At 39.0% G+C, this 140,631-nt stretch overlaps 5 protein-coding genes, 1 long non-coding RNA gene and 1 pseudogene across 16 annotated transcripts; 5 read left to right on the forward strand and 2 right to left on the reverse strand.

The window, feature by feature from the left end:
- The first annotated feature begins 26,880 nt into the window (after positions 1 to 26,880).
- LOC114307854 (protein PIN-LIKES 7) lies at positions 26,881 to 37,226 on the forward strand. Of its 5 annotated transcripts, none has more exons than XM_028253299.2 (11): positions 26,881 to 27,051; positions 30,030 to 30,308; positions 30,442 to 30,521; positions 33,057 to 33,181; positions 33,280 to 33,401; positions 34,386 to 34,604; positions 34,869 to 34,988; positions 35,100 to 35,200; positions 35,986 to 36,038; positions 36,398 to 36,583; positions 36,892 to 37,226. In XM_028253299.2, the coding sequence occupies exons 2-11, from the start codon at positions 30,174 to 30,176 to the stop codon at positions 37,014 to 37,016; spliced, it is 1,266 nt and encodes a 421-aa protein (XP_028109100.2). In that variant the 5' UTR covers positions 26,881 to 27,051; positions 30,030 to 30,173; the 3' UTR covers positions 37,017 to 37,226. The 5 variants fall into 5 exon arrangements, with proteins under 5 accessions (XP_028109100.2, XP_082723150.1, XP_028109101.2 ...); XM_028253300.2 differs by lacking the exon at positions 26,881 to 27,051 and adding an exon at positions 28,303 to 28,421; XM_082867023.1 differs by lacking the exon at positions 26,881 to 27,051 and adding an exon at positions 29,466 to 29,796.
- A 611-nt stretch (positions 37,227 to 37,837) lies between these two features.
- Positions 37,838 to 38,531, forward strand: LOC145789723 (uncharacterized; annotated as a pseudogene).
- Positions 38,532 to 50,442: 11,911 nt separating this feature from the next.
- On the forward strand, positions 50,443 to 51,381 carry LOC145824271 (uncharacterized). Its single transcript, XM_082923893.1, has 3 exons — positions 50,443 to 50,532; positions 50,605 to 50,769; positions 50,863 to 51,381. The coding sequence occupies exons 1-3, from the start codon at positions 50,443 to 50,445 to the stop codon at positions 51,379 to 51,381; spliced, it is 774 nt and encodes a 257-aa protein (XP_082780019.1).
- Positions 51,382 to 54,321: 2,940 nt separating this feature from the next.
- LOC114307790 (uncharacterized) lies at positions 54,322 to 56,780 on the forward strand. Its single transcript, XM_082923894.1, has 2 exons — positions 54,322 to 54,392; positions 56,417 to 56,780. Exons 1-2 carry the CDS (start codon positions 54,322 to 54,324, stop codon positions 56,778 to 56,780), a joined length of 435 nt encoding a protein of 144 aa, XP_082780020.1.
- Positions 56,781 to 61,717: 4,937 nt separating this feature from the next.
- Positions 61,718 to 72,393, reverse strand: LOC114307853 (protein PIN-LIKES 7). Of its 2 annotated transcripts, XM_082867026.1 has the most exons (10): positions 71,699 to 72,393; positions 70,806 to 70,885; positions 68,242 to 68,366; positions 68,015 to 68,136; positions 65,890 to 66,087; positions 65,004 to 65,123; positions 64,780 to 64,880; positions 64,305 to 64,357; positions 63,996 to 64,181; positions 61,718 to 62,006 (listed from the first exon to the last, which is right to left on the reverse strand). In XM_082867026.1, the coding sequence occupies exons 1-10, from the start codon at positions 71,831 to 71,833 to the stop codon at positions 61,882 to 61,884; spliced, it is 1,245 nt and encodes a 414-aa protein (XP_082723152.1). In that variant the 5' UTR covers positions 71,834 to 72,393; the 3' UTR covers positions 61,718 to 61,881. The 2 variants fall into 2 exon arrangements, with proteins under 2 accessions (XP_082723152.1, XP_082723153.1); XM_082867027.1 differs by lacking the exon at positions 70,806 to 70,885 and having other exon boundaries at positions 71,699 to 72,136.
- Positions 72,394 to 72,456: 63 nt separating this feature from the next.
- On the forward strand, positions 72,457 to 94,768 carry LOC145789724 (uncharacterized). Of its 6 annotated transcripts, none has more exons than XR_014327969.1 (5): positions 72,457 to 73,569; positions 75,791 to 75,957; positions 79,160 to 79,245; positions 79,326 to 79,421; positions 80,572 to 80,928. XR_014327969.1 is itself a non-coding variant. In XM_082867028.1 (2 exons), the coding sequence occupies exon 2, from the start codon at positions 84,908 to 84,910 to the stop codon at positions 85,559 to 85,561; it is 654 nt and encodes a 217-aa protein (XP_082723154.1). In that variant the 5' UTR covers positions 72,515 to 73,569; positions 84,791 to 84,907; the 3' UTR covers positions 85,562 to 86,009. The 6 variants fall into 6 exon arrangements, 2 of the variants coding, with proteins under 2 accessions (XP_082723154.1, XP_082723155.1); XR_014327971.1 differs by lacking the exon at positions 72,457 to 73,569 and adding an exon at positions 74,725 to 75,285 and having other exon boundaries at positions 76,091 to 79,245; XR_014327972.1 differs by lacking the exon at positions 72,457 to 73,569 and adding an exon at positions 74,757 to 75,285 and having other exon boundaries at positions 75,816 to 75,957.
- Positions 94,769 to 120,992: 26,224 nt separating this feature from the next.
- LOC145789725 (uncharacterized) lies at positions 120,993 to 122,422 on the reverse strand. Its single transcript, XR_014327974.1, has 3 exons — positions 121,851 to 122,422; positions 121,672 to 121,770; positions 120,993 to 121,467 (listed from the first exon to the last, which is right to left on the reverse strand). It is a non-coding gene; the product is annotated as an uncharacterized LOC145789725 (long non-coding RNA).
- Between the last annotated feature and the right edge of the window lie 18,209 nt (positions 122,423 to 140,631).

A 140,631-nucleotide genomic window follows, 5' to 3' on the forward strand; every position in this document is an offset into this window, starting at 1 on the left:
GCTAGGGTTGTAGTTAAGAAGGGGGTCGCAAGAGAAAGATAGTAGGAAATAAGAGTTGTAGGGATGAAGATTGTTGAATGAAGAAGCGGTTTGTAGGGGGGCGCAATGTCTCATAGAAGTGAAGGTGGGGGTTAGGGTTAGGGTTAGGGTTAATGTATAGGGAGTGATGGTAGAATTAAGAATTAGTTGAAGGTCCAAAGAAAAATAAAATTAATTTTAAATTTGGAGAGGGGAGTTTAAAAAAATTTGGTGGTGATTGTTGGGGGAATAGTAGCATTCTAAAACTTATTACAAATAAGTGGAAAAAAAAATCACCCATCTAATTTACCTAAATGTCCTTATCTTGTTCCCCTCTCCCATTTTTTTCATTCTTTTACTGCTGTAACTTTGGCTGTCATTTTTTAACGATTCCCAACCCATCTCATACCCACTTCTGGCACTTCAAATTCCTCTTCTACCATCTTCGCCACTCCAAACCTGTCTTCCACCCTCTTCATCGACTCCCGTCACTCTCTCACCCTTTTTCACTTCCTCCTCCTACCAACCCGTTCCCATCCCAACTAACAATCAAATTGATCAAAACTGTAGTCACTTAATGCCCCTAAACCCCTTCTCAGAGACGAAATTAGGAGAAGACTATGGGAGGTCATGGCCACCCTCATTATTATTTGCCATAGAACTTAATATATATATATATATATATCATTTTATATATAAAATGCCTTCCATTATAAAAATATATATGTCTTTGTTCTTCTATCTTGAATTCTCTTTCTATTTTATATCAAAAAAAACTTATTCAATCTATTAGAAATTGCTTTTATGGTATTTAAATTTTTTTTATGTATATATAATTTATATATCATATATACATACATGTGTGTTTTGTGTATATAGTGATTTTTTTTTTTTTATTTTTAGTCTCTCCAATAATGAAATACTGATTCCGTCTCTACCCCTCCTTATAGCAACCCTTACCCTACCCCTGTTGTTGGAAAATTTTCTTCGAGTACAAGTAAGACTTGTACACGGTGCAAGCACAATATATGTATGGTACAAGTTGTAGACACCCCATTTTTGACCGTCCTCAAGACTTAGCTGTGCTTGCAGGTACATCCAGCAACAAGTTTGGTTGTTCGTTGAACATTCGAACTTTGCAGCGGGACGTCACAAGTTTGAGCTTTCCAAACCCTGTATCATTTCTGCCCCATCTTTGGATCATGTTCTGGTCTCTCCCTATTGCTTGTTTTAGTGCACTGCTGGCCATGATCCAGGGCTGCCGGCCATGGTCTAAGCCTTGCTGTACATTGATGAGGCCATCATGAGGCACTGTCGGCCACCACTGATGGTCGGCCGGCCCCCTTGTTTCAACAGATATTATTTTAGATCTTTTGGCCAGTTGTGGCTCACTCAACCATCCTTCATACACGCAAGCAAGCTTGTGCTTGCATTACTCAGGGAAGCTCCCTCTCCCTATCTGAGGGTGGACAAAATTTTAGAGACAAAATATCTCTCTCTCTGGAATTCTCACTCTCTCTCTATATATATTGTGTTCAATAGTGTCTCAAAGTGTGTTTTCGCTTCACTTTTGCACTATAACACCTAGTAAAGCACCATCACTTTGTTGGTGAGGTACTTGAGGGTCTTGTTTGGACTCAAAAGGCTGGTTTTGGCTCAGAGGAAGCTTCACGACCCAAACCTGCCCCTATGGGTTTAGCACCGTAACCGGCCAGTAATCCGTGATTACCAAAGGCCTGCTTAACAGTAAAGACAGTAATACAGAGTACAGGGGCTGGCGGAAGCCAAAACAGTAATAGAAGATGTCCAATGAGCTGTGACAGTCTGTATGTAAAAAGACTTTTTCGAGCGTATTCACATTCATAAGCAAAACATATATACACCATATGTACAAACATTCAGGTTATGGACCAAATCCCTAATTAGCACAGTACAGTACAAGTCTTAAACAGCATTACAAAACAGAGACGGAAGGGTGAAACTGAGACATCCTAAAACAGTCTTAGCTCGGTCGGACTTGGAACCTCGAGGTGAGGCACAATGGTTGGCTTGACAAAACTGGAGCTTAACCTAACGCTCCTAGTATCGATCCAATGCTTGGACACCTACATATAAATATAAACAGTGAGCTAAAGCCCAGTGAATAACAGTTATGTAAAGAGGTTAAGAATGAATGTCCTTTCAGTCATTAAGCAGTCATATCAGTCATTTAGAAACGATAACAGTTATATGTGGTACATGCAATAGCAACAGTACAGTAGGTCTTAACAGACCGAACAGTCAGTTGATGGCCATCATAACAGTAACAGTAGTGGTCCTAAACTTGGGAACCGACAGAGATCTCTGTAACACTAGCAGTAACAGTACAGTAATAGTAGATTGCCATGGATGCCACGAATTCAGTGCACAAATAGGACAAACATTCATTCAGTAAGAAATATCATTTCAGAAAGCAGTACAGTAGATTATTCAGAAAATATTCATGATTGAACATATCTTTACAACATTGTTACTCACAGAGCACTGGGCTATAAGCAGCTAATGAGCGTTCTCGGATGCCAATCCTGCACAGTTACAGGACGAATACACACTAAGTTACACACTTGGGAATTAACAACTTAGTCCCTAACTTGACTCGGTGTGGTTCTATATCAATATCCTTATTAAGATGCCTTAAACTAGGCCTAGGAATGCCTAGGATGGAATGAGGATGCAAAGACGCACTTTAAAACACTTTCCAAAATTTGCTGAAACAGGGGTCTACGCTCGAGCGTGGCTTTCTACGCTCGAGCGGACATGCAGACAAAGGAGCTCCGCTCGAGCGTGACTTCCTTCGCTCGAGCGGACTGCAAACTTTATGAAAAGTACTGGATGCATGCAATTCACGCTCGACGGACACTCGACCTCTGCTCGAGCGTGAGACTCAGGTCCTCGCTTGAGCGCTGTCACGCCCCAAAATTTGGACAATTAAATATTAAATTAGGATTAAACCCCAATTAATATTCCATCATCCAAATCCTAGGGGTGAAACAAAAAAAACTAAAACGCCAACCAAACCATCCACCATAAATTCATAACTAACAAATACCTCAACATTAAGGTAGCAACAACTAGTCAAAACAACTTAAATAAAGTACGGTTACAAACCATGCCAAATTATTCTAATACTAAAGTTATAAAAAAAAATAATAATAATAATAATAATAATAAATACATAAACTACTAACAAGCTTAAGCTTAAAAAAAAACAAAAGAAATCCAAGAGATATGCCCAAAAACTTTAGTTACTTCTCGTCACCACCGTAGCCTCAACTAATCCTGCAAAGGAAGCTCAACTGCGCTCAAACAGAGCGCACCCGAGTTGCCAAGAGACAAAACGGGTCAGTATACAGGTATACTGGTATGAGTACAAGATTTAACACCCACGTGTCCACCAGACACAGACAAAAATACATTTAATTCTTATCACGGGACAAGACAAGTAGTTCCAACCGTACCGAGACGAATGGGTAGTTTCCCGATATACGATGGCATTTAGTTTCTTGTCCGTATACAACGAAATATAAATTGATTATAGAATAGACAAAATGGAAATAAAAAATATGGTGGTCAACCCTGCATAAAAAGTTAGTAAGACCCACCATTCTGCAAAACAAATAAAGTTAGTATAATTTAATCATAAGTAACTTATTAAAAAAAAAAAAATTACACCGTTTCATACTTAAATAATTCGAATTGATCAAAATTCAAAGAACGAAAGTAGTACATAGTCAAATTTCCTAAAAGGCAACGTGAACGAATTTAACAGAAACTGAACAGGTTAAGAGAAAAAAAAACTTGATATAAAAATCTAGACGGATTTCAACCGAAAAAAATATGAAACTGAAAACGAACAGAAACTATCCTAAGATGATTTTTTTTGGAAAAGTTCAAAACACGAAAAGTGTGCAGAATAATGTTTTACTTCAGTTTACGTGAAACTAATAAAAATGAGCTCGTTTCATGGGTTAACACAGCCTATAAAATCTGCATTACCAAAATGAATCAAACCGACAATAACCAAGGTCATCCGATTATAAGTTCTAATCGATCTTTTTAATAAAAAGCTACAACACAAAAGTTGTTCAAAATCACGTATACATGCCTCTCCTCAAATTTCATAATTTATCAAGATCGTTTACTATTTTTTTTATCATGTATATAACAGTACCATACACACTACACTAATAAATTCATAATTAAATTCTTTGTTCCTTAACTCCACCACTTCGGCTCTCCCCTTCCGGCCTACACATATATCCCGTGTGCCTCCCGTATACCTAACACCGCTCCAAAGCCAAACTTGCACGGGGATATCGTCCCGAGTTTGACTCGCACTCTCCGGATGGTTAGCATATACGTACGCGCGCAAATCAAAGCACTCGTCTACTCATGAGAACGAGGCAATAATATATATATACACAATATCTCACACATGAGAATAAGCATAACAATGCCGAGCCTAAGGTATTCAAATAAATCTCATAATTCTCACTTTTTTTTATACATTTTTTCTCACCATCACTCAAATAAAACAACAATCCATGGAGTCATGGTGGAGTATAAAGAATTTATCTATAGGTTCTTAATTAATTTTAATTTCATATGACCATGAGTGTAATTACAACAATAAAATAAATCCATATAAAAATCCTAAACATAGCATACACAACTAATCAAAATAATTAAAATTAATCTATCATCTACATGCAAATACAAAATCAATCCAACATCAAATAAAAATAAATAAATAAAAATAACGAATCAATCCATCCTCTAACCAATATCTATGGATTCTAAGTTTATTTTAATTTTATATAATCATGAGTGTGATTACAATCATAAAATCATTCCATATAAAAACTCTAAACCTTGCATATACAACTCATCAAAATAATTAAAATCAATTAATCATATAAAAATCCTAAACCTTACATAAATAACTAATCAAAATAATTAAAATCAATCAATCATCTATAAACCCTAAACCTTACATACACGTCTAAACAAAATAATTAAAATTAATCAATCATCTAAAAACCCTAAACTTTACCTACACAACTAATCAAAGTAATTAAAATTAATCAATCATCTAAAAAACCCTAAAGTTTACCTATACAACTAATCAAAGTAATTAAAATCAATCACTTATCTAAGAATCCTAAACTTTACATACACTACTAGTCAAAATAATTAAAATCAATCTATCATCTATAAACCCTAAATCTTATATCTACAACTAATCAAAATAATTAAAATTAATCTATCATCTTTATGTAAAACAAAATCAAACTAATATCAAACAAATAAAAATAAATAAATAAATAAAACAGCGAATTAAACATAAATAAAAAAAAGTGAGTTTTATACTCACAATATTTTTTTGAAGATCCAAGAAATATTTGAAAAACTAATAGAGCCACCAAAACAAAACCCTAACGTTTTTTTTTTTTTTCTCCTCTCCTCTTCTTCCATGCCGTCTCTCTCTTCTCTCCTCTCAGTTTCCGCTGCGCCTCCGATTCACTTTTCTTTGATTGACTAATCTATTTTCTAACCTAATACACCATTATATACTATTATATTATATAATACATTATAATATATATAAATATAAATATAAGATTAAATATATATAAATATCCATATATAACACCACTCTTTTTTTTTATATAACAAATATAAATATATTAATTAGTTAAACAACACATTAAATTTATTAATTACAACATTAAATTCATTAAATATCACATTAACTAAACAACACACTAAATTCTCATATAAACCACACAATTAATAAAGTCAAAAAAGTAAAATAAGATAACAATAATCATAATAATAATAAATAAATAAATAAAGACTTACAAAAAATTAGTGTAATAACCCTCACGCTATCCTAACTATACTTATATGCATTCATGTGATTCTGTCTTGAAAACTTGCATTTCGAGTCTTGTCCTTCCTCGTTTAAGTGTTACAGCATGTTTTGTACCCTGCCTGGTGTGAGTTTAGCCGAGGGCGTTTTTAGTCTAGAACTTCCTTGGAACCACTTTGTTTAACCTCTACCTTCGCTTCGACATACTGGCCGAGATGTCATTATCTAGGCCGAGGTGTTCATCACCAAGGCCGAGGTGTGAATTATCTAGGCTGAGATGTTACCTTTGCACCAAAGTGACCTTGTCCCGGAGAGGTATGACCTAGACCGAGGTGTGGCACATCTAGGCCAAGGTGTGGCACAGCTTAGTCAAGTGTTGTCCTTCCTAGCCGAGGTCATTATTCCCTACTTGCCGATGTCTTGTTATTAGCCGAGGTCCTCACTCGCCAGAGTGCCCATGTCGTCTTGCTTGTTGAACACACTTTGTCATAGTTTTGTCTTGTCACTCAGTCACCTTTTTGTGTAGCACCAACCAGCCGCTGCCACGTGCCTCTGTAGAGGGTTAAGTCAGCTAGCAGACTTAGAAATGAATCATTTGCTATATGTCTTTGTTTGTGAGGAGAGAGAAGCTCTAGAAGAAGAAGAAGAAGTTTAGAGTGAGAGAGTGGGTTTCGAGCTTGATTCCTAGAGATCAAACCATTAGATTCGCGTATTGAGGTTAGATTCTTGATCTACTCTCGTCATTCTTATTAATCATCTAGCTGCATTGCATGATCGAACTTGTTATGCATGTCATGCATCGATTTAAAGTTGGTTTTGGAAAGAGAAAATGGTGTTCATGTATTCTTGAAAGAAAGGTCTTGTTTGATTTGAAAGTTTGCATTAAGTTTCGTGTTTTTGTGTTTGTTCCCACTAGATCCTTGAATATGGGTAACCAGGTCCATGTTTTTGAACTCATAGCATGAAATCTCAGATTTTGTAATAGCAAATCACGATCCTTGCATTCACCTCCCTCATGTTCATGTCCTTCATGTTCATCATGTTCTTCAAGAAAGGGAAACCCAGATTTTTCCTGACTTCATTCCTTTGAATGTGGCCATCGAGGCCACACCTCGGCCAGGGGATGTAGAACCTCGGTCTAGACCTGGTAGTCACCCAGCATGTTTTTCCGAGATAAAGAATTGTGTTTGTTTTGATTTGACTTAGTCTTGGGGAATGCCGAGATCATCTGCATGCATGTGAAACTTGTTTGAAAAGTGCATTCAATAGACTTTGCCATGTGTTTGTAGGGTTTGGACTTGCCTCGACCCCGACGTTTGAAGAACTAAGTGAGTGGTATTTTTAATAAAGCTATGTTATAATGCTTTGATAAAGTCTTGTTTTGCTTCGTTTTGGGAAAGTATTTGTAAGCATGAATGGTTATTCCTAATTGCAAAATATATATATATATATATATATATATATATATTCTTGTTTTGATGACATTCTTGGAAGTCCGTACGTGCTAAGGGACTATAAGCGTTTGTAGCACAAAGTTTGGAAGTCCGTACGTGCTAAGGGACTATAAGCATTGGTAGCACAAAGTTTGGAAGTCCGTACGTGCTAGGAGACTCTAGGCATTAGTAGCACAAGTCCTTAGTGTCCAGGGACTATAATGCAACGGCACCATTGAATTGAGATATCTCTCTTGTCTTGCCTTGTCTTGTCTTGTTTGCCACTGACGGTTTACCGCGTGGGTCTTGTTTGCCGAGATGTCATCACTTGTATTATAATGATGTTAGTAAGCATCCTTTGAAACTTGACAGATTTGGTAGATGGACTTGGTTTATCCCTTGACTTGTACCAACTATGTTATGTATTGTTTGATAAAGATCTTGAATACCAGTCATGCAAACCCCTTTATTTCTTATACCATTCATTGAGTATCCAAGCTCACCCTCTCTATATATATATGTAGGTGATGAGCAGGAAGACGGTGACGCCTAGGTGTGACTCGCAAGCTTGTTTTGGATTTTTTTTTGTTATATCGGCTTCACTTGTATACATGTCGGCAGTCTTGAAAACTATGCTTCTCGGCTTATAATGTCTGTAATTTACACATGTCGGCTGGAGAAGCCTTTTGATCAAGATGTAAAAATGTATTTTGTATTTATACTCAAGTTGTAATATTATGTAAAGTTATATGCCTTTCCATGAACTTACGCACTGCTCTTATGGACTACTTGTATTTTTAAAATTATCGCTTCCGCACTTGTGAGCCCCATATATATTTATACTCTGTTTGTGTGTGAATTTTGAAAGTTGGCCTTCGGTAATCTCGGATTACTGGCCATCACGGCACTAAACCACTAGGGGCGGTTTGGGGTCGTGACAATTAGGGTCGCTACAAGCGTGAACTTTCTCGCTCGAGCGGACATGCAAAACACATGAACTTCTGGGCATATGCATTTCACGCTCGAGCATGACTTTCCACGCTCGAGCGGAGATGCACGACTCAGAGTGTACGCTCGAGCGTGGGTCCAAAATTTGGAATTTCCAGATTGAACCTCAAGCATGAAATTCAACTTTTAAAGCTTCAAATTCGATCCCCTTTGGCTAATTTTCTGGAAAATACTTGAAAACCCATAGTATAACATGTTCTTGAAGATCATTTGTAAAATCAAGCCCAATGGTAAGCCAATTGAACACAAAATCAACCATAACTTCAAGAACAAAGCTTAAATTCAACATGCATGATCTCCCTTGAATCCCAACACTTCAAACCAAGATTAAATTGGCAATTTGATAGAAAAACATGGTGAGTTCCTAGAATACAACCATGATATGGCCATGCACGCAAGAATTTCATGAAAAACAACTTCAAAATGTTATGATATGGAAATGCATGCATGAATTCACTCTGAACTCAACACTTTAAACTAATTCTTGACTTTAAACTCCAAATTTCCATGATCCATGCAAGATACAACTTAAATTCACAAATGAGAGAATGAAATCTCTACCTTAGGTCTTGAATTCAAGGTATATAAGCTCAATTTTGCAATCTCTCTTCAAATCTTCTAAGTTTCCAAGCAAAACTCTTGATGAAACCAATTTTCCTCTACTCTCCCTCTCTCTCATGATTTTCCTCTAGAAAAGGATGAAGAATGGTGCAACCAAGCTCTAAACAACATTTTTGACAAAGTGGCCCACTAGTATGGCAAAAATGTAATTAAGTCCAACTAATGTACTTTAACTTAAATAACTCTAATTTAATCATCCCAAATCAAATTAAAGCTACCATAAAATCACATAAATTCTAATTAACATAAAACACCAATCAATTTCAGATTCGGCCGCCGATAAGGCCTTCAATTCGCAATTCAAAATTAAAACACGAACAAATCATTTAGTAGTCAAACAGATAGAAATGCATTCACAGACAATACACTCATGCAATCAGTTTAGGATTTCCTCCTAATCAGTTACTTATCATATTTAGTCACAGTTTAGCAGTAATCAGAGGTGAGGGTTGTCATAGGAAGGCCTGCTTTGCTGCTGTTCTTCAAGGGTGAGTGTATTTCCCTTTTAAGCTTATCTTTGTATGCCATCTTAGCCACCTTTGCATGCTATTTTAGGCTTGGCTTTCAACTACAAAAAGCTTTTTTTTAAGTGTTTAAAATGATTGTTTGAGGCCTTGTGGGAGTTGGGGGTGTTTCACCCCCTTGTATGCCTTATTTGTTAAGTTTTGGAGCCATTTCTTGAAGCTTTTGTAGTGGCCTTTGCATGGCCTTTCTACCACTGAAACTCAGAGGAATTTCAGTGGTGGAAAGGTGTTTTTGAGGTCCAAAATGAGAGGGGCTGGTCCCCTTTCCTCTTGTCTTACTTCATTGCCTTGTTGGCTTCATACTTGAGCATGCTTTTCTACTTCTTTTAAGCTGAGTTCAAGCATGTTTTTGTGACTTTTTGTCATTGGTTGCCTGCTTTTGGTACTTGTAGTGCAATCGTACTCTTTGGCCTAACGTGCTTTATGCTTTAGTTCATCATTCTAGCATGTGTTAGCTTTGCTTCAGCACATTTTTGCCACTGATTTAACATGCTTGAGGTCTATTTTAAGTGGCCTTGGTCATATATGCTTAGCTGTGTATAGCTATAGTGTAGTTGGGCTTCACTAGCTTTGTGTTGGAGGTCACTAGCATGCTTTGAATGTGATGATTGCATGCTTTAACCTCATTTCTTACAAGATTTCAGTGCGTATAGTGTAGTCACACTCTCACTTGTTCCACTCTTTCAATGCTTTTGAGAGATGTGCCTTATGCCTTGTTTGTAGGCCAATACGTATGCATGTTTGTCTAAACTTTTGGACCATCATTTGAGCATATTTTGGCCTTTGATTTGGCATGATTGAGCTCTGTCCAGAGCTGATTTGGTTGTTTAGGCCATGTATTGCATGCTTATTGTATAGTGCTCTTTACTAGCCTTATGCTTTAGGGCCTCTTGCATGCTATACTTGTGACGTTTTCATGATATGGCATCATTTAATACATAATTTCAGAGCATATAGCCTTGTTATACTCTCATGTTTATCACTCTTTAATTGTGTTTGAGAGTTGAGCATTGTGCCTTGTTTGTGGCCTAACATGTATGCATGTTTGTCTAGTCCTTTGAGCTTCAATTCTAGCATGCTTAGGCCTTTGTTTTGGCATGCATGAGGTCTGTTTGGGCTTGTTTAGTCCATTGAGCATTTTATTGCATGCCTCTTGCCTATTGCACTTCACTAGTTTTGATGCCTTAGCCTTTAAACACGCCATGCATGCATTGCTTGCATGATAGAGTCTCATGCATGTTATCTTAACATGTCAAGATTAGCATGATTGTTTGTGTGCATTGCATCATGTTCAACCGAGCGTTATGTTGAACACGAGGTGGATTGGTCCACTTCATACTCAAAGTGATGAAAGTGAGCCAATCCCTTTTGTCTCCATTACCTTTGACCTCTCATAATAAAACCATGGTCTTAGAGTCTTGTTTGCATTGCATTCATTCAATGTGTACAAGATTGGATCTTTGGCCAACATGCATTACATGCTTGATTGATGGTCCTGGATCCAATGATGCCTCTCCATTGATGTTTTGAAGTGATCTGGAGTGGCACAGTAAATACATGCCCTAGAGAGACCCTCAATTTCCTCTGTTTTTGTGCTCTGTTATAGAATGGTGTCACAGCACACCAGTGGCCGGCAGTGCCACATTGATGGCCGGCACCCTTCCATCCTTGGCCGGCAGAGACCCACTCTTGGGCGGCATGCTACTGGTGCACTCCCCAGCATGGTTTTGGTATGATCCAGTAGCAAGTTCTCAAGGACACCCTGCAAACAGAGCCTCAAGAGAGCAACCGTAGAGCTTTTCGGGGCGAAAACCGAGCATGCATCATCTACTTCCTCGAACAGAGCTGGAGCAGCTTAGTTTTATGATTACTTGTTAGTTAGCATTGAATTTGTAATTAATTGATTAATTTGTTTATTAGTTAAGTGATGTAATAATTAGTAAATAGATTGCTTATTATTCAATTTGGTTGTGTAATAATTAATCTAATTAGATTATTAGATTAGTTGCTAGCTTAGCTTAGATGTAGCTTAGCTTTTGAGAGGGAGATTTATGATCTGGATTGGGCCGTGGAATTGGGCCGGACAGAGTTGTGCCGGACAGATTTGGGCCGGACAGAGTTGTGCCAGACAGATTTGGGCCGAACAGGTGTTGGGCCAAGTTGTGTGGCCCAGCCTTGAAGGAAGCTGCTCGGTTAAGGCAGCGCGTGGATTGACCGAGCTGCAAGGATCCGCGGTTACGAAGCCGGTCAGGTGAAAGGTCCAGGGCTAGGAAAGGCAAGGTTGGACCGAGGTACCTTTTTGCTCGGCAGGAAGGTCGACCGCAGACAAGCGTGAGTTGTCCCGAACTCGGCTTTGCCGAGATGCCGCCGAGTCCGGTCCTCATCTGAGCTTAGCTGTTGGAGTACTTGGGCTTGAAGCGCAGCATGACAGACGATGACCGAGATGGTACTGCCCGGCTGCCGAGCTCCTAGGAGAATGGGCAGGCAGTTAGGTTAGGTGGTGCTCAGCAAGGTTTATGCTGACAGATGGGATAGTAGTGCCACGTGTTGAGAGGACACTGGGAGTAGATTTGGGGCGCAGAAGGTATATAAACACGTCTGCGCCCCCCATACGCGGACAGATGAACATTTGGTGAGACATACACTAAACACTAAACACTCTCCCTTCTCTCTATCTATCCCCTGTGTGTGTTCTAACTTGATCGTCGGAGGGGTTTTCCGGCCACACACCGCCGGGTAGCTCACCGCTATTGTGCTCGCAGGTGATCGGACAGAAACGGAGCTTGGAAGAAAGGAGTACGGGCTTACCGGAATATTTGCTCCCCGTACAGCTTTTATTCGGACCCTCCGTCGAGAGGGCAAATGCTGTAATAAGGGTGCGTGCTTGTGTGCATGTCTTCTAACCCCCACTTCTTTCTCCCTTTTACTTATTAGCTTTCAGTGGTTAGATTATGGCATGTTTCAATTAGCATACTTATGCTTTGCATGCGTGCATGATTAATTTGTCTTGCATGCACCGGGTTCGGCGCATCATACAAACTGTATTGTATTTCAATACACTTACTTGAATACGTGTTTCAAAGCATGTTATCAAGTGTTGTAACTCATATGCCATCTTAGATAGCCGAGTCTATTTAGTTGCATTTTTCATGTGTTGCATTAGGCACTTAACATAGTTAGGATCATGCATGATTTCTAACCAGTTTCCTGTTTTGACCCGGAGTACACTATAAGTGTTTACGCTTTAGCATCCTTGCATGTGTGTAAGTGATTGCCATGTTAGCATGCTTGCCACGAGGCTATCTGCTTAAGTGCTTAACTGTATGAATGCTTGTGGATAAAGGCTTCATTGCTTAAATTGGAACAATTCATCGAAATGTGAGTTTTAAGCCCACTTGAAGTGGCAAATCATCATGTTTTAAGCCCACTTGAGGCTGACAAATCCGCGTTTTAGCCTACTTGCGAGTAGCATCTTCAAACCATTTTTGAAAAACAAACATGAGATGTTTTGTTCCAAATTGAGTGATTTAGTCTATACTTGTATGCTGTGCGCATCACATAGTAATTCTAATAACCGGAACAAGAACACATGCGTTTTAAAAAATAACATATCATGTTAGTAGAGGCCGATCTTTGATCGGGGGAGCGGGGGTGCTCATTTCAGGACCTTCCCCATACCCAAGTTCCCGAGCCGAAAGAACTTTGGTGATGACGGACACGTGGCCTTAGGCACGAGTCAGGGTTTCCTAAATTTTTCAAAATAAAATATTTAGGTGGTGACTCTGTAATCTGGCAAAGCAGTCCATGTTTTAGCGTTTTTTGATTAAAATCAGTTTTTCAAAACGATTTGCCGGATTTGGACTATTTGGTGATTTATCAGTCTTACATTGCACTTTATGAGATTAGATTCAGAACCATGACAGGAGTCTGAATTGTAGTAGCTATAAACCCAATTCATGCCCTCTCCGAAAGGGGGGCGCGCGAAGCGAGTTCGAGGCGGTCTACACAAGTGTAGAGTTGTCAACCCCTTACCCTACCCCTGTTGTTGCAAAATATTCTTCGAGTACAAGTAAGACTTGTACAGGGTCCAAGTACAATATATGTATGGTGCAAATGTAGAGTTGTACACCATTTCCAACAGTGTGAGGTAATTTATTTTTAAATTTTTCTTTGTTTTCTACTCATTAATCATATATCAAAATTCATGTCTCTCTGTCACAATTGAAACTTTAAAAATGTAGCAACTTTGATAATTTTTAGGATTGAAATTCTCTGCACTACTTTTAACTTGTAATAACCTTGTATTATTAGATTAGAAAAACAAATCCACAACATTATAAAATCAAACCACTCCTAAACCATCTAATGATGATGTTTAAGCACATAAACTAACATTGCAAGATTATCACAAGTTAAAACTTGTTTTTGGAGCAAAGAAAGACAGAAGTGAATTTTAAAGGGTTGATTTAGTAGGCATAATTTGGAGTTGGGGATGGGCTTTCTTTAGGCTTCAGGTTTAATACCTGTCACGACCCAAACCCATCCCTATAGGTTTAGCATTGTAATTGGCCAGTAATCTGTGATTACCGAAGGCCTAATTAATAGTAATGACAGTAATGCAATATAAAGGGGCTAGTAGAAGCCAATCAGTAATAGTTTACTTTGTCCAATGAGCTGTGAAAACCTGAATGGGAAAAAAACTTTTATGGACATAACCACATTCATAGCCATATATACATACATGCCAAAACACATATACAAAGTAGCATACAGGTTAGGAATCTAATCCCTTCACCATAACTGTACAATCGGAAGTCTTAGACATTCATTACATTAATAGAGACAAAAAGGGTGAATCTGAAACACTCCAAAACAGCCTTTGACTCGTGTTGGTTCAGAACCTCGATATGAGGCGTGATGGTTGGCTTGACAAAACATGAGTCTAAGTCGGCGCCTCTAGCTTTGGTCAGGTGCTTGGCCACCTACATATATATATATATAAACTGTAAGCTAAAGCCCAGTGAATAACAAATGTGTAAAGGGGTTAAGAATGAATGTCCTTTCAGTATTTAAAACAGTCAATTGCATTAGTAGATCATTTATTCAATCAATATCTCATATTTCGTATCATATCTGTCATATAGTAATCATAGTAGTCATACGTGGTACATCCAATAGCAGAACAGTATAATAGGTCTTAAAAGACCGAACAGTCAATTGATGGCCATCAAACAGTGAACAGTAGTTCCAAAAATTGGAACAGACAGAGATCTCTGTAACAGTAGCAGTAGCAGTAACAGTAACAGTCAAAGTCAATTGCTATGGATGCCACGAGTACAGTTCGTAAAATAAGACAAATACTCATTCAGTAAACAATATCATTTCAGAAAATAGTACAGTTAATCATTCATAAAATAATTGTAATTGAACATAGCTTTACAACATTGTTACTCACAGATCACAGGGCTATAAACAGGCTAAACAGCTTCCTTGGGTGCCAAACCTACATAGTTACAGAACAAACACACACTAAATTACACACCCGAAATTAATAACTTAGCCCCTTGCTTGTTTTGGTGTGGTTCTAAATCATTATCCTCATTATGATGTCTTAAACATGGCCTAAGAATGCCTATGATGGAATGAGGATGCAAAAATGTACTTAAAAATATTTTTCAAAACTTATTAAAAATAGGAGTCTCGCTTAAGCGTAAATTCCTTCGCTCGAGCGGACATGCAAAATGTGCTTGGTCGCTCGAGCGTAGACTCCTTTGCTCAAGCGATCTGCAAAAATGTGAAAAGTACTGGTTGCTAAAAATCCCCGCTCGATGCTCGCTCGAGCGTGAGACACAGTTCTTCGCTCGAGCGCAAGTCTTGTCGCTCGAGCGTGTTTCTGCACACGCAAAAATTCTGAGAGCTTGCAATTTACGCTCGAGCCAGCATTCCGTCGCTCGAGCGAAAGTTTGAAAACAAAGGTGGTCACTCGAGCATGAAATCCTTCACTCGAGCGAGGAAGTCAAATTCTGGGTTTTCCAGATTTGCTCCCAAAACTCAAACCATGGATTTAATATGCTAAAACTCATCCTTTTGGGCCAATTCTCTGGAAAATACTTAGAAACTCATAACACAACATGTTTTTCATAAAATTAAAGCCCAAAAGTGTGTCAATTGTACCAAATTTCAACTAAAACTTTATGATTGATTCAAAGACATGACATGCATGAGTTCTCAAGAACTCCAAAACTCCAAAGTATGATCAAATGCAAGACTCAACTCAAAAACATGGTGAATCTCTAAGGTACAACCATAATATGAACATGCATGTGGAAATTTTTATGAAAATAAATCTCAAAATTCAATGATAAGGACATGCATGCATGGATTGACTTAATTTCCTCAAATTCTTGCTCAATCCTCCCATTAATTCACCTATTTAATTTGTGTTCAAGGACTAGATGGCTCAATTTCAAGGTTAAAAGGTTGGGCTGTTACCTAGGCTACTTAATCAAGCTTCACTTAAGCAAAAATTCTTGAGCAATGAACAATTCTTCAAGCTTCCCTCTTCAATTCTTCTAACTTTTAAGCAAAACTCATGTTAAATTCAATTTTCTCCTACTCTCCTCTCACTCACGTTTTTGCAAGAAAATGGAGGCTAATGGTGTGCCAAACATATGTGAAATCAAACAAATGGCCTTGTAGATGCCCACCAATGGCAAATGTGTAAATAACTCAAGCTAAAATAATTTAACATGATTTATTCTAATCTAATTGTTCGAAATCAAATTTCAATTTGACCTACCATAAAATCATATAATTCCTAATCAACATATAACACAAGTCAATTTCTAAATCGGTCGCCGATAAGGCTTTAATTTCGCAACTCGAAATTAAAACGTGAACAGATCGTTCTATATCAAACAGATAGAAATGCAATTAAAACAACACACTCACATAATCAATTTGGGATTTCATCTTAATCATTTACTTAGCATGCTTAATCATGAATTAACACTAAACATAGGTCAGGGTTGTTACAGTCTTCCCTCATTAAAAAGTGTTTGGTCCTCCAAACTCGAATTATCTTCATTTTGGAAGAATATCAGATTCAGGGGGAACAATTTAGGATATCTTTTCATCATATCGTCTTCTCTTTCCCAAGTCGCGTTAACGCCACCATGGTTTTGTCAATCAATTTTTACTAATGGAATTTCCTTATTTCTCAACCTCTTGATTCGTTGGTTTACAACCTGAATGGGCCGTTCTTCATAAGTGTAATCATCACTCAACAACACACGGGTTGGCTCAATAACATGGAAAGGATCCCGAAGGTAATCCCGCAACATCAAAATGTGAAAGACATTATGCATATGTTCCATTTCAGGAGGGAGTGCTACTTGGTATGCCACTGGATTAATCTTTTCAATGATTTCATACGGCCCAACATACCTCGGTGCTAGCTTACCCTTAGCTCCAAAGCGAGTCTGTCCTTTCATTGGTGTCACTTTAACAAAAGCATGATCACCCACTTCATATTCCATGTCTCGCCTTTGTACATCTGCGTAGCTTTTCTGTCGTCTTTGTGCGGTTTTCAGTCTTTGTTGAATTAATTTCACCTTTTCTGTTGTTTCATGCACAATCTCAGGCCCAAGTAAAGGCCTATCTCCAAACTTCTGTCCAACAAATAGGAGACTGACATTTTCTGCCATATAAAGCCTCGAAAGGCACCATACCAATACTCGAACGAAAACTATTATTGTAGGCAAATTCAACCAAAGACAAATGACTTTCCCAATTCCCTTGGAAATCAAGCACACACATACACAGTAAGTCTTCCAGAGTTTGGATTGTTCTTTCTGATTGGCCATCGGTCTGAGGATGGTATACACTACTCAGTCTCAATTCAATACCCAATGCTACTTGCAGGCTTTGTCAAAATCTTGATGTAAACTTCGTGTCCCTATCAGAAACAATGGATACAGGCACTCCATGCAATCTAACAATCTCATTAATATAAATTGTAGCCAATTTATCCGCATTATAAATTATTTTGACAAGTAAGAAATGAGCAGATTTAGTCAATCGATCAATAATAACCCAAATTGAATCCATTCCTCTATTGGAGCGAGACAATCCGACAATTAAATCCATAGTAATATGTTCCCATTTCCACTCCGGTATTGGCAAGGACTGAAGTAAACCTGCGGGTTGTTGATGTTCGGCTTTGACTTGTTGGCAATATAGGCATTTTGACACAAACTCGGAATTTCTTTCTTCATTCCTGGCCACCAGAAATTAAGCTTCAAATCTTGGTACATTTTTGTATTTCCTGGATGGATAGAGAGTTTTGAACTGTGGCCTTCTTGCAAAACTCGCTATTTCAATTCAGAATCATTTGGTACACACAACCTTCCATGAAATTTCAATACACCATTTTCAAATTTAAAATCTGGCCTTGGTTTGGATTCCCGTTCATCAATGATCTTCTTCAAAAAGTCATCTTGTTGCTATTTCTCTTTGATCTCTTCAATGAGTGCTGGTTGAGCAGAAATAGCAACCAATATCCCACCTTGTTCTCGTAAAACAATTTCAACCTCAAATTTTTCAAGGTCACGTAGCAGTTCTTTTTGTCCGGTGAGTAAACAGGCCAAATTCCCAATTGATTTCCGACTAAGTGTATTGGCAACGGTGTTAGCTTTCCCTGGATGGTACAAAATTTGTAAGTCATAGTCTTTTATCAATTCTAACCATCTTCGTTGTCTCATGTTCAACTCTTCTCTATAAAGAAGTATTTTAAACTCTTGTAATCCGTGTACACTTCGCATGTTTCCCCATATAAGTAGTGGCGCCAAATTTTTAATGCAAATACTACTGCGGCGAGTTCCAAGTCATGCGTTGGATAATTCTTTTCATGTGGTCTCAGTTGTCAGGAAGCATACGCAATAACTTTACCATTCTGCATTAATACACATCCCAAACCCTTATAAGAAGCGTCACTGAAAATAGTAAATCCATCCGTACCTGAGGGTAGGGTGAGAATCTGTGCGATCACAAGTCGAGTCTTCAATTCTTGGAAAGCTGACTCTCTTTGATCGGTCCAGTCAAATGGTATTCCCTTTTGAGTCAACTGAGTCAATGGTAAAGCAATTTTGGAAAAATCTTTCACAAACCTTCAGTAGTACCTGGCTAAACCCAAAAAACTCCAGACTTCAGTAACATTAGGCCAATTCACCACAGCTTCAATCTTCAGTGGATCAACTGAAATGCCATCTTTACTAATCACATGCCCCAAAAAACATAACATTATCAAGCCAAAATTCACACTTTGTTAGTTTCGTATACAGTTTCTGTTCTCTCACGGTCTGTAAAGCAATTCTCAAATGATGTTCATGTTCCTCCTTACTCTTGGAATAAATCAAGATATCATCTATAGAAACAACCACAAATTCATCGAGAAATGGTTTGAAAATCCTGTTTATGAGTTCCATAAATGCAGCAGGCGCATTAGTAACTCCGAAAGGCATAACAATAAATTCATAATGTCCGTACCTTGTTCGGAAGGCAATCTTCTCAATGTCCTCTGCTTTGACTTTCAATTGGTGATATCCAGATCTAAGATCAATTTTGGAAAAGACTTGAGCGCCTTGTTATTGGTCAAATAGATCATCAATACGAGGCAATGGGTACTTGTTTTTCACTGTCACCTTGTTCAATTCACGGTAGTCAATATAAAGCCTTAATGAGCCGTCCTTCTTTTTCACGAATAAAACTAGTGCGCCTCACAGTGAAGTACTGGGCCTAATAAACTTCTTGTCCAACAACTCCTGTAGCTGAATTTTCAATTCTTTCAACTTAGTAGGTACTATTCTGTACGGAGCTTTGGAAATTGGCTGTGTACCCGGTAATACCTCAATGGTGAACTTAATCTCCCTATCAATCAAATCTCCTGGAAAATCATCTAGAAAAACATCTTGAAATTCTCTGACTATAGGAATACTGTCCATATTAGCATTAGTATCAGCAGGTACAGTCAATATACAACATAAATACCCTTTACACCTCTTTTTAATCAATTTAAATGCTTTCATAGATGAAATCAGGTATAGGGGAGGTACAACACCAACTCCGTTAAACATAAATTTAGGCAATCCAGGTGGACAAAAAATAACTTGCTTCGTTACACAGTCAATGGAGGCATGATGTTTTGTTAGCCAGTCCATCCTCAAAATTACGTCAAAATGATCAAGATTCAAAGGTAGCAAATCAACATACAAGAGTACATCCCTAATAGTAATCTCACATGCAGGATACACATAAGCACAAGTCATAGATCCCCCAGTAGGTGAAGATACAGCTAATAAATAATTCATGGGTTCTAGTGGTTTATTTAATTTTCGTGAGAAAGCATGCAATTCAAACGAATGTGTAGACCCCAAATCAATCAGAATATAAATATTTTGAGCATAAATTGAGAGGACTGCCTTGGTATTCTTCACATCTCCAGGTACAAGTGCAAACACTCGGCCTTACCTCAAAGGTTGCTTTTCGGTAGCTTTGGGATTGGGTTTTGGTGTAACAATTGATGCTGCGGCACTGGTTGCGGGCCTACTAGTGCCTTGAGACGTGAGTGGGCTATCTTTGACCATGTGGCCCACCTTGCCACACCTGTAACATGCCCTAAAAATTTTGTAGCAAACCCCTTTATGTCGCCTGCCGCATTTAGAGCAAGGTGGCATGGAATTATTACCTTGACTAGAACTACTGATTGACCCCATGTTTTGCTTTTTATTCAATGAGTTGTTCCGACCCTTTTTGAAGTTAAAACCTTGCCTCTTACCCCTCCATTCAGTCACCGGTGTCTTAGTCTGTTTCAATGCTGCAACATTTGTTTCGGCTATAATTGCTCGGTCAAGGACATCCACATACTTGAGTAATTTCAAGACATTAACTCGGTCGAGTATTTCCACATTAAGCCCACCTTCAAATTTTCTGGCCTTCTTATAGTCGATGTCCACCATGTGTGGAGCATATCAGGCGAGTTCAGTGAACTTAGATTCATATTCCGTTACTGACATGGTACCCTGCTTTAGTTGTTCAAACTCAGTCACTTTACGATCCCTGACACATTGAGGGAAATACTTCTCATAAAAAGCTTCCTTAAACTGAGTCCAAGTCATAGCATTGTTTGTATCACGAATGAGCATCCACCACCGCCTAGCCTCTTCTTGTAAAGTAAAGGTAGCCAGTAACACTTTATGTGCCTCTGAACAAGGAAACACTTTAAACAGCTTTTCAGTCTTTAAGACCCATGCTTCGGCCTTCTGTGGCTCAAGACCTCCCTGGAATGTTCATGGCTTCATTTTGTTAAACTTTTGTATCAAAGCAATCACGTCATCATGGACATTTGGTTCTGGCTGTACTGGAGGAGGTGGGGACTGTTGATTCTGTTGTTGTCTTAGTGATTCATTCAGTAATTCAACCATCCTTTCTAACCTTGTAATTCTCGTTTCGGATGATTTAGGTTCATTGTCATTTCTTGTATTCTCCATTTCACTATATACAATACAGTAATAATAAACATCGGAAAAATAGCTTACTCATACACATTAGCACATGCATACATATTATGACCACACACACTTTCTTATGCTCATGCAATGTCCTAATTACTTTTCTAGGATACCATATAGCTCATTTGGACACGTGTGTGTGGTATAACTCGTGCTCTAATACCACTCTGTCACGACCCAAACTCGCCCTTATAGGTTTAGCATCGTAACCGGCCAGTAATCTGTGATTACCGAAGGCCTGATTAACAGTAATGACAGTAATGCAATATAAAGGGGCTGATGGAAGCCAATCAGCAATAGTTTACATCGTCCAATGAGCTGTGAAAACCTGAATGGAAAAAAAAACCTTTATGGACATAACCACATTCATAGTCATATATATATACATGCCAAAACACATATACAAAGTAGCATACAGGTTAGGAACCTAATCTCTTCACTATAACTGTACAATCAGAAGTCTTAGACATTCATTACATTAACAGAGACAAAAAGGATGAATCTGAAACACCCCAAAACAACCTTGACTCGTGCTGGTTTGGAACCTCGATATGAGGCGCGATGGTTGGCTTGACAAAACATGAGTCTAAGTCGGCGTCTCTAGCTTTGGTCCGGTGCTTGGCCACCTACATATACATATAAACTGTGAGCTAAAATCCAGTGAATAACAAATGTGTAAAGGGGTTAAGAATGAATGTCCTTTCAGTATTTAAAACAGTCAATTGTATCAGTAGATCATTTATTCGATCAATATCTCATATTTCGTATCATATCTGTCATATAGTAATCATAGCAATCATACGTGGTACATCCAATAGCAGAACAGTACAGTAGGTCCTAGAAGACCGAATAGTCAATTGATGGCCATCAAATAGGGAACAGTAGTTCCAAAAATTGGAACAGACAGAGATTTCTGTAACAGTAGCAGTAACAGTAGCAGTAGCAGTAATAGTAACAGTAACAGTCAATTGCTATGGATGCCACGAGTACAGTTCGTAAAATAGGATAAACATTCATTCAGTAAACAATATCATTTCATAAAGCAGTACAGTTAATCATTCATAAAATAATTGTAATTGAACATAGCTTTACAACATTGTTACTCACAGATCATAGGGCTATAAGCAGGCTAAACAGCTTCCTTGGGTGCCCAACCTACACAGTTACAGAACGCACACGCACTATATTACACACCCAAAATCAATAACTTAGCCCCTTGCTTGTTTTGGTGTGGTTCTAAATCATTATCCTCATTATGATGCCTTAAACATGGCCTAAGAATGCCTAGGATGGAATGAGAATGCAAAATGTACTTAAAAATATTTTTCAAAACTTGCTGAAAATAGGAGTCTCGCTCGAGCGTGGATTCCTTCGCTCGAGCGGACATGCAAACTGTGCTTGGTCGCTCGAGCGTAGACTACTTTGCTCGAGCGATCTGCAAAAATGTGAAAAATACTAGTTGCTGAAAATCCCCGCTCGATGCTCGCTTGAGCGTGAGACACAGTTCTTTGCTCGAGCGTGCTTCTGCACACGCAAAAATTCTGAGAGCTTGCAATTTACGCTTGAGCCAGCATTCCGTCGCTTGAGCAAAAGTCTGAAAGCAAAGGTGGTCGCTCGAGCATGAAATCCCTCGCTCGAGCGAGGAAACCAAATTCTGGGTTTTCCAGATTTGCTCCCAAAGCTCAAACCATGGATTTAATATGCTAAAACTCATCCTTTTGGGCCAATTCTCTGGAAAATACTTAGAAACTCATAACACAACATGTTTTGAAGATCATTTCATAAAGTTAAAGCCCAAAAGTGTGTCAATTGTACCAAATTTCAACTAAAACTTTATGATTGATTCAAAGACATGACATGCATGAGTTCTCAAGAACTCCAAAACTCCAAAGTATGATCAAATGCAAGACTCAACTCAAAAACATGGTGAATCTCTAAGGTACAACCATAATATGAACATGCATGTGGAAATTTTTATGAAAACAAATTTCAAAATTCAATGATAAGGACATGCATGCATGGATTGACTTAGCTTCCTCAAATTCTTGCTCAATCCTCCCATTAATTCACCTATTTAATTTGTGTTCAAGGACTAGATGGCTCAATTTCAAGGTTAAAAGGTTGGGCTCTTACCTAGGCTACTTAATCAAGCTTCACTTAAGCAAAAATTCTTGAGCAATGAACAATTCTTCAAGCTTCCCTCTTCAATTCTTCTAACTTTTAAGCAAAACTCATGTTAAATTCAATTTTCTCCTACTCTCCTCTCACTCACGTTTTTGCAAGAAAATAGAGGCTAATGGTGTGCCAAACATATGTGAAATCAAACAAATGGCCTTGTAGATGCCCACCAATGGCAAATGTGTAAATAACTCAAGTTAAAGTAATTTAACATGAATTATTCTAATCTAATTGTTCTAAATCAAATTTCAATTTGAACTACCATAAAATCATATAATTTCTAATTAGCATATAACACAAGTCAATTTTTGAATCGGTCGCCGATAAGACTTTCAATTCGCAACTCGAAATTAAAACGTGAACAGATCGTTCTATATCAAACAGATAGAAATGCAATTAAAACAACACACTCACATAATCAATTTGAAATTTCATCTTAATCATTTACTTAGCATGCTTAATCATGAATTAATACTAAACGTAGGTCAGGGTTGTCACAATACCCACTAACAATAATAAACTTTTTAAGGCTATGTCTATATAAGGCATTCACCCTAACTTTCAATGGGATTCCCTTAAATAGACGATAAGATTAATTCTCTCAGATTAAACATGATACAAGTAATTTCGTTCAGACACTCAATTTTAAAAAATAAATAAATAAAGTAACAAAAGTAAGGTATACCTAAAATCCAATTAATAAAGCTGCATTCTCTTATTATAATTAGCATGTGCTCATGTATGAACAACCAACTTGAAAAGGTCCACTGCTTTACTTACATAACCTGAGCATTTGTTATTATTAGGATATAAATGGTTGGATTTGGTTGGGATTGAGATAAAATTTAGTATCAAATTAAATTTTTTACTTTTGTTAATTGAGAAATTGAAACAGAACTTGTATTGTGATTCAATTATATCGATTTAGTGTAAAAAAGAATCCTTGTGATGTTTTAAAGGATTTTATAAAAAAAATTGAAATTTTATATTATCAATAAATGAAAAAAAATGATGAAAGTTCCTTTATAAATTAATGCCTCTCTCCCTAAATTTTCTTTAAAAATATGTATTATTTGTCGCTTATCTTCCAAACTTAGGGAATTAAAATATATAAAAAATAATGTAATAACTCGGTCAGTTAAATTTGTGTATGTGTAAAATTTTTTGAAATCTAAACACACAGTACATTATGATAAACATACCGAAAACTAGATTTCAAAGTCTTGAATGATCGGTTTGATTTCATCGATTTTTTTTAACACTATTTATAGTGACCTTATTAGACTACGGGGCTGTTTAGTACAGTTTTTAGAAGGTGATTATAGCTTATTTTAATTTAAGAGTTTACGTCAAATTGTTTAGTGCAACTTTTACTTATAACTTATTAGGTAGAAATTGTTAGACAAATTGTATAAATTAAACAAGATAAATAGATTCATGATTCATCAATTACGTTACAGAATAAGAAAAACATGCTGAATATTACAACCATATTTCGCAGAAATACACAATACGATAAAATAGTAAAGAAAGTAAACCGAAACCTATATAGTACCACAATCTCCTTAAAATAGATTAGCTGCCTCATCGTGGGTGCTGGAGGTACGTCGACTTCTGTCTCCTAGGAAATGACGATTTAGACCGGCTAACGCAGAAACACCTTCTGTTAGCTTTGGCGAATCAACAATGGTAGCACTCTCTCACACAAGAAGAATAAAAATTTCTAGAGGAAACTTTGAACACAAAAGAAGAGCAAACTTTCTGGTGTGAAAGAATGAAAGAGAGGGTCTCATTTTATACACATGGAGGGAGAGAGGAAAAGGCTTCTACAACAAATGCAGGTTTTAATTTTGCAAAACTCCCAAGACATAAATTGCAAAATTGATGGCTTTAATCCATCATGAATACAAAGGAGTTACCAGATTTTATACACATGTATATTGTGTATAATCCTGCAGCCACTTTTCCCAACACCTCTTTTATGAAGCCAACTAAATGAGTTAATTTATCATTCAAATCTTAATAGTTTTTTGTCATTCTTTTTGTGGTGTAAAGATCTTATTATAAAGAATCTAAACTCATTTAATCACACATCAACTAATGGTTGGAACCTACTTTAATTTCACATTAAAGTCACCATAAAATTATTTTTTCCAACAAAAATAACTTAAATAAGCTAATTATTTGGAAAAGAGATACTTTTAACTTATGTTTTTTTTATTATTATCTTCTATCTTAAGAAAAATTCCACCAAACAGGGCTTACATTTATTTGTTGGAAAAATAATGCTATAATAATTATTTAATTTTATTATTATCATTTTTATTTATTTAATGTATTAATTTAGTTGTTACTATTGCATTAGAAATATACATATGTGGTATGAGTCATTACCCTTGCAACGCTCCCACCATTCACATGTCATCGATATTATCGACTTTAGGCCACGCCTGTAGGGATTTGTTCTTCTCTATAGGGATTTGTTCTTCCTAAATCATCGATATTATCGGCTTTAGGCCATGTCCGCAGGGATTTGTTCTTCCCCGCAGGGATTTGTTCTTCCCTGCAGGGATTTGTTCTTCCTAATAGGTCACCCATCCCAGAACTACTCCAGTTTAAACATGTTTAATTGGGGAGTTCTGTTAGGGATTTCGCCACCCGAGAAAAGGCCTCGATACTATATAATGGTCCATATTTTTACTTTTATACCTCAGGAACTCCCTCTCCATTCCCGATCTGAGACACCGGGACCTTACAACCCTAATATTGCATTAGAATTATACATATCATATAAGAAAAAAATCAACTTAAACTAAGCAAAAAGGTTAAAATATGTTGGTTTTTAAACTAGACAAATCCCTTGCTATTATGTTATCAATATGCATGGGTTTGACTTCTCTCAATTTATTATCTTGACTTGAGATAATGTTTGGCCTTGGTAGGCTAATTTTGGGATCAATTTCGATAATTTTTGAACAATTTATTTTGTAAAATTTATCAAATAAAATATTTATATAAAAAATTAAGATAATGAGACAATTTTTAACACCAAAAGAAAACTTTCAATGATCAAGAGGAGCAAGAACATTAAAAAGTAATACTGAAACAAAGCTAACAGGAAGGAAAATAACCCAACTAACAGGTGTACTATTGGACAATTTGGCTGTTCTCTGTTGTTATTCGCCCGGTCCACGAAAGGGCTAAATGGCTCTCAAAGGAAATTCTCCGGATGTCCGATTATGAAAATGAATTATTATTTTTAAAATTATATTTATCTTTTATTTTTATAAAATAAATATGATTGAAATATATAATTACTAATTTTTAATTATCTTAATTATTTATATAAATATTATACTCAACAAATTTTAAAAAATAAATAATTCAACTCACTAAGGTTCGTTTGGGATGTGGATTAGTTTTTTGATTTTTTAGTTATTTTAATTGGGATTAAAAAAATCTTGTTTGAGATAGTTTTTTTTTATTTTTTTAAATTTTATGAGAAAAAAAATAAAATAATTATAATTTAGATGTAATGTTTTATCTTGTTAAATTAAAAAATTTATTTTATTTTTTTATAATTAAAATAAATAAAAATTCAAAAAATCTAACATGAATAGGTCACGTATCAAGTCCAAACACTCTCCAACGTCTCCATTTAAAGCAGAGTAAAGCAGAGAGAGTCCAATGGCTTTTTCACTATCGGCGCCACTCTTATTGCTTCCTATTCCCACGGCGATGGCGATGATGATACCTACCTTTCACTCCTCTCTCCCCATACTTGATTGCAGGTTCTCTTAATTCCTCTCTCTCTCTCTCTCTATATATATATATCTTTGCTCAATCTTCTCCGAGCTGAAATTTTCTCAAATATTCTCATGTTTTTCTGTTTCGTTGATAATGGTTTCAGTTTTTGTACTGATCTATGCCTTTCTAGGCTATTTTTTTGGAATTTTTTTTTTTTATGTTATTCTGTGGATATATATGGTAAAAAAGGGAAAAATATGTGAAACTTCATAAAATAATTTTAATTTGATAAAGAAGTTTATAGATTTATTTTTTAATATTTCTTCAAATTCTACTGAAATGATATTTTAATGGAATTTACTTGTACCTTTACATGTCATCTTATTTTATGTATTTTCTTTGGGCTTTTACACGTCATTCCAATTTCGATTTCATTATAATATTCAGTTAATTGTTTTAATTATTCTAGCTATCAAATAATCAAACAAGAAAAAATATGAATATATATATATATATATTAATACTGTTTAGTTGAGAAATTTGTAAAATGATTTAAACGAAAAAGATAAGATATAAATATATTTTATTCACATTTTATATATATATATATATATATTAAATTTTTTCTCAAATCTCAACCAAACATGTTAATTTTTACCTGGATTGTTGTACTTATTTATTTATATATATTTATGTGATACATCCACCAATATAACACTCCTATTTTGACTCTAATAAAGTGGAAGAGAGAGAGAGAGAGAGAGGGGGAGGGAGGGGGGAAGGAGAGATGAAGAGTGTGAACTCATCCCTTGACATAGTGCATTACATGTCATGGGCTTTGAAGTGGCTGCTGTGCATTAACTTATATTTAAATGAATCCGAAATAGGCTTATTTGACTGCACAACAGTGAGCAGTCACTCCAAATCCCTGAAAAATTAGTGTCCAAGCATTTTTGATATTTCATTTGGTATTATTTTATTTTCCTTGTTCGCTTTTAGTCGGCCAACTGCTTTCACTTGCTTTCTTCTTCTGGAATAATCTAATGATAATTGCTTAACAGAAAAGTTTTCTGCAATATAATTATTTTATTTTATTTTTTTTGAAAGGTTATCAAATTTATTTACCCATTGGCATGTTATTATTATTATTATTATTATTATTGGAAGATGGACTGCCAATAATATAATTTAACCAATAAAGCTAATTAATATATTCAATTCTTCATTTTTTAATTTGAAAATTATTCTCGAAGCATCGAGGGCTGAATGAAAATAACAAGTTAATTTAATAATTCAAGTAGTTTTCCTTATTATGTTGTGCAATAAGCTCAAGTTGGATTAATTATCGAGCTGTTCATGAGCTCGGCTTTGTTGCACATAAGAGTCGAAATTGAAAGTTCAAAGACATGATAAGGTTTGTTCTACTCCCTAGGCTTGAACCATTACTCTCTTGTTTGTTGTTTTTCATAATAATCTTTAGTCTGTCTTTGGAGAATATGACGCATAATCTTATTTCTCATCACATTTTCACTTACTTAAACGGAAGTGAATGGATTCCAATATATTTGTTAACGTGGACCCCATCACCGTGTGTCTCCAGAGTGAGAAAATTAGATTATGGCCAAGTTTGGCAAGTTGCCAAAAAGTTAAAAAGTCAAAAAGTTACTCAAAAAGTTAAAAAGTTATCACTATTCATCAAAAGTCAAAAATTACAGCTACACAACTCACAATCCTAATTTTTCCCTACATACTAATTTATATAATTTTTTAGTACACATTTTTCCATAAAAAGTCAAAAAGTTAACCCAAACATCCATATTTTACAAAAAGTACACTTATTTAGGACATCCCAAACAACCCCTATATATGGGATTACAATTTTTTCTTACATGGGTATGAAATGACTTGGTGTTCTAGGATGGTCAATTCATTCTTGAATCAATTTTTGAATTTTGTAGAAAATTTAGAATAGGTTTTGAAATACAATTGGTAGGTATAGTTTCATTCTCGTATATGGGTTTGTGCACCCCCTTGGTGCGTCTTTTAAATGAAATTTATATTATGACCCCAAAAAAAACAAAGAGTTTTCAAATGCATCATTTATGACCATAATAATAAATGAATTAGATGAGTATTGAATTATTCAATGTGTGGCAGCCTGGCTCTCTTTCAAATTGTGACAATTAAACTTTGACAATGTCTTAGCATGAAAACAAATGAAATCCTCTCATATACAGTAAAAAAAATGAAGATATAGCTTTTGGTCCATTGGGTCACTGGTTAAGGTACAATCCTTCGACTTTGTTCAATGAAAATGATCACTGGCTGAATAGTTGGATGCCATTTGTTTAAAGGCTTCCACATTAAGTGACTTTTGTTGGAAAACTTGATATGTATTGTCCGACCTTTTTTCTAACAACTTAAACTTTTGGGACTAGTGATGAGCTAACATAGTGTTAGCGCTCATCTGAGATGTTTTGGGTTCAAGTTTCTCCATTTGCATTATGTTTCTCTACATGTTAGGATTTTTTGCATCTCTACATGAAAGGCAGGATTGCGCATGAGGGAAGGTATTGGAGAGCCTGATATGCATTGTTAGACCTCTTTTCTAGCAACTTAAGTTTTTGAAACTAGTGGTGAGCTGACAACTTTGAGACATTGAAAAATTTTGTTTCCTAATTTTAATGGGTAGTGTGGAACACATGCCTCCGATTGGCCAACCTTCTAGTAAAGTGCACATATACAAGAATCTAGATCCTCTACGGTTAAATTATGAAGTTAACTGTGAGGTAAGTAGATTTTGATTACATTAAGTTGTTATTCGAGTTGTAACTGGTAGTTATACCTTCATGGTTCGTTCCTTCTCTTACATGAAGACAGACCCTTAACAATTAACACTTAAGAATACACTTTTTTACGTGGTTAAAAAGATCGTACATGCTTTTGCTGAACTTCCTTGTAATCTTCTGTTTTAGTTCTGGTGATTAAATCTCTTTGGTTTCTATCTGGTTCTTCCTTGCAGGATTTTCCTTCTCTGCTATTAGGAATATATCAATTATATTCTAGCACACAGAGACAACAGCAACAGTAGATTTCAGTGTTTGGAGGAGCAAACCTACTTTATTTGTTTTTAAATTTTAGTAGAGTTCACAACAAAGAGTAAAAGATGGGTTTCTGGTCATTCTTTGGGGTGGCTTCCATGCCTATTCTACAGGTGCTCATAATCAGCGCATTAGGAGCTTCCATGGCAACTAATTATCTCAATCTTCTTCCCGAAGCTACAAGGAAGTCCCTGAACAAGGTAAGATCCCCTCAGAAAGTTTCCCTTCCACTCTCAATTACACATTCCTATGTCTCTACTTTCCTAAGAATGTTGTCAGCTCTCTTCATTTCAAGAAACATGGTATTGACAAGAATTTCAAATGTGATTACAGATTGTGTTCATTGTGTTCATTCCATCCCTTATGTTTGCAAGTCTGGCCGAGACTGTCACCTTTCCAGATCTCATTGCCTGGTAGGATACTTGCAAGGTTTCGAAAAACGGTGTTACGTAATGGTTGCGGCCGTTACGTAACGGTTGTGGTGATAGGTGCTACCCGTTACATCGGCTTTTACGGTGTGACAGAAATTTACATGTGTAACGGTCGTTTCGGTGTTACGTAATGGCCGTAGCGGTACTGTAAAGGCCGTAACGGCTTGTTTACACACTGTTTCACACCTTTATAATATTTTGAATAGCTTCCTTTAAAAAAATAAAATAAATAATCTTATAAGAAAAAAAGAATACTCAAGGGATTCAACCCAAAAGAAAAAACTTGTATGGATTTTTTTTTCTTTATAATTTTTTTTTAATTTTTATTTCATTACATTACCATGTAAAATAAAAAATATATAAACAATGGTTGTAATTATTTTTATAATCATTTCATTTAATATTTAATTGTAAATATATATATATATATATATTTATATATTTGTTACTATAATGTGTTATCTAAACAATGTCTTTGAAAAAATCAATAGCTCAAAAATAATTTTTACTTGTGGCACAATTTTTATTTTTATAATCATTTCATTTAATACTTAATTGTAAATAATTTTATTTAGTTAGCTGTAACGTGTTGTCTAAAAAACTGTCTTTTAAAAAAAAATCATTAGTTCAAAAATAATTTTTATTTATGGTACAATTTTTATTTTTATAATCATTTTATTTAATAATTGTAAATATTTTTTATTTAGTTAGTTCAAGTATTGGTAAAAAATAATTTTTAAAATCAATTATTCTTAAAATCATTAACTATTGAAATAAAATGTAAAAAGCTCATTTTATAATGATTTAAAAATATGAAATATATTGGATCATACTTAAAAATTAACAAAAATTGATTAAAATCTATTTTTAACACTAATAAATGTGATTCTGAAAGGAAAAAAAAATATGTGTATCGGTAAGTTTTTTTCAAATTGTGCGAAAAAATAAAAAATTCACGGCTGCGGTTATCGCAACCGTTACACTATGACTTTTACACCCCGCAACCGCAATTGCGCCATTGCAACCATTGCGGCGACTGCAACCACTTTTCGAAACCTTGGATACTTGGAACAAATTCCTTGCCGTTTCTTTGTTTATCAAGACAAGGTCTAAAGAATAATGGGAATTATGGAAGATATGGCTTAAAATAAGCAAGAAATTGAAAAGCATATTATTATTATTATTATTTATTTTGTATCTAATTGACACAAATATATTAGTCCTACAAGGTAATGAGGGGTGCTGGGATGATTCTGGCCAGGGGCGTAGCCAGAAATTCCCCTCAGTGGGGTCATTCAGAGGGAGAAAGAGAGAACAAATGAAGGAATGCATCAATGGCAATGCAACAATAGTTGTTAGAGAATGAAGCGTTGATGGAGCAAATGAATGAACGAATACTGAGCTATAATTGACACCACTAAACAATGAATAGCTCCAAATATATGTGATATATGTGATATTGATCTAGATTCACTGGGGTCTTTTTGTTAAAATTGACATCACTAAACAATAAATAGCTCAAAACACTGGGGTCATTTTGTTAAAATCCAAAACTATTAAACAAAATTTCATATATATTTAAACAAAATTTGAAAGTTCAGTGGTATTAATTGACACCACTGAATTACACATAGCCCCGCCCCTAATTCTGGCCCCTGGGGCTAGAGAGCAAAATGAAACATGGATGTGGAAATAATTATATACATTAGTTAGTTGTAAGATATAAGTACTCCACAATGGTAGAGTTACAAAGCATTTAAAAATTGTAGTAAGCTCCATTTCAATGTAACTTGCATTATTACAACATATAATGCAGAAAAGTTTTGGGCAGTTTTTCTGTTTGGAAGATCCTTGTTTTCTATTTAATGGCTTGAAATGATTTGATCACCAATCTTAAAAGTTGCAATAAAATTCTAATTGGTAATGCTTAGGCCTCGTTTGTCAACTATTCATTTTAGCCAAAAAGTCACTATAAGTTATCACACCACTCTATTTACTTTTCTGCACATCCTTTCCTAAAAAGTCAAAAAGTTACTGAAATAGTCTGTTCCCAAACGAGGCCTAAGTTGGGGTACATAATGGACGTGTGCAAACCACATAATATCATGTATAGCAATGTCTAGCCCAGAATTTGCTGGGACTATCCAGTGGGTCCTATTATGTGAACAAAAAGATTTGACCCTACAGCAATTAACATGGGTGCTTTTGATGCTGTTTGCTAGTTGATTTCTCTGTAATTTGGTTACCATCAAAAAAGAAAAAAACACATGCCTGTTTTATATTGTATCAAAACCTCTCAAATGGTAATGACTCAACTAAATATTTTGATTCTATTGTGGACAGCTAGGCATTTTCTATCTGGCACAACACATAACAAATTTTAAAGTTCAAGTTTCATGGTGCAGTTCTGAAAATAAATGCTAAATGCTGCCTTAAAACATACTAGGAAACCGTCAAAATTTGTCACTTGTGTCATGTCTAACATACCTAACTCATTTGTTTTTATCATCTCCTCAGGTGGTTTATGCCTGTAAATGTCGGTCTAGCCTTTCTCTTTGGAGGAATATTAGGATGGACAGCAGTGAAACTACTGAAGCCAAAATCACATCTGGAAGGACTGATTATTGCCACATGTTCATCAGGTAATTGTCAGATAGACAGCTTCCTGCTCATTCTCTACATTTAGGGATACAATTTTGAACCCTCATTGGTTTGTCATATTGTGCTGTTCGTTGAACAGGAAACTTGGGAAACCTTCTCTTGATAATTGTCCCTGCAATCTGTAGCGAGGATGGCAGCCCTTTTGGTGATCACAAAATTTGTACTTCTGTTGGACTCTCATATTCATCTTTCTCCATGGCAGTAAGTCAATTTCGCATTTTTTATACCCACTATTCATTCACTGATCATCCAAATATGAAATGAGATGATTAACAATCATTAGGAACCCTCAAATCCAGTGTTATTAGAGGCGCGCCTAGGCCCAAATCCCATCAAGGCCCAAGGTTTGCGCCTTGTAGTGTTCCAGGCTAGGCGACTTTGATAAGGTGCTAAGCATGCGCTTAGGCCCAAGTCCCGTGCAGGCCCAAGGTTTGTGCCTTGTAGTATTTCAGGCCAGACAACTGTGATAAGGTGCCTGATTGGCCCGAGGCTTGAGTCTTGAGGGCTTCTTTATTGTTGCATTAATTGGTTTTGTTTAAAATCTAACTATTGATTTAATATGATGCAGTTACAGAAGATCCCTACTCTTATTACAGATGCCAATACATTGGGCATTCAACCCCAAATCAATGATAGAAGAGAAATTAGCCCTAATTACTAAGCTCCAAAAAACACTAAATGTTTAACATTTCATTTTGTTTATGTTGAACATTAAATTATTTACTTATATTAAATTATATATTTTTTTCCCGTACTAGGTGCGTCTCACTTCGGTGAAGCTTGCGCCTTGCCTTGCGCCTAGGCCCCGGGAGACCTTGGCGCCTTGGTGTGCCTATCACCTTTAATAACACTGCTCAAATCGGTAGCCCACTGTTCAACTGCGTAATGTATGAAACCTAACATGGTTCCGTCATCAGCAGAAGTTGTTCCATAGAATTGTTTATGGTACCAAGACTTTTAACTATTATGCAATGGCAAACTACGATAGAACAGAAGATTAGTAAACCTAGGAACAGAATTCCTAAGCATTCCTATTTATGTTGGCATTTGTCGATATAAAATGAGTAGGGATTCAAATCAGTAGAATCTGCTCAAATCACATCATACAGTCTCAAATATTTCAACTTTGTTATTCCTATTTGTGATAGATATCTGTCTTTCTCACCTTTCCCTTATGTTTTGCAGCTTGGTGGTTTCTTCATTTGGACTTACACTTACCAACTAGTACGAAGCTCAGCCTTGAAATACAAAGCTCTTCAAGCAGCTGAGGAGGTCTCAAAGGTACCAAACAAGGATTCAGATGCGAATGAGAAGACTCATCTTCTGGAGGGAGAAGTTGAAGAACATATTGCTATAGTTGCACCATCAACAATATCTACAGAAGAGGATACTGAAAATCAAGATGTAAGTTCAGTTTGTTTCATTTTCCTAGTATTTGCAGTCATTAAGACTGTGTTTGGATCGTGGATTTGGGTAGAGATTTGAAAAGGAGAGGAAAAGGTAAGTGAAATATAAGCTAAAAATTTTCTCCATTTCCCTCGCCTTTCCCTTTCCCTTTCCCTATCCAAATCGCCACCCAAATCCATGATCCAAGCACAGAATAAGAAGAGGAGAAAAGTGCATCAAAAGCAACATTCCTAATTGTTTCTTTAAAATCACAAATTGCAGATTGTTCCCCAAGTGTCTGCCAGCAAACTGGAGAAGGTGAATGTTTCATTCTGGGGTAATGCAATGACAATTCTCCAACAGTTACTGGAGGAGCTATTAGCACCTCCTACACTTGGTGCTGTAAGTTTTCTCAAACTTTCAGCTTCATTTGCGTGTTTAATATGAATTTGGAGATTTACTGTTTCCATTACTCAAAAACATAAATAACATAGTTCCTCCATCCATTATCAGATTCTTGGATTCTTTTGTGGTGCGGTCCCATGGGTGAAGAATCTTTTAATTGGTGATAATGCACCTCTTAGAGTGATCCAGGACTCCATCAAATTACTTGGGTATGTTTGTCTTTCACGACAAGTAATCGAGAACTGGTGGAATGTGCTGCTTCTTTTATAAATAGGGTTAATTTCACTTTTATCTCCTACACTCGTTATTTTTTTCTATTTCATGCTCAAACTATTAATTTTATCTATTTAGTCTATAGAGTTCATAATTTCGGCTAATGTGGTCCAATTGGAGATGTCGAAACCTAATTTGATAGGCAAAAAAGTCATTTCAAAATTCAAAACAATTTAAACCATACAGTCTAACGCTTGTTTTTTGCATTCATTATTTTGAAATGAGGAGTGGAGAAGAACATGGGTATTTGGTTATGGAGGATAAGTTATCTAATATATTGTGAGTAAGAAAACCAGTGGTTGATTGTACGATTTAAGTTTTTCAAATTGTAAAAATAACTCTTTTGCTCATTGGATTAGGTTTCTACCATTGTTAATTTTTACATACTGTGTCCAATTGAACCATATGAACTCAAATCATAAAATTTTAAGGACTAAATAGATGCAATTTATAGTTTAGGGATGAAATAAAAAAATGACGATAGTATAGGGGATAAAAGTGAAATTAACCTTGTAACTACAATTAAGTTAGAAAACTCTTCATTTTATCACTTTAGTTGAACTCTCTTACGAAGTTTAGAGTTGTATAACTCTGGTAATTTTTAGTAGTTTCAAATGATTACTTTTGTATATATTATATATTTGTAATTGCATTAATGTCTCCAAATCACTTTTTAAGTTTTATTACCTGCTGACAAACTGCAGAATAACTTATTGTGCAGGAATGGAACAATACCTTGCATCACCCTTATACTAGGAGGCAACCTCACACAAGGTGGGTGTTTGGAAAGTGGATTTTTTGTAGGTTTTTTTAGTTGTAGAATATTATTGGAGAAAAAATTTTATGTGTTTGAGAAGATAGTTGAGTTTTTTTGTGGTTGGATGTAATGTTTGTGAGAGAAAAAGTGAAATAATTTTGGGGTTTGATGTGATATTTTGTCTGGATTTATTTTTTTTTGGTTTTGTAACCAATTTGTCTTTTAGTAAAAAAAAAACAAAAAAAACCACAAATTTTTTTTTCCCAAACACGGCCAAGGTAGAATGAGCTTTGAATGTTTTAGTCAATACTAACATAACTATATAATGGGGAAACTAGACAATTAACAAATTTCACTTGTCCTATGAACTGAACAGGCTTGAAAGCAGGAAACTTAAAACCAATAGTGATTGTTGCTGTAATCTGTGTGCGTTATGTGATTCTTCCTGTGATTGGGATTGGTGTAGTTAAAGCTGCCGACAGTCTTGGCTTTCTTCCATTGGATCCGTTGTACCGCTACGTGCTAATGATTCAATTTGCACTACCACCTGCCATGAATATTGGTAAGGCCTCATTGTTAGAAAAAATTCTGATATATCTAGATCACTTACTGGTTTTCTAATTATAAAGTAAATGATATTGTACCTCTACTTCCACTTCCAACTTTTGTTGCATTCAATCCATTCTTCATATTTTTGCAAATATAGTTGTTGTTATTGACTGATACTCTGATATTGGCCGACGTATGGCCGTATCACTGATACTATTACATAATTGATACTGGTATTTAAAATCATCGTATAGACTGACGCTACTCTTTGCTTTAATATGAGCTAGTAATTATGGAGATTGAATGATGATGATGATGCAGGTACCATGACCCAACTGTTTGATGTGGCACAAGAGGAGTGTTCTGTGCTCTTACTGTGGACTTACCTGGTCGCTTGCCTATCGCTCACTGTATGGTCCACAATCTTCATGTGGATCTTGTCCTGAAGCCCCAGTTGGCTCTAAACTATCACATTGAGTTGGGCTACATTTCTGCCATTGTGGTTTGTCATTTGTTTCCATTTTATGTGTATATGATTGTGTTGTTCAATATGTGAATTGTCAGTCAAAGGCTCTCATTGGGGCAGAGGCTTGGCAAGGGCTTTGTATGTTGTACCTACAGATTGATCTAAAAAAAAGAAAATTATTTGTGGTTTAGCTGCTACTAATCTGCCATTTCTAGTTTAAAGAATGGAAAATATCACATAAATTAGAAATGAGACAAATAATTGCAAATTAGTGAGAGTGCAATTGAATGTTATGTCATTTTGTACAGTTCTTACCTGTACTAAGTACTAGTTTCTCTGGTATTCTATTAATTTATTAATTTGCAATTATGTTTGAGAATTTTTATTTATAAGATATTTCCCTCAAGCTGTGGTTGAATCTAATACATACCCCTTCGGTAGAACCAATATTTTAAAAAGTAGTTGCGGTTGTTGTAACGGTTGTTGTTATTGGGTGTAAAGGTTGTATGTTAAAACCTATCACCTACTTCACCCACTAAACCTAACCCACTACACCACTACCACCTCACCTACTCCACTAAACCCACTACACCACTACCACCTCCACTTCACCTACTCCACCTACCACCTACTACCACCTACTCTTCTATATATAGGAATCATTGTAGCATTCAATAATTCAACAATTATATACATCAATCAATAATACAATTCTCTATTTCTCTTTATGCATCAATTTTAACATGGTATCAGAGCAAGGTTAGCTCTTGGTGATCTTCACCTTCCGGCGGGCGGCAACCTTGCCTTCATCGCCCGCCGGACCCCAACCATGCTTATTGAAACCTCCATCAACTCCATTACCTTCTGGTCCATCATCTCCAACCGCAATCAATCTTGACAAGTCACCATGGGTCACCATGAGTCAACCACTGCCAACACACAAGCTTCATGTGCTACAAGCTCTGCTTCAGTGAGCTGTGTAGAGAGTCTGATGACAGAGATAGTCTCTTCTTACTGCAATCACTTGTACGCCAACAAGCCAGAGCTCGCTGCTCGAAGGATCGAAGCTATTGGCTATCACGTCGGCCACCAGCTCTCTGAAAGGTATACGATGGACCGGCCACGGTTCAGTGATCATCTAGAGGCAATCAAGTTCATCTGCAAGGATTTCTAGACTGAGCTCTTCAAGAAGCAGATAGACAATTTAAAGACCAATCATAGAGGTACCTTTGTGCTACAAGACAATCAATTCAACTGGCTTTCACACATGTCAATTGAACCGTCCTCTCAAAACTCTGGTTCAGTTCAAGATCCATCTACTATGGCTGAAAGTAAGGCAGCACAAGCAATAGGCATGTATCTTTACTTCCCATGTGGTCTCATACGGGAAGCGCTATCGAACTTGGGAATTCCTTGTGCGGTTTCTGCAGATATATCGAACCTTCCTGCTTGTTCATTTGTGATCCGGATAAAGGCCTGATGAGTGGTATTAATAGAGGGATTGAGGCTTCTGTTCAGTTCAATGATCTGACCCACACCAAAGATGTGTTCTTCTTTCTACTCTCCCTCTACTCAAGGACATCCACCAGGGTGACCACTTTCCAACCCCTTATCCACCACCTTTTGCACATACCCATACTTTTTTTTTTATTTTTTAAACCACTCTCCACCAAACAAGCCAGACAGACTACTTATCACCAAACCACTTGCAGCACATGTATGGCCATTATAATATTACAACATGCTAGCAAAATCAACCCACATGATCCCCTTTTCTTTTCTTTTCTTTATTTTCCACTTTCAAACCCTCTCTTTTTTATTCTCTTTGATCACCCCATGTCTGACCAAACACTACTCTTTCTTTTTATTTCACACTTTTCTTTTATTTTAAAGATATATATATATATATATATATATATATATATATATTTCTATCCCTACTTTTATTTTATTTTATTTTTTGTTTTTTCTATCTTTCTTTTTTCATCAATATTTCATTATTATACCACTCGTTAGTGAGCATCACCTTTTTTTCCATTTTCTTATTATTATTTTTTATATTCCACACAAAAAAAAAAACACCCAAAACCATTTACCACTTTGCACAACAACCCATATTTTATTCATCTCAGGGGTTCACCCCGATCCACATTTTACACCACACCCAAAAAAAAAAAAAAAAACAAAAAAAAAAAAAAAAAAAACACCACCACACAAGATCACCATCACAACAACAACAGATTTGTTTTCTTTTCTGCCGACGGCCACCCACCGACCTCACTTCCACTACTCTGCCGCCGGTCTCTTCTTTTTGCCTCCATCCTGGGCAGTCCTTGACGGTGCGGCCTCCGTGTTTCCTTGTCCACCGAGCACGTTCACTCCCCCATACTCCTCCACTGCAGCATATGGTGTCCCTCCAAATCGGAACATCACGGTGGCCTTCCGCTTCAACTCCTTGTTTTCTGTCTTTAGCACACTTATCTCTGCTCGCGCATCCTTATACATGCGTTGGAGCAGAGCCAGCTGGGAGTTTAACTGTTGCACCTCATTTGTCCTGCTCTGCAGCCGGTGCGACAAGTTTGTGACCGCAGTCATGGTTTCCACACATGACTTCAGAGTATACTGATTGGCCTCAATATCAGTTTGCACCGCCATTTTTTGCTCCACCGACCGCATCGGAAAGTTCAACGGAGCAAAACCAGAGGTGTTTGGTTGAGGTTCACTGGCCACCGCACCAGTTATTTCTCTTGTGGACTCGTTCAGTTCTGGAAAGAGCGTGAGTAGACCACGGGACGATGAGGCCATGTTCTGGGTAGCTGAACGGGAAGAAGAGGCCATGTTTTTTGGGTTGCTGAGTGTTTCCGAGAAGGGTTGGATACAGAGTATTTACAGATTGTTTCAGAATGACAAGTTCAGAGGTTTCAGTCTGGTTTGGTTTCCTCCGCCTCCGCATTGGTTTATATTGACATTGACGATGCGGCCGACACGCCGCTCTGTCGCTCACGTGCCTCGCCGCGTCTCCGGCTCACCTTTTGATGGCTTGACGCTTTCTGTCGGGCACGACTTTTGATGAAGTGGGCGCGCCTTTTGAGGGCGCAACTTTTGATGGCACGCCTTTTTTGAAAAATTAGGCACACCTTTTGAGGGTGCGACTTTTTAAGGGTCCGACAAGACTCTGTAAACTGTCCCGACATTGATTCCGGTTAGCTCCTTCATGGGTCCGACAAGACTCTGTAAACTGTCCCGACATTGATTCCGGTTAGCTCCTTCATGGGTCCGACAAGACTCTGTAAACTGTCCCGACATTGATTCCGGTTAGTTTCTACAAGGGTCCAGCAAGACTCCGTAAACTGTCTTCTACAACGGTCCGACATGACCCCATAAACTGTCTTCTACATCGGTCCGACACGAGCCAGTGTCTTCTACATCGGTCTTCTACAACGGTCTGACACGACCATACAGTGTCTCCTATCCTCTTTTATTTTTTATGCATTTTCTTGTTTTGTTACTCTCTCCAAACTCAAGTTGGTTAGTTCCTATCCCCCTTGAGTTTGCGGGGGGCTGTTAAAACCTATCACCTACTTCACCCACTAAACCTAACCCACTACACCACTACCACCTCACCTACTCCACTAAACCTAACCCACTACACCACTACCACCTCACCTACTCCACTAAACCCACTACACCACTACTACCTCCACTTCACCTACTCCACCTACCACCTACTACCACCTACGCTTCTATATATAGGAATCATTGTAGCATTCAATAATTCAACAATTATATACATCAATCAATAATACAATTCTCTATTTCTCTTTATACATCAATTTTAACATTGTAGTATAACGGTTGCGGTAATTAAAATCGTAATTTTTTATTTATTTTTTTACACAATTTGAAAAAAACTTACCGATACGCATTTTTTTTTTAAGATTCACGTTTATTGGGGTTTAAAATAAGTTTTGATCAATTTTTGTTAGTTTTTAAGTATGATCCAGAGTTTTTATATCTTATTTCAATAGTTAATGACTTTAAAAATAATTGATTTTAAATGTCTTTAAATTGTTTTTGACCAATATTTGAACTAACTGAATAAAAAATATTTAAAATTATTAAATGAAATGATTATAAAAATAAAAATTATGTCATAAGCAAAAATTATTTTTGAGGCATTTTTTAGACATTGCTTTAGAGCTAACTAAATAAAATTATTTATAATTAAGTATAAATGAAATGATTATAAAAATAAAAATTGTGCCATAAACAAAAATTATTTTTGAGCTATTGATTTTAGGAAATTTTTTTTTAAGATTCCTGATATTAAGATTTTATAAGATAAATGAAATATATTTATTAAACGTTAGTAAACAAAATGATTATAAAAATAAATACAACCACTATTTATATATATATATATATATATATATATTTTACATGCTAATGTAATAAAATAAAAATTAAAAAAAAAATCATATAAGATTTTTTCTTTGGATTTGGATCACTTGAGTATTTGTTTTTTTTTTTTTTTTTTGTGTGTAAGTTTTTGTTTTTTTTGTTGATTTTTTTTTTTTAGAAAGGAAACTATTCAGAATATTGTAAAAGTATGTAATGGACCGTTGCGGCTTTTACGTTACTATTATGGCCGTTACGTAATATCGAAACGACCGTTACACATGTGAATTTTCGTCACACCGTTATAGCCATAATGGATGGAAGTAACCATCACAGCCGTTACGTAATGGTTGCGGCCGCATTTTAAAACTTTGGTAGAACTCACCATTGGAAACTGAGTATATCGATATGTTATCCAATCTTCATTGTATTAAGAATAAATAATGTTTATATATTTAACAACAAACAAAAGAAATAAAAAAAGGGGAGAGACTGTTTGATTACAAAAATCAAACCAGTAAAGAAAATAATATAAAACAATAGATTCTTATTTTGTTACAAAAACAAAATAAATAAATAAATAAAACTGAAAGTAAATTAATTACTTACATTATGTATTTATTGAATAAAATTCTGATCAAGTCCAGTGTTTAACACTGTGTCCTTAAGACAGATTCGTCCTCTCCACGATGCTTTCAGATTATGAACGTCTATCTCACAGGATAAAATGATCAACAACAAACAGTAGCAGCACTACAAACTATTTGCACAACGAACACAGTATTTGCACTCTTTTTCAGTAAAAAATTAATGCAGCAAAATGCAGAGATTGAAGCAGCAGAGAAGAACGAAATTTCTGAATGACAAAAATCAATAGAGAGTCTGTCTATTTATAGGAGAAAATGTGGCTGTTAAGATTTGAATTAAAACAGGTGTAAACCTGTTTGAACAAGTATAGAACTTGTTCGGTTCTGTTTGAGCAGATACAATCTGTTCAGTTTGTATTTTGCGCAGATAACTGAATCTGTTTGGACAGATATGGGACTGTATAGGAAGGTTCTGTTTGGGTTTGAAATTTAAGTTGGAAATTTAAATTCAAACGGTCAGAATTTATTTTTCAAAAAAATAAAATATGAAAATAAATTCAAATGTTTTTTGCCCAAAAAGATAAGTATTGGGCCGGACAAGCCCAACCCAACCTCACACCACACATCCAAGCCCAAACCAGTCCGTCCGACCGACTACATGAATGGCGGCGGTGCGCGTGTTTATTTTAGGTCCAATGGGTTTAACCCACTTTGCCCATAACCTCCCCCTCTACAAAACTTGAGTGCCCCTTAGAGCTTACCCCAAGTTCCAAATCTAAGCCTTATAAACCCATAAAAGTTTTCCCATCAAACCAATGTGGGACAAGTCTTTAATTCAAACCTTTAAGGAATTTCTACCAAAAACTTCATTTCCATGGAGCTCACTTTGGCTTCAATTTCTCATTTACTTGATAATAGTTTTGAGCAACCAAATATACTACGTGTATCATAATGCGGCATAGAATGCGTTACCATTTAGACCGCCAACTTTGGGGCATGGATCGCGCCTAAAAAATAGACCAAAGTTGAGGAAAAATCTGTTTTTTTTTTTTTTTTTTTCTTTCCAAAAACTATTTCTAACAATCCCTCACATGAATGGAATTTGATGACAATAGAAATGCAACAATATGCAGAATTTGTCAAAAGAGTATAAATCAAAAATATCTTGCATCAGGATAGGCAGCTTTTGACTTTGAACCTTCCTTAGTGATAACTTATTGGACTTACCAGCTAACCAATAGACGCAATGCCTTGAATTGTTCAGCCGTTTGTGTAAGCCAAGACAATAGATTTCACACAAAATATCTTCTGACACATCGTGGTTATCACGGTTGTGTTCATTTTGGCCTTAAACACTCGTGGTTGTTCATGAGTGCTTCTAGAGAATTTAGCCTCTTCATTCTCATAGAACCGGCCCCAGTTCGACACTCATGTAGGTGATTCTTATTGTGAGTATCTCTAGTACTCGTCTTGATTTTTATGTCTAAATCAAGATATAAGTAATCATTAAAACAAAGCTCATCCTTAAACCCCTGCACTTAATTTACTGTCAGCATAAGCTATATCAGAACGAGTACAATTCATTAGGTACATTAGGCTTCCAATGATTTGGGAGTATTTTAGCTGAGACACCGCATTACCTTTATTTCTCGATAAATAAAGACTGATGTCTACAGTTGTTTTAGCTACATTCATATCATCATTGATAAATTTATCAAGATTTTTCTCAATATAATGTGATTGAGATAATGCATATCCATTAGATGTTTTAGTAATTTTTATTCCTAATATTACATTTGTGACCCCTATATCTTTTATATCAAATCTTTTGTTCAACATTTGCTTAGTTGATTTGATCATATTTTGACTACTTCTAATGATAAGCATGTCATCCACATAAAGACAAACTATAACATATCCTTGGTCAGTGTTTTTAACATAGACGCACTTGTCACATTCGTTTATCTTAAACCTATTAGTAAGCATAGCATGATCAAAATTTTCATGTCATTGCTTAGGAGCTTGTTTTAATTCATAAAGAGATTTTACAAGCCGACAAACTTTATTTTCTTGCCCTGGCACTACAACCCCATCTTGTTGCTCTATATAAATCTTTTCATTTAGATCATCGTTTAAAAAAGCTGTCTTGACATCCATTTGATGTATCTCTAGATTATACAAAACTGCTATAGCAATAAGCATACGGATAGATGTTATTCTTGTTACAGGGGAATATGTGTCAAAATAGTCCAAACCTTTCTTTTGTCTGTAACCTTTTACTACAAGTCTTGCTTTATACTTGTCAATTGAACCATCTGCTTTCATTTTTCTCTTGAATATCCATTTATGTCCAAGAGGTTTAGAACCGGGTGGAAGATCCACAAATTTCCAAGTATGATTTTGCATAATAGATTCAATTTCATTATTAACAGCCTCTTTCCACGAAGGTGCTTTAGGACTTGTCATTGCTTCCTTAAAGCTTTAAGGTTTATTTTCTAACAGGCATGTCAGAAAAAATGGACCAAAAGATTTTGATGTTCTTGCTCTCTTACTTCGTCTTGGCTTATCATCAGTTAAATTCTGTTGGTTGAGACCATTATTAGTCTCTTGTGTTTGATTGTCATTAATTTCTTGACTTTGTGTACAACCATAAGTTCTTTTATGTGAACTTAGTTCTTGTCCTTTGTTGTAAGGAAAAACATGTTCAAAAAATACAGCATTCCTTGACTCTATAATAGTGTTTACATTTATATCAGGTATTTCTGATTTATATGTCAGAAACTGATATGCACTACTATTCTGAGCATAACCAATAAACACACAATCCATTGTTTTTGATCCTATCTTAGTCTTTTTCGGAACAGGAATTTCAACTTTTGCCAAACACCCCCACACTTTTAAGTATTTGTAAGAAGGTGGTCGACTTTTTCACAATTTATAAGGAGTGCTATTGGTTTTCTTGTGGGGTATTTTGTTAAGAACATAATTTTTTGATAACTCAGGGTCCCCACAAGTTTTGCGGTAAGTTTAAACTTAGTAACATGGCATTCATCATTTCTTTAAGGGTTCTATTATTCCTTTCAGCAATTCTATTTTGCTGTGGAGAATAGGGTGCTGTAGTTTGGTGAATACTGCCATGTTGTGCACAAAATTCATTTAATGATGCATCATATTCACCACTCCTATCACTTCTAACCATTTTAATGGTTTTACCAAGTTGATTTTCAATTTTAGTTTTATAGAGTTTAAATATTTCTAAGGCTTCATCTTTACTTCTAAGTAAGTATACATAACAATATCTTGTGCAATCATCGATAAATGTTATGAAATGTTTTTTGCCTCCTCTAGTTTAAACAAATTTAAGATCACATACATCAGTATGAATTAATTCTAGACATTCGGTTTTTCTTTCAACTGATTTAAATGGAGCCTTAGTTTTGCTTTTACACAAATCTCACATTTGTGATTAAGATTAATTTCAAACTTTAGTATATAATCCAAACCAATTAGTCTACGCAAAGCATCAAAATTTACATGTCCTAATCTATCATGCCATAAATTTGACTCAAGAATATAAGCAAAAGATGTGTTATTCTTATTAACAGAAAGTTTTAGTACAACCGTCATTATATTTAACTTGAAAAGACCAGCACTCATGTATTCCTTACTAACATACATATCACTCTTTGTTAATACAAATTTATCAGACTCAAATATAAGCCTAAAACCATTTTTACTTAACAAAGAACCAGAACCTAAATTCTTCTGGATGTCTGGTACATGCAGTACATTGTTGAGGGTAAGTTCATTCCCTGATGTTATCTTCAAGATCACTTTTCCTTGTCCAGCCACAGTAGAAGTAGAAGAATTTCCCATGAAAAGTTGTTCACCATTTGCAGCCTCATTGTAAGTAGTGAACATCTTCTTGTCCGCATAAATGTGACAAGTTGCCTTAGTGTCAACCCACCATTCCTTAGGATTTCCAACCAAATTAGCCTCAAACACCACAGCAGAAAGATTGATGTCATTTACCTCGTCAGAGATGTAATCAAGTTCTGTCACATTGGCTTGATTGGTAGTTTTCTTGCTTGTACTTCCGCGATCCTTCATAGGGTGGCGGCAATCAAAGGCTTGATGTCTGGTCTTGCCATAGTTATAGCATTTGCCTTTGAATTTTTTATTGCCATTGTTGTCGTCTTATTTAGGACATCTCCACCAAACTTCCTCTTTGTATTATGTGGTTTGGGCACATGTTCAACCACATTAGCCTTGGACTCAATGAGATTTTTACCATTCATCTTTTCAACCTTGCGGTTATCTTCCTCAATTCTTAGTCTTACAATCCATTCATCCATGGTCATCTTCTTGCATTTAAGTTTTAAATAATTTTTGAAATCTTTCCAAGCCGGTAGTAATTTTTCCACTAACGCAGCGACTTGGAAAGACTTACTCAGAGATATACCCTCAACATTAATATCATGCAAAATTAATTAAAAATTTTGAACTTGAGAAATTATCGTTTGGGAGTCTATCATAACGAAGTTTAGAAATTTACCGACAACAAATTTCTTTGTGCCGACATCCTCTGTCTTGTATTTTTTCTCCAAAGAATCCCACAATTCTTTTGCTGTTTTCGGAGGGCTATAAACATTATACAACATGTTGTCAATGTCATTGAGGATGTAGTTTTCGCACAAAAAATCATAATGTTTCCAAGCGTCTACAGCGGCAACAACTTGCCGATCACTTTCACCCTCTTTTAGTACTGGAACCTCTTCACAGAGAAACCGGGCCAGATTTAGAGTTGTAAGATAGAACAACATTTTCTATTGCCATCTCTTAAACTCAATGCCATTAAATTTTTGTGATTTTTCTCCATGATTTATTGGAACTTGAATATGGTTCTAGATAGGGACCAGAGTTGTTGTAACAATCGGATTTGGAGTACTACTTTCAATAGTCATAATATCTAATTACAAAAATCAAAAAAACCAGAACACAAATTAATTTTCTATTTACTCAAACTAGAAAGTTATTAACTAGAAAATTAATTTTAACACAAAATAATTTTATTTTTCTAGTTACTAAAACCAAGAAAATAAATTACTACACAATAATTTTCGGTAACACTATTAAACAAATTAATATTATGAAATTGTTAATGACACCAGTATATTACTACTAGTTGTCACAGAAAATAAACAGTATATTATTACTATTTGTCAAACAATATATGACTACTATTTGTATTTTCCAACCAGAATATCACTTTGTAAAAAGCACAGAAAATAAATACAATGAAGACACCAAAAAATACTCTGTCTTAAGATTATTGGAAAATCTTCACTGTATTAGGAATAAATTATGTTTGTATACTTAATAACAAACTGAAGAAATAAAGAAATGAGAGAGATTATTTGATTACAAAAATTAAACTAGTAAAGAAGATAATATAAAACAATAGATTCTTATTTTGTTACAAAAACAAAATCAGAATCTGATAAAAATAAATAGATAAAACAAAAAGTAAATTAATCACTAACCTTATGTATTTATTAAATAAAATTCTGATCAAGTCCAGTGTTTAACACTGTGTCCTTAAGACAGATTCATCATCTCCATGGTGCTTTTAGAATATGGACGTCTATCTCCCAAGATAAAGTGATCAACAACAAACAGTAGCAGCACTACAAACTGTTTGCACAACGAACACACTTTGTGTTTACACTCTTTTTCCCAGAAAAATTAATGCAGTAAAATGCAGAGATTGAAGCAGCAGAGAAGAACGAAATTTCTGAATGACAAAAATCAATAGAGGGTCTGTCTATTTATAGAAGAAAATGTGGTTGTTTAGATTTGAATTAAACAGGTGCAAACTTGTTTGAACATGTATAGAACTTGTTCGGTCTTATTTGAACAGGTACAATCTGTTCAGTTTGTATTTTGTACAGATAACTGAATTTGTTCGGACAAATATGGGACTGCACAGGAAGGTTCCGTTTGGGTTTGAAATTTAAGTTGGAAATTTAAATTCAAACGGTCAGAATTTATTTTCCAAAAAAATAAAATATGAAAATAAATTCAAATGTTTTTTTTCCAAAAAGATAAGTAATGGGTCGGACAAGCCCAACCCAATCTCACACTATGCACCCAAGCCCAGGCCAGCCCGCCCTTTCGGTCGGATGGACAGCGGCGGCGCACGTGTTTATTTTGGGTCTAATGGATGTAGCCCACTTTGTCCATAACCTCTCATTCTACAAAACTTGAATGCCTCTTAGGGGCTACCCCAAGTTCCAAATCCAAACCTTATAAACCCATAAAAGTTTTCCCACCAAACCAATGTGGAACAAGCCTTTAATTCAAACCTTTAAGGAATTTTCACCAAAAACTCCATTTCCATGGAGCTCACTATGGCTTCAATTTCTCATTCACTCGATAATGGTTTTGAGCAACCAAATATACTACGTGAATTACAGCGCGGCATAGAACACGTTATCACTTAGACTCGCCAACTTTGGGGCATGGGTCCCACTTAAAAAATAGACCAAAATTGAGGAAAAACCTTTTTTTTTTTTTTTTTGCCAAAAACCATTTCTAACAGTCGATCCACATCAAAATACAAACAATATCAAAATATAGAATATTTGGTCTTACAAATATAAATTTATTGAACAGTTTTCCCTTAGTGTAACTTTGACATGAAACAAAATGGACATTTTAGGCATTTTTGCTATTGAAGTTTCATTTTGTGCCCCCAACTGGGCTTTGCATCAGAAGAAACATTTTGCCTATTTCATTTTGACTCTCCACATATAGCTGGTGGCTTCTTGCCCTTGTGTTGCTTGCTCCATCTTTGCTTATTCTTTGATCCAACCATCGTTCTCACATGTCTTGTTTTATTTATTACATTACTTATGTTTGACAAATGGAGATTTCTATTTATGTGAGAGAGAATTTTAGAGATGTCCCCTCAAGCTTTGTGCAAAGTTATTTATTTTTTAAAAATATTATTATTATATAAATAATCATGTTCAAACTAGGGGCTTACTTGGCATGCCATGAAAAAGATAGGGTCTGTTTGGTTGTGTTTTCAAATTACATTTCAAGACTATCACTCGCGCTTCACGTTTGGATACCACTTTCAAAATACAATTCTACCATATAATTCAAACTACGATTTGAAACCCCGTTTGGCAGCCTTGTGATTCATTTCTCCACTTTCAACGTTTCAGCATTCTTCCTCTTCCTTTCTAAAAAGCTTACATGTCCATCGTCTCTCTGAAAAGTTTCACGTGAATTGATTTACTCATCTTCATTTCTCTGTGTGAAAGATCAGACTGAAGATTCGTCACGGGTAGTATTTACAGAGAACTCAAACCATTTTATAAATGATGAATCATGTGAACCCACTCCCTACTCATATCATCTCCCACAAATCGAATGACTTACAATTTGTGCGTTGTGGACGATTCCTTCTACGAGCAACCAAACAACAGCGAGTGCGAGGTCAAATAACTCAGCAATTTATTTCACATATTTTCTTATCGGTCACTAATTTGAAAAAATCATCCCAAATTTTATTCCAATTATTTATTTCTCTCAGGTCAAATTCATGAAACCTATTGTTGAATCAGACGATTAGCAAAGAGTTGCACATTCAGTCACTGTACGCACTCCATCACCGGTAATAATAATTCAACTCCCACTAATCTGGTAAATATATCCTTCATTTGTTATGTGCAAATGATTTCTGAGATGTCAAAATCAGTTCTCAAATGATTTCTGAGAAGTCCAAACGAGAATACAGATAGTTTGAGATAAGAAAAATGATCTATCTGAATTGTTTGCACCTTTTGCCAAGCAAAATAGCTGAGCCGGTCGTACCTCGGGTTATCCGGCCGGTCGTCCCCCGGGTCATCCGGCCGGTCGACCTTCCTCTGCCTTTTATTTCTTCTTCTGCTAGTTCTTCTGCGTATTTCTTCATTCTCTTCTCGCGGCCTTCTTCTTTTACTTATTTTTTGGTTATTTTTTTACTATTTAAGTACAGACAATGTTACGTGATTTTTAGGATTATCTCTGTTTGGGCCTTCAAAAAATCAATTATGTTTTTATAATCAGTTATGTGTTTTTATTTTCTCCTTTTTGCCCTTCAAATCAAATTATCTGATTCTCCTAACATTATTTAGCAACTTGAAGTAAACATTAATGCTATGTAGTTTTATTTTATTTTATCTATGTTGTCCTTCAAAACATATGCTTTTGTTAACATTATTTATACACTTTAAAATAAAGATTAGTTTTCGTTCCTACATAAATAATTGTTGCTCTATTATTTTTTTATATCCATACCCAGAGTAGTTTACTCTGTTATTCTTTTATATCCATCTCAGAGTAGTTTAAATATAATTTGTATGTTTATAGATGGATGGAAACAATTCCAATGACAATCAAGATACAAAAATGTGGACTCCCAGAATTGAAATGAAATTAATAAACATGTTGAGGGAGGAGGTAAAAAAAAATCAAACAACGGACCGTACTACTTCATGGACAATTGGGCATTAGAATCATTATGCAAATCAGTTGCACAATCTGTATGGATTTCGGTATACAGGAAAGCAGGTGCGACAAAAATATTGGCGATTGAAAGCTGATTACCAGACATTTAAGCGACTCCAGGCACAGACTAGTCTGGAATGGGATCCCATTATAGGCACTGTTGTTGCACCCGATGAATTTTGGGATAAGGTTTTTCATTAACCTGTACCATTTTCAAATTTTTCCTTCATACATTTCATGACACATACAGTATGCTTAATTCATTATTTTTAATTGTTGTAGGCTCCCAGAAATATAAAGAAGTTTAGGACAAAAGGATTTGAGTATTTCCAAGGAATGGCAGAAATTGTTAAAAATTGTTGTGCCACAGGGGCCTTATTTCGTGCATCCACACAAGGAGCCCTTGACTCAGATAAAGAAGATGAAATGCTAAATAAATTTTGGAACCCTGATGTTGGTGGGAATAATGCTGCTGAGGCCATTCCTGTTGATTTATTCGGCGATGAGTACATGGATTCGAAGGGCAAAAGTCACAAGAGGGGCCCTACAAGTAGCCACACTGACAGTGGTCGTTCCAAAAAGTCACGGTCAAGTGGGTTCGATGATGTTTACGCAGCTTTCACATCCTACGTACAGGCAAAAACAGAACATTCACATGCACGAGAAAATGAGACAGAGGCTGTAAGTGTAGGTGGTGATGAGTATTCCCTTGATGCATGCCAAGATGCATTGCTAGAGCTTGGAGACATATCACCGGTGCAGTACGTTAGGGCACTGACACTGTTTAAGGACAAGGAATGACGAAGGTTTTTTATGCGTACTCCTACCCATATGCGCTGTAACAACCCCGACCCTTAATTAATGTTAATTCATGTTTAAGTGTGCTTAACAAGTAATTAAGAAGAGATCATGAATTAATTACATGTGCATTGCATTATTTTTGTGTTTTATCTGTTCAGTGTAAGAAGATTTATCCTTATTTTCGTTTCGGTTTGCGAATTGAGGGCTTTATCGACATCCGATACAGAAATTGACTTGATTTACGTGCTATTTACAATTTTTAGAATTTTGTAGTAGGTTCAATTGAAATTTGATTTGGAACGATTAAATTAGATCAATTTAATACTCATTTGATTAGTTTTATTAAATCAACTCTAATGAAGCCTATATAAGGCTCCATTTAGACCCCACTCAACTCTTTTCTTGATGGTTAATCACATTTGAGCTCCTCACACATACACAAACGTGGGAGAGAGGAGAGTGAGAAGGAAATTGGATTCAAACCTTGGAATTTCTAGGATTGTTGGTGAATTATGAAGAATTAGAGAACTTTAACTTCAACCCTTGAGAATTCACGTCACTAGGTAAGACATCAAGCTCTTGGTTGTGTAATGGAACTAGATTTTACAAGATTTCAACAAATTAAATGAATTCATGTAAGGTTTGGGCTAGGATTGAAGGAAGTCAAATGGTTCCATGCATGCATACATAAATTCCCATGTTTTGAGTTTAATTGTCAAGAAAACTTCCATGCATATGCTCATCTCATTTACATATTGAGAGTTCACCATGTTTTCCATCAAATCATCATGTTTTGAAGTGTTGGGCTCCAAGGAAGTCCATGCATGTCATGTCCATAAAACATCCTTGAGTTCATGTTAAATTTTGTTCAATTGGCAAACTTTGGGCCATGATTTCTTGAATTGATCCTTGAAACATGTTATTCTATGAGTCTTTATGAGCTTTCCAAAATTTTGGCCCAGAAAAATGGAGTTTGAAGGCTTGAAGGCTGGATTTGAACTTGTGGATAAAATCTGGAAATTCTAGAAATTTGATCCATGCTCGAGCGGGAAACTTCACGCTCGAGCGTGAAGCGTGCACTCTGAGTACATGCACTTCCGCTCGAGCGACGTGAATCACGTTCGAGCGTGAAATGCATATACCCAAAAGCTCATATGTTTTGCAGTTCGTTCGAGCGAGGGAATTCACACTTGAGCGAAAGTCTGAGTCTCACGCTCAAGCGGGGGTCGAGCATCCGTCAAGCATGGAAATCATGCATCCAGTACTTTTGTTGAGTTTTGTAGTTCGCTCGAGCGGGGAAAGCCACGCTCGAGCGAGCTTTCACATCTTGTATGTCCGATCGAGCGGGGAAATCCATGCTCGAGCGTGGACCTTATTTTCAACAAAATTTGGGAAATGTTTCCAAGTGCATTTTGATCCTCTTTCCATCCTAGGCCATGCTTGAGTCACTATAATGAGGATAAAGACTAGAAACACGCCTAGAACAAATAAAGCAAGTTATGAAAAATTTGAACAAGTGTTTCAAGTGTGTATTTGTATATATGTTCGTGTAGGTCGCGTGCCTCGAATCAATTGATTAATCTGCTCTGTTTGTCTGCACCCGAGGTCAACTGTGATTAATAACTATGTAAAGTTATGTCTAACTTTAATTATTTTCATGATGATATGAGATGATTAGCTTCTGAAATGCTATGTTTTGTATGAATGAATGATTGTCCAATTTTCTTGAAACATAATTGTGGTATCCTTAGCCGAGGCCCTCACCCAAGGGACATAATACTGTGGCTTATGGTCATGAGGCCCTCGCCCGGGGAAAAGAATACCATGGCCCAAGCCCTCGCACAGGGGAAACAATACCGTGGCACAGGCTCTAGCCCAGGGGAAATAATACCGTGGCCATTGCATGAGATATGTTACTCGGTACCGGAGGTTCCTTCATGGAATTTAATAAGCTTGACCCAAAAGACATGTTTGTGCTAAGGGATGTACCACACATGATTTGAATATGGACATGATTATGATTCAGTTCCGTTACATAATTATGATTTTGCTCTATTATGAGATTTAAGATATGTTATGGGCATCATTCATTAAAGTCTTTACTTTGTTATTATTCACTGGGTTTTAGCTCACTATTTATATTATGTATGTAGGTGAACAAACACGAGATCAGGCCCAGAGTTGATGGCCTACACGTCAGTATTGTCAGCCAACCATTGTACCTCCCGAGGAGGTTCCGATTGAAGTCTAGTTTCATGGCTGTTTTTGTAATCATGTTAGGCTATGTTTATACTAAGTTGTGTTTGGACAAGACGTTTAGTAATGTGTATCTGGAAGTAATGTGTGAAGTTTGCATTATTGTTATAAAAAGTTTTAAGTTATCTGCTCCATGTATGTCTGCACAGCTCTATGGACTATGTATGTCTTGCTTAATTGCTTCTGCAGCCCCTGCTACATGTCATTATGCCAAGAGGCCTTTGGTAATCCAAGGATTACTGGCCGATTACGATGCTAAACCTATAGGGGCAAGTTTGGGTTGTGACATGCGCCTAACTATGATCCTTGCCTTGCAGTGAAGTGAGAAGTTGTGTTTTCATTGTGTTAGCGAATCTCCCTGCCGATGTGCAAGATCATTTCATGATTCTTGATTTGTTTTTTATCATTTTTTTCATTCAATGAGATGCTCTTCATTTTCTATCTTCGTATGTTTACTTTTATTGAACTTTTAAGTAGTTTCTGTTTTATTAAAAATATGTTGTGTTATTACAATATGACTACTTAGTGAACAAATTTTGTTGTTTTATGAATTTCAATGTATGCTGGTAAATGACTAAGGCCAACTATTCATGTAGCCACTTTTTAATTCAGTTTCACCAATAACGGTGTGTTACGATTTGTCAAACATTATTTTATAATTATGCTTTTACTGTGATGTAGACGATGTCATCCGACACAGAAAACAATGCACTGGAGATCTCATCAGAGGAGGATGAGGTTATTGAAGATGTTAGGTTTTATTTCTTGGCAATCCCGTTTGACAAAACTCCTTAAAGTTGTAATTTTATTCGCATTTTTATTTCAGTAAGGCTACGAGTTGTTAGATGCGAATCCAACCCGAATCAAGCATTTCAGAGAAGTTTGTGATGATAAAGCTTTCAAGATTGCCACTTCGCTGATTATGACGGGGATCGAGCTGCCCGGTCAGCTCGCGGGGGTCCAGGGGGCAGCGCCCCTTGGCGGGTCCGGGGCAGCGCCACGGCGGGGTCGAGGGGCAGCGCCCCCGAAGCAAAATGCAAAAATGCATTCAAAGTTGCCTGTCCGAGCATGTTATATTTTTCCAGTTTTTCCAGTTTTGGCCTTCCCGCTCGAGCGGGGAAACGGGCGCTCGAGCGGGGATTGGAAGCTCTCAGCATCTCTGCAGTCGCCTGTAAAAATACTGGAAGGTGTGATTTTACGCTCGAGCGGATTCTCCTACGCTCGAGCGCATCTCAGTTTGTTCGCACGCAGTTTTTGGTCAGTCCGCTCGAGCGGGCTGTGTTGAGCTCGAGCGGAGATCGCGGGACAGATTCTATAAATTCGCGTGTTGGGTCAGATTTTAGGATAACTGCTCCAGATCTTATTTTTGGTTTCTAGGGTTTATATCTGGGGATACTTTGGGAGTTTTCTTTGATGTTTTTATTGAGTATTCAACTCATGATCTAAAGAGAGTACATCAAAGGTTTGTTTGTTATACACAAAAGAGAGAGTTATTCTTCAGTTGTGGATTCTGAAGAATTCGAGCCTGAAGCTGTGGTGGAATCCAGAGTGGCTCATCAGAAAGACAATTCCGTGGTGAAGATGGGGTTGGAAGAGGCACATAAAGGTTGGTTCAATTAGGCGTTGTGGATTCGCTAGGTAATTGAGAGTATACCTGTGTAATTCCTTTTATTCTTCTTAGTGGATTGTCTTGTGGCTGTTGCCCGTGGTTTTTTGATCACAGTTGGAGGTGTCCAATTGTGGTTTTTTCCACGTTAAATCGCTGTGTTTCTTTGTCTTGATTGTTTGATTGTTTGATTGGGATTGTTATACTCTGCTTAAAATTGATACATAATCACAAATCAACATCTAGGGGAATTCTAGATTTTTCAGAAGATTTTATGATTTCTTGATGATTGCTTTCATGCATGACCATATCAACGTGTCAAGTAGTCGTCGATCGCAGCGAACTTCAAAGGGGGTGATTACATATCCAGCTTATTAAATGGCCATCCAGAAACAATGACGGACATTATGCGAATGGATGCATCAACATTCATTTCATTGAAAGACACCTTACTCCAAAATGGCTTTATCGATACTGAACATATGCATATAAGTGTGGAGGAATCGCTTGGGATTTTTTTATACACTTTTGCACAAAATGATCGGCATCGACTATTGGTAGATAGATTTCAACACCCCACGGAAACAATTTGTTGGCACATAAAAATTGTTATGCGGGCATTGTGCAAGCTTGCATCAACGGTTATCAAACCACCTAACCAAGACGAGATTCCGACAAAAATTTTAAATGACATGAGGTTTTTCACGTGGTTCAAGGTATGAATTTAATGATTGTCCTGTAAGTTCTACATAACAATAAGGGACGATATTTTTTTGAATCCGTTTGCATAAGTAATATCCAAGTTTGTTTCGCTTTTAATGTCAAACAAATATCTTTCAATGAGGATTGTGTCGATGCTATCGATGGCACATTGATGGATGCATGGGTCTCTGCTTCAAGACAAAATACATTTCCCGGGCGCAAATCTACGGTATCGCAAAATGTACTCGCAGCTTGCGACTTCGACATGTTGTTCACATTTATTAATTCTGGATGGGAAGGTAGCACACATGACAACGCTATTTTAGTTGACTCTATTACAAGAGTTGATCTACAGTTTCCACACCCACCCAATGATGAGTGTCATAAAATAACATATGGTACACTTTTTCAAATTATTGTTTTGTTTGTGGTATGTTTGATAGAACAACACATTCATTGTTTACATGTAAGGAAGTATTATTTAGTGGATGCTAGTTTCACGAACATGCTTGGATTTCTTGCCCCATTTCATTCCCAACGCTATCACTTGCAAGAGTTTCATGGCCGTCATTATTCAGGACCTAAGGAATTGTTTAATTATCGACATTTGTCATTACGCAATGCCATAGAAAGAACATTTGGTGTTCTGAAGAAGCGATTCCCAATATTGCGGTCTATGCCAAATTACAAGTCTACCAGACAAGGGCCTCTTGTGATTGCATGTTGTGTAATGCACAATTGGATCCGTTTGTATGCAGTAATGGACCCATTCTTCATGGAAGTTGATAATGAAATGGCGGCTGAAGGGGAAGCAGGCGGGCTTGTTGAACACTAATCTGACTATGTTGACATGTCATAACATGGGTTGACGTACCAATCTAACTTTAGGGATGCACTTGCTACTGTTATGTGGCAAAATCATGTTGGTCATGGCTAGATTTGTGATGGTTGAATGATGTATTCAAAAATTGTAGTTTATGATATTCATTCAGTTTATGATGTTCATGAACTTTTTATTAAAAACAAATTGTTCGCCATGGATAGATTTGTTATTAATTTTAATTTTTTTATTAATTTGTATATGACATTTTTTTTATTACTTTATATTTTTCATTTTATTGAAATTTTGGCTTTTCTATTAATTTAAATGTCTTTTTATTAATTGGATTTTTTTTTTCTTCATGTTATTAACATAAAGATTTTGTTAGTAATTGTTTTGCCAAAAATTTTTTTATTAATTTTTTTTATTGTTATTAAATAAAATATATAATTACTACTTTTTAAATTTTTTTTTTTATTTCATTTTAGCCGAATTCCTTTTCTTAATTTTTTTTTTCATTTCATTAAAATAATGGTTTTGTTAATAATTTTAATTTTTTAAAATTAATTTGTAGACGACATATTTTTATTAATGTACTTGTCTCATTTTAAAACAATTTGAAGGCTATGTTATTAATTTTTATTTCATTTTATTAATTGTTTTTTTGTTGATGTTAACATAAAGGTTTTGTTATTTTCGTATATTATACAAAACAAGTTTTTATTCATTATTTTTTTGGGGTGTCCTAACTAAGTCCACTTTTTCATTTTCTGGACTGAAAAGTTGAGGAAAAAAAGATAGTTGTTTGGGATAAATTTTGTACTTTTTACGGAAAAATATGTATTCAAAAAATTGTATAAATTACTGTATAGGAGAAGATTGGAGGGAATAGGTTGTACGGTGGGCTGAATGCAGTGATAGCGTTGATAGACTAGAGGCTGTGAGATGTTTCCATGCTATTCGGGCATTGAATTGGAGGTGTTGTTCGGCCCATGGGGACCCACCACGGGTCCCGTTTTGCTAATCAAAACCGTGTAATGTGTAGAACTCGTGAAGTACTATATTTTTGTAAAAAATCACTTTGATCAGATATGGATAGCTATCGATGTGATTAGTTCGTTTTCAACCGTTAACTATAACACTGTCAATTTTATAATTTTAAACTGATTTGATCATATAGTTACCGATATCTGATCAGGATGATTTTTCACAGGCATATCGTACTCCGCGATTTCTACATATTGAACGGTTCATATTATTTAAATGGGGTCTGTGATGGGTCCCCACAAGCCGAACAACTTTTAATGTTATTAGTGCACCTAAATAGAAGATCGTTTCCAAAATTTGTGTATGCTGGTCCCCATTTTATAAATTGAACTTTTTTTTATTTCATATAACACCATCAATTTTTTTTTTCTTAACTTGTTTTTTCTCATTTTAGTAAAATAATGGTTTTATTGTTAATTTTAATTTTTTATAATTTATTTGTAGACGACATATTTTAATTAATTTACTCTTCTCATTTTCAAACAATTTGAAGGCTTTGTTATTAATGTTAATTTTTTTTTATTAATTGTTTTCTTGTTCATGTTAACATAATGGTTTTGTTATTTTCAGACATTATACCAAATAAGTTTTTATTAATTTTTATTTGCTTCTTATTAAAAAAAAAAGTATAATTATTAATTTGTCCCTTGTTCTATTTCATTTGAGCCGATTATTTTTTTGAAGTTGTTTTTTTCCTTATTTTATAAATAATGATTTTCTTATTAAAACAACTTTTTTGATTAATTCCTAGGCATTTTACATTTTAATTTTAATTTTAATTTTTGCATTTTATTGAAATGAAGGATTTGTTACACATTTATTAATTTCTGTACGATTTTTTTTTTAATTTCACAATATAACTCACAAATTTTTATAACATTGTCACTGGTAAATTTTACAGTGCAGAAAAAAATTCTATTTATTATGCTAATACAAAAGATTATAACAAAATAACAGAATTAAATAACCACAATAAAATGAAAAAATAAAATAACCACAATAAAATAAGAAAATAAAATGTAACCACAGCATGTGTTAATTTTTTAAATGTTCATCGAAACAAGTTAAGCGTCATTATCAGGTGATGGTAGAGGTGGAGGGAAGTAGTGATGGTACACCTGAGTGACTCCCTGGTCAATCTGATCAATGCGGTTCCTTGCCACTTCATTACGTCTCCTTGAATCTACACGAAACTCACCAAATTGTTGAATTAGTGAGTTCTGAACGGCGACAAATTCATCGAACTGAGTATCCAATGTATTGACCTGATTAGCCATTTGTTATTCCTATTGTAGGCGCTGATTGTACCGTTCTTGTTCCAAGGCTAAATAATCAATCCAGTATTGAGGTTGTTCATTTGGTGGCATGGCATTGTCATTGGGTTCTTTCTCATCAGGTATTGGTTCATTTTCAAAATTAATAGAGCCCATCAAGTTGTCAGCACTACCAGCTCGGGTCAGTGTGTACTCAGAAATTGGTGAAGTGATTCTGACATCTACTTCACCTTCAAGGTTGACATACGTGCTCTAAAAATTGTGGTTAACAAAGCTCAAAAAGGTAGTGACCGGCCACTCAAAGTACCAAGTTTTGCAACCATCATTTCTCTCAGTAATATGAAGCATAAATCTAATTTTTGTTCAATTTCAAAACAATATAACAAATAAACATTAAAACATGGAACAACATCAAAATGTCTTTTTTTGGGAGTGACATTTTTAACTATTCATCGATGAAGAATACGAAGATGGGGTTTTAAATGTTTAGCTTGTAAATTAATGCTGGTGAATTGATTCTCACAAATTGTGGTATAAACCTCAGTTACATCATCAACAATGTTAGCTAACTGAGCCTCATTTTGAAAATAACATTGTAAATCTTCTATTTCAACTACAATAATTTGTGCGAAAGTGCGGGGACTGAGTGTAATTGCTTTCTCCTTCACATAAGAGGTTAGAGTGAACGGTTCCATTTGTTGGTTAACAGATGTCAAGTGAACATAAAATAATTGTACAAGACGGGGATATATCTTATGTGGTAAATTAATTAAAGGTAACCCATTGTATCCAATCTGCCAAGCAACAGTTGATCATATTGAGAATGTAGTTTTACCTTTCTCCCTATAACAATTGGTCGATTAACGAAATTTGAATAGGCTTGTTCATGATGCTATGTGAGAAAATCATTAGTTGGATAGTCATGATGTTGTTGTTGTGGTTCACGTTGTACAAGGTTAGAGGTTTCACCACGTTCAGGTCTCGCTCTTTTTGTTCTCGATATGATGATTGCAAATGTTAAGAAAAATGTATGTAAAAGTTTAAAAAAAATGTATGAAAAATGTATAATGTATGATATTGGTGCGAAGTTAAGAAAAATTTATGAAAAATGTATCATGTTGGTGCGAAAAATGGACAGATAAGCAACAGATAGTGAAATTGGGTGCGGAGGGCGAAGTGGAGGCTGGACCGGATAACCGGCCGGTTGTCCCTGTGGTTGTTCTTCACCTGCAATTCGCCTCTCTACAACTCAGCTCTGAAGCTATCAATAATATGAACTAACCTCTTCTCTCTTCTTTCTACACTGAATGTAGTGAATATTATAGTGTGATGGAGCTGCTGAAGGTGTTGGAACGAGACGGGCTCAGATTGTGTGTTGGAATTCTGGATGGTGAAGATGGTGCAGACTCAAATCTTATATAGAGTCTGAGGTTCATAAGGTCCAAGGTTCATAAGGTCCAGAAGCTTTTTTTTTTTATTTATTTTTTCCTTCCTTACTTTTGATTTCTTACTGATTTTTTTTTCCTTACTTATTTGAAATTGCATTCGTATACTGATCATGTCTGCAGGTTTTTGTCCTCGACTCTCTTTTTCTTTATTCCACAGTGATGGATATGAGGGGATAGGTGTATTGAATATGTGAAATTACAATATTATCATTTTTATTTTGTTCTGTCATTCAAATTAAGAAGGGTGAATTGGTAATTTTATACACAAATAACACTCCCCCAATTATATGACCTTCTGTGGCCTTCACGGGTAAGTGACTTGCAAGAGTACAATAATGCATGTACTTTTTTCAGATAAGTTTTTTATTACATTAATAAAATGTTTTAAATGAAAAAGTAATGAAAATGTTTGGTAACGTTTACGTATTGATTTGTATTTAAAAATATTAAACACACTGATTTATGTTAATCGTTATCAATATATATTCTTCAAAGTTGTTGACTTGAACAAAATTTTTGAAAAAAATTAAAAACATATTGTACAAAATCTTTGCACAGGCCTAAAAAATGAATTCACACAAAAATTAATTGACACAAAATAATTAACATAGAAGTTATTTAAAAAAAACAATTATTTGACAAAAAAATTTATTCAAAAAAATTACTTAAAAACAATTAATTAAAAAAAAGCATTTTTTAATTTGAGTATTTTAAAAATAGTTTGGTTATGACTGTTGATAAAAAATACGGATATCGATATATGAGTTGTGTGTTTGATTATCAATTAAAGGTTAAATTAAGTTCTGAAAACTATTTTGAAAACTCATCACCAAACAAATTTTCTTATTTCACATGTCACATCAAACTCTCAAAACTTAATTCTACATACAATTCAAGACACACTTCAACACTCTATTTAAAAACCATAACCAAACAAATTTTCTACACTCAAATCATAATTCCACAACTCACAAACTCAAAATACAACTCATACTCTTTAATCATATTTACAAAACTCTACTAAACGCAATCATATTTTTTTTAAAAAAAATTTGTTGGGTATGTAGCATTTTTATTTTAAAAATTAGTTAAGTTAGAGAGTTATGTCAGAACACAAACTAAATAAATTAGTTAGGCAAAAACAGAGTGTACCTTTTTATATACTCTTGGTAGGCAAAATGCATAGTATAAAGATGTATCATAATTTAATTTCGATTCAAATTTAGAAAATTTTCTAGCACAAAAATTAACAAATAATTTCAATTCTAAATCTAGCTCAAAATTAAATTAAATAGAAGCTATAAATTTGTTATGATCACCCTTGACAAATTGTGAGCCAATGGGGTTTTAGGACAAGATCCACAAGAAGATTGTGGACCATATAGTGAGGGAGAGGCTAGCAACCAAGTAAGTCCACAGGAAGAGCACTGAACACTCCTCTTGTGCCACATCAAAGAGTTGGGTCATGATACCTGCATCATCATCATCATCATCATCATCATCATTATTTAATTAGGGGTATTTATGGACCAAATTCGTTCAGTTTTTATAAGGTGAATCTAGAACAATATCAAATCTTATAGTTCCAAAAATTTGAGAAACAAATTGAATTATGAGATCTTGGAATCAAATCATAACTAAATTATAAAAATGGTTACGTTCTGGATCTGTTCCACAATTCTGTATATTATAGGAACACAATGTTTAATAATATTGCAAATGTAAAAAATCATATAAATAGTGAAAAAAAAAAAAAAACAATGCTTATGTAGAGAGTATAATTTGTAAATAGGATGAATGAAGATGTCATTAATATCGAAATAAGATTGAAGTTCTGAGAAGTCAATAAGAAACAAAACAAATTCCTAGTGAATACCTCTCTATATATCACAATTAGTAGAAAGTAAGAAACAATTTGGTTTGGTCTGGTTTAGTTCAGTCTTTTTTAATCTAAACCTAAATATAACCGTAATCAACGCTTCTTAATTTATTGAAACTAGTATAAAATCATCTCTTTAAAAAAGGACCAAACCATTCAATTTAGACGGTTTAAGGCTTCAACCAATTTTTTTTTTGACACTTGTACATTCAATCTCCATAATTACTTGCTCTCTTATTAAGGCAAAGAGTATTACCACTTCAGTATCCCTGAAAAGCTCAAAAATAGTAAGTAATACAATGTTCCGTTTATCTTTACAACATTGAATGGTTAGTGAGAAGGTAATTTGTGAGCAAATTAGGCTGAGTTAGAATGAGTCTTCTTGGAAGTTGGGCCGCGCAATGGGCCAGGGAGATATTTTGTATTTCAGTTTTAGGCTGAGGTAGGTACCAGGATGGTTGGATGTGTTGCTGGGATTGAGACCTATTTACCTTCTGACCGGGATGATGGCAGGGCGATGGGCCGAGCTAGGTGTTGCTCGGCAGGATACCAACCTGTAGCATGGTCATCACAGCTCGCCCATGTTAAGCACGGAGCCGAGGTAACATCAATGGCGAGGGCCGAGCTGTGTATAGCTCGACAGGGTGGCATTCGATAGATCGGCTTTCGATCACACGGTCCGAATGGCAAGGGACCGAGATAAGGCAGTTCGGTCAGGAATGTATAACCGAGGTAAAGGGTTCAGCCATCTCACTTGGCTTGTAGTGATGAGACTCCTAGGAGGACTTTGCTAAGGAGAGTTAGAGTCTTACTGGGATTGTGCAAACCATCTCACGTAGTGAGTAGGAATGTGACTCCTAGGAGGACTCTGCTAAGGAGATTAAAGTCCTACTAGGATTGTGCAAACTATCTCACTTAGTTGGTAGTGAGCATCTCACTTAGTTGGTAGTGAATAGGGTGTGTGATTCCTAAAATGACTCTTATAAGGAGAGTTGGAATCCTACTAGGATTAGGCCAAACCAAGTCTACAAAAGCTCATGACCAGACTTATGTACAGGTATCGCAATTCTTAACTCTAGAATACACAGAGCTTATTGTCTATTGTCTAGTTGCTGACTTAGGTATCGGAGGGGTTTCCAGTACACACCCGCCGGCTAGTTCACAGTTGTGTTTTCAGGAAGTAAAGCGACGACGTTTGGAGAAACACAAACTTGATCAACAGGATCATACGAGAAGAATTATTTCGTGCTCGTACAGTTAGTCATTTACACTCTTCGGTGGAGTTAGGATTTTAATGGAGGGGGAACAATTATTAAGCTGAAATCTTATGTCTTATATACAAAAGTAACTATAATATCAAATACAGATACACTTCATTGAACTAAAAATGAAGATACTAGTGAATGAGGATACTTCTAGTGAGTCTTACCGTCCTAATATGTAATTTTTTAATGTTTTTTTGTGATTTAATTCGGTGTGTATGTAGTATTGTATTTATGCAAATATATCATCAAAACATAAATCCCAATTTTGTAAATAAAACAAACAAATCATCAATTAAAAAAAATCTAATAATTCTTACCAATATTCATGGCAGGTGGTACTGCAAATTGAATCAGTAGGACATAGCGGTACAATGGATCCGATGGAAGGAAGCCGAGATTTCCAGCAACATTAACTATGCCAATTCCGATCAAAGGGAGAAACACGTAGCGAACACAGATGACAGCAACAATCATTATTGGTTTTAAACTTGCCTTGCGCAGTCCTGTTCAAGTCATTCCATGGCACAATTATAATTTGTTAAATAAATACTATCTAATTTTCCCATTATTATTATTATTATTTTGAGTTTTGAAATTTGAATAGGACATTTTTGAGCTCATTCTACCTTTTGTGAGGTTGCCTCCTAGCAAAAGGGTGAGGCAAGGTACTGTTCCATCCCTATACAGCAAGTAATGAATTTCAAAAGTGACAGATGCAATTATTACACACATAGAGAGAGAGAGTTTTGTTCCAGATAGTGGCCCCGTTTGGTGGAACTGTGAGAAAGTGATTATAGTTTATACTTTAACCGCTTATACCTTATAACTATGAACATAAGCCAATTTTTAACTTATAAATTAACCTTCTCTTCCTCCACTCAAAGAATAAGTTGATTCTTGACTTACAAAAAATTATAAGCTGTATTGTTAAGCTGAACCAAACACATCAAAATAGCTTAAATTAAGCTAAAAGCTGAAATAAATTGAAAATAAGCACTACTAAACAGGGCCAGTATCATATAATTTTTAATTATCATTATAAAAACAAGAAGCATATTTTTCACCATTGCTCTGTCACTATGCCATGAAAGATACACATACCCAAGTAATTTGATGGAGTCTTGGATCACTCTTAGAGGCGCATTATCGCCAATTATGAGATTTTTCAGCCACGGGACAGCTCCAAAAAAGAATCCGACAATCTGATTATGAATGGAGAAAACTATGGATATGCTATTTTATGCTTCGGAGTAAAGAAAAACAGTAAAAATGTTCAGACTCATATTTGAGCACATAAAGGAAGTGTGAAATTTGGGAGAACTTACCACAGAAAGGGTTGGCGGTGTCAATAGTTGCTCCAATAATGGGAGGAGAACTACTGTTACATTACCCCAAAATGGTACATTCCCTTGCTCTATTTTGCTGGTAGATGCTTCGGACACAATCTGCAATTAAAGTTCATTTGAGAATTTTTGGAAATAATTAGGAATGTTGAATTATGTATAGACAGGGTGGTGGTTGTGGTGTCGGATAAGCAAATAATTAAAGACTTCGGTAAATTCATTTTATTTGGAAATCTACCAATATTAGAATGTTAATTAGGATTTAAAAATTGGAATTTTTGGTTAAAAGTCTCTCAGATAATTTATATATGAGAAGTTCAGGTTAAAAGATTTTAATTCTTTAGATCTTTTATTTTATATTTTTTTATTGTGAAAAGGACAACTTGAACATTTTTACTCTTATCTTCTACAACACTCACTCTCTTCTCTTTCTGTTACGTTGTTCTTGTCTATTTGAAACATTTCTAATGTTTTATTAAATTTAAATATAAAGTAAAATTTAGTAAAAATAAGATCTAGTCCATTCATGAAATTCATATCAAATTAAGTTTCCACCATCAAATCAGGCATGAATCAAAATTTTCATCAAATTTCCCACAATTCTTTTTTCACTTAACTATGATGAAATTGTTACAAAAATAAGAATTGGATATTAGTTTTAGGTTTTTGGGATAAGTTAGGTATTTTTGAAAAAGATTTATCGAAAAATTTTATTCCCAACATTGGACTAAGTTATATCAAATAAATTGATAAATAAATTTGATCCAAAAAAAAAAAAAACATGCGAAGGGTTGGAAAATGCTCTTAATGCTCTTATTTTCTTCTTTATAACGGTAAATAATAAGAAACCGAAACAAACGGGACTTACAACAGCTTGATTATCTGTATCCTCTTGGGTAGATATTGTTGATGGCGTAACATGTTGTTGAACTTGTCCCTCAAGAAGAAGATGAGTCTTGCCATTAGCAGCTAAATCCTTGTTTGGTACTTGAACTATAGCTTTGCATTTTAAGGCCGAGCTTCTTACTAATTGGTAAGTGTATGTCCAAATGTAGATATTACCAAGCTGTAAAACATAGAAAATATAGGAAAATGTCTCGTAACTCAAATTTTGTGACTCAAAAGTGGTTCAAATGGCCAAAACGACGTCGTTTTGGCCATTTTTATGTTGTTCTGTACTCAAAACGACGTCATTTTGGCCATTTGAGCCACTTTTGAGCCACAAAATTTGAGTTACGTAGCATTGTCGGAAAACATAATATACCAAACTGCGGATATGAATAATACATTACAACATTTGAATAGTGGCTCGACAATTATTAAGTTAAGGTCTCGTTTGGAAAATAATTATTTTAATAAAAATAAGTTAAAAAATTATTATAAGTTGTCATATCACTCTCTACTTTTCTGTATACTTTTTCGTAAAAAGTCAAAAAATTACTAAAATAGTTTATTCTCAAACGAGAGCTAGACTCCTAAAAATTGAAAGCTATATTTTTATAAATATTTAATGTTGTGTATATGTACATAAAAAAGTATTTTACAATTTTAGAAATTTTATTTCGAATTTTATCTAGAAATATCAATTTGTGCTTTAGATTCATTTTATACTTAAACTCACACTACATCAATTTAATTTCTACCACACAAATGCTTTATTAAAAAAATTATGGGCTCAAAAATCTGGGATAGTCGCATTTTTGAAAAATAAAAACTAAAAGCAAAAGTAGGCAAAAAAAATCTCTTATTAAGTTTTATTTAATACATATAAAAATAAACTATCATATTATCATTATTATTCCTCTTATGAGTCATCATTACACTCATATGACCTAAAAAAAGAAATAAATAAACACTATCCTAAAATCAATTGTTAAATATGACTAAGGTTGAGTCACCTCTAACCTTTTTGAGACTTGATATTATTGTGATTCGGCCATATTTAATAATTTCGAGTAAATTATCAACAGCCTTTTATAGTTAAACTTAATTTTCATAAAACTTTATTGAAAATAAATTTTAATAAAATCGTCGCTAAATAATTTTTTGTGATGATTTTTTGTATATGTCGCTAAAAATTGACAATTAATGACTTTTTTGTCACGATTTTTATAAATTGTACAATTAGCGACTTTTTCTATTACGGATTTTTCAAACTGTTGCTGAAAGTTGAAAATTAGTGACTTTTTTTTGACGATTTTTTTAAACAATCGCTAAAACTTATAATTAGTGACATTTTTTGTGATAATTTTCAAACTGTCGATAAAAATTAACAATTAGTAACGTTTTTTAATAGTGCTTAATAAAAAATGCCATTAATTATCATAAGACCTATTAGACTATAAGTACATTTATTAAGGAATTGGGATCCTCCCCTTGAGCCCCCTCCTTCATTTCCTCCTTGAAAGGGCCTTCGGGTCCACTTTGAGGCCCAGTTTTGATAATCCGAACCGTTCATATTTTTAGATTTATTCAGTATATTATACCTGTAAAAAATCAAGTTGATCGAATATCATAAAGTATGTATTCGGAAAACTGTTTATTAAAAAATAGTTTGTAGTCCCAATTTTCTGAACACATACTTTCTGATATCCGATCAACTTGATTTTTTACAGGTATAATATACTGAATAAATCTAAAAATATGAACGGTTCGGATTATCAAAACTAGGCTTCAAAGTGGACCCGAAGACCCCTGCAAGGAGGGAATGAAGGAGGGGGCTCAATGAGGGAATCTGGACTCTTTATTAAGACCTACATATAAGTCTCCTAATTTCGATCCCTAGCCATCCTTTTTATACAGACAAATGAAAACAATACATTCATCCAATAGAATTGAGGAAATTACAATTCAGTGAAATTACAAATTCATGAAAAAATTTAAAATTTTAATTATTAACATTTATAAAATTTATCACTGAATTGTAATTATTTAAAAAAAAAAACACTTAAGAGAATTTGTGGGGGGTAATAAAGCATGCAAAATTGCAATACCGCCATGGAGAAAGATGCATATGAGAGTCCAACGGAACTACAAATTTTGTGATCCCCAAAAGGGCTACTATCCTCTCTACAGATTGCAGGTACAATTATCAACATAAGCCCTCCCAAGTTTCCTGTTAAACAATCCAAACATTCGTTAAAATTGTGTTTGAATCATAAATTTAGATAAAAATTTAGAAAATGAATCGAAAGCTGCTTATATGATATAATATAATCACCTGCTGAACATGTAGCAATGATCAATCCTTCTAATTCTGATTTGGGCTTTAGAAGTTTCACTGCTATCCATCCTAGCATTCCACCCAAGAGAAAGGTTAGGCCCAAATTGACAGGCATAAACCACCTGAGCAGAGGATGACAAAAAACACAAAAATCAGTTAACTGACATATTAAAAATGTTTTAGGCATATTAATCAGACATATATAGCAAAAATGACAAATTAAAAATTTTTTCTTGCAAGTTTTATGGCTGCATTAGCATTTGTTCTCAGTACGTGCCACACTCAATTTTAATTTTTTTGGATAAATTACAAACACAACCCCTGAGATATACTTAAATTACAAATTATCTCATGTGATTCTAAAAATTACATTATGCCCCCAAGGTTTCTAATTTCATAACAAATAGGTTCTTTTATTAATAAATCATCAAGTTAATTACAAGTTTTTAACAATGTTAAAATTTCATTTTAACTAATAATTCAGATAATTTTATTATTATATAGGTGAATAGTTAGAAATTTCATTTTTTTAATTAATTTTGTTAAATAAAAAATTCTAACATGGAGGTATTTATAATTTTTCAAATCACAAGGGGCAATTCGTATTTTAAACAAATCTTAAGAAGTGTATTTGTAATTTATCCTTTTTTTTTTCTCTTAATTCATGCCGTTTATATTTAAATAATACCAAAATATATTCATCTTTTCTAATTTCAAACTCTAACCCTTACCCTAACTTCACCACCCTGCGACCACCATCAATGGCTGTCGCCAAGGATAGACCTAAAAAGGGGTAAGAAGAGGTGATCACCTACCTTACGATTTAAAAACTTTCTTTACTATAGCAATATTAGTTAATGATTATCTCCAAATTGTATAGACTCACCCCCCTATGTTTTTTTAAAACTTTTAAGTCGTCACCCTCTCATTTGCCCTCTGTAACCATCTCATCACCAACTCGACACCCTACTCCTCTTTATACTTTTTGTTGTTGTCTTCTTCTTTTTCAACCCCTAGATCTAGAAACCAAAACCCTACAGATCTCTCTCTCCCTCTAGGTTTGGAATCGCAAAGGGTGGGGGTTGTCGTGGTGAGTCCGGATCCTCGGCCACACAAGCCTGTGGCCATCCCTGCGGCACCCCCAAAACGACGTCGTTTTGGGAAAAATTTCAATTTAAAAAAAAAAAAAGCAGAGCAGAAACCAGAGGGAGGAGAAGAAGAAAGGAGAAGAAGAGGGGAGAAGAAGGAGGAGGGCGCCGCCGCAGTCGCCGGTGGTTTTTTTTTTTTATCTCTGCAACTACTCCATTGAATTGATCATTAAATCCCCATCTGAAGAAAAAAAACCCAAAAATCTCTTACCTGAAAATTCATAATCCATTTCATCAAAACTTCTCAAGAAGCCTCTCTGATCCTTGACAAAGCCTCTTACGTACTACTGTTCAAGTACACCACAAGACCAAGACCTAGAAAACAAGAACAAGAAGAGAGAGAGAGGACAAAGGAGAATAGATAAAGAGTTTTGGAGGGCTTGTCTGGCTTGAGAGAATATGGAGTTATTTCCAGCACAACCAGACCTTTCTCTGCAAATCAGCCCTCCAAACTCCAAACCCACATCAGGTTGGAGGAGGAATGGTACTAGTACTAAACAAGACATGGATTTTGGGTTTTGGAAGAGAGCTTTGGTTTCTGCTCTGCTTCTCCCTTCCTCTCTCTCTTCTTTCCCTCCCCTCTAGTTTCTGCTCTGCTTTTTTTTTTTAAAATTGAAATCTCCCCCAAAACGAAGTCGTTTTGGGGTGCCGCAGGGATGGCCGCAGGCTTGTGCGGCCGAGGATCCGGACTCTTGTGGTGGTGGTGCGTCGCGGGGATGTGGGCCTACAAGAGAGGTAGGGATTATGATAGTAGTAGTCATGAGGACAAGAGGTAGTGAAACAGTAGGGTTAGAGAATTGTGTGGGGCTACAATGGTGGTTAGGGAATAGGGTTGTGATGGTAATGGCTTGTGACAAGAGGTGGGTGGTGGGTGGACAATGAGGGATGGGCTTCATGGTGGTGATGAGAGTGGCTGGTGGTGTGTAGGGGGCATATTGGGCATATTGAGATATTAGATTTTAAAATTTTGGTCAAAAAAGTGATTTTGCTTAAGGGACATAAATGTAGTAAAAAAAAAAGGAAATAACAATTCACAGGTAAAGTTAAAAAAATAATTTCAAATTCATGAAAACTTTATAAAATTATTTTTTAATGTTGTAAAATTGATTATTAATATGTAAATATTTTTTAAAATTACACTGAAATGAAATTTCCGTAAAAAAAAAAAAATTGTAGTGTGTGAATAGTACTCCTCTAAACATAATTATATACAAAGTTTTTCTTTTTAATTCTTATATAGTTTCTTACAAGCCATAACTTCCATAACTTTTGCTTTTTAATTCTTATATAGTTTCTTACAAACCATAACTTCCATAATTCTTATTATTCTTTAGACCTTGCTTTGGTGGTGAAATATACAGATCTCAAGAGGATACACAAAGAAATGGCATGAAAGTTGCTAAAGTATCCTACCATGCAATGAGATCTCTGAAGGTGACAGTCTCAGCCAGACTTGCAAACATTAGGGATGGAGTAAACACCATGAACACAATCTGTAATCACATCAAAATTCTTGTCAATAACATGAGTCATGAGATGAAGAGAGCTGAGGCATCCTTAATTACTATATCCATTATAGAGGTGGTCAACTTAACTCAAAACTATGAATCCGTCGAAAATCCACTTGAAATAGATTTCATTAATTATATTCTTACAACCAAAACAAAACAATCATTCGACCTAATATCATACACTCTCCTAAAAATAGATTTGTCTACAATTTTTCCTAATTTTTATGATAATTTTCTTGTAATTTTTCTGGTCATAGTAAGACCACATTTAAAATTTATGTTTCTTGTGTGTTCATATGATTTATCTTTTTGTGCATTTATTTGTTTATATATTTCGTGTTTCAATGATCCTAGTTATATGTTACAAATTTCTAACACACCCCACCACTACTACCATTACCATTACCACCACCATTTCCACCATGTATTAGAACAAGAATTCAATAAACGGTTGGTCAAATTGATTTGTCCAACATGTATCTATTTCAACCCAATCTTAAACCAATTTATTAAATGAGCAAGTTTATGTTGAAGTCAATTTCTAGTTGTTAGATTAACATATATGAGAATTAGTCTCTCCACTATTGCAAGCCACCAAATACATGTCTCCTGATTCAACTCTCCTTTAGGAAGAGTTTAACCTATGATCTCCCCTGAGAATTAAGCCCTTAGGAGAGTCATGATAACCAACTAGATTAGGCCTTGGTTAATGCATAACCCATTTTAACTCATCCAATCGCAGGAATGTTTTTAAGAGCAAGGAAATTTATATATTATTGAGTGGGGGGGACATACCTTGTTGAGGGATTTCTGTGTAGGAGGGGTAAGAAGATCGAGATAACCAGTTGCCATGAAAGCTCCTAATGTGCTGATTATGAGCACCTGCAGAATAGGCATGGAAGCCATCTCAAAGAGTGTCAAGAAACCCATCTTTGTACTCTTTTCTTCTCAAACTTCCTCCTTCCTCCTTCCTAATACTACTGTAGAATCTATATATATATAGATAGATAGATAATAAAAAAATATTTCTAATAGAAGAGAAGGAAAATGCTGCAGGGAAGAAAGAGACAAAAAAGAAAAAAAAAACCAAATAGATATACTATTATAATTACGAGGAAGTTGAAAAAAAGCTTTATATGATCTTTATAATTGTGTAAAAATGCACATCCATAAATGTGATTGTCAAGGGTTTGTCCTCATCTGAAGAAAGAAAGAATCATGATGGTACCGCCACCACCATCAAGCTCATGTGATCTTTATTGTCTAAATTCATATTTTCTCATGGTGGTGGTCCATCTTGCAACATTTGTTAAGAAATCGGATGTAAATTAATAGAAAATAATATATTTAAAAAGAATAAATTATTTCAAATTAAACATCAATCCCTTAATTATAGAGAGATTGAATAAATAATTTTGTCTAATGATTTTTTTTTAAATGTTATTAATTGGATTAAATTAGTACTACATAAAAAAAATTATTTAGGATAACAAGCTCACCTTGAAAGGGAAAAAGTACCTGTATCAAAAAAAGAAAGGGAAAAAGTACAACAGGCCAAGTAATGAATTAAGATTAAAGCCGATAATTATGAAAACAATTATTTAGGTAAAGGCTAAACATTTATGCCCACTATTTTTTTCTTGTTTGATAGCTTATACTATTGTTTTTTTTAGGGGGGGTATAGACAAAACATTCATGCCCACTATTTTTTCTTTTTTTTTTTTTTTTTGAACGAAAAGAGTACAAAAAGAGGGCCTCACAGGGGCCCAGGAAGAGCATCAATCCTCAAAATCTCAGAGAGTGCCATTGGAGGGTTTGAAACCCATCCTACAGGAAGGCTATTATGGGCACATGGTTGTGCAGTCCAATGGGCAGCCGTGTTGTTTGCTCTGTTAGTCCATCTCAGATTAAGATTTTCCTGTCTTGCCATCTGACGAATATCAAGGATAATTGCCAAAGCTTCCCAAGGAGGAACCTTCTCTGAAACTCCCAGCTTGATAACCTCTAGGTTGTTACTCTCAATGGTAGCAGCTTCAGGATTCCGAGTGATTGCCAGTTGAGCTGCCAATCTCACCGCCTGAGCTTCCGCAGCAAATGCTGATGAAGACCTGAAAGATGTAGCAATACCATCCACAAGGCGCCCCTCTGAATTTCTAAGGAGTACAGCAGCTGAAGCTGTAGCCCCTTTTGAGTTGAAACTCGCATCACAATTGAACTTTAACGCTCCAGCCCTTGCTGGCCACCATCTCTGGTCCCTATTGCTCTCGTGGAATTGGGATACACCGCTGCAAGTTTAGGCTCTTGTGCACTGCTGTTGTCCCTCGAACTCGAACCATGCCCGTGCTATTTTGGAGATAGTCTCAGTTGGGCTAACTGGTATGTGATTGAATATGAAGTCATTTCTTGCTTTCCAGATGTACCATCCAATGAAGAAAACTTTACTCAGCAACTTGCTCTCACGTCTAACCTCCCGCTCAGCCGCAATCCATTCAATTGTCCATTGCACAACATTATCCACTATCCTGTGTGAGTGATTTTCCGACCACACTGCCCAACTCAGTATTCAGCTGGAGAGCACTGACAGAATAGATGACACCTGGCTGACCTACAACAACAAGAGAAGATTCCGGCGGTGATTCGTCCACCCGGGGCACTCCGACGATCAGGTCAGTATATCTCTCAAAGATAATCAATAGTGCTAAACTCACTGTTCAGAATATAAATTGCGTACCTTAGACCCATCGGGGGTGCTTCTCTTTTATAGTTAACTCAATTCTTGTCCCACTAGAACACTACTACAAAAATAGTTAAAGATCACACTTTGACAAAAAAAAAATCTCATTTTTATTGAAAGTGTGATAAAAAAAATTAGATTGATATTTTAATTACACTTAATTTAATTGAGTGTGATAATATTTATTTTTTATGTCACTTTTCAATTAAGTGTGATTATATATATGTTTTTTTAATCACACCTTTTAATTAAAGTGTGATTATATATGTACTATTACTTTTTAATCACACTTTTTAAATAAATGTGATTATATATATATATATTAATCACACATTCTAATTAAAGTGTGATTATATATACACTACTATCTTTTAATCACACTTTTTAAATGAGTGTGATTATATATCTATTTTTTAATCACACATTTTAATTAAAGTGTGATTATATATACACTATTACTTTTTAATCACACTTTTTAAATAAGTATAATTATATATATATATATATTTAATCACATCTTTTAATTAAAGTGTGATTATATATACACTACTACTTTTTAATCACACTTTTTAAATGAGTGTGATTATATATATATATTTTTAATCACATCTTCTAATTAAAGTGTGATTATATATACATTACTACTTTTTAATCACACTTTTTAAATAAGTGTGATTATACATATATATTTAATCACACTTCCTAAATAGGTGTGATTGTATAAAATATTTCAAATTAATTTTTATATAAAATATACAATTTTCAAATTTTTAATCACACTTAATTTGATTGAATGTGATAATATTTATTTTTTTATGTCACTTTCTAATTAAGTGTGATTATATATATATATATATATATATATATTAATCACACCTTCTAATTAAAGCATGATCACTACTACAAAAATAATTAAAGATTACACTTTGATAAATAAAAATATCTCACTTTTATTGAAAGTGTGATAAAAAAATTAAATTAATATTTTGATCACACTTAATTTAATTAAATATAATAATATTTATTTTTTATATCACTTTTTAATTAAATATGATTATATATATTTTTTAATCCCATCCTTTAAATAAGTATGAATATATATAATTTTTTTACTAACAACTTCTAAACAAGTGTGATCAATATATATTTTTTCAAACTATCCCAAAACTTTAGAGTCCTAAATTCATTCGCCCAGCCCTAGTCCTTCTCTCTCTCTCTCTCTTCCTCTTCCTCTTCCTCTTCCCTCTCTCGTCTGAGATCCAGATCGTGAGGTAGATCAAAACCTAAATCCCATCGCCAGCAGCCACTCCTTCGTCGAAACTCCCAACCCCCTCATCGTTTGAATCTCTACCTTCAAGTACAAACCCTACGCCGCTACTCCACATCCACACTTTGCTGCCGCCCCCGAAGGAGGATACCTACTACAGGCGTAGGCTTACGGAAGCCCATTCGCATCTCTGTTGCCATCGTCCTTCCCAACAGGCATGGATCTAAGCGTGGTGACGTGCTTCCAAGTAGCGGATCAGAACGGGAGTGGCTTCATCGACGACAAAGAGCTCCAGAGGGACACTTGAGAAAGAGAGAGGAGAAAGAAACACTACATAGAAATTTTTTATAGTTAGGGATCACCACGGCCTAATGATATCCGGTCTGTCAGATCCTCTCCTATATATTGATTTCTCATCTATATATACATGCTATGTATATGTGTACGTATAGATGATAGTCTGTAAATGTTATCTGCTATTAAGGGTCCTCTTAAGTGTTTGAAAAAATGCCTGACTGCAAAAAAAAAAAAAAAATGTCGGCACAATGAGGTTACTTTAAGAGCTCCATTCTTTCCGCCCTATTTTGTGCATATTTCTGTTCAAATTTTATAAGCAAGTATCACAGCAAAGCATATATAGTCTCCATAACTATTAGCGGTTTGGTTGGCATATATATCTAAGAAAAAAGTGAACTATAAATTAACACAACACTTCAAAAAATTTGATGAAGTTAAAAGAAGAATTTTAGTTCATGTAAACTAAGGGTTGATAAAGCTTTAAATTCTTCTATGGTAGCTACCACATGATCAATTTAATTGGATGGCTTAACTTTTTTTTATATCTTAATTTGTCTCATCTTCTGCTATGTTTCTATTTTTTTCTTAGAATTTGAATTATTGCTATTTGGAAGGACCCAAAGGTCAGCTCTTTTGTGCACTTGAATTGAATGGCTTATTACACTATGAGGGTCATTGGACTGACTGTTAGGTGAGAAGAGGAAAGATGTAATTGAATATGTTCAGAGACTCATCAGATGCTCTCTTGGATTTGAGGTGAATTCAATGTCTCACTTTTAGTTTTGTGTGGTTAAATTGTTACCTAGGTCATCCTCTCTTGGTTCTGTTTTGTGGGTATATGGTTTTTTGAGTATTTTTTTTTTTTTTTTTTGCAATCTTCAACATATAGTTAAAGGAACCCTCTTTCATGTCTGGAGGAGTTGAAATTATTGTTCAAATGCATGTGAGAGCAATTCAATTTCTGAGGTGTTTAGGCATGTATTTTCCAGTGAAGAGGCTTCACTCTGCTTTTCTGTGTGTCCTGTGAACAGTTCTTTTGTTCTTTGCCTTATATTTTTTAAATTGTGTTGGTATGTTGTTGTTGTTGTGGATACATTTGATGACTAATTTCCATTCAGTATTAGTTGAATTTTATAGGGGTTGACAATTTAGGGGAAATTTTATTGTTTGTCTTATGGCTTCCAAGTGAAATCAAGAATTCATTATGAATGATCTCTTAGGGAGCATGTTAGTTCTTATGTTTAGATGATTTGAGGCAGTTAAGCTGACATTGGCATGGCTATCTAACACTTGTTGCATCTGGCATTGTTGAGTCACCCACATATAGTCTAATAATTTAATACAACTTGAGGGATTAAGTGATTGTGGACATCCTTCGATCGTGTAGTGTAGCCCATTTGGTCCTGAATATATGTGAAACATTGCATTGAAAAGTTAGTTAAGAAAGGTTGTGTTCAACCTATTTTAGGGCAGTTAATAGATTTGGGAAGTGTTTCTACCATTTGCTACTGCCCTATGATCTAATTGTGGTATGCCTTTATTGCAATCATTATTCTTTTCATTAGTTCTTAGTTCTTCCTTTTCTTTCTCATTTTTGTAGGAAGAAGAAAAAAAAGCTGTAGAAAGTTACTATCACAAACCCCAACAACCACTTAATGAGAGGGACTGCTAGTTATGTGACTAAAAGTTTTTGGGGGCGAGTGTGTATTTTCTAGAATATCAGGGAGTTAAATGTCTTTGTTAGAAATATCAACAGAGGTCATTGTAATTTACCCTAAATAATGTTATGTGGAATATTGTCTTTGACATACATTAGTTTTTTTAATCATTCTTGGGACGGAGAATTTTTTGATTTTTTTTTAATTATTTTATGCATGTAAGAGAGACGGGATTTTTTTTTTTTTAATCATTTTACATTATTTGTTAACTTGGTTTCCTTCAAGTTTACTGCCAGGGAAATTTACGTTTGTCAAAACCCTTAGTGGGGGTCATTGTAATTCACTATTTTTTATTTTTTTTTAAAATGTAACGGGGAGTAATCTTTTTTTTTTTTGTATGAACCTAAATTGTTGTGTTGGAAATTGTTATATCAAATCAACCCATATGTTATATCAGTCTACCCCCATCAGACCATGATTCGTGATTGGAAAACCACCTTATTTTTTGATTGGTACTGTATTGTAGTAGAAAAGAGTAACCAAGGGTGTGCAATCTGTTTGCAAAATATGGACAATTAACATGGAAGGGTGCAAATGACGTGTAAATGATGATGTAAAAGGATCTTTGAATTGTTTCTTCACTTTGAACCTATTTGAGGGAGCTAGCTACTAGGCTTAAGAAATGCATGTGAATCAATTTGTGCAATTACTTGAGTTTTTTATTTCCCAACTTTTTGCCTTGCTTCAGCAAAGTTTCAAAATCTTGGAAGTCCTTGTATTTAGTTGCTCTCTCTTCTTCTATCTTGGGCTTTTGTCAGCCTTTTTCTTCTCTGTTCTTCCACCACCTTTTACTCTCCTAAATCTCCTTTCAATTGTTTCATTAAGGCTCCACTTGCATCAGTTTGGGCAGTTTCTTGAGCATTCTGTTTACCTCTCATCTCCTATGTTCTATTTCCTGGACTTAAGCACTTGTTGCTGAAACGTGTCAGTGGTTGTGTTCTAAATGTAGAGTTTTTTCTTTATAAATAGTAGTCTGGCTTTGTCAGTTATTAATGTTCCTATACTTGGAAGATTGTCGCACATACTCATTTGCTCTTAAAGTGGAAAACCATGAAGGTCACTTTATGAGCTAAGATATCTTGTTACTAATCACTACTACAAAAACATTTAAAGATCACACTTTGATAAATGAAAATATCTTACTTTTATTAGAAATGTGATAAAAAAAATTAAATTAATATTTTAATCATTAAGTGTGATAATATTTATTTTTTATGTCACTTTTTAATTAAATGTTATTATATATATGTTTTTTAATCACACTTTCTAAGTGTGATTATATATATATATTTTTAATTAAGTGTGATTATATTTATTTTTTTAATTAAATGTGATTATATTTATTTATATATATATATATATATAGTATCACAGTGGAAACACAAACAAATCAAACCCTCTCCCCGCGTCTTCCCCTCTCCCCCTCTCACCACTCACTTAGCAATAGCTAGGGTTTTATTATCTTTTTCTCCCCTGTATTAGAAACCCTAGCTTTGAAACTCCCAACCCCAACAACAACAATCACCATCAGTGTTGGATTTGCCATCACCAATCCGCCATTGCCTGTCGCGTAGCACCTCCTTCTGCCGCAGAACCACCACCTTAGTGCCGACGATGGCAGATCTGAAGGACGACCAAACCCTAGAGAGCTACGAGTAATTCAATCGATTCTCATCGTACTCATTTTTTTGTATATGTGAATGTAGATATAGGTATCAGCATTGGAATTTGAGTTAAATGCTTTGGTAAAGCATCCTGAGAAGTCATTGCTCTCATTATTGGTCACTAGTAATGGTTTATTTTCAAAATTGGAGGCGTCAATTGGCCATTTTCATACAGTGTGTCAGGTCACTTCTCTCACTAAAGGCCTACTTTGTTTTCCTCCGGCTTTCCCTGTTAGAGATGCTATCAACTTAATTTATGAAAATCTACACAAGCTGGATTCTTACTTAAATGTCATTGTAAGAGTCTGAACATTCTTACTTATGCTTTCTGATTTTTCTTCAAAGTTTGTGGTTGTGTTTTATTAGTAAGAATTGTTTGTGGTTGGGTCATTGTAAGACTTTGGAAGGGCTTATTAGCCAAGAAAAGTTTGAAAGATCTCGAGCCTGTAGTCTTGATAAAAGGTTTTGTTGTTTTTTTATCTGGTCACAAGTTTTCTCATTTATATTTTTTCACCTGTGGTACTCACTAATATAGCTATTTTGGTTGTGCTCTGATTTGCCTTTCTTAACTTTCAGCCACTTCCATTTTGTTCATGAGTTCGTAACTATACTGATGGACTCTACAATTTTGTTTCTTGGGGGTATTGCCTTGGTTGTGGAAGGTGAGTGGTTTGTTGTTAGATTATGGATTGGTTGTGCTGCAACACTATTCTCTGTATCTAATTTTTCCTCTTTACTCCAGACATCAGGAGACTTCCTTGTGTACATGGGTCTCAACGCAAAGAATGAAACAGTGCACACCCTTGCATTTTTGGCCGGTGTTATTTTTTGGTCACAGGTGCACATATCAACCTTCTTTTTTATCTAAATATAATGAATGTCTGGTTTACTTGTTATGATGTGCCATATTCTGCTTTAAAAGTGAATTTCTTCAAATTATGTCTTTAGAATCATGTTAACTATATTTAAGCAGCCAAGAAGCTTTAGTTAGAACTTAGATGTGTATAATAAGTCAGCAAAAGTTGCAACACTTTTGTTACAAGATTAATATCTAAACAGTTGGAGACGTTAGATCTAGAGAAGGCATCTCGTTCGCATATCCCACTTCCTTAGCTGGAAAGGAACAGTCTAACACATAGTCCTAAAAAACACACACATTATATGAGTACCTGGAAAAGTGCAACCTCCATGTACTACCCAACTTTTGCTTGGTTTCTTTTTATTTGGTTTTGATTTGTGACACCAGCAACACATCAATGACCTTTTGCAATTTTCTGCTAATGAAGACTATTTATCGGTGAAACTATTCCTTCAAATTTATGGCTTGTATGTTTGTGGGGGTAAAACCAATTCTTATAGGTGGGACTTTTCCTAATTACTCATTTTCAATCTCAACTTCCCAATTAATCATTTTACGTCCAGCCACAGACAGTTTCATGAATGAAGAAATGAATACTTTGTCTTTGAATAAATGGTCCCTTGATTCTAGTTGCTAGATTAAGGAATTACATGTTTGGTTCTTTTTATTTTTAAAGAATCTATATAAGATGTTGTACAAATATTTTTTGTTTAAATTATTGATTGAGATGTCAATTTCTTTAAATCATCTTCAAATCTAATTAAGGCAGGTCAAAATTTTCTTCAACTTTCTTTTTAAATTTCATCAAAACACTAGTAGTCTAATATAAGATGTTGTACATATATTTGCTGGTAGTCTACTGGGAACTCTGGACTTATAAAACTGCAACTTACCATGTCCATCAAAATTTGAATTTGCACACTAATTGGGAGTTTAATTGTTATTTTCTTTAGTCGAACTTTTGTTGCTTATTTCCTGTGCCTTGGTTCCTTAGTGTTCCATTTGTCAAGTAGATTTTTTTTTAACTTCTATCCTGTGATTATTTGCCATCTTATCTTTTTGGGCTCTTCCTAACAAACCTGCTCTTTCATCACCTAGGATTGGATGAATACTTCTTTCTGTTTGACAGGTTGAATTCCATGGTGAAGTGATGTATACTCTGAAGTTTGTTGTGAACCAGTCAGACTACACTGTGCATACATTAAGAAATGTCACAGAGTATCTATTACTTGCGAAAACCATTAATATGGTCCAGGTTTTTCTTCCTTCAAATGACAAAGATGAAATTGACAAGTTGAATGCAGATTTATATACTGCAGTAGATACACTGAGCTAGAAAACAAGTGAAAATTCTGAAACAATACAGAGAGTCTTCAATACGGTGTATGAGTTCACAACTTTTGGTATTATCATCAAATTTAGATTTTGTATTGACCTCACAATGTTGACTGGCAAAAAACCTTAATTGCACTGATCATTATTGCTATGTTGATGCTTCTTCTATCTCTTATTGGTCTTGGTATGTATCATTGGAAATTCACATTGATGATTTCTTGCTTGTGGCTCTTCTTCACTGTTATCCACTTGTAATATACATTCACAAAAAGATCATACACAAGCTGTATTGAGATTTATCATTTTTAAATACTGTGCTCATTAGTGACCTCCTAATTACAATGTCATTGACACTGAGCTGCTATGGCATCTAATTGTTAACAGGGAAATTACTTCCAAAAGGATTAAGATTAATGTTCCTATTTTGGTTTGCTGAATTAACTTTTTAGTTTATTCATATGCATCAGCGGTTTTTGGATTAATTTGTGTTTTCATTTTTCAAGTCAGAAATTTTTTGGAGAGATGCAAAATATGGTCCAAGATTAAAGAACTTAGTTTTTTAAGTTTTTTCATTTTTTAATATATGTAAGCACAGTTAATTTTTTTTTTATTTAATTTCTTTGTATATACTTTTGAATATTTAATTTTCATTTATGAAATATACGATGTTATTCTATTCAATATGTGGTTATGATTCAAAATATAGTATAGTGTGTATTACATTCTTCAAATGTGCATACAAAAATAATATTGATTATTTTTCAAATATGTCGAATCTTTTTTTTATCACAGATTTTATTAGTTATTAATCACACTTAAAAGATGTGATCTAAATGTTATTAATCACACTTAAAAGATGTGATATAAATATTTTTAACCACACTTAAAAGGTGTGATCTAAATGTTATTAATCACACTAAAAAAGTGTGATTAAAAATGATCACTTTTAATCACACTTTCAAAGATCACACTTAAAAGGTGTGATCTAAATATTTTTAATCACACTTAAAAGATGTGATCTAAATATTTTTAATCACACTTAAAAGGTGTGATCTAAATGTTATTAAGCACACTTAAAAAGTGTGATTAAAAATGACCCCTTTTAATCATACTCCCAAAGATCACACTTTAATAAAACTTAAAATGTGTGATTAAATAACATACATCAGACAAAAAAAGTGTGATCTTTATCGGTTTTTGTAGTAGTGGAAGCCTAGCTTCAATAGACTCTTACTTGGTGCTTATCCTGGACTCTCCAAGACATAAAGATAAACTCCCTAAGAGCTTTATCCTTATCCATGTTAAAGTCCTTCCTTATTCTAGAACTCTTGTGCCTTATCCGCTTATCTCGGATTCCGATATTTTCGGAGATAACCTCGGCCATGCTGAGATAACCTCGGCGTTATGACCTGGACACGTGGCACCGCGGCTGACACGTTGGCGTCACCTTGGCCACGTGTTGGGACTCAAAAAATATATCCCCACAACTGCCCCCTAGGTTCTATTACCTCGACATTCTAAGGTGATGAAACCTATATCGGTACTTCCTGCCAGTACATCGGCTTAAGCCGAGCTCATCACTGTAGGCCGACATGTCTTTTTAAAGATAAAAAATTCCAAGAGCTTCTTCACGTGTATGAGCTGTCATGCACCATAATTCGACCGTTTTAGCCACGTGTCTTTTCCTCACTAGATCGTACTTGGTATGCGCTTCTAATTCATCTCGCGCATGCCTACGCCGTCTGACGCTCGCGTTGTTTTAGGCGCATTAATTTTATTTTTGCTGCCGTTTCAAGTTTTAACAAAACTTTTTCTTCTCTCTTGGTCTCCTCACTTTCGTATCTTCAAGCTCTCAACTCTCTCTAGCTTCTAAATACGCCATTGTTCAAGCTTCCATAGCTCTGCATTTTGCTCCGTTTACCCCTTCCGACGTGATTTTCACCGATCTTCCGCCTTCGCAACCGTCGTCAGACTTCGGTAATCCCCATTTCGGCTTCCCTCTTTCTGGTAAGCCACTATTCCTCCTGATTTCAGTTCCTTGTTACCTTACTGAACTTTACTGTTTTACCTGCTGTCTTTGCAATCTTGTTCATATTTTTGATATTTGAACATGTTTGTTTCATTATTCTGTTTTTACCCAAATCATCTTCTTGAATATACACTGTTCATACTCCTGTTGATTTCTGCCATTATTTTTGGCCTGATGCACCTGTGCAAACTTTTTGTCTTGATTTCCTGATGGCTTCATCATCATTCTTAATTCTGAAACATATCCCTGTTTTTCTGTTTTCCAGATCCGTGCATTCAATCTTCGTTTCCATAGATCTAGGTTTGGGATTTGCTTGTAGAACCCTCGATTATTAGGAAAAATTGAAACTATTTCCACAAATCCTTACCTAGCACATACTTTAGGTTTTTGCCAAGGTCTCAATAACCCTTTTAAAACGCTTTCTTTTGAAATCCATCTTCTTTTCGTTAAGCCGACATTATGGGTATGTGGAAACATAGGGTAGACACCCCGAGTGAATTAGAGCACTTTAGGCAGGAGTTTGACATCCCAGCCGACGTCCATCTGAGGTTGGCTGGGGAAGACGACTCTATCATGCCCACAACTGACTCCATGCCCTTCCCTGTCGTAGCCTTTATTGAGTTCGGACTTTGGCTTCCACTCAACATCCTTTTCCGTGAGATAATCCACTATTATAAGTTGAACCCAATGCAACTTACCATCAACTCCTACCGAGTTATTAATGGCATCATAGCCTTAGCCAAACAAGAAAACTCTAGGATTACTTTAGCCGATATCCAGTACTGCTACACCATGTGTGGCCTAAAAAGAGATAGGGGTCACATTTACTACCTCAAGCCAAGATCTACAGAGTACAAAATTGTAGCCGACCTCCCAGACTCCAACAAGGGAGCTGGAGATGACTACTTCATTACCTCGGGGAACTGGAAGTTCGCTCCAGATGAGGACCTTCATCTTTACCCTCTTTATCGAACTGTTTTTGTAGAGGGCAATAGTAAGAGCCCTGCGTCCATACTTGTTTGTTTTTCAAAAAATTTCAAAGTCTTTAATATTTTATCTGCTTCTAACGTCTGTTTTGTTTGCAGCTCTTTTTCAGCCACCAAAGGTTTTCTGTCAGTCTTTCTTTCCCAGCAAAGACTTGAGAAGACTTTTGGATCTGTCAGTTCTCAAACGGAAGGCCCCACTGCTTCTTAACTTCATCCCCACGTATAAGTCGGCTCTTCCCGACGTCCCAAAAAAGAAGAAGAAAAACCTTTCTTCACCTTCTGCCACAACTCCACAAGTCGCGTCCACATCTCGGACAGACCAAGGATCAACCTCTGATCCAGCCGAGCAGCCGTCAACCTCAGCCCCATATTTGATCCCGATATCCCAACGCCAACGCCGCGCGACGATCTGTTTTTGCTGTTGAGATGGGCCGTCAAAAAGCAGTTGCAAAAGACCTCTTAGCCAGCATCCCTTCTGACGTTGACGCTCAGCCAACGCAAACCCAACCTCCACCAAAACAAAAAAAGAATAAAAAAGGCTTAACCAAAGGCAAAGGTGACTCAGGTTGATACTGAGGACACCTTGCCAATTTCCAAATTGGCTGAGAGTGAGAAGACTGCCTCTGTCCCTGAGAAGAGGTCTGCTGAAACACACCCATCTGAATCCATTAGATTAAAAAGGCCGATGTCATCTTCTGCAACGACCTCGGGGTCTCAAAAGCATGATGCCTCTTGGGCCCCCAAAATTACTCTGGAGGATAAGCCAGTTATGGCCAACGATAGCGCTGATGACATTAACGTCGGCGTAGCCCTCCGTACCACTCTGCTTCTTCCCGGCGATCTCAATTGAAACGCCGAGTTGAGCGAGTATGAAAACTACACCCTGATGCTTCAACGCTCCGTTCAAGTAAGTGTTTTTATCTGGCAACTTTTTCTTTCTTTCTGTTCATTCCATACTTGTAATTTTTTCTAACAACTTCTGTTCTGTTTACTTACAGGCCATCCAGCATGCTCATTCCTTCTCAATACAATCCTTTGAGAATAGGAAAGAACTGGCAGACAAGAAGAGATAAGTTGCCAGTCTGTAAAAGGCCAACAAAGGCTTACAATCAAAAATGAAGAACCTGGAAGATCAAGCCGAAGCTGTCATCAAGGCCCAAAACGATGTCGAAGAAAAGGTAGAATCTGTTGAGGCCATTAAGAAGGTTCTTGAGGCCGAGAAAAAAGAAGCCAAGAAGAAGATGGCCCAAGCCCAAAAAGAACTTCAAGATGCCCTGGCCACAAAAGAGGCCGAAGTCAAGGCCGCCGACGAGAAAGGCTATAACGAAGGGGTGGCCGACGTTACGGCAGACTACGAAAAGCAGGTGAAGCAGGCATGCAACAGGGGCTTCACCCTTGGCTGGATGACCTTGCTGAAAAGGCTTGAAGTCCCTACGGACTCGCCCCTTAGGAACGCCGACGCCATGCCTCTTCCATTCCCTTTAACTCTAACTCAATCTGATGACGACTTTGAATCTGAGGAGGAGGTTTTGGTGAGGAAGCCCAAGGAAGCTGCTGGGGTCAAGTCACCTACTCAAAATGAGCAAGTCCTGGACTTGACTCAGGATGAGGAGGTTGAGGATGTTCCCAAGGATGCTACGCCTCAAAAGGCGATATCGGACGTGCCCATTGCTGACAAGAGCCTTGATCAAACTTTGCAAGAAATTAACGCTGAGCTTGCGGCTGAGAAGGCCGCCGAGATGCCCTCCCAGCAGTCTTCCGAGATCTAGCCCCAGCCTGCTAATGATGCTGAAGAATCTTAGCCTTATGTTTTTCTTTTTCTTTCTTGTACTTTGTTTCTCCTTTCAAAGTAATGTAAACTCTTTAAGTTGTCGATGTGTCTTTTCATGAATACAACTTCCTTTTTTCTTGAATGTTTGCATTGTTTGTCTTTCCTTTATTGCTTCTTGTATGTCTTTCATACTTAGAATAATTTTGTGTATCTTTAGTATATACCTCAATCTCGTGCAACCTTCTCGGGGTGACATACCTCGGTTATACAAACTGACAATTTACTTCGGCAAGTACCCAAGTACCTTTCTTGGCACGACCTCGGTTTCAACTTGTAAATTTTACATAAAATTTCAACAAGTGTTTAACCTCAGTCTGACTTCAACTTCAAATTTTAACAAGTGTTAAATATCATCTCAGTTTATCTTCAACTTGTAAACTTTTCTCAAGTTTCAGCAAGTGTTAAACGTCGTTTCGGTTTAACTTTAACTTGTAAACTTTTCTCAAGTTTCAACAAGTGTTAAACGTCGTTTTGATTTAACTTCAACGTCGGCAATCAACAAGGAACATCTAATGATAGAAAAACTTTAGATTACAAGTATTCCAGGGTCTTGGCAACTCTTTGCCCTCATTATCTTCAAGCCGATATGGCACATTGCCCAATACCGAAGTGATTCTGTAGGGTCCTTCCCAGTTTGGGCCAAGCTTGCCCTCCCTGGGATCCTTCTTGCTACCGACGACTTTTTTCAAGACTAGGTTGCCGATTTGGAACTCCCTTGGGTTGACTCTTTTATTATAAGCTCTGGCAAGCTGCTGCTGGTAGGCTGCGAGCTGAATTGCAGCTTTCTCTCTTCTTTCTTCTAGTAGGTCCAGATCTCGGGCTAAGAGTACATCATTAGTCCCATTCTCTACTCCCTGGGTTCTGATCCCAGGGATACCGACTTCAAGCAGAATGACAGCTTCTGTGCCATAGGTCATGGCAAAGGGGGATTCCCCCGTTGATCTTCTCGGCGTAGTCCGCTATGCCCAGAGCACATTTGGTAGTTCATCCACCCACTTTCCTTTTGCTGCTTGCAGCCTCTTCTTTATCCCATCTAGGATAACTTTGTTAGATGCTTCTGCTTGTCCATTGCTTTGAGGAATGCTTGGGGTTGAAAAGTAGTTCTTGATCTTGAACTTTGCGCAGAAGTTCTTGATTAGCTTGCTGTCAAATTATGTTCTATTGTCAGTAACTATTGCTCTCGGAATTTCAAATCTGGTGATGATGTTCCTCTATAAGAAGTTCTTCACGTCTACATCTCGGATCTTGGCTAAGGGCTCAGCTTCTATTCACTTGGTGAAGTAATCTGTTGCTACCAGCAGGTACTTCCTTTGTCTAGTTGCTTGGGGCAGTTGTCCAATGAGATCCATGCCCCATTGGGCAAATGGCCAAGGACTGGATATTGGGTTTAGGTCTACTGCTGGTTGGTGCATCAATGGTGCAAACCTTTGGCATTTTTCATATTTCTTGACATAGGCTTGTGCATCTTTCTGCATGTAGGGCCACCAATACCCCTGGGTAATGGCCCTATGGGCTAGTGATCTGCCCTCAGTGTGGCTTTAACAGATTCTTTCATGTATTTCATATAAAAAATCTTCAACTTTTGATGGGTGTACACACCTTAAAAGGGGTCCAGTGAAAGATCTTCAGTAGAGATGTCCTTTTGCTGTTAGACTGAATCTTGCCAACTTCAATCTGATCTTGTGTGCTTCCTTATGGTCATCTGGCAGCTTTCTTTCTTTCAGGAATGCAACAATTGCATCCATCTAGCTTGGTCCCATGTCCACACACATTGCTTCATGCTCTGTGGTCAGTGGTTCAATGCTCGGGGCCGACAAGTATTCGACCATTATCGTCCTTGCTTTTTCAGGTTGTATTGCACTGGCCAGATTGGCTAGTGCATCTGCGTGACTGTTATCATCTCGGCTAACCTGATGTAGTCGACAATTTTGAAACAAAGCTACTAACCTGTTGACTTCCTTTGCGTAGGCTGACATCCTTTCATCTCGGGCTGCAAACTCGCCCGTTGTCTAGTTAATTATGAACTGGGAGTCACAGAAGACTATCACTGCATCTGCTTCTGTTGCAACCGCCAGCTTTAGTCCTGCAATCAATGCTTCATACTCTGCTTCATTGTTTGAGGCCTTGAACCCCAATCGAATGGACTGTTCCAATACCTATCCATCTAGAGATACCAGTATTACTCCTGCCCTTACTTCTTGCCGGTTTGAGCTCCCATCGACAAACAGTCGAAAGGAGTCGTCGACGTAAATGCTGCAGGGTCTGAGTTTTTCATTTTTCCTTTGTTCTGTTGCATTCGGCTGTGCTTCTCCTTGCTTGCTTGGACATCATTCACCTCGGCTCGACGAAGTCCGATGTACGATGGATTCTAGTGTGAACTCGGCTACGAAGTCGGCCAAAACTTGGCCTTTGATTGCTGTTCTGGGTCTGTACTCCAAGTCATACTGTCCCAAGGCTACTGCCCATCCGACTATTCTTCCTGTCAAGTCTCCTTGTTGTAGCAAAACTTCAAGGGGTGTTCTGTTAGCACCACAATTTTATGGGCCTGGAGGTAATGGTTCAGTTTCTTTGAAACTATTACTAAAGCCAATGCCAATTTTTCTAAGGGTAGATACCTTGTTTCTGCATCGGCCAGGGTTTTGCTTACATAGTAAATGGCCCTTTGCTCCCATTTTTCTTCTCGGATTATCACTGCGCTTACTGCGTGTTCTGAGACTGCTAAGTACAAAAACTACTCCTCTCCAGGTTCTGGATTTAAAAGAACTGGAGCTGTGGTCAAATACTTCTTCGGGTCGGCTAGGGCTGCCTCGTATTCTTCTGTCCATAAAAAATTTGTGGCTTTCTTCATTAAGTTGAAGAAAGGTTTGCACTTGTCTGAGCTTCTGCTTATCAACCTATTCAGGGCTGCGGCCCTTCCAGTCAACATTTGTACCTATTTTGCAGACGTCGGGGTCTTCAATTCCAGGATGGCCTTAATCTGATCTGGGCTGGCCTCAATGCCCTTTCTAGTCACCAGGTATCCTAAAAACTTACCAGATCCTACTCCAAATGCACACTTCGTTGCATTAAGTCGGAGCCGATATGTTTTAAGGATGTCAAAGACTGCTTTCAGGTCAGCCAGATGACCTTTAGGTTCCTTGGTCTTCACGACCATGTCATCGATGTGAACTTCCACCATTCTGCCAATCAGGTGTTTGAACATCTTGGTTACCAGTCTTTGGTAAGTTGCTCCTGCGTTTTTCAACCCAAAAGGCATCACTCTGTAGTAGTACAGACCTTTTGGGGTGATAAATGCAGTCTTCTCTTCATCTGGAGGATACATGGCTATCTGATGGTATCCCCTGTAGGCATCTAGAAAGCTCATCTTTCCATGTCCGAAAGTGGCGTCTACCAGCTGGTCAATCTTGGGTAGAGGAAAACTGTCTTTGGGACAGGCCTTGTTCAAGCTGGTAAAGTCCACGCAGACCCTCCATTTACCATTCTTCTTCTTTACTACTACTGTGTTTGATAGCCATGTCGGGTAATCTACCTCTCGAATGGCCCTGGCCTCGAGAAACCTGTCTACTTCTTCCTCCACTGCTTCGATGTGTATCAACGTCGGCCTTCTTACTCATTGGATTACTAGTTTTGCCGACCTATCAACATTTAGTTTATGGCAAGTGACCTCGGGGTCAATGTCAGGCATCTCGTAAGGCGTCCAAGCAAACACCTCAATATTTGCTCTCAAGAAAGCTTCCATCTCTCTTTCTTCTTCTTCGGCTAGGCCAGAGCCAAGAAGAAAGAAACGTTCTTCATCCCCCTCTTGGACGAGGATTTTCTTCAATGTTTCTTTACTCTTTTCGGCTGACTCCTTGCCGACATCCTCTACGACCTCCACGTCCTCATCTTCGATCTCTGCCTTCTCTGGTTTTCGAATGCTGCAGGTGGATTTCATTGCTGCCATGGAGCAATTCTTTGCCTGCAGCTGATCTCTTCTGACCTCCTCAATTCCTTACTCTGTTGGGAACCGCAATAGTTGATGCAAAATTGAGGGAATAGCCCTCATTGCATACAACCATGGCCTTTCCAAAATGATGTTGTAAGGGGAGGGTGTCTCAATTACGGTGAACTCTGTTGTTATCTTTCCGGTGCCTGCCTGCACCTCCAAGCTGGTTGTTCTTAGTGGCCATGTCGACGTTCCATTGAACTCGACCATTGGGCTATTGGATTGCTCCATATCGTCTGGGTGAAGGCCAAGCTTTTTGTAACATCGGACGTACATGATGTCACAAGAGCTGCCTTGGTCAATCAGGATGCGCTTTACTTGGCATTCCCCAACCTGGAGGGATACTACCAAGGCATCATTATACGGATGCTGTACCATCTCAAGGTCGGCTTCAGAAAAGGACACTACTGGTCCTTGGCACTCCTCTGCCCAATGTCTCTTCTCCCTGACTTGGTAGACATGTTGCAGGTGTTTTACCTTCTGGGTCTCCCCCCGAATCTCATTTTCGTTGACCTTCGAGTGAATTACATTAATTACCCGAGGTCCTCCTGCTTATGGTTGCTGTGCTTGTGGAAGTGGAGCTGCTGTCGCCTGAGGCAATCTTACATGTTCTTCCCTTGTTCTAGCCTCATCGACAAGGTCTCTCAGATGGCCTTGTCTTACCAGGTCTTCCAAATGTGTTTTTAGGACTCTGCAGCCCTGAGTCATATGTCCATTTTCATTGTGGTAAGCACAATGCCTGTCAAGGTTTCTTCCCATGAATTCTCTTGGTGCCTTTACTGGTGTTCTGAAATAGGGTTGATTCCGAATTTGATCCAGGACTTTGTGAATTGGGATTCGGAACACAGTTGTCACTGCCTGTGTTGTTCTCAGTTCTGTCTCTTGCTTGCTTGATCCATTGTTACTTCGGCCTCGCTTCGGCGAGCCGTTTCCTTTCTCTTACTTTGCCTCATTGGTTCCCGATGTATCTTCTTCGGCTCTGGCATACTTCTCGATTCTCGCCATGAGCTCTTTCATACTTTTTGGCAATGTTTTTGCCAAAGATTTTCGTAGTGGACAGTTGTCTTTTAGGCCGTTCTTAAAAGATACGACTGCCACCTCTTGACTACACTCTGGTATTCGGTTGAACACCTCATAGTACCGTTTTGCATAGGCCCTAAGTCCTTCATCTTTACTGATCTTCAAGGCCATTAATGAGTCCACCCTCAATGTCTGCAGCTTGTTTGTCACGAACCTGGCCACAAACATCCCAGCCAGGCCTTTCCAAGTCTTCACACTTCCCTTTGGTAACTTGTGGAACCAATCTGATGTAATCTCCCCAAACGATGAAGGGAACACTTTGCAGAGCAACGGCTCGTTCCCACTGTACAATGTCATTGAGTTCAAATATAATCCAACGTGGAAGTTGGGGTCCGACTTACCATCGTATATTTGGAACCTTGGCATACTGAATCTCTTCGGAGCCTCGAATTTGTCTAGCTCCACCGATAATGGTGTTCTCAGCTTTTCAGGGGAAGTTACCTCGGCATCGGCATTCTACTGCTTCCTCTTGAGATAATTTCTCAAGTCTTCTTTGCTTCGCCCAGGAGCTCAGCTATCTCTTGACTTCAGTCTTTTCGGCATACTACTCTCAGCTTCATGGTGGGTCCTTTTCGATCTTTCTCCGTGAGTTGTGTCAAAGCAGAGCGCCTGTCCCTGAACATGCCGATGTTTTTTGGGGTCTGCCTCCTTGGCGCAATGCGTCCTCCGCGATTTTTCTCTTCTCGACTCTCCTCGTCCGACCTCCCTTGAAGGCCGGTGAGAGTGTTTTTCGCTCCTGGTGTGCTGGGGGATTTCTGGGATTGGTTTCTGCCCTCCCTTCTGTGCATTGGCTGCTGGAATTGGCGTTCCCTACAGCGGGAATGGTGGCTGCATGACATTGTTTTGCATCATAAAATTGACGACCGATTGCAGGTCTGCCAATTTGTTCGCCATCTCTTTTACTTCTTCGTCCCTTCGAAGGCATCTATCTTTCCACACTTGGAAGTTGTCTTCGTTATAATACCTGTTTTGTTCTGGTTTCTTTGGTACGTCGCCATCCTGGCCGACGTCTTTCTTACTATGATTTTGGTCACGAGTTTCTGTGTTGCGGTTATCTCCTTTGACGTCAAGGTCGATAGGTCTGCCACTCCCAGCAGGAGTGTCATCCCCAATCTTTTCCTTCTGTCCGTCACTGACCATTTATTCTTCTTTTTTTCCCACAAATGGTGCCAAATTGTGTGAGTGATTTTCTGACCACACTGCCCAACTCAATATTCAGCTGGAGAGCACTGGCAGCATAGATGACACCTGGCTGACTTACAACAGAAAGAGAAGATTCCGGCGGTGGTTCGTCCACCCGGGGGCACTCCGACGATCAAGTCAGCATATCTCTCAAAGATAATCAATAGTGCTAAACTCACTGTTCAGAATATAGATTGCGTACCGTAGACCCATCGGGGGTGCCTCTCTTTTATAGTTAACTCAATCCTTGTCCTACTAGAAGCCTAGCTTCAATGGACTCTTACTCAGTGCTTATCATGGACTCTCCAAGAGATAAAGATAAACTCCCTGAGAGCTTTATCCTTATCCATGCTAAAGTCCTTCCTTATTCTAGGACTCTTGTGCCTTATCCGCTTATCTCGGATTCCGATATCTTCGGAGATAACCTCGGCCTTGCTGAGATAACCTCGGCGTCATGACCTGGACACGTGACACCTCGGTTGACACATCGGCGTCACCTTGGCCACGTGTTGGGACTCAGAAAATATATCCCCACAATCCCTTTATCAATACAGATAGGAAGCGTACTGCCAAACCACACTGATTGTGTCCACGGACAGTTGAACAACAGATGTTCCATTGATTCATCATCCTTTAAACAAATGGGACAGACTCGAGACGGGGAGCATCGACATTTATGTAAGTTGATTTTTGTTGCCAAGGTATTCCTGTACACTTACCACCAAAAATGTTTGATTTTAGAAGGGGTTTCAACATTCCAAATGTGCTTTCAAAAGTTCTGTGGGATTTGGTACGAGCTAGAGGGGTGGGTTCGGGATTCATCTTTAATAGAAGATTTAGCAACCCAATAACCCGATTCACAGTGTACACTCCAGATTTGGTGGGGCACCAAACCAACATATCTACTCTATCTTCGAACGAAAGAGGGATAGATTGGATTGCATGACATTCATCCCTCGACACCAGCTTGCGAAGAGTTGTAGTGATCCCAGTTTTGTTACTTCGCTGAGTATATCGAGTTGTCCAGTCAGCTCGCGGGGTTCCAGGGGGTAGCGTCCCTTGGCGGGTCTAAAGGCAGCCCTAGTGGGGTTCGAGTTGCCCGGTCAGCTCGTGGAGGTCCAGGGGGCTGCGCCCTGGCGGGGTTAAGGGGTAGCGCCTTTGAAGCAAAAATGCAAAATGCATTAGAAGTTGCTTGTTCGCTCAAGTGGCCATTTATGCGATCGAGCGGAGAATGCTTGGTTCTAGTAGTTTGACATGTCTGTAAAAGTACCGGAAAAGTGATTTGACGCTCGAGCGGGGCTTTCCACGCTTAAGCGGACCATGTTATATCAGTTCGTGAATCTGATATTTCAGATCACTTTTGTATATATCTCTCTCTCTCTAAAACCCTTTCCTCTTCCCCCTCTCTACATTTCCCTACACCAAATTGGATCAAAACCTTGAATTCTCAAGATCCATTAGAATTATGCCATAGGTTCTTCATCAAAGTTGGTTAACTTCTCGAGGGCTTCATTTTGTGCGGTGAAGATTGAGTTTCGACACCGTTGATTTTGGAGGTTTCATCTCATTTCTTCTTCAAAACTTGAGGTAGAGATTTTCTTAGAGTTATATATATATTTTGCAAGATCTATATGATTTTCGAAATCATCTTTCGATATCTTTGAAAATTGATTGTTGATTCGAGAAGTTGAGCGATTTTGGAAGTGGGTTTGTCTCTTGTTCTTTTAAAATGATCTTATGGGTTTTGATCTTCGTTGATTGAAGAAAAGATGATTTTGCAAAGTTTTCTTTCGAAAGATTTGAGTTGTATAGTTTTGGTGAGAAAACCTAGAATTTGGAAATTTTTTAAAAGAGACTGAAAATCCATGAATGATATTATTATATTTATTTTGTGTGTCAAAATAAATGGATGTTTGAAAAATTTCTTATTTATATTTATATAAATGATGAATTTCAGGGAATATGAGGATTGTTGTTCATTTTAGAAATTATTGTTCAAGACATTGAAATAGTCTTAAAATAACTAATTGTTGAGGATACTTGAGAAGAGAGAATTGTGTTATTCCTTGGATGATAAATTAGAATAAAAGTATTTATATTCATCTTGTGAAATTGGCATATCAATTCATTTGATTCCATTAAACTTTGAAAGTTGATTTGAAAACTTGCATTGAGAAAAGAATGTTGAGAAACAAGTTTTCATGGAATGGTTTTGGGGTAAATACGTTGGTAAGTCTTGATAGGTGGTGTAGATGATATTGAATAAGTTGGCCTGAGAGTCCAGGGTGAAAAATCGAAAACCCGTGCGGATAGGTGTCGAGCCTTCTGGTTAATACCGGTAAAAATAACAATTTGGTAGTACTTGTATAGTCTACTTGCAGACACCGACCTAGGGATTACCAGAGTCGTATTTACCGCCCTTAAAATAAATTGTTAAGTTTTGAACAATTGAAATTGCATGATATCATTGAGCATGATAGTTTTCAAAAGATGAAAATGTGATTTATCTTCAAAAATGGCATAGCATGGCATGTGCATTTCATCTCTTGAGACTTGTATAAAATGTATATACTTTTGTTAAGAATTTCCTGCTAGGCTTTATGCTCACCCTACGAGATTTTTGTGCAGGAAAAGATGTGGTGATCCCACCCAACTAGGGGCGTGGAAGTATGTGTGTTGGGAGTATAATGCTCTTATTTTGCTGTGACTCTGTGTGTAAGCCAAGGACTGCGTTTGTATGCGTTTGAATAACTATTTTGTGTAACTAGGCTTAAGCCTTGGAAACTTGTAAATCCTTGAGGGTATTTATTTGTTTATTTACTTGTTGTTGGATTAATGTATTATTGCATGAAGAACTATTGTATCATGTAATGTAAGTTTGGAGATTTATATTTGGTTTTCCTTGAAAGAGCCATGATTGTTGCATTATCATTTGGGCTAGAAATTTGGGACGTTACAACTTGGTATCAGAGCTACCGGGTTTGAATACTTGGAGCTCAGGGGAAGTGGTTGTTTAACCACAATGGGTTCATTTAGCATGCTTAGGAAGTGTTATGCATTTTATGACTATGTGATAACATGCTTATGTGACTAAATGGGTATGTGATTAGACTTTTGGGATGTTGTTGGCGCCTGTTAAATTCCTTGAGGTCTTATTAGAAGGGTACTTGATCAATACTCATTCTATTAAGAATTCTTGGTTTTTCGCGCGACGAATCTCATCATAAGAGTATAATCCGTATGTGTTTACATGACTAAGTGCTTATGTGGGGTGAAATTTAATTGTTATATGGTAGAGGAATATATAGCATTATTGTGATCAAACGTGTAAGGCAAGTTGCGGGCACGTGTGAGTTAGTGTGCTAAATTAATTCTATTGTTATTTATAGGATGTTAGGAAGAGGTCAAACCCATGGTGGTAGAGGCGGGAGGCTAGGGCTCACCGAGGTGTACATAAGGTACCGGTCCATGACGTTCTGGTGCAAGAGGAAGAGTCCGACCAAGCTAATGTGGCCGAACAAGTGGGGCATGCGAGAATCCCGGGACAAGCGGGTCAAACTACAATGGGGGCCCTAGCTCGAGAAATGGCAGGGGCTTTAAGAGAGTTTATGAACTTGTTGAGGGTGGAGAATCAAGCCCGAGAGAACACCATAGAGTCAATAGTGAGTTTCCTTACTAAAGATTTCTTGCGGGCCAAACCGGATGAATTCCATGGTGGTCCCAAGCCCAAGAAAGCGGATAAGTGGCTCGAACAAACTGTGAAGACATTTGAGATGCTTCACATCGAAGATAGTGAACTAAGAGTGACTCTAGTGAGTTACTACCTTAAGGGAGACGCGGATCAATGGTGGAAATATGCCAAGGGTAGAGTGGAGCCGACATGGGATGCCTTTGCGGTTGCTTTCCAAGATAAGTACATACATCTTATTGCTAGGGAGAGATTGAGGCAAGAGTTTAAAGACCTCAAACAACTAGACATGCCCGTGGCCGAGTTTGAGGCGGTCTTCTCTAGTTTGTCCAGATTTGCACCAGAGTTGGTGGCAACGGAAGAGCGCCGTTGCATTGAATTTGAAAAAAAATTGAAAACAAAAATTATGTTCAAGCTTGTCGGAAATATGATTTGGGAATATGACCGTGTTGTGATGACGGCAACACAAGTAGAAATTTCCATACAAGCCGAGGAAGAGAGGCTTCGAAGTTCGAGGTCTAGGGGCCAAGAGTCTCAAGGAGACTATAGGCAGAACAAGAAGAGCAGGAACACCTATCCATCCCAGTCCCAACCACAGCAGTCTAGATCCACTTTTCCTTTGCCTAGTGCAGGTCTGGGAAAAAGTGCATTGAGTAGCTTCTCGTGTTTTAAGTGTGGCCAACCGGGTCATAAAGCCTTCTCATGCCCACAGAAGGGAGGAGGACAGTTAATAGTACCACCACTTAACCGATCTCAAAGTTAGTCTCAGTCTTAGAATAAAGGTCAAGGGTTTAATTGTTATCAGTGTGGTCAGCCAGGGCATATGAAGAGAACTTGCTCACAGTTGGGAGGCGCATTTGGTGTATCAGGGTCGAGGCAGACTCAGATCCACCAGCAGGCTCAATCAGTCCAAGCTTTGCGAGTTAATCAGGAAGCCGCTTCGGCTCAGTCAGTACAACAGGCCTATGCTCTGAGAGGGGAGCAAGTCAATCAGGGGCCACAAGGACGCGTGTATGTTGTTACCGTGCCAGAGCAGTTGCCAGAATCCTCAGTTGTGAGACGTATTTTTGTTGTGTGTAATTCTTTGGCTAATGTATTGATAGACATGGGTGCGTCCCATTCATTTATATCTACTGCATTTGTTTCTGCATTGGGGTTAGATGTAGCACGGTTAGTGCCACCACTTAGAGTAGAGTCACCTGTTGGGGGTACAATTGGTTTAGACCGGGGTTGTCGTGATTGTGAAATATAAGTTGCCGGACGTCGACTTTTGTTTACTTTTGTGTTGCTAGATATGTCGAGTTTTGATGTCATTTTAGGCATGTACTAGTTGTGTTCTTATCAAGCTGTGATTGATTGTTACCGTCAGAGAGTTACAATGTGCACTTCGGCTGGTGATCGTTTCTATTTTCTGGGAACCAAGTTGATAGAGCCTTGTCGCCAGTTGTTGACCTCGTAGTAAAAGCAAGCTTAGTGGCCTTCTTACAACTCTCTTGGATAGTGAAAGTGACGGAGCTCGTGTTGAGTTACCAAGGGTAGTTTGTGAATACTCGGATGTCTTTCCAGAAAATCTTACTAGTTTATCACCTCACCAGGAGATCGAGTTCTCCATTGAATTAGTACCTGGCACGGCACCAATTTCCATGTCACCGTATAGATTTGCACCCGTCGAATTGCATCAGTTGAAGATTCAACTCCAAGAACTTTTAGACAAGGGCTTCATTCGCCCTAGTACATCGCATTGGGGAACGCTGGCTCTCTTTGCGAAGAAGAAGGATGGGTCATTACGGTTGTGTATTGATTAACGCAAGTTGAATAAAGTTACAGTTAAGAACAAGTATCCTCTACCCAGAATAGATGATTTGTTTGACCAACTTAGAGGGTCTCGTTGCTTCTCAAAAATAGATTTGAGGTCGGGATACCATCAGTCGAGAGTCCGGGAGGAGGACATTCAGAAGACGGCCTTTCGTACTCGTTATGGCCACTATGAATTCCTTATAATGCCTTTTGGGTTGACCAATGCACCGGCTTCCTTTATGGATTTGATGAACATAATTTTTTGGGAATACTTGGACCGTTTTGTGGTTGTCTTTGTGGACGACATCTTGATTTGTTCAACCTCTGAAGAGGAACACAAGACTCACTTGCGAATAGTTCTGGGTTTACTTAGTGAGCACCAATTGAATGCCAAATTTGAAAAATGCGAGTTTTGGTTAACAGAGGTGAAGTTTTTGGGCCATGTAGTGTCTAGAGAGGGAGTGACTGTGGACTCCTCAAAAATAGATGCCGTACAAGATTGGGAACAAGCCAAGAATGTTTTTGAAATCCAGAGTTTCTTGGAATTAGCAGGGTATTATCGACGTTTTGTAAAGGACTTCTCTAGACTAACTGCATCTTTGACTATGTTGACTAGAAAGGGTATCAAATTTGTGCGGAGTGAGGCTTATGAAAAGTCATTCCAAGAGCTTAAGACTAGATTGACTACCGCATCGGTTTTGATAATTCCAGAAAGGGGTTTGAATTACACTGTCTATTATGATGCGTCCGGGGATGGACTTGGTTGTGTCTTGATGCAAGAGGGAAAAGTTGTGGCCTACGGTTCACAACAATTGAAAACTCATAAGAAAAATTACCCTACCCATGATCTAGAATTAGCAGTAGTGATTTTTGCTTTAAAAATTTGGAGGCATTACTTGTACGGTGAGAAGTTTGAAGTCTTCTCCGATCATAAGAGTCTAAAGTATTTGTTTTCTCAAAAAGACTTGAATTTACGACAATGGAGGTGGATGAAATTTATAGAGAATTATGACTTTGAGTTACACTATCATCCAGGGAAGGCCAATGTGGTGGCCGATGCTGAGTCAAAAATTTGTTAGTCGTTTGGCAAGTTTGGCCATTCAGGAATGGGATATGCTAGATGTTATTGGCAAGTTTGATTTGCACTTGGGTGAGTCTAGAGAAAGTGCTACCTTGTTTACTTGAATGCTCAACCTACCTTGGTTAGCAAAGTCATAGAGGCACAATGAGGAGACCATGATGTGGAATCAATCCGTGTTAAGATTTCCAATGGAAAGGAAGAAAAAGGTTTGAACGTTCACTCAGATCTGAGTGTGCGTTACTTAGACCGTTTGTTTGTACCAAAATCTTGTAGAGAGGAAGTACTTCGGGAGTTCCATCACTCACGCCTTGCGGTACACCCTGGAGGCACTAAAGTGTATCATGATCTTAGTCATCAGTTTTGGTAAAGGGGTATGAAACGGGATGTCGCTTTATTTGTATCGAAGTGCCTTACTTGTCAACAAGTGAAGGCCGAACACCAAAGACCAACAGGTTTGTTATAACCCTTACCGATAGCTGAGTGGAAATGAGAGCGTGTTACCATGGATTTTGTAGTTGGGCTTCCTAGAACACAATGATGCAATGACACCGTTTAGGTGATTGTTGATAGGTTGACTAAGTCTACCCATTTCATTCCGATGTGCACCAGCAACTCAGTTGAACGCTTGGCAAAGTTGTACATTAGAGAGGTAGTTCGACTTCATGGAGTCCCTGGGACTATTGTGTCGGATAGGGATCCTCGTTTTACTGCCCGATTATGGTAAAGCCTTCAAGAAGCATTGGGAACTAAGTTGACTCATAGCACCGCTTATCATCCTCAAACCGGTGGACAGTCAGAACGTATCATTCAGATTTTGGAGGACATGCTTAGAACTTGTGTCCTTGATTTTAAGGGGCCTTAGGAAAGGCACTTACCATTGATTGAGTTTGCTTACAACAATAACTACCAAGCTAGTATTGGGATGGCACCATTTGAGGCCTTGTATGGCCGACCTTGTAGATCACCGGTTTGTTGGGCCGAAGTGGGTGATGCACCGTTACTGGGTCCAGAAATTGTTAGAGAGACAACCGAGAAAGTTGTTTTCATTCGGAAGAGGTTAGCTACGGTCCAAAGCCAACAAAAGAGTTATGCCGATAAGAGGAGACGACCTTTATCTTTTGAAGTTGGTGACCATGTGTTTCTAAAAATCTCACCAAGGCGGGGTTTGATGAAATTTGGTAAGAGTGGTAAATTATCTCCAAGGTTCGTTGGGCCTTTTGAGATCTTAGAGCGAATTGGGGAAGTAGCATACCGATTAGCTTTACCGCCACAACTTTCGGGAGTTCACAACGTATTTTATGTAGCTATGCTTAGGAAGTATGAGCTCAACCCTTCTCATGTGCTTGATTGGGCTGACTTGGAGGTAGATGAGGATGCCTCTTATGAAGAACGACCGGTTTAAATATTAGATACCTGGGAGCAAGTGCTACGGGGCAAAACTATACCGTTGGTAAAGGTGCTGTGGAGACACCATGGGGTTGAAGAAGTGACGTAGGAACGGGAGGCGAAAGTCCGCTCCAAATATCCAAATTTCTTTGAAAATGCTTAAATTGCTTTTCTTTGTAATATTCCCTAGTGTTGAGGGAAACGTATTTAAAGTTGTTAACCACATGTTGATAAGTGCGTTGTTGTTTTAAGTATAAGGTTATTGAGAGTTGCCATTACTTTTTGAGAAATTTCATGTTTATGCATATTTGGGAGGTTGTTGCTAATGAGATAACTTTGGTAGAAATTGTAGAATTTGGTTGAGAGTTAGTATTGTGATTTGAAAATGAAATAGTGTGGTTTTGATCGCTAGAAACCTTTTGTTTGGGTAGTTTGATTTGAAATTTCGGGGACGAAATTCTTTAAGGGGGGGTTGTAACGATCCCAGTTTTGTACTTCGCTGAGTATGTTGGGGATCGAGCTGCCCAATCAGCTCGCGGGGGTCCAGGGGGCAACGGCCGTTAGCGTGTCTAAGGGTAGTGCCCTGGTGGGGATCGAGCTGCCCGGTCAGCTCGCGGGGGTCCAGGGGGCAGCGCCCTGGCTGGGTTGAGGGGCAGCGCCCCCGAAGCAAAAATGCAAAATGCATTAGAAGTTGCTTGTCCGCTCGAGCGGCCGTTTATATGCTCGAGCGGAGAATGTTTGGTTCCAGTAGTTTGAGCTATCTGCAAAAGTACTGGGAAAGTGTATTTGACACTCGAGCGAGGCTTTCCACGCACGAGCAGACCATGTTATATCAATTCGTGAATCTGATATTTCAAATTACTTTTGTATATCTCTCTCTCTTTAAAAACCCTTTCCTCTCCCTTCTCTTTACATTTCCCTATGCCAAATTGGATCAAAACCTTGATTTCTCAAGATTCATTAGAGTTCTGCCATAGGTTCTTCATCAAAGTTGGTTAACTTCTCGAGGGCTTCGTTTTGTGCGGTGAAGATCGAGTTTCGACACCGTTGATTTTGGAGGTTTCATCTCATTTCTTCTTCAAAACTTGAGGTAGGGATTTTCTTAGAGTTACATATATATTTTTGCAAGATCTATATGATTTTCAAAATCATCTTTTGATAGCTTTGAAAATTGATTGTTAATTCGAGAAGTTGAGCGATTTTGGAAGTGGGTCTGTCTCTTGTTCTTTTAAAATGATCTTATGGGTTTTGATATTCGTTGATTGAAGAAAAGATGATTTTAGAAAGTTTTCTTTCAAAAGATTTGAGTTATATAGTTTTAGTGAGAAAACCTTGAATTTGGGGATTTTTTAAAAGAGGCTGAAAATTCATGAATGATATTGTTATATTTATTTTGTGTGTCAAAATAAATGTATGTTTGGAAAATTTCTTATTTATATTTATATAAATGATGAATTTCAGGGAATATGAGGATTGTTGTTCATTTTGAAAATTATTGTTGAAGACGTTGAAATAGTCTTGAAATAACTAATTGTTGAAGATACTTGAGAAGATAGAATTGTGTTATTTCTTGGATGATGAATTGTAATAAAAATATTTATATTTATCTTGTGAAATTGGCATAGCAATTCATTTGATTACATTAAATTTTGAAAGTTGATTTGAAAACTTGCATTGAGAAAAGAATGTTGAGAAACAAGTTTTCATGGAATGGTTTTAGGGTAAATACGTTAGTAAGTCTTGATAGGTGGTGTAGATGATATTGAATAAGTTGGCCTGAGAGTCCGAGGTGAAAGACCGAAAACCTGCGCGGATAGGTGTCGAGCCTTCCGGTTAATACCGGTAAAAATGACAATTTGGTAGTACTTGTATAGTCTACTTGCAGACACCGACCTAGGGATTACCAGAGTCATATTTACCATATTTGAAATAAATTTTTAAGTTTTGAACAATTGAAATTACATGATATTATTGAGCATGATGGTTTTCAAAAGATGAAAATGTGATTTATCTTCAAAAATGGCATAGCATGGCATGTGCATTTCATCTCTTGAGACTTGTATAAAACGTATATACTTTGTTAAGAATTTCCTACTAGGCTTTATGCTCGCCCTACGGGATTTTTGTGCAGGAAAAGATGTGGTGATCCCATCCAACTAGGGGCGTGGAAGTATGTGTGTTGGGAGTACAATGCTCTTATTTTTCTGTGACTCTGTGTGTAAGCCAAGGACTGTGTTTGTGTGAGTTTGAATAACCGTTTTGTGTAACCAGGCTCAAGCTTTGGAAACTTGTAAATCCTTGGGGGTATTTATTTGTTTATTTATTTGTTGTTGGATTAATGTATTGTTGCATGAAGAACTATTGTAACATGTAATGTAAGCTTGGAGATTAATATTCGGTTTTTCTTGAAAGAGCCATGATTTTTGTATTATCATTTGGGCTAAAAATTTGGGGCGTTGTAAGATCCGTCCGCCACTATTTATGAATTGGGTCAATGACATTGAATACATGCAAAACATTGCTATTTTGAGGAGGTAGAGATGAAATGTGACCGTGTCGTGTATCTGGAAGCCATTTGTCCTTCCAAAAGAGAATAGATTTTCCATTTTGGACTTGCCATTGTGAGAAGATCCCGCCCATGAATCAAACTGTGCCATGCCCACGAACCTTGTGCTCCCCAAGAGGCCTGCATGAAATTTGAATGTGGAAAATACAAACCGTTATATAAACAGGCCCAGTAAGAGTGAGGATTTGCAATACACCTCCAACTTTGCTTGGCAAGCATTGCCTAATTAAAAGCTGAAAAATCTCTGAAGCCCATGCCCCCATGAAGCTTTGAAGAACACATGGTTTCCCATTTAGCCCAGGGAATGCCTTTGTTCATTGGGTCTCCTTTCCACCAAAAATTACAGATGGCCGTGTTAATCTTGTTACAAAGAGGTTTCGGGAAAGTGAACCATGCCATAGCATAAGATGGAATGGCTTATACAACTGCCTTGATCAATGCCTCTCGTCCAGCATGGGAAAGGAGTTTATTCTTCCACCCTTGCATCTTTGCAACCATTCTATCCACCAGAAAACTATAGGCTTCAGACTTTGAGCGAACCCACGACGACGGCAGCCCCAAATATTTCACATTTTGTCTAGTTGGTGGAATTCCCAATTCTCCACAAATCTGTCCTTTTAAGTCAGATGAGGCATTTGCCGAAAAGAAAACCTTTGATTTCTCCAAATTTATAATTTGACCCGAAGCTTGACTGTAGACTTAGAGAATTTGCATCATTTTTAAGCACTCTGAATTACTGGCCTTGTGGAAAAGAAGGACATCATCCGCAAAAAACAAATAGGACAAAATAGGACAAGTTCTTTTCATTCGTATTCTGAAATCTCCTTGGTCTGAATGCTATTATCAATCAGTTTGGACAAAACCTTAGCCACCAAAAAGAACAAGTAGGGTGACAGAGGGTCACCCTGTCTAAGCCCACATGAAGGAATGAAGAAAGCTCTATTCTCACCACTCGCAAAAATGGAAAACGAGACTGAAGAAACACACTGCATCATCCATCGCACCCACTGATCATGGAATCCCATCTCCAGGACTGCCTTTAGAAAGTCCCACTAAATGCAGTCATATGCCTTGTTGAAATCTAATTTCAGCACCAAGTCAACTTGGTTTCCTCTTTTTTTTTTGTTTCAAGTAATGAAAACCCTCATGAGCCACCAAAATACAATCTTGAATGAGCCTACCTGGAATGAAAGCTACCTACTTAGGAGAAATAATGTGGTGGAGGATAGTCTTGAGTCGGGTTGCCAGAATTTTTGTAATAATCTTCATCTTGAAATTACAAAGGCTGATGGACCGACACTGCGTGAGTTTCTTTAGAGCCACTACCTTGGGAATCAACACTAGGTTCGTATGGTTCCAATCGCCTGGTACTTGATTCCTATTGAAAAAGATTTGTATTGTAAAACACACCTCCGGTCCTACAATCTCCCAATGAGTTTGGTAGAAAATACCTTGAAACCCATCTGGCCTCGGTGCCTTAAGAGGACCAAGCTGAAAAGCAGCTGCTTTAATTTCATCTTCGGTTATAGGTCTAATGAGTAATTGGTTTATTTCCTCAGAAACTACCCTTGTGATCGAGAAGAGAGCCTCATTAAAATTATGTTCACCAGCTGCTTGGAAAAGGTGCTAAAAATAAGTCAAGAGATGCTCATTAATCTCATCCTCGGATTGTAACAGAATTCCCTCACCAGTTTTGAGCCGAACTAGTTGGTTTCTTTGCCTTCTCTGAATCACTGTAGCATGGAAAAATACGGAGTTCTTATCCTCATGCTTGAGCCAATTGACCCTTGATCATTGGTGTTGGTACGTTTCGTTACGGTTCAAAGCAACTTCTAGCTCTTGCTGTAACTCCTTTACCTTTTCCATGCGGACAGCCGAATAGGGACAAGCTTGAATCGCCTGGATCTTCGCCTTCAGACCCTTAATTGTAACCTGATTATCCCCAAACCTGGTTCTGCTCCAATGTGATAACTTAAGACTGCACTTTTTAAGCTTTTGGGACAGCCGGAGCATAGAGGGCCCAGCAACACCTTCAGCTCAAGATGATCTGATAACCTCAACACACTCACTATGGGCCGTCCACATGGACTCAAACTTAAAAAGGCGTGGCACTTTTTTTTGAAGGGAACTGACAGTGTAACAAGGGGCAATGGTCAGAGCCTATGAGTGCTTCGTGGTATACTTGTGCGAAAGAGAACATCTACCTCCAATCCACAGTGGCCATAGCTTTGTCTAATATTTCTCAGACATTGGCATCCCCACATTGATTGTTTGTCTACGTATATGGGATCCCTTTAAATTCAAGGTCCATTAGCTCACACTTTGTCATGAAATTTTGAAAAAAATGCATCTGGGCTCTATTGTCTCCCCTTGAACCTTACTTCTCCCATGACCACCCAATTTCATTGAAGTCCCGCATGCAAAGCCAGGGGTACCCATTCGAAGCAGCCATTTTCTGGAGTGAATGCCAAAAAACTTTTCTTTCAGCCCAACGAGAAGAAGCATTGTAGACACCCCATTTTTGACCGACCTTAAGACTCAGACGTCATCAATTGAGCGCTCGGTGATAGTGCATGTTGCGCTCATTTCAAGGTTTCAAAATTTTGGCTGAGAGCCTTGCCTCCGGGCCTCTGAACTTTATGTGCTTCGGCTCGGTTTGCGGACCAAGCCTTGTTTTCCTTGCCCGAGGGAAGGAGAGGTCTTGTAGACCACTTTTTGTGGTCGTAGGCCACTTTTCCCGTTTGGAGACTAATTTTCGGTTTTCGGAGCCTTCGGCCGCGTACCTTGTCTCAGGACCGCTTAACGTTCTCCGTTTGGCGTGATTTTTGAACCACACCTTGTTTCCTTGGCCTAGAGGGCCACTGTGGTTTGGGAGACCACTTTTGTGGTCGTGAACTACTTTTGATGCCAGTTGACTAGTTTTTGAGGGTTTCGGTCGCGTGCTTTGCCTCCCGATCTCTCGTTTTGCATCCGTTTTGGTTTGTTTTTGGTACAAACCTTTTTTTCCTTGTTTGAAAGGTGGTACAAGGGTGGGAGACCAGTTTTTCCCCTTGGAGACCATTTTTCCTCCTGCCATCCAGTTTTCTGGTCGGATAACTGGCTGTCTTGGTCTTTGGGCCACCTTTTCTGGTCGGCCACCGCACCACTTGCTTGTTTTCAATGTGTAGACTTCTCCTACCCCTGGCCGACCAGTTTTTGTTGTGGAAGACCACTTAAAGTGGTCGGCCGACCACTTTAAGTAGCTGGTAGACCACTTCAAGTGGTCGGCTGCTTTTTGTCACCTTTTTGGAGATATTTTTGGCCAGCTGGCACAGCTGGAGAGCACTAGAACCATGATGGCCTTGAAGCTTAGCTTCCTTGAGAAGCTTTAGCTTTTGTTCTCTATAAGAGGAAGGCTCCTCCTCCCTCCTCCTGGTTCAAAAATTGGTGGTTTGAGATATACATACACACTTGTATCTATATCTCTCTTTTGCTCTTGTTTTGTGCCTTAAAGTGTCATTTTGTCTCACTTTGGCACATAAGCACACACTCAAACACCATCATTTTGTTGCTGAGGTGCTTAGGAGCTGGTTTTGGTGTTCTTGGGTTGGTTTGAGCTTGAAAAACCTGCTGGAGTTGCAACTTTAAAGGTGGTCTTCAAGGGTGAGTTTCTAATCCTTAAATTTCCCATTTTTGCTTAAGCTTTTAGCCTTATTTGCATGCTGATTTAAGCTTAACTTTCTACTACAAAGAGTTCTACTTTTGCATGCTTTAGATTTTTGTTTAAGGTCACTTTTGTGTTTGGGGCTGTTTACCCCCTCTTAGGCCTTGTTTGGCCTTGCTTTTGTGCCTTCTTTGTGAGCTTTTGGGACCACCTTGGTTTGGCCTTCTCACCACTAAAATCCAGAGGATTTTCAGTTGTGGAAGTGGTGTTTTGAAGTCCCAAATGACCCTCTCCTTGAGTCTTCAATACTTGTCTTGAATGCCTCATGTGTGAGTAAGTTTGTTAAGTTTATGTTGGTCATATCTTAGCATGTATTTGTGGTTGTTTTGCTATGGCATACCACTATTTTTACTTGGTTTGGTCACTCCATGCATGGTTTTACACTTGTAGTGTAAATCACACAAATTAGCTTTGTATGCTTCATGAAGTAGCATCTCTTTCTAGCTTATGTTGAGTCCATTTCAGCATGGTTTTGGTGGTGTTTTGCCATGTCATACCTTTGTTGGGGTTTGGTTTGGTCATCTCTTGTATGCTCCATGCACTTGTAGTGCATTTCCATGAATTAGCCTAACATGTCTCATGCTTTGACATGTCATTCTAGCATGCTTTTGGCTTAACTTCAAGAAGCTTTTGTCCATGTTTTAGCATGCTTTAGCTCTGATTTAGGTTATTTTGGCCATGCATGACTTGCTTTGTATAGCCAAGGTTCAATCTAGTTTGTTAGCTTTGTGTACCAAGTCCACTAGCATGCTTTACTTGGACTATTTGAATGATTTGGCATAATTTATTATGTGATTTCAGTCCATGTTTTATGCTCATATACTTGCATTTATCACTCATTCAATGCGATGGAGGGTTTCCCCCTTTATGCGTTAACATGAATCGCTACGTATACCTTCATGCCTTAGCTTGCGAGCCATCATTTCAATGTGTTTTGGGGGTTATCTTGCCATGATATAACTCTGATTTTTGTTGGTTAAGTCATCCCATGCTTGGTCTTAATAGGTGTAGTGTAATCCACCTTATTTGCCTTGTATGCATCATGCCTTATGCCCTTCATGCTAGCTTGTTTTGGCTTCCTTCCATGCATGTTTTAGTGTCATTTTGACATATTCTAGAACTGTTTTGGGTTGCCTTTGCCATATCCTTCATGCTTTGTATAGCTGTAGTGCAATTGGCCTTGCTAGCTTTGTGTTTTGTTGACTCATGCATGCTATCTTTGAGTTATTTAGATGATTTGACATCATTTAATACTTCATTTCAGAGCTTATAGCATTGCCATGTTCCCACTTCTTTCATGCTTTGAATGGTTTTAAGTGTTGTGCATTGTTGCCTAGTTTGTGACCTAGCATGTTTGCCATCCTGCCCAGGTATTTGAGCCTCCATCTTAGCATGTTTTGATCTTTGTTTAGACCTAATTAAGCTCTGTCCATGGTTGTTTCATGCACTTGTGCCATGTATTGCATGCCCCCTTTGTAGTCCTCTTTGTTAGCTTTAATGCTTAAGGACCTTTGCATGCCATGCTTGCTTTGTTTGAATGATTTGACATCATTTCTTACTTAATTTCAGTGCGTTTAGTGTTGTTACACTTCTGCATTTGTTACTCCTTAAGCCTTTTTGAGGGTTGTGCTCTTAGGCCTAGTTGATTGGCCAATGCATTGTGCATGCGTGCATTGTATTTTGTGCCTTTTATTTTGGTGTTATGGCCACTGATTTGGGCATGACTGAGGTCTACCCCCTTTTGGTTTAAGTCCATTTAGCATGTTTGTTCACATGTTGTTCGCATGCTTATTGTTCATTGCATTAAGTATGTCATCTTACATTGCATTGTGCATGCCATGTGGTTATTTGTATTGTGTATGCCAAGTTGTTTCTTTGCATTGAGTATGCATGTTCCTAACATTGCTAAGTTGCCCTTGTTGTATTGTATTGTGCATGCATGCATTAGCATTGTTCGCATGTCATTAGCTTTGTTAAGTTGATCATGTTACATTGCATTGAGTATGCCATGTTGTTGTTTGCGTTGTGTATGCCATGTTGTTGCATTGTTGTTTGGATTAAGTGTTAATCTGAGCACGAGAAACGAGGGACGTTTCATACTTGAAGTGATGAAACGTGCCTCAATTCTCGGTCGTTGATGCTCTTGACCAAGCATGATAGAGTTTTAGGCTTTTTGTGTTTACTTGTGCATTCATTTTATATTGAATTGTGCAATTTGACTTCTCGGTCATCACACATTGAAATGTGCGATTGGTGGCCTGAGGTGCGAGAACTACACTCCCTTGAACTCATGAAATGATAGGGAGGGTGGTTGTGCACACATATCTTGCAAATACATTGCCATGCCCTTTCTTGCTCTTTGTTGCAGCAAACTGAAGAAATGCAGCAACAACTGGTCGGCCAGCCAGAAAAACTAGCTGGCCGACCACTTTTTCTGGTTTTTAGCACAGAAAGTGGTCTGCCAGTGGCTAGTGACATCCCTAGGTGGTCGGCCAACCTCCCACAGGTCTCCAAGGTAAGTTGGAAGCTTTCTGGAGCTTGGTGCAAGGCTCTAAGGACAATTGCAAATAGAGGCAAATTGGGACATCGCGACGGATTTCCGAACGAGGCGACCGAGCATGCATCTAGTCTTCTCCCTCTGAGAACCTCCTATTTTACTGCTTTATTTAGCTTCTTCACTTAGCTAGATTATTCATTCGTTTTATACTTTAATAGTAATGCGTTTAGCTATTTCAATTTGTTTTGTAATAATTAGTTAATTAGTTTGTTTTGTAATAATTAGTTTAATTAGCTTAGATTAGCTAGTTAGCTTCTTGTTCGGTCCCTCCGTCGGGAGGGCCAACTGTTGTAATAAGCATGCGTGTGTGTGATACATGTCTTCCAATCCCTATTTTTTTCTCCCTTTTACTTAACCGCTTACGATGGTTAGTTTTAGGGTATATTTCATTTAGCATACCTTATGCTTGCATGCGTGCATCCATTCATCTGTATTGCATGCACTAGGCTCGGCGCATCATGCTAACTGCATTGTATTTCAATTCCATGTTGAATACGTGTACCAAGTTGCATTCATATGCCATTCTAGATAGCCGAGCTTATCTTAGCTGCATTCTTGCATGTGTTGCGTTAGTCATCTTAACATGAACTAGGATCATGCATGATTTCTAACTAGTTCTCTGTTTTAGCTTGGAGTACACTGTGAGTGTTTACGCTTTAGCATACTACATATGTGTTAATATTGCCATGAAAGCGTGCTTGCCATGAGGCTAACTGCTTATGTGATATAACTGTTTGAATGCCTGTGGGTGAAGGCTGGATTACTTGAATTGGAACAATTCATCAAAATCCGTGATTTAGCTTACTTACAAGTAGCAAACTTCAAACCATTTTCACAAACGAACATGCAATGTTTTGTTCCAAATTAGGCGATGTAGTCTATACTTGTATGTTGTGCGCATCACATAGTAAGATTAGCTAATTAACCGGAATAAGAGCACATGTGTTTTCAAAAACAAAATATCATGCTTAGTACAGGCCGATCTTTGATTGGGTGAGCAGGGGTGCTCATTGCATGACCTTCCCCTCTCGTACCCAAGTTCCTGAGCTGAGGCAACTTTGGTGATGATGGACACGTGGCCTTAGGCACGAGTCAGGGTTTCCTAAATTCTCCCAAAATAAAATATTTAGGTGGCGACTCTGTATCTGGCAAAACAGTCCATGCTTGGCACTTCTTTATTAAAAATTAGTTTTCCAAAACGATTTGCCAGATTCGGACTCTTTGGTGATTTATCGATCTTACATCGCACATTGTGAGATTAGATTCAGAACCGTGACATGAGTCCGAACTTGTAGTAGCTAGAGAGTAAGCGATATTCGCGCCTTCGCGCGCGGAGCTTGGAAATCCTCGGGCACGTCTACAGTCTCTGGCGACTCTGCTGGGGACTTAGAGAACTTGACTCGAACTCATGATATCTTGTTTTGTTTACACTTATGTGTCTTTTTGCATTGCATTTGCATTGGTGCACCTAGGACACTGTGTTTGCCATATGCTATTCCTGAACGGTTTCCGGAGGCTTGCTTGGAAAAACGTGCCATAAGGCTGACCGGTTGCGGGCTCTGCCACGATGGGAACACAAACTCCAGTTTTACCGAGGCACCTTTTTGACCATTCGTCCTAGTACATATTCGGAATCCATAGTGACCATTCCAAGCTAGGACAGGTTGCTTACCCGATTGTAGGTTGTTTTGAAACCGCTGTGTGCGTAGTAAAACCCTAGCTCCTGACAAAATAGGACGGGGAAACCCTATCCCAACATAGGGGTGTTTTGGCTCTCATTTTCTTTCTCTGTGCTTTTAGAGTGTGTCTCTACAGGGAATGCATGTATCGATTTGCAAGTATGAGTATCAAGCCTGCGGGCATCAATGTTTGGAGAATCAGTTTTATCCGAGGATATCAGATTTGGGGCAACCATTTGGGCACAGTAAACAGCGTTTGAGAACAGTGTACTCAGCTTACAAGTGCCAACTGTGAGTTGTCAGGCCAACTATGTGTTGTCTTTAATTTATTCAGCTCATAACATAGCACACTGCATGTTTTGGTTGTTTATTTCCTTATTATGCTTTATTTATCTTTTTGCAAAGGTAGTTTAGCACTATTGCATCTGACCAAACAGATATTCCCCAAGCACTTTGGGTTAGAGGTCGAAGACTTAATCGATCTGTGGATCTGATAGACGGACAACCAGTGTTCCATTCTTTACCCCCGGTTACTAGACGGAGGTCAGTAAGGCACAGTGCATCAGTACAGCGGTTGCCAAATTAGTGGTCAGTGAGTAGTTGGGTTGAGATTTTCGAGTCTACTGCAGACACAGATATACCAGTTGTTCAGCTAAATCAGTACAGCATGGCAGGCATGAAAGAGATGATGCATCAGCTCCAGGAAAGTATGCAAACCATGCAGCAGGATACTGCCCGTCAGGCAGAAGTGTCTGAACGTCAAGCCGAGGTAGTGACCCAACAGGCAGAGTTAATTGCCAGACTACAGCAGCAAACCGAGGCATCTGCTTCGCACAAACCTCCTCCCCCACCCAGAGTTCCAATACTCGGGGAGACGCCAAATGTCCAAGAAAATACGGACATTCCAACGGGGCAAGCTCCGCCACCAATCTTACCCCAGCTATCCAAAACGCCCACTAACCTAGTGGATTCACCGTTTGAGTTCGAGGTGGATCCAACGGCGTTAAAAGTGAGCAAGCTAGAAAAGCTCTTCAAGAAGTCTCGAGGAGTTCATTCCATTCCAGATATAGAGGATAGATATACCGACTCGGTCGTGACACTGCCAGACCGGTTTAAGATGCCGCACATAGATCGCTTTAATGGGTCTGGGGATCCTATGGTGCACCTGCTGGTGTTCTCGGATATACTAAGGCCGATGGGCCTTTCCAGATTGAAGAAGCTTTCTCTGTTTGGTCGGACTCTGTCAGGTGTAGCAGCTATTTGGTATGCAAAACTGGAAGACTCTGTTAAAAGAAATTGGGAGGAGATGGTTGAGGCCTTCATAGCTCAATACTCCTACAACACTCAGATCGAGGTCACAAATCATGATCTCGAGACAACCAGGCAAGAGCCGAAGGAGAGCTTCTCCAATTTTGTGACCCGTTGGAGGGCTAAAGCCTCGATGATGACCATCAGGCCCGTTGATAAAGATCAGATACGGATAGTTGTGCGCAACCTCCAACTCAAGCTCATGCAAAAGATGATCGTCCTCCCCCTACCCACCTTTACAGATTTACATGAGATTGGGGTGCAGATCGAGGACGCAATGAAACAAGGTCTGATTGACACTGAAAGAGAGCAGCCTAGAAGGGCATTCAACCACAGTACGAATGCAGGCACAAGCAATGTTGCAGCTGCTAGATCTTCAAATGTAGGAATGGTCACCACCACCACTCCAAAAGCCCTTGCAGCTACACCCTTTACTGGTATGTCTGGAAGTAGCTTGCAAACAACCAGATATGCCCCCCGAGGCCAAAGAACCTTCACCTCACTATATATGCCTTTGTCCAAGGCTTTGGGAGTTTTGATAAAAAAAAAGGGCACTTGAAGCCCCAAGAGCCGCGGTCCTTACCAAAAAAACTTCCTCCTTCCCATAACCCGGCGAAGTACTGCACCTATCACCAACAGCATGGTCACGAAACCGACCAGTGCTTTCGATTACGTCATGAGATTCAAGATCTCATTGACAACAGGGTGATTATGCCTCCGGAGAAACCGAATGTCACAACCAACCCTCTCCCACCACATAACCAAGCTCTACCTCCCAAACGCATCAACCTAATCCAAACTGGGGTTGTGTCATATGACCCTAGCATATATATCATCCCTTCTCACCTACCCAAGCCGGAGGTGTTCATTCCTGATAGCACTGACTTGTACATGTTGGACATCTCCCAAACCCAACCAGAATCGGTGGTGGTGACTACCAAAGATAGAGTAGGGATCACTTTGGAAGCAGAGAAGAATGAGGATTCAGAGCCTGAGGGATCTGCGAGTTTTGAGTACAACTCGAGCGGTTATGTTACTTTAACGGATCAGTCTAGACCAAGAGTAGAGCTCCCGGTTGGGGTAGAGATCTGTGTAATTCGAGAGGATGGACCCAATCAAGGGGTAGATGACCTAGCGCAACTCGAGGAGGATATCGCGAATCTGTAATTCTTTGAAGAACAGGATTCAGGGGACGTGACTGTCAACTGGTTTGATTTGGAAGGGTCAGCAAAAGCTACTGGGTGGCTTAGCGACGAGCCGAATGTTGTTGAGCAGTCTCAGCCAGAACAGGGTCCGTCAGAAACGGGGACATTAGTAGTGGCCGGAGTGGCTGAGGAACAGAGAGAACTGCCGGAGAGCACCGGTGTTAAGAATTTTGCTCGGGATTAGAGCACCTTGAGTACATAGGATACTGAGTAGCAAGCTGCACTGAAACAGTTTGAATAGGAAAAGATCGAAGATCTAGAGAGGGCCAGGAAGGCCAAAGCCCCTGTGGGGACGGAATGTGCTGTGAGCATGAGAATGGAATGTGCTGTGCGCACAGGAATAGATGCAACAGAACCAGATAGCTGCTTGTCGATGGCCAATGGTATGCAGTGGAAAGATGACGACCTATGTCTTGCCCACACCGACGAAGACTGGGGGAACAACCAGCCGGATGATACCTGGTATATTGGGGACGTAGACCACATGACCAGGAGTGGGCGGTATTTCAAGCTCCCACACCTGGATCAACTAGAGGTGTCCAGGAAGGACAAGGAGGTAGAGAAGCAGAAAGAAAAATTACTCGAAGAGGAGGCTGTGCTGAAACAGCTTAAAAAGATATAAGCAAACATCTCCGTCTGGGGACTGCTTATGGCTTCAAGAGTTCATAGACAAGCTGTCTTTTCTGCGATGGACAGGGCCAAACTTTCAATTGACCCCATACCTGAGCAGCTGGTAGGATTGGTCTTTCTGGGAGGAGCTTCCTTGACGTTGACCTTCACTGACAAGGAGCTGTCGCCTAAGGGCATAAACATAACAAACCTCTCTACATCTATGTGGAATGTAGAGATAAATGGATACCAGTAGTTCTTGTTGACACGGGATCTGTTATCAATGTGTGTCCGTCGAGGATGGCATATGCAATCGGGTTGAAGCTCGTGGACTTTGTGCCTACTGCCCAGTTGATACAGGCATATGACAATACCAGCAGAGAAGTGATGGGGACTATGTAGATTCAGACTCAGGTTTGTCCAGGACAACAGAATATTGACTTTCATGCCTTGGACGTTCCCGCAACCTTCAACTTACTCTTAGGGCGGTCGTGGCTGCACCAGGTGAAGGCAGTCTCTTCCACCATGCATCAGATGCTGAAGTACCTCCATGAGAAAAGGGTGGCTATAGTTTTGGGAAATTCTTCAATCCATCCGCCGCCAGAGGTGTCTACACCGGTTCTAGAGATCGAACATGGTACGAAGGATGTGTTTTTGTCGGGGTTCACCCTAGCTGAGGCTCGGGTTGTACAGAACATATTAGCTATTGACGAGGGGTTATATATTAGTGCACAGTCTGTGTACCTCATGAACAAGTTGCAGCATATCCCCAAGATGGAATTAGGGCGCAGTGGCCGGAAAGGCATTGCAACGTCGGCCGAAGTGCCGCATAACCCACATACCTTTGGTTTAGGTTATCTGCCTACCAAGGAGGACTGGGTGAGGAAAGGCAAAGAGATGGCCGAAAGGGCTAAAGCCAAGCAAATCGGAAAACCTTATGAGTTGGTGCACCGGCCCATTCAGGGCACCCTAAACGGACGCTTTGTCCGAGAGGGGGAAGACTTCCCATTCTGCGGCTTCCCAGAGCCATGGCTAAATACAGAGAGGAGGCACTTACCGGGGTTCAAGATTTTCTTTAACTTGCAATTGTCTGGGGATGATGTTGCCGAAGAACAGACAGACCCGATAGTTGAGGCTAAGCAGTACAAAGAGGAGGTTTCCTAGAGCGCAGAGTTTGAAATGGGGGTAGCGCTGACTTGTCTACTCTCAGATCCTTAGATTGTACAAGAGTGCTTGGGGGATGACCTCTCAGTGTTCATGATTGGCAACGAAACAGCTGTGAGTCCACCTTCAAACATTCTGGATGCATCCATTGCACCCTCGCTCATCTGGCAATACGAGGAGGGATTTTTATCGAGCCACACCGGGTCAGGTAATGAGTCGGAATCTAATTCCACTAAGTCTGTGGAGTCGGAATCAGGTTCCAGCTCGTCTGAGTCTGAGTCCGGTATTCTTGGGGGTGACAACCCGGATGCCACAATCCTGTCTAGGTCGTCTTTTTCTTTTTCCTTTGAGTCTGTTGTAACAAAGGAATCAGGCAACTTGGAAGTGATTAATGAGAATTGTGCGGCTGTGGCCTTCGTGTACTTTTCTGTGCCCTTAATTTATTGCATTAATCAGGACTTTCAAAATTTTGATGAAAACGACGAGGAAGAAATCCCTCTGGTTTTGAATTTTTGCTTGATCAAAAGCAGGAGAGGTTTATAAAACCCTTGGTTGATGAAATCACCTAAATTAACGTTGATACTGAGAAGGACCCGCGGCTAGTCCAAATTGGGTCCACGTTGTCTTCGGAGGAGTGCGAGCGCTTAGTCGCTTTGTTAAAAGATTTCAAAGATGTTTTCGCGTAGTCCTACGAAGACATGCATGGAATCGATCCTGAGATTGTACAGCACCGGATCCCTCTTGACCCAGAGGCCCGACCTGTTAAGCAGAAGCTCCGAAAGATCTGCCCAGACTGGGCTCTCAAGATCAAAGAAGAGGTCACCAAGCAAATTGACGCAGGGTTCCTGCTGGTATCCGAATACCCAACTTGCTTGGCCAATATAGTTCCAATGCCAAAGAAGGACTGCAAGATTCGGGTATGTGTAGACTTCAGGGACTTGAACAAAGCCAGTCCAAATGATGACTTTCCTCTGCCGCATATCAACGAGTTAGTGGATTTTACTACTGGGCATGCGTTGCTCTGATTCATAGATGGGTTTTCAGGTTACAATCAGATATTGATGGCACCAGAAGACCGGGAGAAGATCGTTTTCACCACCCCGTAGGGAACCTATTGTTATAGGGTGATGCCGTTTGGGCTGAAGAACACTGGGGCTATATATCAACGGGCTGCGACCACAATATTGCACGACATGATCCATAAAGAGATGGAGGTGTACGTTGACGATATGATTGTTAAGTCCAAGGAGAGAGAGGGCCACTACACCGCCTTGCAGAAATTCTTCCAAGGGATCAGAGAGTATCAGTTGCGGCTGAATCCTTAGAAGTATATGTTTGGTGTTACAGCAGGGAAAATGCTAGGGTTCTTGATTACACAGAGAGGTATCGAGGTCGATCCTTCTAAAATCAAGGCCATCTTAGAAATACCACCACCGAGAACTGAAAAGGAGGTGCGAGGCTTTCTAGGTAAAGTGCAATTCATAAGACGGTTTATTGCAAAATTAACCTTGACTTGTGAACCACTCTTTGGTCTCTTGAAGAAAGGAAAAAAATTCCAATGGGACGGCCGATGCCAAATTACTTTTGAACAGATCAAGCAATATTTACAGAACCCACCGGTGTTGTCACCGTCTGAGCCGAGAAAACCGTTGATTCTGTATCTTTCAGTGACTGAAACTACAATGGGCTATATGCTTGCACAAGAGTCTGAGGAAAAAATGGAGAGAGCTATCTATTAACTGAGCAAGAAAATGCTGGAGTACGAGACCCGCTACACTCCGTTGGAGAAGGCTTGTCTGGCCTTGGTGTGGCTACCAGGAAGCTGGGGCACTACCTATTAGCTCACTTCGTAATACTAGTTTCGAGATTAGATCCCATCAAATATCTCTTCGAGAAATCAGCACTTATGGGTAGGCTAGCCCGTTGGTTGCTTCTGCTTTTCAAATTTGATCTGAAGTACGTAACATGCAAGTCAGTGAAGAGGAGAGTGGTAGCGGAGTTCCTAGCCGATCACCCAGTTGAAGGGGATGAAGCAGTTGAGTACCTATTCCCAGACGAGGCCATTCTGCACGTCGAAGAAGAAACTTGGACGATGTACTTTGACGGAGCGTCAAACCAATACGGGTATGGGATAGGGGTGTTATTGATAGCACCCGACAATTCCCGTATACCTCTAGCATTCAAGCTCCGGTTCAAAGTATCGAACAATGAGGCAGAGTATGAGGTATGTATTTCCAGACTAGAAGCTGCCCTAGAACTAAAGGCAAAACAGTTGGACGTCATCGGAGACTCGAACCTTATTGTATCTCAAGCTAAAGGAGATTGAAAAGTTAAAGAAGAAAAGATGAAAATCTATCAGCAGACCTTGGATGTGCTGATTCCTCGGTTTGAGAAACTGAATTTCACCCATCTGTTAAGAGAGAACAACAGGTTCGCTGATTCATTAGCAACTCTATCTTCTATGATAGACATTCCTTTTGGAGTCCGGATGCGTTCGATCATCATCGAATAGAAATTTGTGACGGCCTACAAGCTGATTGTTGCCATAGATGAGGTACAAGGTGAGAATCCTTGGTATTACGATGTTTGGAACTTCTTAGAAAAAAAGGCGTATCCACCAGGGGCAAATGCCAAAGATAAGAGGGCAATTCGAAGAATGGCTGCTCAGTTCATCGTCTGCGGGGGTAAACTGTACAAGAGAGGTCATCTTGGGATGCATAAGCTGTGTGTTGATGCTGAAGAATCCAAGTGCCTAATAGAGGCCATCCATGGAGGAGAGTGTGGAGCGCACATGAATGAGGTGATGCTAGCTCGGAAAATCCTTAGACAGGCTTATTATTGGTCCACCATGGAGGAGGATTGTATTGGCTTTGTCCGGTGATGCCATAAATGTCAGATCCAGGCAAACCGCGTGAACATTCCGTCGTCGAAGCTGTACAACATGACTTCGCCATGGCCGTTTTCAGTTTGGGGGATTGATGTAATCAGGGCTGTCACTCCAAAGGGGTCCAGCAGGCATGAGTACATTCTGGTAGCGATAGACTACTTCACGAAGTGGGTTGAGGCCCAGTCTTATGCAGTGTTGAAGGCTTTGCATGTCACCAAGTTCATCAAGAACAACATCATCTGTCGCTACGGGGTTCCGAATGAGATCATTTCAGATAATGATTCCCACTTCAAGAAAGAGGTGATCGATTTGTTAGAGAAGTATAATGTGGCTTTTCATAAGTCATCCACATATCGGCCGCAGACCAACGGAGCAGTTGAGGCCGCCAACAAAAACATCAAGCACATTCTGCAGAAGATGGTGGAAACCTACCGGGACTGGCCAAATAAGCTGTCATTTGCTTTATGGGGCTACCGGACTTCAATTCGAACTTCTACTGGGGCGACTTCGTATTCATTGATTTATGGGATGGAGGCTGTTTTGCCTATCGAAGTTGAGGTTCCGTCATTACGAGTATTGGCTGAGTGTCAGATAGCTGAGGTAGATTGGCAGCAAAGCAGGTTCGAAGAACTTATGCTCTTTGATGAAAGAAGGCTGAAAGCATTGTGCCATGTTCAGGGTTGTCAACGACGAATTGCCAAGGCTTTCAACAAGAAGGTTAAGTCCAGGAATTTGAAAGAAGGAGATCTAGTGCTCAAAGACAACCGAGCTCCCATCCACGACCCTAGGGGCAAGTTCAGACCCAATTGGACTGGTCCTTACATCATCAAGTCTTTCTGGTCGGGTGGAGCTGTCGTTCTGATGGACCTAGAGTTCTCACAGCCGATCAACATAGACAAGTTGAAGAAATACTTTCCCTGAGTGGCTCGCTAGGCCGAAAACCCGAAAGGGCGACCTAGGCAAAAGATAGAGCACAGAAAATTTAAAATAATAAAAACTGAGCTCGCAAGGTTGAAAACCCAGAAAGGGCGGCCTTGGCAAAAGTTAGAACGCAAAAGGAGAGAGTTAATACACGAGTGAACCCGAGCCGAACTACGTAAGGCTTGATTCCCATCTTTGGGATACGTAGGCAACTTCATTCTGAAGTCCAGCCATAAACACTTCCCCGATCAACTTTGTCCACGTGATCATGTTTGGTCATCTTTGTCTATTCTGCATTCAAGAGCTCGATTTGTGATCTCCAATGTAGTGCTATTCAGACTAGGGGCAACTTTCCAGTTGCTGGGAATCCAGGGTTGTACATCTCAGTGATAGATCTCGGACAAGTCCAGTTTTGATCCATATCGAAAATGGTTTTGAAAAGTTTTAATAAAAGTTGATTTTGCTCAAATTAATCTTTTTACGACTTAGACCATTTTTTGACCAAACGGAAAATTTTTAGTACCCACAACCTTCAATTACATTGATTTCAGTGCAGAGCTCTCCTACTCTTGAATACAAATTGAAGTTGCTTTTATTACATTCATAAAGAAAACTTAAAAACACTGATTAAAGCAAATAAATTCTGGGCATAGTCCGGTGTTCTTGCGTCCCCTCCCAGAGCTTGTCGAAGCCTCCAATGCTGGAGTAGGCCCGGTCTGCACCTCGTCATCAAGCCAAGCTATGCACTCATCAGAAAGAGTGCAACTGAAAGTGAGAGCGGGGGCCAGAAGCTCTCTCGTCCTCCATGCCGTGGCATACCGAGCTAGCTGAGCGCCTCGGACCGGAAATGTAGTAGGGTACTCTATCCCTTCCTCTGGAAAAATCTGATCATGTCCAAGCTGACGCCGGATTCGAAATGGAAAGTAAAGGACACAGTGCGTCAGACCGATCAACTGAATCCCAGGCTGGCGAGTCATGCTGTAGCTCATCGCCGGTAGATTAAGCCAGGGGCAGCGCCAAGCAATGTCAAGAGCAGTCAAACTACGCATCCATTCGTACCACCATCCCTCAACAGGGGCATCAACTAGACGTCGCCGGAAGAAATAGCTGCGAGCTGAATATGCTGGGCATGAGTCCACAACTTTCAGTTTATTCATCAACCATATCTGGGGAGGGATGAAAAATGAGAGATTAAAGAATAGAAAGGTGTATGTGGAGAGAAAAGTAAGAAAAGGGTTTTGAGAGAAAAATCGAGCCTGAGGGTCAAGTGATGTATATATGTGAGATAGGGTGGGAAACATTACCTGCAGCAGTAGTAGGCTCCCCGTGAATCTAGTCGTCTCTCGACGATGGAAAGCGTCCAAACCCATCAATGTCTCAGCTAGTGTCATGGCGATGTAGTTTTTGCCCTCTTTCAAGCCCTCGGCAACCTCAATCAAACGAGCTCTAAACCCTCCAGAGCCTGGGGCAACCAAGAAATGGGACAACATGCACAAGTAAAGCGCATGTCGCCAAAAACGATGCCAGTCATGATCGCCCCGGTCACCGGCATCAGAAAACCAACGAACCAAGCTCAGAATATCTAGAACTTCGTCGCGAGTTAATGATCGATTGTCGTGCAAAGTGAGCCCGTCCTAAGGCTTGGACGTGGCCAAAACGGAATTGTGGCAAAATCTCTTCCTCGCGCTTGGACTCCATAAGAGCTTGGAAGTCTTCGAAAGTAGGACATATCTCTTGTCTGCCAAAGCTAATGACGTGAGTTACCGAATTCCAAAACCTTGCCGTGGCATGAAGGAACGGAAAACGCAACGAGGTGCGACTCAGCGTGAATAGTGCATTTATGCCGAAGCCCTGGAAATTCACCTTTTTTGAGCCATCCAAAGTAGCAATCCAATTTGTGAGATTTTGGACAAGAAATGCCTCTATTTTGGTGCAAAACTGAGTTAGAATGAGGAAACCACAAAGCTGGAACCTTTATGAAGGATAAGGCATTGTTTGGAAGACAAGTGTCAAAAAACTAGAGGTCCCCAGGCTAACTGGTCGGCCGACCACTTTTTCTGGTCGGCCAGCCAGTTTTTCTAGTCGGCCAGCTACTTTTCTGGTCTCCAGGCCAAGAAAGTGGTCGGCCAGCCACTTTTGGTGGTCGGCCATGGAGCAAAAGTTGTCTGCAGCCTTTTCCTTGCCTCCAGAAGAGAGTCTCTAGCTTTCCTATGTGCAGAGAGTGCTGAAGGTCCGAGTTTACCTCTGTTTCAGATGCGTTCCGTCACTTTGTTTGTCTAAAATACATTTCCTTATCGAGTTGTTAAGTTTTGCTTATCGAGTTGTTGCTCTTTGATTATCAAGTTGTTGCTCTTTGATTATCGAGTTGTTGCTATTTGTTTATCGAGTTGTTGCTCTTTGCTTTTCGAGTTGTAACTTGCTAAGGTTTTGTTGTTTCTTATTGAGTTGAGTTGTTTAGTCTGTTGTGTTGGTTCACTACCTGACTTGGTAATACATCGATGTTCAATTCCATTCAATCCATTTTTTTGTGCAAAATGATGCGATGCGATGCTTAGAATACAAATACAACACTTTTTGAACGAAAAGCCATTTTCATTCCATCATGTTTCCTTTTTACAACATTTTACAACAGGATACAAGTTTTAAAGGAAATAAAACTGCCTAAGCTGTACAATGTGCTACAACTACATGTAAAAAGAAAAATAAAACAGGAATATCTGCATCAGTGCTATCAAGCTCAAGACCGAGAGGCCCTCTTCACCCTCTTCGGTTGAGTAGCCTCCGCGCCACCGCCACTGGCACCATCATCTGAATCAGAGTCACTGTCCTCGGAATTCTCCTCGGCGTCACCTCTGCCCTCAGAACTGGAACCAGAGTCGTCATCCCTGCCTGCAGATGTCTCTGACTATGGATGTACTGACTCCTCCTCCTCACTAGACTCGTCATCCTGTCTAACAGGTGCTCTGCGTCCCCCCCAGCCGCGTACTGAGACTTCTATCTTAGCCACTCGAGAAGACCTGGATGGCCCAGTCTGTAGAGGTGGGACCTGAAAAGGACAGTTTAAATGCATCAGCCAGTATGTATATCAGATGCAGATGTGAGAATGATACATAGAGTGGGTGCATGCAGATATAGTATGTGAATATGATGTGTCAGGTGTGCTCTACACATACAATGAATCAATGCAGTGAAATGTTCAGTTTCCATATGTCATCAGAAGTATGATAAATGCAAGGAAATTGAAAAGTACCCGAATGCCGGAGGCATATAGTAGCGTCTCCCTCCGCAGAACCATACTCTCGAGTGAGGCCACCACTCCGAGTAACCCCTTAGTACACTCCCTGGGAGGCTGCAGACACAAGTTCAAGTCATCAGTGAATGAATGAATGTCTAAATATCTGAGTGATAAATGAAAACTGTAAAACATACCGGTGGTGAGTCAGGGTCATTGACGTATCGATAGTCGGGCATCGAAGGCTCTAGTGGAATCAGGTTAGAAGTCCCATACTGCCAGCCCGTCAGCTCGGTCGGAGGATCTGGCTATCCAGCATACTGCCAAGTCGAGGGCATCCCTCCAATCCCGTCTCTGGATATGTCGGCCCCGCTGCTCGAAGGAATGTCTCCGGCTCGGGCGCGACTTGAGGAAGACATGTTAGCAGCTCTCCTCCTGGGGTACGGACACCTGACAGTGGAGGCATCAGGTATGTATGGAGATATGTCGTGTAATCCCCCTCCTCCAGGAAAAGGACCGCGTCAATACCCAACATAAAGTCATCCGTCTTCCAGGGTGTGAGACCCCCTGCAGACCGCATCTCTAGTGGAGGCAGTGAGGGGACATCCTGATTGGAGTTGCCCATCGTCTGGCGCATGAAGCGCTCTCCGAGAAACCAGGCCCTGCGGACCGGTCCCTCAAACAAGACCCTATATCAGGAGGAGCCCCATGCCCCAGCAAACAAAAATCGAGGATTCCCTGGCATGTCGATCCAAGGCTGCCAGGTCACCTGCGGGTAACAAGTGCATAAATTGATTAGATGTCATAAATATGCAAGATGAATCAAAGTTGAAAGCATGAAGAACTAAGAGTTCTGGATCACCTCCGTCGCCCGTACAGTATTGAAGAACTGCCAGAGGTAGAGCAGAGTCTCCCGAGGCCTAGGCCGGCACCGACCCTCAAATTTGCGTGAGTAGGGGATCCCAAGAGGTGCCTCAACCTTGAGCTCAGGGGCCAATGTCGGGAAGTACGCTTAAATCCACAGCTATGAAAGGCAACGCAGTGGCTGTCAGAGTATAGGATATATAGAATGCAGAATGTGAATACAGAATGTATAGAAAATGCAGAATGCTGAGTGCAGAATGTAATGTGTGCAGTATGCAGTGTACAGATAATAAAAGCAATAATGTAAATTAAGAGGGAAAAATGTACCTCCCAGGCTTGCCAGTAGCCACCTACTATGGTCCCTCGCTCTCAGGAGGTTGCGCTCATGTAGCAATAAAGGGTATCGAGGCCAGCGCCACTGTAGACACCCCATTTTTGACCGCCCTTAAGACTTGGGCACTACTGATGGTTTGCTCGGTGTTGAGAGATGTGCAGGGCAAAGAATTAGTTTCTTCGGCTAGAAGAGAGGCAAATCTTTCAAAACACTTTGTTTAGGGTTTTGGAGTTGAAGAAAAGAGGAAAGGAGAGGAGAAAACTAGTTTGGGAGAAGTTCGGCATGAATCCGGGTAGAAGCGAGTCGAGCAGCCCTCGCTGAATCGGGCTTATCTATCTGTACACTTGGAGTTTAGCTATGGGGCCACCACCGTTGGAAAGAAGACTTCCGTGGCTTCATTTTGCACTCAAGAATCTCCTAGAGCCAAGTCCGGGTGGGGGAGATATGATCAGTTGAAGTCGGGCATCATCCTGGTTAGATTGAATCTGCGCGGCTTCACGGGAAAGGGCATAACTTTTTGCACAGAAGGAATTTTAATGCAAGGTTTGCGCCATTGGAAAGCTAACTTCCGGGGCTTCAATCTGGACATCCACCGGCACTTTTTTGACCTCACCGGCCACCCATCGGCACTCTGTTTGTGCCGACCGGCAATTTATTGTGCCGACCGGCACTTTAAAGTAGCCGGCCGGCAGATTTTGCTAGCCGACGACCTTCCGGAGCATTCTACAGATTGAATGGATGCCAGCTGTGCCAGCTGGAGGGCACAGACTGGATCCTCCATACACGTGTATGGAGGATCTTGGCTCTTGGTTTTGAAGCTTCTAAGAGAAGTCTTACTCCTTTGGCTCTATAAAGGAAGCTCTCTTCTTCCTTATGCTAGGTTAGATGAAAAAAACCAGCTGAGGCACCATATAGATACAACCCTATATCTATACATTGAACCCTCCTCTTCCAAGCTCAAAAAAGTCCATTATCCTTGGCCATTTACACACCAACCCATAGCAAAAGGCCTCCATCCTCCATTCCAGCCATTTGAGGCTAATTTTCAGAGGTCAAGAGCTCCTTTTCTTGGATCAAAGGCTGCTGCATGGCTGCTCTTCAAGGGTAAGTCTTCATTCCCTCTTTTCTAGCCTTTTCTTGCATCATATCTAAGCCATAGTTTCTGGTATATTTGAGCTCCGGCCAAAACTTAAAGTGGCCTTATTTTGAGCTATTCTACATGTTTGTTGAAGGGCTCAACACTGTTTGAGCCCCCCCTCTTGCACTTGCTTCATTATCCTCCTTGAATGCCATAATCTTGCATAGAATTCTTGGCTTGTGTGTGATCTGTTTTAGAGCCTGATGTAAACTGAAAATAGGCTTATTTTGAGCCCCTCTTCAACATTGAAGAAGGGCTCAACACTGTTTGGGACTTCCATATTGTACTTCCCTTTATATCCTCTTTTTTGGTCCCATTTTTGTATGTCTTGGCAGCCCCTGATGTTGCTGTTTTTGGACCTTGGTCCGAACTAAAAGTGGCTTTATTTTGACCTTCTTAACATGTTTTATTAAGGGTCTTTGGCTGTTTGGTGAATGTTTTGTATACCTCATGTTATAGCCACTTTTGAGCCTCATTTTTGCATTGCATTTCTAGCATGTTTGTATACTGATTTCGGGGCTTCCATGAACTGTAAATGTGCATATTTTGGGCCCCTCTTCAATGTTGTTGAAGGGCCCTAACATGTTTGGGGACAGCAGCTGTGAGTTGCTTCATAATCTAATGTTTAGGGCCGTTTTCGTATGCCATTGTTGCCCTATCTTTGTTTGCTTTTTGGCCATGAGTTGTACTGTAAAAATGCTTGTCTCAGAGCTGTCTTGCTTCTGTCTTCATGTTCCATGTCCATATTATGCATGCTTTGTATAGCTGTAAGCCATTTCGGGTGCCAAAAGTCCATGTTTCGGGACTATTCCATGCATCGGGTGTGTTTTCGCCTCATTTCGGGGCTGTTTTCCCCCACATTTCAGTGCTGAAATCTCATTGGCCTATTTGCATATCATTTTCCATGTCATTTGCATTGCGTATGCCATTGTCTCGATTTACGTGCCCGTGTGCACGCATTTCGAGGCACTTCATTTTTATCCATCGGCCTCTTATGTGAGTGTGGCTGAGGCTCTCTCATGTTAGTGTAAGCCCATATCACATTTTCATGTCATTTACATTGCGTATGCCATTGCCTCGATTTGCGTGCCCATGTACACGCATTTCGAGGCACTTCATTTTCATCTTATGGCCACTGATGTGGGTGCGGCTGAGGTCCACTCACATTGGTGTAAGTCCATCTCGCATTGTGTATGCCATGTTTCAATGCGTTGTGCATGTTATGTTGTTAGCATTGCGTGTGCCATGTAGTTATATTGCATGTTTGTATGTTTGCTTGCATGCTTAGGTCGCATGTGCATTGTTGTGCATTGCCTCGCCTCTTGACCAATCATGATTGAGGTTGGGTCTCTTGTATGTTTAGTGTGCATTGCATTTGACATTGAAACGCATACTTGACTCTTTGGCCATCATGCATCGAAATGCGTGATTGGTGGCCCGAGGGTCGAGGGCCATGCTCCCTTGAGTCCATTACATGATAGGGAGTGTGTCCATGCATACATTTGCCTAAAAACCCCATGCCATATACTGTCTACTCTCTGTTGCTGTCAAAACTGTCTTCTGCAGGAAGCTTCTGCCGACCGGCAGAATTTAGTGCCGACCGGCAATCTTTGAAATGCCGATGGCCCAATCAACAGCCGATGGAAGTTGTGAAATGCCGGTGGGAATTTCCCCTAGCCGGTGGTGCTCTGCAGCATGCAAGGAACCTGTCCTGGAGTTTTGGCAATTTTCAGAGAGACAGGGCAGTATAAACAGAGGTGGCAGTATTATGGTACGGGCTTTCCGAGCAAGACGGATCCGAGCATGCATCACTCACGTATCCCGAGGCGGGGGCCGTGGCCACCTTCCCTTTGCATTTAATTTATTGATTAAATAGGAATTCTGTAATAATTAATTAAGTAGTTAGTTATTTATTCGGACTGTAATATTTATTTGGTCCCTCCGAGTGAGGGTAAATATGTAATAAGTGTGTGTGCGTGTGATGTATGTCTTCCAACCCCACTTCTTTCTTCCCTTTTATTTACCTGCTTATGATGGTAGATTAGGGCACATTTATTTTAGCATACCTTATGCTATGCATGCGTGCATTCATGCATTTGTTGACATGCATTAGGCTCGGTACATCACGCTAACTGCATTTGTACTTCAATTCCAAATTGAATACGTGCATCAACTGATCGCATTTCATATGCCATGCTTAGGTTAGCCGAGCCTATCTAATTGCATCCTGTATGTGCTGCATTAGCCACTTTTAACATGAACTAGGACATGCATGTTTGCTAACTAGTTTACTGTTTTGGCACGGAGTACGATGTAAGTATTTTTGCTTTAGCATCCAGCATGCGTGTGAGTGTTGCCATGACAGTATGCTTGCCATGCGGCTAAGTGCTTACATGAGATAAACTGCTTGAATGCCTGTGGGTGGAGGTCAAATTGCTTAAATTGGGATAATGCGTTAAAACTGCGATTTTTAAGCCCACTAGATAGTGGCAAAACCATCTTTTCCAAAAGCCCACTTGAAGGTGGCAAAACCTGCATTTTAGCCTACTTACGAGTAGCAAACCATTTTCAAAACGAACATAAAATGTTTTATTTCCAATTTGGGCGATTCGGTCTATACTTGTTTGCCGCGCGCATAACATAGTAATGCTAGGCTAATAATTGGAATAAGAACACATAACGTTTTCAAAACTGGATATCACGGTTAGTAGAGGCCGGTCTTCGGACCGGGCGAGAGGGGGTGCTCATAGCTGACCTTCCCCGATCGTACCCAAGCTCCCGAGCCGAGACAACTCCGGTGATGACGGACATGTGGCCTTCGGCACCGAGTCAGGGTTTCCTAAATTCTCCCATAAAAAATATTTAGGTGGCGACTCTGTATCTGGCAAAGCAGTCCATGTTTGGCACTACTTTTTCAAAAATCTGTTTCTCAAAACGATTTGCCAGATTTGGACTCTTTGGTTCAGATTAAGAACCGTGACACAAATCGAGTCCGAACTGTAGCACGAGGCCCACACGGGCGCGTCTACAGTTTCTGGCGACTCTGCTGGGGATTTAGAGAGCTTGACTCGAACTCGTGATATCCTGTTTTGATTTCACTTATGTATTTCTTTGCATTGCATGTGCATTGGTGCGCCTAGGAACACAGTGTTTGCCATCTGCCATTCCTGAACGGTTTGCCGGAGGCTTGTCTTGTCAAGGCATGTCCGTAAGGCTGACCGGCTATGGGCTCTGACAGCATGGGAACACAAACCCCGGTTTACCGGGGCACCCTTTTGACCATTCGACCTAGTGCATATTCGGAATCCATAGTGACCATTCCAAACTAGGACAGGTTGCTTACCCGATGCTAAGTTGTTTGAAACCGCTGTGTGCGTAGTGAAACCCTAGCTCCTGACAAAATAGGACAGGGAAACCCTACCCCAACATAGGGGTGTTTTGGCTTTTTTTACTTGCTATGTGCTTTTAGAGTGTATCTCTATAGGAATGCATATATCAGTTTGCAAGTTTGGGCATCAGACCTGTGGGCATCAGTATTTGGGGAATCAGTTTTACCTGAGGGTATCAATTTTGGGACAGATATTTGGGGAACAGTGATCAGGGTTGAGCACAGTCATTCCACTATGATCATATCCGAGCTGAGATGCTGTCTGTTTTCTCTTTTGCAAGGTAGTCCTGGAACCATAGCTTCAGAAGGCTCTGATATCCCCCGGGTACATTGGACTAGTGCTGATAGACTTTGTTAGGTCAGAAATTCAATTCAAGGGCAACCAGTGTTCTTTCGCCGAGGCAAGGCAAAGAAGGGCCAGACAGGGCTCATTGGTTCATCTGATCCGACAGTCACCAGCCACATCACCTTTGTTCGGACTCAGCAGACCATGATGGCACAGGGTTCAGAAGAATTTGTGGCCGTGATAGCAGCGTTAAATCAGGGAACTGCCATGCAGGCTGAGACCAGTATTGAAACGCAGCGCCCATCTGGGGCATCTGCCTCACATCCAGCTTTGGAACCCCAGCCAAACTTTGACCCACTTCCGCCAGTTGAAGATTTGCAGTGTCTGAATTCTCGGGAAAGGTTGACTCAAGCTCAGGTGCTCAGACCCCTGGTGCAGCCTACTGAGAGGCTTCGCCCCTTTCATGTTAATGAGCTCAACCCGACTACAGTGAAGATTGCGAACCTTGAGAAGCAATTCAAAAAGGCCCAGGGCCTTAACTCCATTCCCGACATTGAGGATGGGCACACCGAGGCTGCCGTTCGGCTCCCAAACAGATTCAAAATGCCATGTATTGACCGTTTCGACGGGTCTGGAGATCCAATGGTACATATCCGACTTTTCTTGGATGTCCTGAAGCCGATGGGTTTGACTAAGCCACAGAAACTCTCTCTGTATGGAAGAACCCTGTCGGGTGTAGCAGCCACTTGGTACACTAAGTTGGAGGACAAAGTGAAGCAAAACTGGGAAGAATTGGCTGAGGCCTTTGTTGATTAGTATTCCTACAATACCCAAGTTGAAATGACCATCCAAGAGCTTGAAGCAACTCGCCAGAACCCAACAGAGCCTTTTATGGAATTTGTAGCAAGGTGGAGGGCAAAGGCAGCACAGATGACAGATCGCCCTTCTGAGAGGGATCAAGTGCAAATGATGGTGCGAAACCTCGAGCATGATATGTTGCAAAAGTTGATAGTCGCTCCATTATTCACTTTCAAAAGTTTGCATGAACTGGGGGTTCAGGTCGAGAATGCGTTCAACAGCGGGATCATTCCCAGAACAAGGGGACCGACAAAGAGGGTGATTTCAGGGAGTACCAATGCTGGTAGTAGCGTCATTCCCAAACCCACCGAGATCAATGCAGTCGCCACAGCCAACCCTTTTGCCAAACCAAGCCTACAAACAGCCGGCCCAGCCCGAGCTCAGGGCAGAACTTTCACTCCCCTCTATATGAGCCTGACTAGCACACTAAAAGCCTTGATGGAAAAAGGGCATCTCAAACCCCTCGATCCTCAACCTCTTCCCAACCCACTCCCAGCCAGACATAACCCCGCCAAGTACTGTGTGTACCATCAGCAGCGCGGTCATGGCACCGACCGTTGCTACCGCCTTCGTCATGAGGTCCAGAATCTCATCGACAACCGGACGATAGCTCCACCTTCAGACCCTAACAACCAAACATCTCCTGCCTACCTCAATCACATCCACATACTACTGTCCACCTTTGACCCCAGCATATACATCACCCCGGCCCATCTACCCAAGCCTAAGGTGTTCATCCCAGAAAGCATGGACTTATGCATGATGGGTACACCCGAACCTCAACCATTTTAAACCCGTGAACCCACTACTTCTGAGTTGATGGGAATGATTAAAGATCTTCAAAAAACCGTGACGGATCTGGCCTCCGGGACATTGGCTCCATCATCGACCACACCACATACCGGGAACCTCATGTCGAAAGACTCCCCGATGTTGGGGCGGGCTGCGTTTGAGGAAAGCCAATCTCTTGACAAAGTGGAAGCGACTAGTAGGAGCAAAGTAGGGGCAGGCATTGGTCCCCATGAACACCTTCGGTGGGATATTGAGGCTTTGAAAGCTGAGGGACTGAACAAAGAGCAAGTCCTCGTAGTTGTTACAAAAGCTGTGGATGACACTTTCGCCACTCAGAATGAGAGCAGTCTGAATCAAGGGGCAAGCCAGGAGAAGGGCCGTTGTGCGAGGAATGTTCCTTTTAGCCCTAATCCCGTGCTCGGAAATGATCAGCAAACCCAGTCAACGCCTGCCAATCCCTTTGCTGGTGCATCCAGTAAAACTCCACAAACCTCAAAATATCCACCTCGAGGCCAGAGGGTGTTCGCACCACTGTACATGTCTCTATCAGCGGCCTTTAGGATCTTGATTAGAGAGGGGAATTTGAAACCCTTGGAGCCGCGACCACTGCCAGATAGACTTCCTTCCTCCCATGATCCGACCAAGTACTGTGCCTTTCATCAGCAAGTCGGCCACGTCACTGATGGTTGTTTCCGTCTTCGCCACGAAATACAAGATCTGATTGACAATAAGGTCATCGCCGCACCAACTCAGCGAAGTCTATCGTCATTGGATCAGTGAACCTGGGGGATAATGTGATGTGATTGGGGGATGAACCACCTGTGGGCGGCGCTCGATTTACTCCAGATGTGGTGTATGGCACACACTATTTTGAGCATTTGTGAATGCTAGTTTTGTACATGCGGACTTGGGTATTGGGTCAGTCTTGTTGTGTTGTTTTGAGTCTGTTTTGAGTCAGTCCTTTTGTTTCAGGTCTGTCTTGTTGTATCGAGTCAGTCCTGTTTTGTTAAGAGTCGGGTGATTCCGGGGGTGTTACTTCGGATATCACTATTTTGCTTTGTGTTTGTCCTTTTGAGTCTGTTTCTGCCAAGGAGCCAGTTGTGCCAACAGATTTGAATGAACAGCAGTGATTTTCACACTCTTGTGTTTGCTTCTGCCGTGTGCCAGTTGTGCCAGAAGTATTGAATGGAATGACAGTGCTCTTCGCCTGTCTTTTCTGTGCCTTGAAGTCATTGTAATGACCTAAGCTTTTCAAAACCTTTTTGAACACTGCGGTGATGAAAACGAAGAGGAAGGAATTCCTCAGGTTTTGCAAAATTTTGATCATTTTGAGAGAAAGAGAGGCGTGCTAAGCCTTTTTATGAATGAAGCCATGCTTGTCGGCGTGAGTACTGAGAAGGACCCTGGCCTGATCCAGATTGGTTCCACACTACCTTCAGCGCGAGCGATTTGTCGCTTTCTTAAAAACTTTCAAAAACAAAATATTTTGCGCGGTCTTGCGAAGACCTGTGTGGAATCGCTCTTGAGATTGTGCAGCCTAGGATCGCCCTCAGCCTCGAAACTCAACCCCTTCGCTCCCAAACCTTGAACTTGAATTCAGAAGGTTCAACGGTCAACTACGATGTGAAGCCTGTGTGGCCTGATTTGAAGCAGCCCATGAATTAGGGCCAGGAAAGTCAGATCAAAAAGATCAGAAGATCAGAATGAGCTTGCAAAGCTGGAACGGAAGTACCCCTCGAACTAGGGGCAAAGATATCAGACACGATCAAAGAGCTGAAGATGAGTCCTCTTGCAAATCAGCAGCCATTCTCCTGGATTCAGATGATTTCAGGATCTCAAAACCATTTGGCATGAACCAAGCTACACTTTTACCCTTGAGAGGCTCGCTGGGCCGAAAACCCGGAAGGGCGACCCAGGTAAAAGTTAGAGCAAGAAAAAGAAAAGAAAAGAAAAAAAAAAAAGAAAAGAAAATGCAAAAAACAAAAAAAAATCAAAAAGAAATGAAAAGAAAAGAAGAACAAAGCTCGCAAGGTCGAAAACCCGCAACGGGCGCCTTGGCAAAAGTTAGAGCCTAAAAAGGAGAGGTTAATACCCGAGTGTACCTTACCCCGAACTACGTCAGGCTTGATTCCCATCTTTGGGATACGTAGGCAACTTCATTCTGAAGTCCAGCCCTAAAACACTTCAAATTCAACTTGTGTCCATGTGATGGTTCTAGTCATCTTTGTCTTTTCTGTATCCGGGAGTTCGGTTGCAATCATCGCTCTGAGGACTGATTACAATACACTACGGGGCCATTCAGACAAGGGGCAACTTTCCGTTGCCATTCAACGCGCTGCGGTGCCGTGCAAACAAGGGGCAACTTTCCGTTGCCATGTAGCTCTCTTCGAGAAAGGGGCCAATTTTCCTCCAAATCCGAGGTTGTGCATCTCAAGAGTGGGTTCCGTGCTTGTTAAGCATTGGCCGTTTGTAAAAATAGTTTTTGAGAATTTTTACTGAAGTTGACTAGTTTTCTCGAAAATTGTTCCATCTTTTCCAAAAACTGGACCATTTCTTGGACCCAAAAAAGGAAAATTTTCAGTGCTCATAGCCTGACTTGCATGATTTTCAAATCAAAAATCGAACAAGTGTGTTAATCTAACTCTCATATTGGTCAAAATTGTTTTCGTAGAAAACAGAATAAAAAAAATGGTCAAAATGATGAACTAGGGGCACAATTGAGTCAGGCTTCCTGTCTTTTCCCCATTTTCAACATACTTGCCAAGAAGGGCACTCTACCTGCCAGAAAAGGGCACCACTGAAGCTGACCGCAAAAGGGCAGAAGGCTCTCATATCCTCCACGCAACGAGGTATCCAGCCAAGTGCGAAGCACGGACGGGAACGGATCAAGATATTCCACTCCTTTGTTTGGACAGATCTAATCACGTCCAAACTCCCCAATAAGAGCATCGTCGCTGCACATCCAGCCGCATCGCATCCTCTCTGTGGGAGAAAGTTCACTATTGTGAGCAGAAGAAGAGAATCTAGCAGAATGCTTGGGGCTAGAACCCGCAACTTCCTGTTTATTCATCAACCACCCTGGGGAGGGATGAAAAATGAGAGATTAAAGAATAGAGAGATGTGCGTTGAGAGAAAAAGTGAGAAAAGGTCTTTTTCAGAAAAACAGAGCCTGAGGGCCGAGCGATGTGAGAATCACAAATGAGAAAGGGTGGGAAACAATACCCGGGGAAACAGGCTCCATGTGCACATTTGAGTCTTGTATTTTATTTTGTCTGTCTCGATTCTTGTTTTGAGTCGCTTCGAGTGTTACTCGATGTGTTTAGGTTGTTTACCTTTGTTTTTTCCCTTGTCAAGTCGTTTTGGCTGTGGCCAGTCGTCGGCTCAATACCCGGTTAAGAACTCATTTCTCAATTTCCAAAAAAATCATCTTGTGCTCAGAGTGCTGTGCCATTCTCCACATTTGTGCAAAACAGTATTTGTTCTTTCATAAAACTGCAGGGTCCACCCCCGATAAGTGTGAACAGTAGAACAAGGACCTATCTGAAGCTATGTAGGTTCCAGACTGCAAAGCAAAAGAAAAAGGAAAATTCGGAGCATCTTAGGGTGTTCCAGCTTTGGCAAGATCCGAGACTGCATTCCAGGTGCACCTTCTCAGGCCTCATCATCTCTCTGGAGTATGAGTGTATCTCGACCCCAAGTGTAAGCCTGCTTCAAGTCAGAATGGCAATTAAAGCAGCAGCAGATGTTATCTCTTGCCAACATAAACAGGGTGTGCCCTTTTTGAGCTGAGTGTGTCACAAAGTCCTCCGAGAGGTAAATCGGAGGCACCAGAGTACGTGTTTGATACCCTTCCGTTGCATAGAATGTGCGTATACACTTCTGTGACATGCGTGCCGCATATCGTTATGATTCATGCACAGAATATGCTTGCTTTCGATTCTGCATAGAATTTGCTTTCAATATTGCATAGAATATTCTCCTGTTTCTTGCATAGAAAATGCTCGTATCTCTTGCATAGAAAATGTTCGTATCTTTTGCATAGAAAATGCACTCTTCCATATTTGCATAGAAAATGCACCTCATTTGCATAGAACATGCATTCACTCGCGCTATCATGCGCACCTTACTTGCACTTGTTAGTGCATTGTATTTTGTTCGCGCTATTTTGCGCATCGCACTTGTTAGTGCATTACATTTTGTTCGCGCTATTTTGCGCATCGCACTGTTTTGTGCATTACATTTCCTTCGCGCTATTTTGCGCATCGCACTATTTTGTGCATTGCATTTGTTCGCGCTATCTTGCGCACCTTACTTGCACTTGTTAGTGCATTGTATTTTGTTCGCGCTATTTTGCGCATCGCACTTGTTAGTGCATTACATTTTGTTCGCGCTATTTTGCGCATCGCACTGTTTTGTGCATTACATTTCCTTCGCGCTATTTTGCGCATCGCACTATTTTGTGCATTGCATTTGTTCGCGCTATCTTGCGCACCTTACTTGCACTTGTTAGTGCATTGTATTTTCTTCGCGCTATTTTGCGCATCGCACTGTTTTGTGCATTACATTTCCTTCGCGCTATTTTGCGCATCGCACTATTTTGTGCATTGCATTTGTTCGCGCTATCTTGCGCACCTTACTTGCACTTGTTAGTGCATTGTATTTTCTTCGCGCTATTTTGCGCATCGCACTGTTTTGTGCATCACATTTCCTTCGCGCTATTTTGCGCATCGCACTATTTTGTGCATTGCATTTGTTCGCGCTATCTTGCGCACCTCAATTGCACTTGTTTGTGCATTGCATGTGTTCGCGCTATTTTGCGCATTGCACTGTTTTGTGCAGTTTACATTCGCGCTATTTTGCGCACCTCAATCGCACTATTTTGTGCAGTTTATCATTCGCGCTATTTTGCGCATTGCACTGTTTTGTGCAGTTTACATTCGCGCTTTCTTGCGCATCGCACTGTTTTGTGCACCTTACTTGCATTTTGCATGCATCCATTCGCGCTATTTTGCGCACCTCAATCGCACTGTTTTGTGCAGTTTATCATTCGCGCTATTTTGCGCATCGCACTGTTTTGTGCAGTTTATATTTCGCGCTATTTCGCGCATCTCAATCGCACTTTCTTGTGCATTTCATCTCACTCGCACTGTTTTGTGCATTTCAAATCACTCGCGCTTTCTTGCGCATCGCACTGTTTTGTGCACCTTACTTGCATTTTGCATGCATTCTATCGCGCTATCTTGCGCACCTCACTTGTACTTGTTAGTACATTGCATTGTTTTGAATACAAACTGGCTTCGCGTGGCGTGTAAGTCCAATTATCAGAGTCTTCCTGCATATCATTTGCATCCTGCCCCTGAACTACGCTGGTTTGATTCCTTGCAAAGGGATACGTAGGCAGCCTGTGGGCACAACCATTTATTTATCGGTATTTTGTTTGTTTGTCCAAGTCTTCGGCCTTGTCAAAAATGGGTCGTCTCTGGGCTTTGACATTCACTCCCGTCATTGTTATGACTTTCGAGTTCTGTCAAAGAGGGGCAACTGTAGACACCCCATTTTTGACCGCCCTTAAGACTTGGGCACTACTGATGGTTTGCTCGGTGTTGAGAGATGTGCAGGGCAAAGAATTAGTTTCTTCGGCTAGAAGAGAGGCAAATCTTTCAAAACACTTTGTTTAGGGTTTTGGAGTTGAAGAAAAGAGGAAAGGAGAGGAGAAAACTAGTTTGGGAGAAGTTCGGCATGAATCCGGGTAGAAGCGAGTCGAGCAGCCCTCGCTGAATCGGGCTTATCTATCTGTACACTTGGAGTTTAGCTATGGGGCCACCACCGTTGGAAAGAAGACTTCCGTGGCTTCATTTTGCACTCAAGAATCTCCTAGAGCCAAGTCCGGGTGGGGGAGATATGATCAGTTGAAGTCGGGCATCATCCTGGTTAGATTGAATCTGCGCGGCTTCACGGGAAAGGGCATAACTTTTTGCACAGAAGGAATTTTAATGCAAGGTTTGCGCCATTGGAAAGCTAACTTCCGGGGCTTCAATCTGGACATCCACCGGCACTTTTTTGACCTCACCGGCCACCCATCGGCACTCTGTTTGTGCCGATCGGCAATTTATTGTGCCGACCGGCCATTTATTGTGCCGACCGGCACTTTAAAGTAGCCGGCCGGCAGATTTTGCTAGCCGACGACCTTCCGGAGCATTCTACAGATTGAATGGATGCCAGCTGTGCCAGCTGGAGGGCACAGACTGGATCCTCCATACACGTGTATGGAGGATCTTGGCTCTTGGTTTTGAAGCTTCTAAGAGAAGTCTTACTCCTTTGGCTCTATAAAGGAAGCTCTCTTCTTCCTTATGCTAGGTTAGACGAAAAAAACCAGCTGAGGCACCATATAGATACAACCCTATATCTATACATTGAACCCTCCTCTTCCAAGCTCAAAAAAGTCCATTATCCTTGGCCATTTACACACCAACCCATAGCAAAAGGCCTCCATCCTCCATTCCAGCCATTTGAGGCTAATTTTCAGAGGTCAAGAGCTCCTTTTCTTGGATCAAAGGCTGCTGCATGGCTGCTCTTCAAGGGTAAGTCTTCATTCCCTCTTTTCTAGCCTTTTCTTGCATCATATCTAAGCCATAGTTTCTGGTATATTTGAGCTCCGGCCAAAACTTAAAGTGGCCTTATTTTGAGCTATTCTACATGTTTGTTGAAGGGCTCAACACTGTTTGAGCCCCCCCTCTTGCACTTGCTTCATTATCCTCCTTGAATGCCATAATCTTGCATAGAATTCTTGGCTTGTGTGTGATCTGTTTTAGAGCCTGATGTAAACTGAAAATAGGCTTATTTTGAGCCCCTCTTCAACATTGAAGAAGGGCTCAACACTGTTTGGGACTTCCATATTGTACTTCCCTTTATATCCTCTTTTTTGGTCCCATTTTTGTATGTCTTGGCAGCCCCTGATGTTGCTGTTTTTGGACCTTGGTCCGAACTAAAAGTGGCTTTATTTTGACCTTCTTAACATGTTTTATTAAGGGTCTTTGGCTGTTTGGTGAATGTTTTGTATATCTCATGTTATAGCCACTTTTGAGCCTCATTTTTGCATTGCATTTCTAGCATGTTTGTATACTGATTTCGGGGCTTCCATGAACTGTAAATGTGCATATTTTGGGCCCCTCTTCAATGTTGTTGAAGGGCCCTAACATGTTTGGGGACAGCAGCTGTGAGTTGCTTCATAATCTAATGTTTAGGGCCGTTTTCGTATGCCATTGTTGCCCTATCTTTGTTTGCTTTTTGGCCATGAGTTGTACTGTAAAAATGCTTGTCTCAGAGCTGTCTTGCTTCTGTCTTCATGCTCCATGTCCATATTATGCATGCTTTGTATAGCTGTAAGCCATTTCGGGTGCCAAAAGTCCATGTTTCGGGACTATTCCATGCATCGGGTGTGTTTTCGCCTCATTTCGGGGCTGTTTTCCCCCACATTTCAGTGCTGAAATCTCATTGGCCTATTTGCATATCATTTTCCATGTCATTTGCATTGCGTATGCCATTGTCTCGATTTACGTGCCCGTGTGCACGCATTTCGAGGCACTTCATTTTTATCCATCGGCCTCTTATGTGAGTGTGGCTGAGGCTCTCTCATGTTAGTGTAAGCCCATATCACATTTTCATGTCATTTACATTGCGTATGCCATTGCCTCGATTTGCGTGCCCATGTACACGCATTTCGAGGCACTTCATTTTCATCTTATGGCCACTGATGTGGGTGCGGCTGAGGTCCACTCACATTGGTGTAAGTCCATCTCGCATTGTGTATGCCATGTTTCAATGCGTTGTGCATGTTATGTTGTTAGCATTGCGTGTGCCATGTAGTTATATTGCATGTTTGTATGTTTGCTTGCATGCTTAGGTCGCATGTGCATTGTTGTGCATTGCCTCGCCTCTTGACCAATCATGATTGAGGTTGGGTCTCTTGTATGTTTAGTGTGCATTGCATTTGACATTGAAACGCATACTTGACTCTTTGGCCATCATGCATCGAAATGCGTGATTGGTGGCCCGAGGGTCGAGGGCCATGCTCCCTTGAGTCCATTACATGATAGGGAGTGTGTCCATGCATACATTTGCCTAAAAACCCCATGCCATATACTGTCTACTCTCTGTTGCTGTCAAAACTGTCTTCTGCAGGAAGCTTCTGCCGACCGGCAGAATTTAGTGCCGACCGGCAATCTTTGAAATGCCGATGGCCCAATCAACAGCCGATGGAAGTTGTGAAATGCCGGTGGGAATTTCCCCTAGCCGGTGGTGCTCTGCAGCATGCAAGGAACCTGTCCTGGAGTTTTGGCAATTTTCAGAGAGACAGGGCAGTATAAACAGAGGTGGCAGTATTATGGTACGGGCTTTCCGAGCGAGACGGATCCGAGCATGCATCACTCACGTATCCCGAGGCGGGGGCCGTGGCCACCTTCCCTTTGCATTTAATTTATTGATTAAATAGGAATTCTGTAATAATTAATTAAGTAGTTAGTTATTTATTCGGACTGTAATATTTATTTGGTCCCTCCGAGTGAGGGTAAATATGTAATAAGTGTGTGTGCGTGTGATGTATGTCTTCCAACCCCACTTCTTTCTTCCCTTTTATTTACCTGCTTATGATGGTAGATTAGGGCACATTTATTTTAGCATACCTTATGCTATGCATGCGTGCATTCATGCATTTGTTGACATGCATTAGGCTCGGTACATCACGCTAACTGCATTTGTACTTCAATTCCAAATTGAATACGTGCATCAACTGATCGCATTTCATATGCCATGCTTAGGTTAGCCGAGCCTATCTAATTGCATCCTGTATGTGCTGCATTAGCCACTTTTAACATGAACTAGGACATGCATGTTTGCTAACTAGTTTACTGTTTTGGCACGGAGTACGATGTAAGTATTTTTGCTTTAGCATCCAGCATGCGTGTGAGTGTTGCCATGACAGTATGCTTGCCATGCGGCTAAGTGCTTACATGAGATAAACTGCTTGAATGCCTGTGGGTGGAGGTCAAATTGCTTAAATTGGGGTAATGCGTTAAAACTGCGATTTTTAAGCCCACTAGATAGTGGCAAAACCATCTTTTCCAAAAGCCCACTTGAAGGTGGCAAAACCTGCATTTTAGCCTACTTACGAGTAGCAAACCATTTTCAAAACGAACATAAAATGTTTTATTTCCAATTTGGGCGATTCGGTCTATACTTGTTTGCCGCGCGCATAACATAGTAATGCTAGGCTAATAATTGGAATAAGAACACATAACGTTTTCAAAACTGGATATCACGGTTAGTAGAGGCCGGTCTTCGGACCGGGCGAGAGGGGGTGCTCATAGCTGACCTTCCCCGATCGTACCCAAGCTCCCGAGCCGAGACAACTCCGGTGATGACGGACATGTGGCCTTCGGCACCAAGTCAGGGTTTCCTAAATTCTCCCATAAAAAATATTTAGGTGGCGACTCTGTATCTGGCAAAGCAGTCCATGTTTGGCACTACTTTTTCAAAAATCTGTTTCTCAAAACGATTTGCCAGATTTGGACTCTTTGGTTCAGATTAAGAACCGTGACACAAATCGAGTCCGAACTGTAGCACGAGGCCCACACGGGCGCGTCTACAGCCACCCCAATCATACTGACTGACCTGTGATAGGTCCACCAAGGTACTAAGAAGATAAAGTCCGACTGTGTTCCCCCTGTACCGCTCGGAAAACCAGGTGTACCTGACCCTGCCTGATGACCTGTCGATCGGCGGACGGGCTCCGAGCAAATAAATCTAAGCGGCCTCTCACTCATCCATATCTGCATCGTATGGGATCAGCCGGCCTGCCACGTCAAGGCCCGTTAGCATGAAAAAGTCATATGGGGTCATCGTCATGTCCCCGGTGGCTGAAAAATGAAAAGAGTTGGTGGTGTCCAACCATCTCTCTACAAGTGTGCCCAGGAGGGTCCTGCTCGTTGGATGACGCGACAATCCCACACGGAATAGGCCAAACCCAACCTCGTCCACAATATGTCGGACAGCGTCTGGGAGCTCCATATACCACTCCCTCGCGAGGATCGATCCATAACCCCGTGTGAAATGGGAGGATACCTGCATTCAGAAAGAACAGATGTATTCAGTTTCAGATTGAAAAGTATGAGCTGTGTGTTCAGAATGAAAAGTATGAGCTGCGTGCCAAGGAAAAAGTATACTCTGTTATGAATTGCGTGTTCAGATTGAGCAGTGTGCTATAAACTGAATATTGTGTTATGGACTGCGTGTTCAGATTGAATAGTGTACTATAAACTGAATACTGTGTTATGGACTGTGTGTTCAGATTGAGCAGTGTGTTATAAATCGAATACTGTGTTATGGACTGCGTGTTCAAATTGAGCAACGTGCTATAAACCGAATTCTGTGTTATGAACTGCATGTTCAGATTGAGCAGTGTACTATGTTATGAAAAAGTATATCGCGTTATGAACTGCGTGTTCAGATTGAGCGGTGTGCTATGTTATGACAATAAACCGAATACTGTGTTATGAACTACGTGTTCAGATTGAGCGGTGTGCTATGTTATGACAATAAACCGAATACTGTATTGTGAACTACGTGTTCAGATTGAACAGTGTGCTATGTTATGGAAAAGTATATCGCGTTGTGAACTGTGTGTTCAGATTGAGCTGTGTTGACTAGATTCAGAACCGTAACATGAGTCTGAACTTGTAATAGCTAGAGAGCAAGCGAGATTCGCGCCTTCGCGCGCGGAGCTCGGGAGTCCTCGAGTCTACAGCATACACAAAGGTGACTGTCCAATTTATGGCACCAGTAGTCGCAACAACACATCGAAAGATATTCTGGGATTTCTCTCGAACTTGTAGGTCAACTTCGTCAATCCACCACAATGCTAAACCAGCAGACATACCGACTGGATCCACATAGCAAGATTGAGTAAAGTGGAGATGTCTTCTCAACTTTTCAAGACAGAGTTATTTATTCTTGGTTTACATGAGAAACATTATTGCAAGACGATGGGTTTGGCATAACCCTCAGAGGATCTGGATTGTCAGGGGTCACCCCAAACCCTTGACAATTCTAGCTTACAATCAACATTGACCTTGCGGCGCCTTAGGGCCCGCTACCACAGCCCGGTTGAAGTTTTCAGGTTCCTTCTCAAGGCAAGTACTGGGGACTTGGAATAGATAGCCCTCTTCAAAATAATTGAGTATAGGAAGATTACCTGGACAACCATGTGGTTGTTGTGTTCACGAACAGCATCTTGAACGACCACATCCACCAGAATTTGGCTT

Source organism: Camellia sinensis, chromosome 4, assembly GCF_055761805.1.
Source record: "Camellia sinensis isolate YWXY chromosome 4, ASM5576180v1, whole genome shotgun sequence".
NCBI lineage: Eukaryota > Viridiplantae > Streptophyta > Magnoliopsida > Ericales > Theaceae > Camellia > Camellia sinensis.

Bases quoted from the DNA above. Each gene is read 5' to 3' on its own strand.
- LOC114307854 (XM_028253299.2), top strand. From the start codon at position 30,174: ATGGGTTTCTGGTCATTCTTTGGGGTGGCTTCCATGCCTATTCTACAG. The intron at 33,182-33,279 runs GTAATTGTCAGA...TTCGTTGAACAG, and splicing joins TATTGCCACATGTTCATCAG to GAAACTTGGGAAACCTTCTC. The intron at 34,989-35,099 runs GTAAGTTTTCTC...ATCCATTATCAG, and splicing joins CACCTCCTACACTTGGTGCT to ATTCTTGGATTCTTTTGTGG.
- LOC145824271 (XM_082923893.1), top strand. From the start codon at position 50,443: ATGGATGGAAACAATTCCAATGACAATCAAGATACAAAAATGTGGACT. The intron at 50,533-50,604 runs GTAAAAAAAAAT...TATGCAAATCAG, and splicing joins TAAACATGTTGAGGGAGGAG to TTGCACAATCTGTATGGATT. The intron at 50,770-50,862 runs GTTTTTCATTAA...TAATTGTTGTAG, and splicing joins CCGATGAATTTTGGGATAAG to GCTCCCAGAAATATAAAGAA.
- LOC114307790 (XM_082923894.1), top strand. From the start codon at position 54,322: ATGTCATCCGACACAGAAAACAATGCACTGGAGATCTCATCAGAGGAG. The intron at 54,393-56,416 runs GTTTTATTTCTT...TTTACATGTAAG, and splicing joins GAGGTTATTGAAGATGTTAG to GAAGTATTATTTAGTGGATG.
- LOC114307853 (XM_082867026.1), bottom strand. From the start codon at position 71,833: ATGGGTTTCTTGACACTCTTTGAGATGGCTTCCATGCCTATTCTGCAG. The intron at 68,367-70,805 runs GTAGGATACTTT...TCCTCTGCTCAG, and splicing joins TTCAGAGATCTCATTGCATG to GTGGTTTATGCCTGTCAATT. The intron at 68,137-68,241 runs GTGATTATATTA...ATTGTTTAACAG, and splicing joins CATTGCTACATGTTCAGCAG to GAAACTTGGGAGGGCTTATG.
- LOC145789724 (XM_082867028.1), top strand. From the start codon at position 84,908: ATGAAGAACCTGGAAGATCAAGCCGAAGCTGTCATCAAGGCCCAAAAC.